Source organism: Parus major, chromosome 9 (genome assembly GCF_001522545.3).
Source record: "Parus major isolate Abel chromosome 9, Parus_major1.1, whole genome shotgun sequence".
NCBI classification, from domain to species: Eukaryota; Metazoa; Chordata; class Aves; order Passeriformes; family Paridae; genus Parus; species Parus major.
In genome coordinates, this window is record NC_031778.1 from 9070827 (window position 1) to 9208058 (window position 137232).

The 137232-nt window shown below is 39.2% G+C and overlaps 1 long non-coding RNA gene across 1 annotated transcript; it reads right to left on the reverse strand.

The window, feature by feature from the left end:
- Positions 1 to 38735: 38735 nt before the first annotated feature.
- LOC117244878 lies at positions 38736 to 118568 on the reverse strand. Its single transcript, XR_004498773.1, has 3 exons — positions 118482 to 118568; positions 73543 to 73704; positions 38736 to 41532 (listed from the first exon to the last, which is right to left on the reverse strand). It is a non-coding gene; the product is annotated as an uncharacterized LOC117244878 (long non-coding RNA).
- Positions 118569 to 137232: the final 18664 nt, after the last annotated feature.

Below are 137232 nucleotides of genomic sequence, written 5' to 3' on the forward strand. Positions count from 1 at the left end.
CAGCAAGTGCCACGGCTCTGAAAAGAGGTGTTTACCCAAGGGATGTGACCTGCCACAGTCACTCGATGTCGTGCAGAGACTGTGGCTCCCATTCAAAGCATGACAATCTCTATCCCAAAACTGATTCAGCCCAAAGAAAGGAGGAGTTGTTACAACAACCCAAATGGTGCCAGGATTGCACAGAAAGCTCCAACAAATTCTTTGTTATGATTATTTTATTTCTATAGCTCAACAATGTCTGCTGTGGGAATACACAGAGACCCAGTTTAATTTCATCCACACTATACCAAGAGTCAAAGAAGCAAACTGTCACTGCAGCACAAACTGGGATAACTGCTAACTGTACTAACATGATAATAATTTTATACCCAGGTAGCACATCAAAGGTCCAGCCAAGACTGAAGCCCTGTCAGCTTGGCATTATACAAACATCACCAGGGACAATCCTTGTCCAGGCATGCTTACAAACCAAACAGACAAAACAGGCTATGTGTAATAGGGAAAACAAAACCACAAGGGAATTAAATGTCTGGCCAAGGGTTACACCAGCCAGTCAATGGCAAAGACAGAAATAGAATGCGAGTTTCTTAGTCTACTACTTGCAGCAACGGGAACTATGCAGCCCATCAAGAGTCTGATTAGTCCACAGTATTTGGCAAGATCTGCTACAAGTCCTTCATTAATATTTAGAGACATCATTTGTTCTCTGCTCTATTTTGCTTTCTTCCTTTCTCCTCAAAATAGAAACCTTTTCTTTAGAGGAAACTGGAAGGAGTTCCTTTGTATGAATGGGGGAAGTAATGACTGCTATGGGATGTAGCAGATGGAAAAATAACTCCCCCCAAAGCAATAAAGAAAAGCTTCTTTTTTGCAAAATATTATTCCTCTCAATGTTCATAATTGTAACTGTCAGTTACCAAAATTAGGATGGAAGCTACTGTATTTTTTAATTGCATACTGAAAGTGTGTAGAGCTAAACAGTGTCTATTAGTCCATTCAGATGTTATCTAAGTCAATACATAGTTTTGAAAACAAGAGTCCATATTTAGACTCCAAATTTCTTTGTTTAGGCGCTAGCTTGATTCCCAGGTGGTGACTTAGGGTAGGGAGGACCATGGATAATGAGCATCGATTTGCCAGCTGAACATTAGACTCCTAGCTTAGAGCCCACCCACATCCACATAATTCCCATTAGGGGCCCATATGTGGCTTTGAAAAGCACTCACCATCCATTTAACTCTTTCCCTCTTCCCACTGGGCTTCTGTAACTTGAGGTTTCAGACCAGCACAGAGCAATCACACCTGAAATGGATTGCCAAATGACACAGAAGCAACAAAATGAGCTCTATATCCACTACTTTACAACATGTCAAAAATCACAGCACTGCTCTCAAATATTATAAACATTATCACAATTACTATCTGACAAGTATTTCCTTTATTTACAGCTAATCTCTTGAACAAATCTATCTACATTACATAGGAATTAAAAAATCAGCCCTCTTCTCCCCTATATTCTATTATGTTAAAAAAAAACTTCTACATCTTCTGGTTGCCAGTCCTTTACAGTAAATGAGATTGGAATTCCAGACTCTGGAGTGCAGCCATTTAGGATATGCAGCTTTGGAAAACATTTTCCACAATAAAATCTCCAATGATTTGGAGGTACTTCACATTAACCTAAAGCAATTTATTAGTGCAAAACCCTCTACACTACTGGCATATCTGGTCAAATTAAAACATGATAAATCTGATGATGGGATTATAGTCATTATGCTGTAGTGAGAACTGAATTTTGAGAAGCTGGTGTTTTTCATATCAGCAATGTTCCTTACAGTCCAAAAATGAAATCAGAAATGTTTTTAAAAGAAGGAGGTGCCAGCTCAATGCACAGCTTTTGTGCAGTACAGGGTTGAGATTTGGAGTAGCATTGTCTGTGTGGAAAAACACAAGAAATGTCAATGAGCTATCTTGGAGAAGTCCTAACAGAACATGATTTGCAGAATTAGGTCCTTTTAACCTGAAAGTATATGTGTTACTTCTACAGCTGTATCTTTATTAACCAAAACCTCCATGAAGGAATATTTCATTCTATCTTTTGTAGAGGAGTCCAGAAATACAATTATTCTGTGAAAATTGAGATATCTGAGATTTATGCAGCCAACAGCTTCCTGCTACCCAAAACAAAAAAGTTATACATGCCAGATGATGCAAGGAATTCAAGCTACTGCAAACTGGCTGAGCCACAGTAGCTGCCTGGATATATTCACCAGCCTACTGCAAGTTTAATTCAATTTAACTAAGCCTGCTATTAGAGAGGGTTATCCAAATTTTTATTCTCTTGCCTTTGCTGCTACTACTTAAAACATACAGAAATAAATATTGTAACTTGGATGATGCAGGGTATCTTGTCAATCTGCAGAACCTAAATTCATTTTTTAGTTCTATTTCTGATCCTGTGTTTATATATAGGTGTCATGCATTGACAACAAGTTGATAGAAGTCCCTAGTTACAAATTCTTTGGAATTTTGTTTGAAACCCAAATACAGAAATCCAAACAGATTCTACTGTAGCTTCAGCTCATTTCTAATGTTTAACAAGTCTTGTATTTCCCACAGAGCTGAAAGCAAATCCCTTGTTGCTTGAAAGAACTTAAACACATTTCAATTTCTCTGAAGCTATCTATTTTCTGTCACTATTTCTGACATTGCTGTCTTTGCTAGCTAATGCATTCTGTGATGGCACTTTAGAGAAGATTGATTATTTCAATTTTTTTTAGGGGTTTCACTCACTAAGAAACATCCTTGTGTATTTCAGAGATGAGGCTGTTCTGATTTACCCATAAATACCTTTGCATCTGTAACAAAACCAGGCCTTTTTTAGAGCAGAACTCAGGACTGCAGTAGGTGCAGCACAGGATGTGCCTACAGGGAACACATGAACATACCAGCCTCAGTGCTTTCTGATCATGCCCATGTTCTCATGCTCTCAGAAGCTCAAAAGGAGGCAGTAGCTGAAAACTAATCCTTAAGATTGGCATTGCTCTCAGTTCCAAACACAGCAGGGTAGGAGGTTCACAGGGCTTGTTGTATAGAGAGTGTGGCCATACACACTTGAAATTTTGTAGTGTTTTCCATATGTTTCATAAGTCATGAGCTATGAAACAACTTTCTACCCTTCTGGCAAATCCAGAAATCCATTTGTTTATACAAATTTCTGCCAATCCATTCAAAGCTGCATTGGACTCTTCAAGGACATCCCAGTGAGGGAAGAAAGGTGCAGACATTATTAGCTATGTCTCAAAAGTTTCACCTTCTCTCTGTCTGTTCTTTAGCCAAGTATGTCAGGCCCTACAGGTTAGGGTATTTCCATGTCTATCAGAACTGAATTCTGCACATAACAGGCAAAGGAGCACTGGATGAAACATCACTGAAATCAATAGAATATCGACACAGGAGAGTGAAAATGAAATCTTTCTGTGCAAGAGCATATTCCTGCATGTGAAGCCTAAGATGAATGGCTGTTTGGACTTACAGAAACCCTTTTGTGGGCCAGCCTCAGTACATGGCCACAGAGAGGTGAATTTCTTCTTGTAGAACAGCTGCCATGGTAGAGCAACTCATCCCAAAGTCAGCATCAACATTGCAAAGATACTTCCAGACCCTGAATCAAACTTTTAAATCCTGAAGCCTAAGGGAAAGAAGACTCAAGCCATAGCCAGAATCCCAAATAATCCTTTGTTTTGAAAACAACTTAGAACAAAGCACTGCATATTCCTGCATTTTTTGTATCCCACTAACTTAACAACTCACTGTAATGGGGTTAATCAATGCTTAGACAAATTCTGCAGTTCTACAGCTCAACCATTCTCTTCTGAAACCAGAAGGACTTGCTGTTTAATGTTCATCCAGTTTCCCTGCTCTTTGAGGAGAAAGAAAGAGTAAGGTTTCCTCAGAACTTCAAAAGGACAGCAAATCATCTGAGGTACCCCTGGTCTTCAGGCAGATCTTCAAAAATGTAAGAAGTTACTTACCCTCACTAGGTTTGCTTTTTTCCTGGTATCTGCAGACCATTATAAGCAGGGGAGAAAATAATTACTCCTCTTAACATTATCAGACTTGTCCAGATAAGACAAATATTTTGTGTGATGCCCTATTGCAGAACTCAGTCATGCTATAAGTAGCAGCTGTGAAGAATCAACTCCACAGCTGTCAGCAGATCCATCTCTACTTTCCAAAGGGGTTTGTTATATGACTTAGAAAAATATGGACACGTAGGAATTCTGAGCAAGGTATTTCAGGTCAGTGGGAAATATTCATCTGATAAGAATACCACAGTTCAGATCTTTGAAATACTTAGCTGTAGCAGGCCCAGTTTAAAGCATCTAAGTATTAATTCTAAAAATTAAAATTAAAATCCTTGTTGCTTTCAAAGTTTCACTTCATCTTTTGCTGATGCTTTAATATGATTTTGAATGAACATAATCACTGAATTTTCTTTTTTTAAGTACTTTGAAAAACTACACTGGCAGTAATATTTGCAAATACTATTTCAATTATTTCCCATGGCAAGGAATTTCCTCAGTAGTGAATCTGAAGCCACTGGCTGGCTGGTGTGAAAGCAGAGAGTGGAGAAGCCCTGACCTCTTTTTGTGCCAAGACAGTGCAGTGGCAGCTACACAACTGGGGACCACTGAACCAGGGCTTGGGTCTGATTCTTCTGGGCCTTGGGCATCATGCTCTCATTTCACCTGGGCAGTTGGATATGTTTCTCACAAGAATGACTCCTAACCTGCTTTGCCCAAGCAGTCTGAGATAGAAATACAAGAGCAGTGGTACATTTAAAACAGGGGTTGAACTGAAAGGAGGGAGCACCACAGCTCTACTGCCAGATATCACTGCAGCTTTATTGGTGTTGTTATGGAAATTCAGCTACACCCCATGTGAGAGCAAAGAAAAAGAGGGAACAGAGGGTTTTGTTACAAGATCACACTCTTCCTGTGAAGGCCATTTCCAGTAAACAGGATCTGTAAGGCTATACTATTTTACACATTACCAAAGGTAAATTATCTACAAAGATTTAAACAAATATTTCTGTCCAATGATATCTTGATTGGTATACTCAAAAATGTAAGCTTGTCAATCCCTGCCTTCTGTAAGAGTAAACTCCAAGAAATATGTTTTGCCTCAAGCAACAGCGCCTCCAGATACACTTCTGGCTTAAAAGCAAATAACATGAGGCACCTAAAGAAACTTTCAACAAAAACTATTGCACTTTTTCCAGTGACTTTTTCCAGTCCAGCAGGACTCCCACCATTGATTAAATCTAAGGGTTGATACAATTTTAGGCAGTAAATGATGTATAGTATTTTCCTAAGTCAAGAAAAGAATTTTGGTCAGGAGTTGTAGAAATATCTAAGCAGATTGGCCACAACAACATTATTCATGTTCAGTACATGAGATATCCTGATAAAGTTTTGTGAGCATGGGTGTTTAAATACCTTGAATAAGGTCTGACTCAAAGCTACTCAACTCCTAAGGAAAATCCTAGTGAGAATCATTTAGGTTTTACCTAAGACAGGCAAAGGAAAAAGAAATAAAACCTAGAACTATCAGCATTTCTACATGTTCTAACTCACTAGAATTTTTAAAACTTACTAAAAGATGCTGATACATATTCAGAAGGCTGCCTGAACTCTTCTAGAACAGAGCACTACTAGTATGAATTGAAGTTTTACTAGATGATGGATGAAACAATTGTCCTATCAGCCAAGTTTTTTCACATACTGCATGGTTCACTTAATGCTTCTTGGCTATGCAATGAAAAGCTAAAAAGTGAATGTGGTTAGAGTTTAATAGATGACTAATGTTTGTGTCTTCAGTACTTTACATTATTTTAGTGTGTGAGGTCACTGCCACCTCACAGTAATTGAATGATAATTTCTTACTTGCAATAAATATTTTTAAAGAAATATTGCCATAATTTGTTTCACTTAAAATTATAACTTCAAAATGTCCTCATATCTAATATTAAGTATTTACTAAGTTAACCAAATTAATAATAGAAAGATTATATCAACAACTAAACTGTAATTCCATTGAAGTTACAGAGTTCTCTGATTTGCTAATGCTTTATAAAAAATCATGAGTCAGAGAAAGGATTAAAAAATATCTGAGTAGCTTTTCCACCCTGTGCTGATGATCATAAACTACTAATAGCCAGTAAGAAAAACTTCTAGCACATAATAAAGCCAGGATGCTATGTCATAACCACTGCAAAAATTAAGAAAATATCTTTCCAAGGGCCTTAGTATTAGTTTTACCTGTGATAATTTCAAGGGCTAGAGTGAGTCATCCAGGCTGCAATAGCAGATATAGTGGCTGAGACAGGCCCACACAGCTGATGTAGAGTGTTAAATCTTACCCAGAATTATGTCAAGTGATGGACAGAGAATTACTGGATTGAGTTGATCTCACTGGTAAGAAAGAAAGTTAAAGATGTGGATTGGTTCAAATTCCAGATGTAATTTCTTTGTTGTTAGAGCAGTTGCTGTCTTCTGAGAAATAATCTGTTCCTAAAATGTGTTACTCTGTGTTACCAGCAGGACACCAGAGGTGCACATGGTACCAAACAAGCATGAGAAATGGACTGTGGCAGAGGCAGCTGTGGTTTAAATGAGATTTTAAACAGAAAATTGGGAGCGTACAATAATGGCAAAAGCAGGAAGGAGAGTTACATTTCATCAATAATGAGGCAGGCAACTGGACTGAGTTTTGGAGTGGATCTCGCTGCACATCATTCTCAGGCCTTCCTTATTCTTTTTGAAGATCTGTGAGCACTACAGAGGTAGTCTGTGATTCACAGAGCCTGTGACTGCAGTGAGACAGACCCAGCATGGGTGTGGGACAGATACCAGTGAGGGGAGCACTGAGGGTTCACACAGATTTTAACATGGAAACATTTGTGTGCAGAGTATGAGTGTGCCACATCCAAACCTTGAGGCTCCTGCAGCATCTGCACTTTGGGGCTGTCAGTGCTAAGTGCCCTGGAAAGACAAATGCTCAATGCCTGTGGATCCCTGCAGGTATCCTTATGAGCTGAATTTCCAGTCTGGTTCAGCCTCTTGCTGGTCCAAAGAAAATGTGGCAAACAAGCAGTTAATACTAAACTTTAGACAAAAATCCCCAGCTCCACACTGTCTGAATCAGAGCTTTTTTTGAGCTTATAAAGTTTAATCATTCATTTCACTCAGGACTTGACAGTGTGTTAGGGAAGCTATAAGACCAAATAAAGGGAGAGGAAAAAATAAGAGCAGAAAACACCTGTCTTTGCAGCTGGCCACCAGGCAGACCTTTAATGTGCTGCCTGCTGGGAAACAGGAATGGTCTCATGTTACACTGAGGCTTCAGCAAAGGATGGAGTTTGCAGAAAGGAATCCTGCAGCTAGAAGATGTGAGGCTTGGGCTTTAGCCAAAAACAATGGAGAGCAGCATTAAATGAAAAGTTCCATAAGTTCAAATGCATTCAATCACTGAACAACACACAGCTTTGTGGTTTGAAAGAATTTTGAAAAGAAATTTAAATCATCACTGCAGTTGTTTCTAATTTTGAAGAACAATCAGTATTTTACCCTTAACTACCACCAAATGCTTCCCAGAGTGACCATAGTCACCCATAAACAGACTGAATGTCTTCATTTAGGAAGAGCAGACCAAGCCTGATAAAAGCCAACATGCTACTTTGAAAATTGCTTTACTGCCTGAAGCAGAATTTCATCTTTCATAGGCTAAATCGAACCTAATAAGTGGCACCAGTTTTGCTTCAAGTTATATCCTTAGAAGCTCATTGACTACAATTGAGAAGTCATTCAAGAAGAGTGATTCCAAAAGTTTAGTAGAAAAATATACATAATGGTATTAAAGTAGACATTTAGAGGGCATAATCTTAAGAATAGAAATGTTGCAACAGAAAACAGTAGAATTTTTTTTTTTTTTTAAAAAAATTAAAAATAGAAGCTGGACTAAAAATCCTGAAGCACTGAAATCTGCATAGTTCTACTGAAGTGAAACAGTGGAAAAGGGAGGACAGGATGGCAAAATATCTAACAAAAAAAATGATCAAAGCACTACATAACCAGGAACTAAAATACATATTAGAACCCAAAATGCCCTTTTCCTTAGAGTCTCAATAATACTGACTGCTATAAAGGCATTAACAGGTGCTTAAGGAGCGGATCAGCAGTGACCTGCATTTTCAGCAGTGACCTCTAATTTGGGTTTCATAGCACAAGACAAAGAAGAATCCTTTTTTCTGAGGGATCTAAAATACCTTAAACTCTGCCTGATTTTGGTAGGAAATGAGAAGACAGTAACCTTTCCTGATGAGAAAGTGAGAAGGGTGTATATTGCCTGCAAAATGTTGCTGAGAACTGTTGGAATTATAATTTCATCATTTCAGGAACATAACATTAAGAATTGATGAAAGAGGTATTTAAATGCTACAATATTTGAAAATTAACTTCTTGAATGAAACAGAGTTTGAAAAAATAGTAAATATTATAGGATCATATACAGATACAATTTATACTGGCCCTTCAAGCGAGGGATGGGGTTCACATTAACAAGGGTATTTGATTTGGGGGTTTTTTTATCTTCTGGCAGATAATAAACCTTTGGAAAACAAAAGTGTCCATAAATTGTATTTCAGCTCTTTGTTCTTAGGTTCATTACTAGAGATTTCATGATGTAAGATTCCTTTAATCTCTAATTTTATTATTCTGTTCAACAAATGATAAATAAAAATTTCCTCTAGACATACAGAGGGAGGGGAAAATCACCAAAATATTAGAAAAGGATCCAGGTTTTCAGTCAGTTGAAACATCCCTAATTGGCTGGCATGTTTTGCTGCACTTATTACAGTGAATGCTGCCATCTGTTTCTTACTTCAAAAGAAATAGTCAAAACGATTAGCAAGCCAACAGAGAAGAAAGTCTTATCATGCATATAGAATATTTTGAAAAGCATAGTATCCACTGGCTCCCTGTGGATAGAATATTTCTAGCCTTGACATGATGATTATTGGTAGAATAATATTCAACCATCTTCCATTTGTGATAATGGGACATGAAGAGATGAGAGAATTTCTACTCCAGGTTTTCCATTTCCCACTTTAGGATTTGCCTTTTAAGGATGCTGGTAAGAGTGTTTGTGGTGAGCCAGGCTGTGCTCTGGATCACAGGTTGGTGGCTGAAGACAATGAAAAGTTTGCCAGTGTAAAAGATCATCCTTAACAGCCTGAAGAGAAGCCTACAAACAAAATGCAGAGAGCATGAAGGAAAGCACACACGATGTTAGGGCAAAGAAAAAAACACACAAGAGACAGAATTCCCTTCCACTAGACTGTAATGCATCATCAACAGTGCCATCATCCCAACTGATCAAATATGCATCCCATGGGCTATTTTTCTAATTGTTAAGCTTCATAATGAATTGCTGATATTTCTGCACTTCACCATTTAATTTAATCAACTGCTGATTAACCTGATGACTGCAAAATGCATGCTTGCAAAACCAGTACTGTTCTTACAGAACCCTTGCCTATACATTAATGTAGGACATTCACTTCCTTGAGAGTTTGCAGATTATTCCATTATGGGAATGCTGTAAAGGCAAAATTCCCTATCAACCTGCATGGCCACAATCTGAAAAGCCAGGGAAAAGGAATTATAGCAAAGAGGATATGCAATAAACCATGGTAGCTGCTACAGTCAGGAAGTGACAATAGAATAAGTATGAAATACAGGAGAGGATTCACTCCCATGAAGCCTGTTATGTATGTTTTCACCCTATCAATGCAGTGGAGAGTAGCAAGATTCATAATGTCTCTCCATCCTTTTCCTATCTAACAAAGGAATCCATATCTGGTCTGTCTGAGATTAGGAGAAATGACAGCCTTTTGCTCTCTGTGTTTCCCTCTGCTACAGGGAACAAAAATAATTTCCAGCAATACTGCTCTTTGCTTTGCTTTACAAAAAACTTTATTAATTCACTCTTATGCTTTGGTTTTTCTTCATTTGTCAATGACAGTACCAATGGTATTTCCTGATTTTATTGCCTGAGCAACAGAAGCATGAGACACAGCCCAGGGCTGAGGCACACCCACCAGTGACCCCTGCCTTCACTCCTGTCTGTGGGCCACAGAAAGAAGCAGGCAATTTTAGAAGGAATACCATGCCAACATATTTTTTTAATACAGAATGTCCAGGCTGTAGAGACACCTCAGAGATTAATACAGCAAGCAGGCAAAAAGAACAGAAGACAACACGGACAGGGTAGATGGGAATATAGGGAGGAGAAAACCCCAAAACAACAAACTAACCACAAAAACCGAGATGATTAACAAGTCATCCATGAACATCTGCTATCAGTACCGGTGGACCAACCACAAACAATAAATAAGAAAGAACATAAAAACTTCAGACCAGAACAATAACCTTGTCTCAGCTGACAAATGTGACTGGAGTTTGTATTTTTCATCTATTTCCTTAGAAAAAACTTTCCAAAAAAAGGAAGGTATGCACATACAGAGTGTGGGAAACAGGAGAATGGCCATGAGCTGATGTGATAGCTGCTGGCTCTTGTAAACTTGAAAGGGAAACGTGAGAAAGTGCAAGAATAGCAGCACTTACATCACACAGGCAAAAGAGCACCGGAGGGTTCTACTGTAGCCAGGGATTCAGCACAGTTCTCAGGCAGAGGGTTTGGAAATGCAGATAAGTTCAGGGGAGATATATGAGCCTCTAAAAAGGATGTAAAAAAGTTGGGGAATTCAATCAACTCCTCTGTGAGCATTGGTGACTACTACACAGGCTTGATTTGTTTTAGAGAACTGTGCACTAGGATGTTTCTTAACCTAATAAAACCAAAAAAAAACCCAAAAAAACCCTACCAACCAAAACAAAATCTTAGCTTGGATGAAGGTATATTTTTCTTCTAGAAGTGTCACCATTCTCCAGCCAAAAGGGAACATTTAACTGTTATCAATAGGCAAATGTGAAGTTGGACAGAGCTGCCTAAATCCACTTGTCACAAATATGTCTACTGTGTTACCAGGACTGTTTTTTGACAAATGAATTGGAAACCAGCCTATTCATCCTGTATAATAAACAGCAAGTGCTGGAGGGTATTTAACATGCAAAGGGTACACACCACAGATTGCCATGCTCACTGCATGACAGCCACCGAGGAAACTCGTTGGACACAGACTCCACATTCCTCATGGAAGGGAAGAAATGTCATTTAAGGTAATGTGTACAAGTGGTCAAATCAGTGCTGAAAAATACATTTGCTGACAACTTCAGCCCTTTTTCCAATTACCAGCTGTTTGCAAACAGACCACTGCTGTGTTTGTTATTGTAATTGTAGGACAGACAATTGAACTGCCTGAGCCAAAGCCCCAAACTCTCACTGACTTCACCGGGCTATGGGAAAGGGCTGTAGAGAACAAACTTTATGCAAAGAATCTGTGAAATATTCACTTGGACTCTTTCCTACTTTTTATTTATGTTGTGTAATTGGTCATTCACATCATACAGTTTTTATTTTTTTTTTCCTTCCAGGCTACATATCTGAAATCTTTTAATTAATAATAGCCATAACTTTCTACATCTGAATGAATAACCATATTCACACTAGACTAAAAAATTGTGAAGAGCAGTCATCATCCAAATGTTTGTGGCAGTACAAATATTCATGAGTGGCTGATACCAAAAGGCTGCAGTAAGCCTGGGATGAGCCATGGCAGCACTTGCCAGCATAGTTTTAGTCCATTCATGAAGCTACCAATGGGTCATTAGTCTGAAGCAGGAGCAGTCTCAGAACAAACTGCTCTGCATGCTGATACACTCACTCAAGGCTGAAATCACCAACTAATCTATCCTTCCACAAATAGAGAGGAACCCAAACATTGGGATTAAACATGTAGCTGCTTCATTTTTCAGGATCTTGAATTATATTGCCTGCCTCTACTGGGGGAAGTAATTGTCTTTAGAATTCAGCCCTACTCTGTCTGGGTATAGTGAACAATAGTAATAACAGTAATAGTAATAATCTGTTCCAAAGTACACTAGGAAAAATTCTTCAGAGGATTAACCATTTAATAGTGATATTATGATGCACTTACCTTTACAGAATAACATATTCCTTTCCTAATCCAACTGGATTTTAACAGCTTTGTTGGAAGACTCAAGGGACGTATCAGGTACAGTATGATAACATAATCTGATCCTTAGCTGCTTCTAAGTCTGTTAAGCAGTATGGACCCTCTCAATTGAACATATCAGGAAGTTTCTCCTTGATATTCAGGCATGTTTGTATATGTTCCCTTCCTCTCCTCTTTATAGAGTAATTTTTGTCCACCTTGGCCTTCACCTATCAAATAGCGGGTGCTGAGCCCAGATTCTTCTACCCAAGTCATCATGGAGCAATCAATCTTTGTAATGGGGCACTGAACAGAACAACACAAACTGCAGACTGTACATTGCAGAATTCCCACCACACATGTGGACATTTTGGACTACGTCTCTTTTTTCCCTGAAATTCCTTCTCCTGGAACATGCCCAGTGCAGATCAGATATTCTGATTATTTGTATGTTGTCTTGCATTGAAATCCCTTTTTGAGAAACACCCCTGCAAAGGCACTTTAACAACCCAGAAATCCATGAGTGAATGGTTGAAGCTCTGAGCAACAAGACAACAGCTTGTGGCATATCACAAAGATGTTTTCCATCTTTTGATTACCTTATTTATTTTCCAAGTATTGAATTATAATGTTTACTACAAGGAGAGAATAAACACAATAAAACTGCCATCTTTTAACATAATAATGAAGCTCAAGCTATATATGTGCCATCTGATTTACAATAATTTGTTCTTTCTTGATACTGTATCTTGATATCAGCAATTAATGAATGTGGAGAAGATAACATTGGTTTGAGTGTTCAATGTGCCACACAGAAACATTGCTGTAAATGATCCTAAAAGCTCATGGAAACGGGAACTGGCAAATAACATAGGGTACGATGAGCTGAGCCAAGAATGTGATTTTGGACTCTTTCCACTGCGGTTTTCACTTCAGAGTAATTTGTATGATTTGGAAAGCCAGCAATATAACTCTGTGTAGGGATGGGTTATTTGAGGTAACCTCTATGTTTTAAGGATGGGGTATTTTTATAGCCATGGACCAAAAATTAGGTCACATGCTACAGCTACCTAGAGCTAGGAAGACACAGAATCCACTGTTTTTAATTTCTCACATTATCTTGTACCGTACAGAGGCATGCCTTTTGCTGTTCTTAAAATACATAGCTATTAATATGCTAATGGCACAACGAGCAAAACAGCACAGCCTAATAAAACATCCTTTTAGCAGAAATATTAACTTTTCCCATTCTTAAAGGATAGTTTTCACATTCAATTCCTCAAGAAATGCAGTGGAGTAGAAGTATGGGAGTATAATATTTGAAACTTCTAAATTATATTTGATTTTAATGCATTCCAAGTCCATGTGACAGCACAGCCTGTCTGTTTAGTGCTAGATTTTCTGTGATAAATTTTGAGCTAATTTTTAGAAAGCAGCTGAATTTTTTAAGCTGCTAAAAGTTAAAAGTTACAGTTTGTACATAAAAACACGACAATAGTGGACTCAACAGAGTACATAAAGACAGGACTACAATAATTAATGTATTTGGATGTGGACAGTATTTTCTTTAGCACAGAATATGTAAAAGAAAAAACATCAAATTCAAAAAAAAACCTTTGAAATCAGACACAAATTAAAATTTTATAGTGGGGTCTTTTAAAAATTTAGGTTCAAATCCCCTTCTGTAGTGAAGTTTCAGTAGGGAAAGTGAAAATACCTAATTTACATCAATGCAAAACTATAAAATCAATATATAGTCTCTGCTAAATTCTCATTTTACTCCCCACTGCACTGGTTGCAAATGGTAAAACACTTCCAAGTTTTCTACAGGACCAATCTACCATCAGTTCTGGAAATTATCTTCATTTACAGGGTGAGTTAGAGAAATATTCATAAGGTCAATGTCTTGAAACATCCTCGTGTCCCTGGCCAGAAGTCAGGTGAATAAAACTAACCAAGAAAATTTAAATTGTAAAGGAAAATTTAAAGTATTATTAAACAGTATTAACTAAATAAAATCACTGACACTTAATAAACAAGAGATGTTATTCTTTCTTCCTTCTTTTTTAAAAAAGGTTGAAATGGTCTATATGATTGCTACTTATAAAAATCTTCTAATTTATCAGCATAACCTAAGTGAGAACTGCAACCATTTTCTGGCTCATTCCAATTTATGAAAGTTCAGAAATATAGAAGAAAGTCCTGAAGCTCACAGCCCCTCTACAAAAGAAATCCCTAGCATGGATGTGAGGTTTCTCTCCCACCCCTGCTCTTCAGAAGCCAGCCCATCACAGAGCTCCTGGGCAGGAGAAGCAGCGTGTTGGGGGCTGGTGGGACATTGGGCTGTAACACCATAAGGATCTGAGTACAGTGTTGTCCCCCCAGGAGCATCCTGGGCTGGGGTAACAGAGCTAACTGAGATAATACAAGAAAAAAAATCAATTCAAGGATGAGTTGGGGATTAGAATGTGAATGCACCGACACACACATCTTTGAGTCACCACATCATCTCCCTACATCTGGAAATGGGACTTAGGGCTGTGCTCTGGTCAAGCATGGGCCTGAATCTTACCATGACACCCAAATCTGTGGTGCTGCTGCAGAAGCAGTCGCTGCTTTGGCTAAAGCTTGATAATCTGTCTGCACTGCACAGATATCCTCTCCAGAGAATTCCTCCACATCACTCCTAAGATAAGATACTAGACACTGATGACATCGGACAATTTCCCCTTGTTCCCTTTTATTTCTCACACATTCACTATTCATTAATACTTTTCTCAAGTACTCACACTTATTTTTGCTCATGTTCCACAGTGAACCTGCTCAGTTATCTTTCATGTGCAGTTGTGGATCTCCAAGACTCCCTCTCCTTTTTCTCATATCCACTGACAGGGACTAAATGGGTTCTGATCTGGAAAAGGATGTGCAGTTACGGTGACAGAACACTTTTTTTATCAGACACTTCCTAAAGCTTTTAAAGGTTTTATGAAGAGGAGAAGACCTGATTTTTACAGGGGGAAGTTAAAGTCTACTGGGGATTAATGGGATTATGTTGTTCCAGAGGATGTTCAATGCAGCTGCCACAGCTTTTGCTAGATGAAGATTTTACCATGATTTTGCCATCTTGATCTGGACTGCTTAACTGACACTTAAAGCTGGAGAGCTTCCTCTGGAAGACAAACTTGGTGTCCTTTTAGAAAAATTATTGAAATCAGTTTTTATAGGGAAAGAAAGAGTTTGGCCAACAAAAATGTCAGCTGATAAATTTTCTGTCCATGGAGTGTTACCTAAGTAAAAGCAATACTGAGACAGAAAGGCCAGGGCATGTGCTGTGCCAGGCACAGCAGCTTCCTTTATCCCTCTTGCCATGCAGCAGTGCCACATGGGCAGCAGTCAGCAGAGCAGACAGATCAAAGTCCTTGTAATCCTGTTAGGAGGCTCTTGATATCGCCTGAGACAAGGGAAAATGAGATTTGTGGATAATCTCAGCTCATCTTAGCTGCAAATGCCTACAAGGAAAACGTGAGTGTAACCTGCCACATTTTACATACACAAAAGTCCACTTGTCTCTTGCTTTTTTCTGGAATAATGTAACTCAGGCAAGTGGAAATACAATGGTAGTTTCTAGTTCACTGGATTTTTTACAAGTGCAACAGTACAAATAAATCCAGTTTTTCCCCCTGACTGATCCCACTGGTGGGCTGTGCAGAGGTGTGCTACTAAACCAGAAAAACCACAATTCTGTTGTGATTAGGAACCTTTGGGATGCCAAAATGTAGCAACATATTTGCACTTGGGCTGTTTGCCCTAAAGGTTTATATGCCAGTGGTTTTAAAAAACCTTTAATTTGCAAAGCTAGTGCAAGAGCAACCAGAAAATAAACTCCAACTGTCCAGAAATGGGCAGGATCATGAAACAACACAGCACAAAAGAGGTGCTGCTGCTTTCTCTTCATTTTATTTCCCCATGGAGCAAATAAATAAGAAGAAAAAAGCACAGTCTGTAAAACCTGAACGGAAGAGCTGATTCAGTAGGCAAGCTCTGGTCTCCAGCATGTTCACTAAAAGTTCTGGTTTTTTAAGGAAAGTTGCCTTGTTCTTACATAACCTTCGACAGTTCGCTACAGCAGGGTAAGTGAGGGAACAAGATTAACAGATACGAGATATTTTTACTGCTTCACCCAAAGATTCACAGAATTTTCTGGGAATTTTAACACTTTTTCAAAACAATGTGTGATTTTTCGTGTTGCTATCAGTGCTAGGAGAGACTTCTACATAGCCTCCAAGTGATTTGTACTGAGCAGTCTAGGAAAATTATTTAACATCCTTCTTCAAACTAATAAATCTGCTAAATTTATTTTTGATAGGAACCAAAATTCTATTATTAAATATACATGCAATGTCACTGCATTATAGAAGTGGAAATCATTAGGCTGCTACTCCTACCAACTGTTGTGTGTTACCATGAACTTAGCCATGAGAAATGCTTTCTGAGTTAACTTACAGGAAATACATTTGTGTCAATTAGAACAGATTGCGTGATTGAGGAGCAAGATCAGTGAAGCATAATACATGTAAGTCAATATCTGCCCTAAAATATGACATCTATTTATCTAAGTGCAATACCTTGGCTTCATTTACTGTAAAGACTTCCTGCTTCCCTCCTTTTACTAAGCATATATTTTAAAAGAGAGTGGTGTAAACAAAGCACATGACATCATTTTAAATGAACTTACATCGCAATGCTGTTCCACCAATAGGATTTGTTTGCCTCCCTACCATGAAGATCCACTGCTGATATTTTGACCAGCAAGTCCTCCAAACAATCACTGACTTCAGGTCACAAAAGATCCAGCACAGATCAAATGATGCATCACCAGACATGCAAAAACCAGAACCATTTTCCCTACACTCTGCAGCTCCACCGAAGTAGAAGCTGAAGGTATGATCACATCTCAACAGTCAGAGGAAGCACCAGCTGTGCAAACACATGGCCCAGCCTGTAATAAAATCCTTTTTCCTTTCCACAACAGCTGCAACAAAGTCAGGGCTCCTTGGATACAGAAAATCACTGTGATTTCTCCTGTGGCAGAAATCCAGTGAAGAGCCCCATAACAAAGAGTACCCTGGGATGTTAGTTACCCTGGGATTGAAGAACATCAGCATTTTGAAGTCCTCTGCCATGCAGCAGGCACCACAATCAGATCTTCAGTCACATCTCCCTAACTTGACCAATGGCACTGAAGGTCTGAGACTTTCCTGCTCGGTGCTGAGACCTTGAGCAGAGCCCTGCATCCAGCCAGGCCAGCAGGGCTCTGTGTGGGAATGCTCTCTGCAGATGAAAACAGCAAAGCTCATGCACAAGTCTGCCAGCAACGCTCCCCCATCCCAGGTTCAAGAGCAGAGCCTCTGCTCTCACTGCCTTTAGGAGGGCCAGGGCATTTATACCACCAGCTGAATCTGAGGGATGAAGGACAAGATGACATTGAAGATGGGTCTTAGGATAGGAAGAACTTTCCCTCAGAGTCAGGACCATACTCTAAATGACAACATGTGAGTCTCAGATTTCTTCTGCTTTCAAGTCAATTCTCTAGATATGCTACTTTATTTCTTATTCTTCTGTTATCATAACATTAAAAAGTGTCTTCCTTTGAGCACACCTTTTGAGATGTGGGCCTGATTTTTGAAGAGGCCATGCTCACCGCTTTGCAGGACAATCAGAGAAAGGATTTACACATAAACCAAATGGACATACCCCTAACCAGCAAAACCTTAATCATCTTAACCACCAAAAGAATCTGCATATATAAATGAAAGAAATCTTATTACACAAAGCCCTTGTTTCAAAACATAGCTGATAATGCAGCATTAAGCAAATTTACCAATAAATCTCAGCGAAACCATTCTGGTACCAAAGAAATGAGACAAAACTTCTACTGACTAAACTTTAGCTGACTAAAACACATGGCCTGATATTTGAGAGCAAACCAAGAATTTTTAGCTTCTGAGAAATGAGATATGAAATCTTTGGAGCCAAACTGATCACTCTTGAACAGTAAAAAGATAATAATGTCCATATTTACTAAGCAATCTATTGGTATTTACCCCAGAAATTACTGCACACAAAAAAAATTGCTCAAAAAAAACCAGCCTGAGAAATCTTGGTGTGTGCTGCTATCCCCTTCTGTTGTTCTTTAAGGAATATAATGGAAATTAATACCAAAAAATGAAAATATTAGATTTTGTGTTTTTATTGGAAAATCCAGGAAAAACAATTATATTAAAAAGTTAAGCATTGTTCATTTATCCTTTTCACTTTTTTCTCTTACTGTCAATATTTCCAGAACTTCTTGAGTTACCCAAATAGAAGAAAAGGTTACTTTTTAGGGGAAGTAAAAACCAGAAAGGAAGGGGAAGCAATATGACAAAAAAAAAAAAACAAGGATGATGTTTGTTTATCTTTCTTCAGTCAACATATCTCTTTTTCTTTCAATATTCACATTGGTCTCCACCAGGTCAGTTCTAGTCTCAGCACACACCTAATTCCCATTAGCATTAAAAATTGATGTGTGCTCACATAAAAAGAGAAATACACTTTCCTTTGTCAAGTCTTAGAATTGGACAACAGATTAAAATGAAGAGAACATGGAGAGGCTTGGAAATAAGGGAAGCAGTGCATAAAAGTCCTTAAAAGATAAAGAATTCTTAACATACTTGAAAAGATTTCACACCAGCAGTAGAAAGCCTAAAAAAACATGCAAATTAATAGAAGAGGACTAAAAAAATCTTTATAAAAAATGCATGGAGTAAATAGGGAAAATGCATATAATATGAAATTACTGTGTCAAAAAGAAGCAAAAAAAAAAAACCATGGTAAAAAACTTTAAAGTATTTACAAGATAAATTATTCTCATTAAGGATGCTAGTGCAAGAAAATGTTGCAATTATCAGACAAAACCAATGGTCAGAACTGCACACTTTCCCAGCCTTCAGCTCATGTCCTGCATAGTTTTATTCCAGTCATCTACATTATTTCTTTCCCAGCTCAGTCCTCTGCATTATCGCAGTAATTTTCTCAGCTATATATTTCACTATACAGTTAGATACATTAACATTTGCAAAAATCTTTATGTCTTTGGAAAGATAATGAATAAATGCAGATAATGATGAACAAGAAACAACAATCAGTCAGATGCATCCATGTATAGGCCTTTTCCATAAAATCACCTGGACCTACAGGGCCATCAGCTTCCATGGAGATATGAAAAATTAACTGGGGATCTGTTCTGCAGATTTTTAAGAGGTGATCACACAGCCCTTCTTTACAGTTCCTGTCTACTTGGTTTTTTTGGCATTTTTAACTGATTCCCTGAATGAGTCCCAGGAGCAAATATTCTACAATGCAGTGTAGAGATGAACAATTTTCACTTCACTTTTAATGAGCTAAGAACCCTATTTCATATCAAAGCAGAACCCTCAGCATTTTTAACATATAAAGATGCCATCAAAGCAGCAGCAGCAGCTGCTGAATATTTTCTATCAGGATTCTTTGAGACATTAAACTACAGAAGTTTGTAGAGTTGACCAAAATGTTTTGGTAAAACCAATGTGTTGAGTTTTAGTAACATTTAGAGTTTCACACCACAATTGATTAAACCAAGTGTTCCTCTGATTACATTTTCATAAAGATTAGGAATTAGAAACTGAATTCAGATCAGCCAAGATTTTTGAGTTTTGACAAAATTTTCCCTAAGCAGATTGTGTAAAAAAATTACAACAAACTCTTTAACTGAAACACTTTTCATTTCTTTCTTCTATTCAGTCCTCAAAGAGAAGTATTTTGTTTGGGTCAATCAAAACATTCGCACTTCAAATTTGAAAACACTTCATTTAAGTATTGAAGGTGTGGGGGTTTTTAATTATTGGTTTTTACTTATATTAGCTTCAATTTCAAAGGCAACAGTGGTTCCAGACACTAAAATACTAAAACAGTAAAAAAATAGAGATTTTTGTTTTTGTAAACTTTTTTCAATTTTCCAAAAGTTCACCCACTGCTGAAAAAAACGCTATGATTTTGCCTTCCTCTGAAACCTGTTAAGCCAAGAATTGTCCATCCAATCAGATTAAAGACAGTCAGAACTTTCATACAGAACATCTTAAAAATATTATAAATATTATAAATCACCAAGCAAAATATTGGTATTTTTCTACATCATTACAACCCACTTCCCTTCATATCCATTTAAAACAATAGAAGCAGGCTCCAGATTGCATTTTCCCAGTGACAAGCTGCCCACAAGACTTTTATTCTAAGACAAAGTCTTTCATAGGACCCCTATGCATGTACTGCTCCTTAATCTTTTCCTGGAGGCAGTCAGATTTCAGACTAAAAAGGTAATGAGCCAGACAATAGAACTCTCAAGTACTAGGGATGTACCTTTTAGTAAGTCTAAAAATTCAGTTCAACTTTCAGAACCTAATATATTCTACTCATCTACTACCTCATGCTGAAAGCACCTAATTTTCTTGTGAACACTAACTGGCTCTATCCATAATCCAAGCCTTGTAGTTTTGACATGGCTGAAACTGTGTTCCTTTCTTATTTATCAGTATTGCTACTTTTGATTTCAGAATCCATATGCTCAGGCAGGATCCAAATGACAAACAGAAAACTGTTCTGCAAGAGAACTGAAAATTTCATCTTTCCCCCTCCTACAGACATGTCAAGACATCTCCTCACAGGGCCTTCAGTTGTCCCAGGGCTCCATCCACCCCATGTGAATTATTAGCTGGAATGTACAGCTTACTATAAAATATTTTCACTGCAACCCCCTTTTTGTAACAAGTTCAGCACGTTTTTGCAACACAAAATTGCAAACACAAGTAAATCCCGAGTGCTCTTGATTCTAGGTACAGGATTGGCACGGGCTCAGACAAAGCCTAGGTTATATTATATTACATGGAGAAAGAAGGGGTCATAATTAGTGTGCACTGTATGCTAAGGAGTGAATGCTTTATGCAGAATGTTCCCTTATCAAAAGGCAACTCTTGTGGCAACAGTTTGTCCCTCCTAGCAAGAATATGATATTTAGACATTTAGAAACAGTTAAGAACTATCCCTTAACTAGTCCCCAAGGAAAAGAGAGCAAGCTCAGGGAAGTGCAATATTGCCACTACTCAACCACCCCCAGAGAAATGTTGTTACAGAATCATTTACCATTCATCAGAAGAATGAGTTCAGACAGGACATCTGGGCTTGTCACGAGCCTCTCAGCATCATTAAAGATAGGCAGCAAACTGCTGTCCTAATCATGATGGAAAACTATTAGATTTTCTTCACCAGCTCTTGCAGGTTTTTCCAGAGGTATCATACCATTTTTAAAGCTGCAGCAGAAAAGAGAAATTGTCTATATGGATATGACAGCCTTGTTTCTTCTAATCAAAACAATCAGGAAATGCACTTAAGAAAACTCTCTTGTCTTGCAGAAATATGTAGCCATACATGACTTTTCTGCAGCAAAAGAATGGTTTTCACAGTTGCTCGGTGCTGCACACAGACTGCATTTCAGAGATAACCAAAATGACAGCCCTACACCCCCTTCCAGAACTTCAGTGGACACCACTGTGTCTTCCTTCAGTTTTTCAAAACAGTACCACGGTTCCTTCTATGAGAGTTATGCTATTTGTAGCTTTGAATGCAGAGGCATGGGTGATGAAATTTCACCCTCTATAACAGTCCAAATACCAGTAAAGAACTTTACATGTACGATATTACCAGCTGACCAAGTGCACAATATCCTTGCATGCTTTGCCTTTACACTAAGATATCAGAAGTAATAAGAACAGTCTGGGTAAAAAATGCTCTGATGATTTAAAAACTGATCTTAAAAATATTCAATCCAGTTCTGAATCTAAGGGACAATTAGACAGTTAATTTCTGAAAAGAAGTGGGGACTCTCCTATTTCTCTGTATGTTACAGGTCTATGAACAATTCTGAAACAAACCTTAGCAAACACAAATGTAACAAACTCCTCTATATACACACCTAAAGGTATGTATAGTCACTCACCACAACCTTTCTAGCCTGAAGTACAACTTTCCAGTCTTCTTTGGATTAAGTGTCACAGATAAAGCTGTTAGTTGGGAATCTATTTAGAACACTCAGAGATTTCCCAGTTATCTCAAAAGACCTTATCTGTGCTGCTACTTTTCCATGGAGACCAAACTCCAAAAACCAGGCATAATTCAGGGTATCCAGTCCCTACTGCATCCTCCTGTTCCAAGAGCCAATTCTCAGAATGCATCTTTCTAACTTCTAGGGGTCTTTTCCAACATTTTTTTCCCAGATGCTTTCTTCACATGCCTTCCTTGGCATTACAGTTACACCTGAGAGTCTCCTCCTTAGTATATCGGCAAAGTAAAATTCATATTGACTTTTACAACACCCATTTATTTCCTGCAGAGCTGGGTACAATTCTGAGGTCTGATAATCAGCTTAGAACTATATATTTGAGAAACTGTCGTGTCAAGGGCCCCTTTGGATGTCAGCCACCACAGATGGAAAGGATAGCAAAAAGGAGCATCAAAACTGACTGAAATACTCAGTTCTGTACACAAAAACATACCATGCAGGCCAGAACTCCACCCAGCACTCCTCACACAGATGACTTGTGCACAGGCGTATTCTCTGTATAACCACAAACTGCAGTTTGACAAATAAGTCCCCACTGCCTGGGGGGCACCCTACACTTATGCAGAGCTCCCAGTGGAAATCAAGGTAGCAGCAGTTAATTGCTATGTGTATTTTACAGGAAGCCAGGATATTTTTCTCTGGCTAACAGATGGAGCACTTTGCTATGACATGGTAACTAGACTGCCATAGATCTCACTCCAGTCTCAGGCAGGTGTCTTGGGAACACAGGGACAGTGGGAGATGCGAGTTTGTATTTGACACAAATGTGTCATTTGTTGGTTTTTGTCATGGCCTGTTCCACAGAGGTGATCTACAAACCTTCCAAGGGTCACCACTCCCAGTTGTCTTCACACACCACATCTTAGGATTCTTCTCACAGACGAAATTTACCTTCTATGGACAATTACATTTTCTTCCCCCATAAAAGTGCTCAAGCATGCATAGATATATTTTTTCTCATTTGGAGCCTAAATGCATTTATGATCAATCCATATATTTGTTCCTGTGCCAGTACCGCCTTTTAGATTAAGTAGTTCCTTCTTGTCTCTGGTTCTATGGCAAGCTGCCGTGGTGACTTATTCTCTTGTTACAAGGAGGTGGAGAGCACCAAAGATAATTAATACCTTAACACAGAACCAAGCTCTTCTAATGTGCATTTAAAATAAGCATTTTCCATTGAACTGTGTAAAAGGAAAACTGGAAATTTTGCAAATCTCAAAATTAAAATTAAATTATTAGCTGTGAAAAGTCATAAAAGAGAGGGAGAGGGAAATGAAGCTGTAAAGGAGAACAATATGTTTTTCAAAAAGTATTTTATTAAGTATCTTTAGGCTCAGTTTTCAGCCACTGTGATCTCTGTGCCAATGCTTATTATGATTTCCATTTTTCTGTGTTTAAATTCAGAGTTAGTTGATTCAGGCTGAGATTTACTCCAAGTGTAGTCAGAGACACCCCATGCTGAAAAGCTGCAGGATGGACTAACCCCAAATCATCACAGCCACGTTCTCAACACGTTGCCTGTTTGGTCATCGCGCAAGATGTGAACCAGATGGGGACTGGCTCTGGGTAAGTGGTGATGTTCTGACACTGCTTCCAGCTCTGGTGTCAATGCCCAGCCCCAAGAAGTCACAGAGGAGCTCTGCAGCAGGCCTGCTCCAAGTTCAGTTCATGGAATACGGATTTCATTTCCCCAGCTCCCTTTTTCCACCATTTAAAGAGAAGTGTTGTCTCACTGTGTGTTCGTCTTTTCTTGCTACCATACCATTAACGCTGTCCGGGATTAACTGTTCAGGAACTCGTTCACTGTTTTGACAGTATGAGTGCCACCTCCTAATGAATACAGACATCTCTGTACATTGATGTAATACATCATCTTCAGGAACTGGATGTCAGCAGTTTTTCCTTAAATAACTAGAAGTTATCTAAATAAATCCAATTAGCTGATTTGTTCTGCTAAGGCTAATTAATTTATTGCCACCAAGAAAAAGAAGTTTAAGTCTTTTTGAAACCTCAAATCATAGACATTTCAGCTCTTCACACTGGCAGATGGCAGTTGTCATAAATAGTAAATATTTCTAGTGCAGGAGAGATTTTTCACAGAACAATTACCTCAAGATCCCATGCAATTTGCTAGGCCTAATATACCTCATCAAAGTGAGCAAGTGAATGGGATAAATATTGAGAAGCCATGTCAGAACCAAACTTCAGTGTATAAAGGTCAGAATACGGAATTAGAGCATGAAAGAATTAAGTTTCTTCCCTTGTCTTTTCCTCAAGGGTCTGGTTATAGCACTTTTAAAATTACTTTAATAAAATCCATTCTTACTCAAACTTTGCATTTTAATGGAACTTTATATTTCCAGTTCCTTATATAGCACTGAAAAAAACTATCAAGTGCATGTCACCAAACTTGATGTATACCCTGGAAATTACTGAATAATATTTGGGCAAAACAATAATGCAGCCTAAGTGATACTGGCCTTTATGTTCACTTTACAGTCTAAAGTACAACTTGCCCACAAAAAAAATACAAAGAAGGCTTGAAAACCCTATTTGAGCATGTAAGTCTGTGCTCACACACGGTGATGTGCCTGCAGTGGACATTGTATCTACCTGTAGAAATCTTGTGAGCCCTCAGTCTGTTTGGGAGGTAGCAGTCAAGGGGCAGAAAAAAATAAAGGCAATAAAGGCAACTAATCAAAATGGCATGAAAATAAATCAACTGAAAACATAAATCAACAGTGCAACAAAATATTTCACCAGCACATACTTCACTTCCTTAGGGCAATCAGAAAATCAGAACTAAAATACCAAAGAAGTGCTCTATGATTTTAGTCCTCCAGTTTACAGCTGAAGTCACATTCACAATGCATTCTCCCAGTACATGAAGAGTTCAGTTCAAAACCTAAGGCTGAACAGCACATGGCAAACTGATGGGAAGTGCAGCCAAGCTTGCAGGTTCACCAGAAATTACTGGGGAGCAGTTCTGGCTCTGCACTGCCAGGAGAATGAGGGGATCAGAACAGGAAGCTGGAGACTTTCCCACTGCCCAGCCTGTAGAGGATGTTTGCATCTGAGTTGTACCTCTAAAGCTAGCAGACTTGTTCTGACCTCAAGAAGGCAACTTTAATGCAGAAGCATCTTTCTGAAGGTATATATACACTCAGAAGGTATTTTTCTGTTTTAACCTTGTGTACAAAAAACTTGGAACACCAGCTTTTAGATCGTTAAAGGTGAGGAAGAGAAATCCCACCTTCAGAACCTTCTAAAGACCTTATTTACAGCAACACTGCATTACAGGTTCGTGGTTTTTATCCATTTACTTATTAGCATTTTATTCTCCCCCTGACTGAGAGATACTGATTATGATAAACTGATTATTATTATAATACTGATTATGATAAAGCTGCATCCTAAACCTCACTTAACTGAGATCAAGCATATCATGAACTGCATGACATAAGAAACTCTGTTCCTTAATATTGAGAACCACTTTTCATGACCTTTGAACAGCAGGAGCTGTTTTTCTTGCATTGGATCAAGCACATGCATGGACATGAGTGCTTCAGTGTTACTGGGGATTTTTGGTGTCAGGATATTTTGTTGGTTTCTTCTTCACAATCTATACACAGCTTGAAACTCTATTTTGTTTGGTGCACTCCAATGATCAAAATAAAATACAAAGGAAATTCAATGGAAAGAAATTCTTCCAGGCTTTAAAGCTTTTAAGGCTTATTTTTCAGATGCACCTGCTCAGGTGCATTGCTCCAGAAACAGAGAAGGGAAAGAATGAGAAATAGAAAAGTCATTTGCTGAATTCTAATTCACCTATGAGGATGATCCTATTAATCAGCTTTCATATTGTTCCCAGTGACCTTTTCCTTCCTGTCATACTATTATTACCCTCCTGCTGGTTTTAAATCTTCCTTCCTGCATCACTGAATAAGAAGAAAGTTAGTTTAGAACAGGCCATGACCCCAAGTACATGAGAGACAAGTGCTGACTAACGATTAATTTTCTCTGAATCATGTTAACATTACTCTCCAGACCCCATCCCTTCAAACACAACTGATAAAAAATATTGGAGTGTAAAGTCAGGACTTTTTCAATAGCAGTCTTTCTTAAACCAAAGCAGCACATGCTTCCCTTTCCATTAGTGCCATAAAGATGTTTCCTGGCAGACCTGTCAACTGGACTACAGAATATTCCTGTGAATATGAGCTTTAGTAAGTTCTGAAAAACTGTAACAAAAATATCCTCCTAAGAGGGAAGAGATAATTTTTTTTATTTCCTCTAGCTTTAAAATATGTTTAACTGTGGAGGGAAATTTTTATTTTTTCCAGTGTCAGATGCTGAAATATCCCTGTCCTGCTGGACTACACTTATAACTTTATAAGTTTTCAGCATATGAACCATTTTTTCTTTGCAGAGGTGAAAAAAATATATCTTCTAAAAGTGATAAACTCTTACATTTGACTCACAACAGAGGTATTACAAATCCAAGTGCTTAAGGTTGTGACTGGAATTTGATAGACTATTTCTAGCGCCTCAAGTTCCTTGGAGGTATAATAACTTAGAAAATCTAGTAAAAAAGCAGTTTAATAAATAATTCTATTACTTTAACGTGGCTGATTTTGCCTGGGTCTTCTTCCTTCCCTAGTTTTGTAACCAGGAGCAGTTTAATTAGGAAATGCAACAAATAAAAATAAAATAGTAAGAATGAATAATCTTGGCTAAGAGACCACATAGATCTCTACTCCATAGCTCCATTTTCATGCAGAAAAATTCAGTAGACTAGAAGGTATTGTTTTAAAGATTAAATCATGTGTTTTAAATGGGCATCACTGACAGAATAATGGACTAGCAATTGTGAGGAAAAGTGCCAGCATGGGATCTGCAGATTCCAAATAAACTTGAAAAAAACTCAGAGTTTCAACAATGCAATGAGATTAAGTTGCCATTCCCATTATTTCCTAATGGTCACATTTCTAACAACAGACCTAGAAGCCCAAGCCTGACAAACATTTTTCCCTGAGCAAATGCACTTCAGACAGCCTCAGCTAATTAGACTGAGTAGAATAAACTGCATATCAATAACTTGTGTGTTTCTGAGCTCTCTGAACCATGTGCAGAGTGCTGTAGCTGGATGGATACTGGGGGGGTGTGACTCAACCAAACCTGCTGCAAAAGCATTTGATTCTAAGCAAACTCCATACAAATGCTTGCCTCCCAAATCTGGATCTGAGGTGCATCTGTTCCTCACATTAGCCTTTTCTTTATCACTTGCCAGCCTCTCTGACATGAGCTCAAGTGCTGATCCCACGCCAGGGCACTGAGAGGCTGCAGCACAAAGCCTGTGCCAGAACTCCCACACCAGACTAGCACCGTCTGCGCTCAGGCTTTTCTTATTTCTCAATTACATTATCCAAGTGAGCACACACCACCCTGTCCTACAGAGATTCATGATTCCAAGGAGAGCCTCTAAAAAATAAGTATAAAAAGGTTAGATAGGTGATCAATTACAGCTTCCAGAGTTGTGCCACATGAATGCAAATAGCTCAAATATGAATAAAACCCCTAACATTGTACAATGAGGTGTAAGTCTGTGAGACTGCAATGCAGCTGTAATGATGTGTCAAGGTGTGTCTGTGAAGGACTAGAACTGACAATAGCAATCGATGCCTCTGTGTCAGTTGTCACCCATTATCTTTCAGACCCTAGTCCAAAATTCAATCAAGTCTGCTACACAGGGTGCCTACAATTCCTAAACTGGGCTTGGAAAAAGCGAGAAAATGACAAAATAATCCCCTGCACTAATTAGGATACAACTGCTCCTTTCAAAATCTGATGCACTTGACTCTAGACTATAAAGGAAACAACTGGCTTTTACCAGGATCTCCACACTGAAGATTTGCTTTTGGATGCTAACGTCAGTCCTTACAGATAACATTAAAAAAAATATGGCCCTAGTTAAACACAATCTTCTGCCTTTGGAAGAAGTCATGCCTCCTTTATTCAGAACCTTCTTTCTACCACTGACTTCTGCCATCTGATTCAGCCAAGGAAGGAGAAATCCATATTTGCTACCTCACAACAGAGTGCTCAGGCCTACAGGTTTTAGGTGAAGATGGACATGCACTTAAGAGCCCATACAATGAAAATGGATCACAATGAAAGTTGTGACTCCTGAGCCAGGCTGGGGCAGTTCTGGGCAAGCAAAACAGCAACTTAAGAATATTCGAAATATTAAAATCTCCCTTGCTATCTCTATTACTAAGAGATCTTGATTATTATCAGATATCTTCCTCATAATCCCATTAATGTCATTAGGCATCAAACACTTGAGTCCCAAACTGATACACACTGCATATCATTTTGAGACTTCAGGGCTGCTGTTGTAAAATGCCCACATATCTGTTTAGTCACTGAAGTGAAAGATGTTAAGTACCAGTTCATTTGGAGATCCCATTACATTTGCTGTGAACTGACATTGCTGCCTACCTCTGAAAATCAGATTACTTGGTTAGACTCAGACCTTGCAAATTAGCTGTGCAGATTTCAAAACGCTGCTCATCATGCTTCTCATCAGGTTCAGTCTTATTCCCACTGAGTTTCATGATAAATGCCTCAGAATCAATTAACTCTATGATCCCGAACAACTGATGATATACCAGGTCTTTTAATCCTGTTATTTGATAGAAAAACCTCTTACACAAACAAAGAACACTATCACATACAACAGAGCATGGCTGTGAATCTCTTGTTGCTCCTTAGTGTCTAGCTTGTTAAACCTCAAAAGGCTTCATCCAGTTCAGAAACATGTACAAGCCAATTATACAGACTCATCCAGGAACACTTAAGTGAAAAATTACACCTTAAATAGGAACCATTTCTCAAAAAGCTACCACTTGGCATTTCATGCAAAAAAAAAATGTGTTCATAGATACATTTAATGAATATGTACGTATAAATATATACACTTATATGTGAACAAAAACATAAATATATCAACCATAAGATAAAACCTCCAGAAATCTGACTACACATTATGCTTATAAAAACAGAGGGAAGCCTCTCTGATAGCAGCCATGGTACAATATTTTACATGTAACACCTTTATAAAACCAAAGTGATGCCGTACCAGCGGTAACTTAATAGTAGTCAGATTCCAAATGAAATTCAGCTATTTTATAATATCATTAAACACAAGCATAACTTTCAAGCTAAAAAAAAGACACCTTGTATAAAAGGGATGTGTAAAAATATGTTCTAGAAAAGGCTTTTTGATAAAGAGAAGCTCACATAGACCAGAAGTAACTACTGTTTTTTTAATTCTCTGCCTTTAGTTGTCCGTGCTCTCCTCTTGAGCTGTTGTACCTTGTTTACACCACATATGTCTCAGGCACAGATGAAGACAGCCCCACTTCTGACCCTGGGAAGGTGAAATAATTTTGAAGCTATTCTTTTTAATCAGCTATTGATGAGCACCAGGAACCCAAGTTCAGGTGTATATCTGATACCGTACAAACAATAGCGCAGAAGTATTTTCAGCTTCAGCTAAATCACAGAGTTCTCTGCTTTCACAGGTACTTCATATTCCTTTCTAAAATCTTCCAACTGTGAAAAGGTAGCAAATAAACACTTTTATTGAAAGAAAATATTCTTTTCTGCAGCCTGTGTTATGAAAAGAAATGTGTTTGCAAGCGTGTGCTTCGGTATCTGTTTGTATGTGACTGGGTCTCTGGTAAAGGAAGAAGCATTTGGCAACACCCAAACAAACATTTTCCACACACTTGCAGAAAACAAAACAACTCAGTTTCAGCATGGCATGTTCCTAGGGGTGGCAGGTACAATCCAAAAGACGTGGGGCTCAAGCTCGATAACAAATCCTGGCTCAAGTCACAGGGCTGTGTAAGCTGAGCGCTACAATCTGGTTCAGCTACACACGTTGTCACCCAGCTGCAGCCCACACCCAGTGATGCTGCCACATCTTGGGAGGCACACACACTGAGGCCTTTCTGAGTCTCAGTACAAATTTCCTGCTGTCCATTAATGCACCCATTCCCTCTCTACACCACATCTCTGTTTCTTTGCCTTGGGCAGGGGTGCTCGTTCAGCTTGGACCAGCAGTTTATAACACAGGGAGTTCTTGGGTGCAGTTTGTCACACCCATACAATCGCCTCCAGGGCACAATCTGTGACAAGACTGGTGACAACTGAAAAGCTCCTGCTGATCAAAGCAAACCTGGATCCTAACCTCCACCTTCAAGGACAAACCCGTGTGTGACCACCGCAAGATGGAGGCCTTCTCACCAGACTATAACTGCTTTTGATAAAAATGCTAAGTCAACACGTTTTTCAAAGAACAGACTTCTTTATACAGTCCTCCATAATCTCCTCTTTATAATAAAGTGTCTAGGTGCATATATGCATATCATGAATGGGAAAACCCTTTGGTGAGGGTTACCAGACACATAAGAAATCCTAAAAAAGTGAAATTAGATTACTAAATCTAAATTACCAGAAGCAAAACACTGGAGATAAAAGTGAGTAAAGCCAGGCCTAGCACACTGGAGACAGCTATTGTGTCTCCTCTCGGCCCACCCTGCTTCCAGGAGGAATTGCAACCTTTCCCAACCATGAGGGAAATAACATCTGAATTCTAGCCCAGGAGCAAACCTGCAGCTTGATGACATTCTAGCCATCAGATTTTGTTCATTTCAATCAGCCCTACAGTCCTCTCAGAGTCTTTTTGTTTGCATTTAATCACTTCCTTTTATTGCTATTTTCATAATAAGGAAAAAGGTGGGATAGCTGACATGGTCCGTAGCAGTTTCCCTGGGCTTAGCACATCAATGTAAACAATTTTTTGTTGTTTATTATTTACAGAGCAAATTTTACTCCAAGTGCCACAAAGCCACTCCAGGTTTTGCTTGTCAGGACACCACAGTCAGGTTTCTGAAGATCATCAGCACCAACCACAAAGCAGACTAAAAGTTTATTGCACGTGTATCAATCGTAGGCCCTGAATATTTGAAATATTAAAAGGCATATTGAAGCCTGGGGGTTTTGTTTGTTCATTTGGGGGGGAAGGGGTTTATTTATTGGCTTGTGAGGATTTTTTTGTTTGTTTGGGGTTTTTTAAGACAGTGTATCTATCACCTATTTTAATTGCAAAGGGCATATGGCAAGTCTTCCATTAAAAATTTTCATAGATACCAATGTAAGGAAAAGATTATTCCAAGATGACTAGTGTGGTTATTTTGGCAAGTAGTATACTGCAAAAAATAGTTTGTAAATGAAAACTCAATTTAGCAAATTTTTCCAGCTGTAAAAAGGGAATACAAAATAAACCATTTAGGCTTTTTGTTTCAAATGACCTTTCTAAAGAAAAAAAAAAAAATTAAAAGGGCAAAGAAATAGGAAGATGGAATGAAACATTTAGCTTCATGACAAATTAAATGTTTCAAGTCAACCCAGAAACATTTCCAGGCCAGAAACCAAACAGAAATATCCTGTAATTCCATAAAACTTATGAATAAAACCAAAATAGGTATGGGTTATAAATATTAATAAATTTCTAAAATGTGACACCATACTATCCTGCATCGATTATCTTGATTTACAAACTGCAAACCTGCATTTGTGTTCTATCCAGATTTCAATTTGGCTCAAGTCTAAGACAACTTTCCATTGAAGTATTTGAAAAGCTTATTATAACATAACACAAAAAGGAAAGAGCCAAACCTGAGTTTCAGAAAATTATTTTTAAAGCAAAACAAATCTAATGGTTTATGATGGCCTGAACAATAATTCTGGCTCTGACTGCTTTAACCTGGACTACTAATGAGAAGTGTTACTACTACCAGTTATTCATAAAGCAAAATACTCCTAATATTTAGTCCCAGAAGTTATCACTGCACTCAGAAAAGTTGTAACCATGGAAAGGTATGAAGCAGCATCAAATCCACTCAGAACCTATGTGCTGGTGTCCAACACAAAGAGATGAAAACTTCTGAGAATCTCTGACGAAAGCACTGAGGTGTCAGTAATGGCTGGAAGACCCTGGAGCAAGAGAGGGACTGATTGGAGGCACAAGATAAATCACGGACAGCTGGGAGGTGTAATGATGGGGGAAACATCTTGCCTTGTGCCTCTGAGAAGGGAGCCTTTATTGCACAAAATTGAAGCAAGCTCCTGTGATAACAGAGAAAGAAAGAAAGAACACACATAAAGGATTCTAGTTTAGCAATACCTAGCTGAACTACAGAGTCATTGAAACTTTTAGGTTGGAAAAGACATTAAGATCAAGTCCAACTGTTAACCCAGTACTGCCAAGTCCAGCACTAAAGTATATCCCCAGGCACCACACCCATGAAGAACATGTTCTGATGCCTGATGACATTTCAGTGAAGAGATTTTTACTAATATGCAATCTAAACCTCCCCTGGTGCAACTTAAGGCAATTTCCTCTTGTCCTATCATAGAAGAGTCCAACTCCCACCTGGCTACAACCTCCTTTCAGGGAATTGGAGAGAGCAATAAGGTCTCCCCTGAGCCTCCTTTTCTCCAGACTAAATACCCCCAGTTCCCTCAGCTGCCCCTCACCAGGCACCAGCTCCAGACCCTTCCCCAACTCCTTTCCAAGTTCCTCAATGTCCTCCTTGTACTGTGAGGCCCTGAACTGGACACAGGATTTGAGGTGTGGCCTCACCAGTGCCCAGCACAGGGGGACAGTCACTGCCCTGACCCCACTGGCCTCACCTTTGCTGCTACAGGCCAGGATGCCATTTGCCTTCCTGACTAACAGCAGCTTACAGGCCAATATACAGCTGGCAAATAGACAAATGCTTCTAGAAAACCCAGCCTCCAATGGCAAAAGAGAAGTTACTCGAAGGATGCCATAAGACAAAAAGGAGCATAATGCAAAGAAAGTGCTTTTAGAAAATAAATGAACTATCTAGGCAAGAGCAGTTTGGACCTCACTGCAAAAAATTGTGATACACCAGCATGAAGCTGATGTGAGAAGAACTTCAGGTCTATACAATGCTGATTACTTTTGGAAGTATAGAAAAGAAGAACCTTTAATTATAAAAACTGTAACAAAATACCATAAGCATATTTCAAGTGTATCATACATGGCAGGAGGAAATGTAGACTTGAAAGACAGAAATCTGTGAATAAAATTTCACCTCAGAACCACTACAAAATTATTCAGGGAAGGTGAAATCCTGCCTGGTGTTCTCAAATCCACCACCCACTTCCCAAGGATAGAGTGAATCCTTCTCTCTGACTTTGCTCAGAGCATGAGATTGCTGCCTCTCCAGTTTGTTTCTGTAGTAGAATAAGGTAAGTAAGGGTTTCACCTGCAGTCTTCCTTCTAGAAAATTTTCAGATCTCTGTCATGTTTATCCAAACCTACCCTAATGCTCACGCAGAGTTGCTGTGATACTTAGTTCCACATCAGAAGGGTGTAGAGGCTCCTCATTTCATGTCTTTCCTAGCTGCATCCAAAGCAGTTGTATTGGATCCACCTTGCTGAAAACAACAGCCATTTTGTCAGAAAATAAACTACATTCTCCAAAATAAATTCTGTCCTGTAAAATGCTGTAGTGCACAGATTTGGTGCCACTGGACGGTTGCTGAAGGCATTTGTGAGAAACTCTGTGCCCTAGCACAGGAATCTGATTTCACCCCTGAAAAGTTCACTAGAGAGGAAGATGATAGAAAAGCAAAATTCAAATGGTTTGGTCTTTTCCATGAGACATGTCCATAATAGCTTTGCCTTCCTGGGAATGATGAGATCAAGAAAAGCAAACACCATAGGTAGCCTGGAAACTGAGGACATCAGGGGAGCTGCTGAGGTGGAGTGTTATCTGACAAGGCAGCAGGAGAGCTCGGGGGCTGGAAGCGTGCACCAAAAAAGATGGGAAACAACTGAACTGGATTCTGGGCACCCACTGGGAGTGTGAAGTAATGGGAACCTCAGAAGGTTATCTAGCTAGGAATGGCAAACAGCAGCAAAACAGAGCCATGGCAACAGAGGCCAGAGCTGGGGGCTCACCAGGAATGTCACACTGGAGGGCACACAGAGTCCAACAGAGAAGCAGCTTTGTCCAAAATGAGTTATTGCATACGGGGACTAGAATGACTCTGTGGGTTCTGCCAGTGAAATCCAGGCTCACAGTTTCACTCCCATCTCTTAGGACATGTCTGTGTTGTATATTTGGCCTAAAGCCTGAGCTCAGGGGCTTTGGCCTGGCCAGTCTCCTGACTGGTTGCTGCTAGAGTCCAAATTAGCACACAACTAACATGCCTCCCTGCTGAGAGAAGGCAACTGAGAGCCCAGAAGCAGAAAAAGAAAACTTCTGAACCCACTTCTCAGCTGGGTTTGGAGCCCAAGACTATGAGTGCTCCTCCTCTGCTGCAGAGCAGTCAGTATGAGATAGCCCAAACCCCTGTGGCCCATGGCAGGACAGAGGGAGAGCTTTCCTTGCCCTGCCTAAGAGCTGAGAAGCACCGAGGAGCTGGGCTGTGCCACCTCTCAGCCACTGCTTTCTGTTATTAATGCAGATTCCTGTGTTGACATTGCATCAAAACATCTGAGCACACCTCAAGTCCAGGAAAGCTGGATCTTTGCTTCTCAGAAGAGAAACCTCAGTGTCACTGACCAGGCTGAGGTCAATGACTGTTTATTTAACGGTGTGGATGGTTGGTAAATGGCGACATAAACATTGATTCAGGCCCAAGTCAAACACAGAATGCAAACCTGGCCTGAGTGGGGCCCAGCTTACCAGTTATTTTACTCTGCCAAGAAAGCAGAGCAGAAATTAAAGAGGGATGAACTGACAGTGGAAAAGCGCAGCTAAACAAAAGGACATGTCTATAACACACCATTACTGCCACAATGGAGGTAGTACTGAGGCAGCCTACAAAAAACCCTCAAATCATGGAACACTGGTTGGGTGCAGAGGTGCCATTCATGCCAGGATGAATTAATCCAGAACTGGATTTGCATTGACTGGTTCCACAAACTATTTAATAGGGAATTGTATGCAGCTGCTAAACTGCAGATCTTACAGACTTCCAAAACAAACCTCTCCAGCCTCTTGCTTCATTTGCCTTACACCTTTTCATGGGCTCCCAAACAAGTTAGCAGGCAAGAATGTTCCCAATTAAAAAAAAAAAGAACAATAATTAACTGTTGGAAGAATGGTGATACAAAGTAAATGTCAGATTAATGATTATAACCATAAAAAAAGAAAAAAAAAATACCAAAGAAAAACCACACAATAACACCAACATCAAAACATCAAGAGCTGCAAGGAACTTAGTGTTACAAAAGGGTACTGATAAATAACATGCTCATTTGATTCTGATCAAAATGCAACTTATTTCAGTCTTTAAAGGATGTGATAAACTGTGTGTTGGGTACTGATCAAGAATAACTCACTGAGTAACAGTAACAAGCCAATTTCAGAAAATCATTATGTTTGTACAGGATTAATGAATAGAAAAAAGGCAAAAGTCATCAAGTAAGTTATTTTTTAGAAATTATTCTCTCAACTTTAGCAATAATAATTAATTACAAAATTAGCAGGCATGTGACAATAGACTGATTAGTTTATAGTGTGTCTACCCTGAAATACAATTAATTAAGAAAAGACAAGTAGCCGAGTTGCACAATGAAATTAGATCTTGTCTTTTAATTATAAATAATTGTATCATCAGCTGTCTGTCCAACCAATATCTAAGCCAATCACTGGCCTGCAAAAGAAGAGACAACACTTTGGCTAAAAAAGAGTACAGAAAATAGAAATCCTTATCAAAAGAAATATACACTAAATCCACAAAAAAGTACATGTTAGACTCTACTATCTTTGCTGTCTTTTCCAACATAAACAATCCTGTAATTCCCCGGCTTTTTCAACAGCCCCAGTGACTGCTACAGACATTATGGATCAATAGCGTTTTAAAAATAAGAACAAAAATCCTACAGCTTGAGGCCAGCAATTGTGTTCAGAATTCCTTCCCCCAGAGCAGACTGCAAGGAAGGATGATGGTCAAAAGACCTGTATCTGGTTGAAATTCGGTCAGCTGTTATTAGCTGACGTGCCTTTTATCATGCCTCACACCTGTTGAGATGATTAACATGAAACAAGTTATACCATGATGGTTTCTCTTGCCACACTGGCTCTACTTTAAGACTGACCATCTACTCAGTGAAAATGTTCTCTGCAGGTGAGGGACAAAGGGAGAAACCAAATACTACCATGACATCCAAACTACTAAAATCAGGCTCCTGCAAATTCTGGCAGAAGATTTTCCACATTTTAGAGCATTTATAATGTACTCCTTCTATGTACAAATCAATGCCAAATAACGTATGAACTCAGCATGTAGCCTTCTGCATTGGTAGAAAACATACAGGCCAGAATTATAGGATCTCCTTTACATATACTCCTCTCATTTATTACTCAAACTCCTGAGAGAATAATGTCTTTCTGATAACTCATCCCCATGAAACTGAAATTAACCACAAAGTACAATCATGCAAGCCGTATTTCCTTAGGAAATCAGGCAAAGAAGTGTCTTGATTCACCTGCTTCTGAAATTCTCACTCCATTCATGTGTCAGGCTTCTCAGTTCATTCCTGCCAACATAGGCATAGGAATATTCCCCTCAAAACCAAGGGGTGAGGTTATGATCATATCACAAACTCAGAAACTTCACAGTTTCATTAATGCCAATGAAAACACAGCACTGTGAAACAAAGCAAATATTTGAAATGATAGCACTAAAAACTCCTCTACCAAAATACCCCAGTATATTTCTGGATTGGTGCCACTCCCGCATTGCAAATTCACAACTATTTTATATTTGTGCCTTTTTTCTTCTTCTTCCAGGCTATCAACTCCATAGCTTTGCTTAGGGATTTGCTCATTTTGACTTTATTTTTTTTAAATGTATTTGCCTTTACACAAATACAAATGTTGTATACAACAGTTTTGCTTACAATTATCAAGTGCTCAAATTATTTGCTCCAATGGTACCAGTAATCTGCAAAACTGAAATACGTGACAGAAAAGCTCATGGAAAAGCCATTCAGAAATAAATCTGAGAACTGGAACCAAGGCAAGGGTTGAGGACATGTTTGTATCTATGTTATATAAACACAGAAAACTTTTGGTGGTCTTTAGCTCATCAGCACCCACATGTACAAATATGGGATCCAGTTTAGTCTAACCTCACCCGTTTGCCCCAGAAGCCTCTATAGATCAAAGGGGATGCAAAGTTAGAAAGCAGAAAGACTAAAGATATTGGGAGCTTCTACAGCAGCACTAGAACAGCTGGTGCAACAAGCTACCACCTCTCAAATTGTCACAGAAAACAAATTACTGCCTCTTTTTCTGTGTTTATAGAGGGAGGAGGGTGGGAAATAAAATCAAACCCAATCAAAGAAATGTTCATTAATAAAAACAAATGTATGAAAATATTAAAAGCTCAGAGATTGGTTGTGTCATGAGTTGGCTGTCTGGAAAGCCGTGGCCTTCAAAATCACCACACTTCTGTAATGAGATCACTCTGAAGTAACACCTGTACATTTGGGGTTTGAGGAGTGTGAGTTTCACCTTAAACACCATTAAAAGGAGAAATTGGTCACGCAGGCACTCATCAATAGACGCAACATCAGTGAAATAATGTGGCTCATTTTTCTGTTCAACATTAAGAGTCTTGTGACAAGCATGGAGGAGACAGTGCACTCTATCAATGTTACGTGATGATGATGATCCTCCTTTGATAAATGCATGAACTGTGAGATCAGTGTATTTCCATAGCAACTTTAAGTCTTTGTTTGTCTAGTAAAGAAAAGTACCATCAGTAATATCACTGGCAGGTCAGCTTTTTTTACTTGCATGTAGGAATAAAGAGGGATAGAGAGTGATAAATACGAAGGCTATCATACTTGGGACATATGTTGTTTCAGTACTGTAAATTGCTTTCTAACTCTTTAAGTACAACAGTTACATGCTCTCTGTTGTATTCAACTTATAATTCCCATCCATTTCCTGATGCAAAAATTAAAAAGGTGTAACTTCTCCATCTTGATTTGCTTATACATATTGAAATAGAGCTTCAAGACTCAAAACCCTAAGTGCTTATGAAAAAAGGATTATGATATCATTAGCTGCATCCCAGCTCCCTGAAAACCCCACCTGCACTGCAGATACAGATTATTGGCTGCACTGCGCTAAAGGTAAATAAGCATTATCTACAAAGGAAGGTACAAGCTTTTTCAGATTCTGAATAAGTGAAATATGAATGATCAGGAATAGGAAGACATTCAGTCTCTGTTTTAGCAAGCTCTAATTTTTACTTAGAGTGAATGTTTATTAAACAAACCAGTTACAGTAAGCACATGACAGCACAATGGGTCTGGACATTCATGGCCTGGGTACTAAAGTGGATTGTGCCCCACAGCCCAAGCTTCCCTCTTGCCATGCACAGCTGCTGCTGCTTTTGGCTGGCTGGAAGGGAATGCCTTGCTATAAGCAAAGCAACCTGAAAAGCTGAAATGTTCTAGAATTTATCATTCCTGCTGCAGAAACCTTCTGCATGTGTACATTTCCTTTGGTGATTATTCCTGCAGAAAGGATCTTTGCAAATCCAAATGGTTTCCTGTGCCATGTATGAGCATGTTCATATTATTCCATCAAGGGTACTTACTAAAGTATCCATGCACCTGGTATAGTATATATATTTTTTGCAGTGATATTTTCTACAGTTTTCCATATGAGCAGTTGTCAGCTTGGAATAAAATCTGTTTCCTGACAAATTTTCTGTGCTGCTCCACATCTCACTTGTTTATGAACCTGATTTGTTATAGGTAGATTCCTCAAGGATATGCGCCATGTCTCTTGTTAATTTATATTTCAGCAAGTGCAATAAATATTTTCTGAATACTTGAAAAAGTCAAATGGGGCCAAGTTGTTCAGTGGTTTACACTGGCATCATTCTGCCAGGCTTAACAGAACAGTGATGATTTAAACCAGCTGTTTATTTAGTCCATAAAAGTACTGAACAGCAGGTAAAAGTCTTAATTACTCATTGTGAAAAATTAAAACAAAGTTCAGGAGCTCAAATTCTGCCCTTTAAAACTAAAAAAAAAGAAACATCTGCTTTAGGTACATTTTATGAATAATGACTTAGCTGACCAGGGTAGCATTTGCACCATTTTGGGTGAGCACAAAACCCTATTATCCCAGGAAAAGGAAACCAGCACAACATCACAGTCTCTCTATGGCTCAAGAGAGGGAAGGAGCACACTAGAGTAAGCAGCCTCTGGTTTGGTGGAATCCCCGCATTTCAGTTCATGGTTTAAAAGGTATTCTTTCTTTTCTGCAAATAGTTTTTCTGTGTTTTTGTGCAAAAAAAGCTGAAATTGATTTTGGAGCAACAGATCTCCCTCTTCCTATGAAAGCACACAAATTACTGGGAGCAGAGTAAGAGTTGTTATTTCTCTCTGACCTAAGGAGTATGAAGCAGGAGAGTTCTGAAAAGAGAGGAGGAAAGAGGCTGCTGATCCTCAGCCTCCCTGTACCAAAATAGATTCCAGCCTGCTGGACAGAGCAGCTGAGCCAACACACTTTGAACCCTCTTGGGATCCAATTTCACAGTTTGCAGCACAGGGCAAGGGCTCCATCCAGGACAGATTTACACGGAAAACTAAACAGGTGCTCTCCTTACTACCATTTTCCTCTCCTGCCTCTGGAGCTTGCAGCAGCTGTGCAGTTTGTTTCCCCTCACATGTGTCACTGAGGATGTATCTTTCCCACTGCAATTACAGGGGTAGCTGATTGCATGGGAGGATTTACAGATCCTGTGTTTTGTGCAGAGCCTTCAGTTTGCTGAATTTTCAGCAGGCAGGTGAACTGGGTTCTTGCACATCATCAGATGTTTCACTTCTGTCAAAGTGCAAGCACCAGACAAATTTCTGGTACCTGGCAGCAGCAGAGCTCAATGTGGTGGCTTAGCAGAACAGTGAATGTCAGAGATGCTTCTGAACATCAGACAGAAAAGAGAGTTATGCACCTCCCTGATGCACAGGAACTAGCATGGAGTTTGGAGAATTGCATTTTGTGGTTTAGGAAGTTAATTTAGTGTTCAAAGGGATGGATCCCCTTCAAGCTAGTGGAAACTTAGGCCCTGACTTTGTGAAATAGTCCCAAACAAACCAGAAGTGACCTATCCACTATACTACAGTTATTCTACCTGAGCCAATTTGCATCTTATCCCAAAAAGAATTCATACCCTTCTATTTGTCCTGGCAGGCAGGCATCTTTACCAGAAGGCTATAACTGTTTGTTGTGCCTCTTCCACCTCCTTTTCCTGAAGCTGCTGTGTAAGCATTTCCACCCACCACTCAGACTAAATTAAAGACCTCATGCTCTGTGACAGAGGCACAAAGTATCTGGCTGTGGTCCCAAAAGCTTTGCTCCAATCTATGCTAAAGGTCTTCTCACCTGAAAGGCTAATCTCAGTTGATACCTGGTTATTACAGGTACTACATATCATTGCTAGGGGTTGTGTTAGCCAGGATGGGCCACCTCTCCTAGGGTGGTTCTTTGAACTCTGGAAAACCTCACCCTGCATGGTGGTTACAGACCTTTTTTAATCCTTTTGTGGAGTGTTGTCCTTCAGGAGCTACATTTTGTCTGAAACATCTGTATTGCTGAGTTTATTGCACAATCAATTGAAAATATTGCCTGTTGTTCCAGAGTATAACTTGGATTCAAACAGTAGGGTCTGTGATACTCAGGGGGATAAGCTGAGATAAGCAAAGAATAAACCATTTTATCTGAAATTGGTGAAGTGAATGCTGTTCACATGTGTCTCTCAGGGAGAACTACATATCTGCATTTGTTAACTCTTCATGAAATGACAAGCTGGTTGCAGTGGAATCTCTTCATACCATCACACTGCTGATACAGACACATCACCATAACACCTATGAAGTCAGGGCTCTATCTTGCAAAGAATTTCCATCAGCTCGATTAAGTGCTGCTCAGTAGTCTCTGCAGATAGAATGATGATCAGCAGTTGCTGCTGGACACACAGGACAGTTCATGCACTTAGAGATCTGTTAAAGCCAAACACAAATACCAGCAGTCAGTTGAATCCAGCAGATTGCAGATGCTCCTTGGAAAATAAAGTCTTCAAGAGGCTATGCAGTGATGGCTACTTGCTACAGAAATTAACCAGTGTGTGCATGGCACTCTTACATTAAGCTGCAGGAACATGTCCTCATATTCCTTACTCAGAAAACACTGAGAGTCATGTCTCAGCCTGAAAACCTCTTAGAAACACTGATGAAAATTACTTTCCATCATCAAAAAAGTATTCACACCTCAGCAAGAAGCCAAATAAGGACACTGTTTTGGGAGTGTCCCAGACACTGAGTTATTGTTTTTAATCCTCTTACTTAAATACGTACAAGCACAGAAATCTCCTAAGGTGCTTAGCACTGTATTGGACAGAAACAATCCATGCCTGTGCAAGGGGAAGGAAAGGGAACTGAGCAGACATGCCTGCAGCCGCGAGCAGGGAAAGTTCATGGCCTGGGTCAGCAGACTGCAGGCACAGAGCAGATCAGCACAGGGTCACAGGCATCCTGCCTGCTCTCTGACAAGAGCTGGACATGCCCAGGAGGCTCATACACTGCCCAGGTTTCAGATTCCCCAGGGCACTGGGGTCTCGTGTGCGGTGCTAGGCTGGCCTTTCCCGGCAAACCCACTCGAGAGCCGCAGTGTGGAAGGAGATCGTCCTATGAAGTAGATGCTAGACTAAAAGGAAGCTTCCTTTCATTCTTTTGTTCTGTTTCTCAAAATGTTTGCCTGCAAACAGAAATTCTGCTGGGTTCAGTCTCTGCTACACAAAAGCAGCTGGATCCACCCAGTTCATCACTGTTTTCCAGAGCAACTTAAACAGCAGCCTAAGCAAGGACAAAAAGCACTATACCTCTGGTTCCTTCTCTCCCATTCTTTTCCTTTTCTTACCTCTTTTCTTCTCCTTTTGTCTTTCACCCTCATTCTTAGACCATTTTATTTTTCCTCCTTTTTGTACTTTCACCTCCACTGCTGTCTGTAACTCCTCTTTCCTAACAGTGCTACTCAAGAATAGTTTATACACGCTACAGAGCTGTGTGTAGTTAGTGCCACATAAATTGGAGGCTCTTAGGTGATAGAATCTGCTTGTATTTGCACTAAAATAGCAATCAGGATTACTGAGATATAATGGGAAGAAAAAGTGAGACAAAACCTGTCTGCAAGACTCAAGATAATAAATATGGTTTGTTTGTTGGGTTTGGATTTTGGTTTGGATTTTTTTTTTTACAGGGAGGGCTGGGTTTTAATATTAGTGAAAGCAAATGAATCCACATCCATGAGAAAGTAACAGTTAGAAAGATACAATTTAGGCAAAATAGGACATGCAAGACATAAGCTAAACGTCTATTAAAAAAGTCACTGCACAATATTGTGAAATCTTGCGGGGAGGGTGGGACTGGCTAGTTTTAATATCAGATTTTTTTTTCTAGGACAAATTCTCATTATGAACAGCAGAAACAACAGAAGTACATACAACTAGGCACCATGAACATTTGTGCAACTTTGAGAAATGTCAAAAATGGGGAGAAAATAAGTTGTGTGTGACAAGACCTAGAAAATCTGTTTGTTCCTTGTAGCTACTCCTTAGCAGCCATCAGCTCTTCTCTTAAAACAAACATCAAAGGTCTGAAATTCCACAATGACTTTTGATGTCTGCACAAGTTCAGTAGTTAAAGTTGAAGACTTGTCACATGAGGAGTTTATGCCAATTATAAAGCACAAAAAAGAAATCACACACATGCTGGCATATGTTCATTATTAAAACAACAAGTCCACCAACTCTCCTTCTCCGTTGAATGTTTGGCCTATTTTATGAGAAAATAAAAATGAAAAATAGCTCAAATTTTCAAGGTAAAATACTTGAAAGAAACAAATAAATGTCAGTAGTAGCTTTCCCTGCATGTCTTCCTGGACTCCTTTTTCTACTGAACTGTGCTGGCACATTCTTCAGCTTAACCCTCACATGCCCTTGTTATTTTTCTGTAATGGATACCTTTTTCTTGTTCCAATACAGGAGCCTGGATTGCTGTTTTTTACACCATTGCCCAGTAGACAAGTTGGTTCCCAATGTCAAAAATGGCATAAAATAATATTCCCTATTAATTTAAAAAAATAAATTAGATTACAAGTTGCCTAAATGTTGCCTATCATACTTCCTTTTGCTTCCCCCTTAACAATGCCAACACTTCACAAGGCTGTGTTTATCCCCTAATAAATAAGCAAATAGACCCCAAATTGATACAAACTGGCATAGCTTATCAAAAATCATTTTCCAGATGTTTGCACATGCAGTAGCTATAATATCTTAAAGCTTATAGGTATATTGAGAGTGAGAATAGATAATCTACAAAAGAAAACCACAAATTGAATCAAGCCATATTTCTCCACTTCTGTCTGGTAATGGAGCAGGGAGGAGAAGACTGACTAGCTGAAATTATTTTTAATGGAGTAATTTTTATATTCAAGTGAAATTTTCCAAAACACTAACAATTTGGCATCCAAACCTCATTGTCTTTCCAACAGGCACTTGGTGAATCTCTTGGTGAAAGAGCTTATGGGGAATAGTGATGTATGAATATCTCACAAAAAGGGTGTGACATCTGCCCAAGGCAGCCAGACTCCTGTTGGAAGCACAGTTGTGTTTCCTTCCACTTAGCCTGGTTTGCTGCCACAAACCCCCCTGCCCAGATCCTGCACTGGACAGCACCCTTGCCACAATGACTGCCAGAGCAAACCAGCAGGATGCTGGTTCTTTGAACCCTCATATCAGAGCTGACATATTCAGGGCTTCCTGATTTCCTGCCACTCGTTTTGGAGCCTGATGACCACCATGGCTCCAACCTGAGCAGCTCTTTGCACTTCAGGGAGCTTCCCAAGCCTCTTCCAACAGGTTTGGAGCTTCCCAAGGAAGCATGGCAGAGCCAGGAGTCAGAAGTTATGACACATCTTTCGTTTAGGAAAGCTTAAGCCATGTTTTCCCATTCTTCTGAACTTAAAGTTTTCTCATTTTCCTTTGAGTGGAAAATTTTGAAATGTCACTTTTTGTTCCAGTTCAGTTCAAAAACATTCTGGAATTCATGTCTCCTCAAGCACAGATCCCCATCATAAAACTTCTGAGTCTCAGCTAGTTCTTCTGTCTTCAGTGTCTTTGAAAATCACCCCCTGAGCTCTCTCTGATGAAATCATAAAAGCAAATGCATGCTTTTACTTCATATTCAGTCAAATACCAGATGTTTAAATATTCTCATCATATTCAACACACAAATATCTGTTCAAAAGTTTAGTTTCACAATATTGTGGGAATTACTCTCCTTCATACAAATGGTAATATTAAATGCTGGAAAGACAATGCATGCATAAATAAGACCACTTATAGTTATTCATTGTTCTTTGCTTGGTGTTCATTTAGGTGCTGTTGAGTAAGGGAAGAGCAGCTGACATCTGCCTAGACGTGTGCAGAGTGTTTGACACTGTTCTGCACAATCCTTGTCTCAACTGAAGACATAGATTTGGAGGATGGATTGCTGATCGTGGGTGAGGAATTGGCTGGGCAGTCACATCCACAGTGTGACCCCCACCTTAAATACTGCACCCAGCCCTGGTGTCCCTGACAAAAGGGGGACATGGATGTCCTGGAGCGAGTCCAGAGGAGGCCATGAAAATGCTCAGAGGGCTGGAGCTCCTCTCCCATGAAGACAGGGTGAGAGAGTTTGGGTTGCTCAGGCTGGAGAAGATGAGGCTTTGGAGACATCACATAGCACCTTAAAGGGCATAAAGGGGACCTACAAAAATGTTGGAGGAGAGATAAGGGGTAATAATAAGGGTCTAGTGAGAGGTGTCTCTGCCCATGGCAGGGGGGTTGGAATGAGATGATCTTTAAGGTCTTTTCCAACCCATAGCAATCATTATTCTTCTTGTAAAACAATTTTATCAAGCAAATAACAGCCTATGATTTCCATGACCAACTATACACTACACACAAACAGAGAATTAAGCCAATGTAAGCAGCAATCTGGGAACTTATTTCCCAAAATTGTTCTGTAAACAGTTAAACAACAAAGTTACAAAAAGTTAGTTTTCACTCTTTTTCTGTGCATCTATCTTCTAAACACACTACTAGCATTTCTTCAGCTACCTTGGTAAAAAAAGCATGCAGCATGGAGGAATTAGCTCTGCCACCTCCCCCCACTACCAGAGCATGCCCTTCTGCCTCAGCTGAGGAGGGGCTTTTCCACAGCTGCCTCTGGTCTACCACTGCTCCCTGGATTGTGGGAGCTGCAGGGCTGCTGAGGAACATGCCATTTGTGCTGGAAAGCATCCTAAAGCTTTTGAAATCCCAGCTGCCACAGGCTGCTCTTGGGAAAACAGGATCCATAAAATCTTGGTGCAAAACTGTGTCACTGCAAAATAACACAAAAGAGTTTTGTGCCATGGTAATCGGATCCCATCTACAGCATTCACTTTAAGACAAATAGGAAGTGATGAATGAGACTCAAATTCTTTTTGGTATGCACCAACAGCCAAGATTTCGTTAAGACCAGAGACATAGTTAAGGAATGCAGTGGCCATACTTTCTCCTATGAGCTGCTTTGAGTAGTTCTCTGTCCAGTATTTCTTTAGCAGTGAACAGAGCTGCTATTTGTTTTCCAGGCAACTGGATCACACAGACCAAGGTGAAGACAGAGGCCAGGTAAGATGCAGTACCCTCTATGTGAGCATCACTCAAGAGTGATATCCTGAGAGGAACAGGACCATGACTTCTCTGGACATCCTGCTCCACTGCATTGATATCCATTCTTGGCCTCACATCTTTTGGGACTTCTGAAAAACATGGAGATTCTGTTGGCTTTTATCAACTGATTAAGGGCTCTGAGCAACTCACAGGATTATGCCCTGTCAAATACAAGAGCCATTACTATATTATTTCTTTCCCACTCCATTCTTTAGCACTCACACACATCATTTTCAGGGAGGAAACTGCAGGGATCCCCTTGCACTGGGAAATTGTAAGAGAGCCAACCTGCAGGATGCAAAGCCCAGGCAATGAGAGACAATGCATTCATGAGCTCCTCTGCTTCAAACAACACCTGAAAAGTCTTTGGGAATAAAGAAGAGGAAGCAGAAATAGGATGTTTCTGTTGATGTTTGGAAGCCTTCCAATTTTAGCTTTTCAGCTGATTCAGATTCATTGCAGGCTACTAGCTCCAGCATTTAGCAGGGACAGAGTCACAGGAGCAAGCTGAGAGGCTCTCTGACCCACTCTGTGCTCACCTGTCTGGCACAAGGAGAAACACAGCACAGCCACTGCCCCACTGAATCAGCACAGGCTCCTTCTCCAGGGATCCTGGCAAGCATCAGAGCAGACAGTGAAGCTGAGGTCAGTGTGTCAAAAGCTAGACTGCAGCTGAGCCTCCAACATCCCATAGGAAACACAAGCAAATTTTCTAGCATTCTACAGAGAAATACACATAGCTGTCTGCACCACAGAAGCCTCAGAGGATTACTTATCACAAATCAACAAGTCCATCCCAGAACCACAGTCAGAACAGCTTTGGGCTCAGTTGCAGCTCATTTTTGGCAACATAAAAGCACTCATCCCTGTTTGAAAGACACCCTCAAACACAGTGTCAGTGTCACATCAAAGCTTTTGGTTGAAGAGGGAGGATAAAAATGATGATGAGAACTTTCATAAAGACTTTCCCAAGAGTGGAATGTAGTACAGGAAGTATTTTTGCTCCTTAGTATTTTACACACATAAGAGCAGCTCAAGTCCTTGGGGAATGTACACTTTAAGCCATGGGTTGTCTCTGTATTATCAAGCCAGTCACACAGTTGCAGCAGCAAAAATGACACACAATCTGAAACTGCAAATCAAAACTCAGGTGACAATCACACCTGGTGGAGCACCCTATGACATATTTAATTATATTATTCAGCAAGATTGACAGATTTAATAACTACACTGTAATATACTATTTTATTGCTGAAAGAATCATCTGTTGACATGTTGTGTAAGTATTTTTGAACCATGTAATAATATTAGCCAAGACCAAAACAATTATTATAAATCTAATTATTCTAAAACCTGGAACATTAAAGGTCACTAAGCCTAGCTCTTGGCAACTACATTTATTTACTTTCTGTTTCTGACAACTGACTTTCAGAAACACTAAGGGTGATTTTGCTGTCAGAAGTGTCCTGTTATGAGAAATGAAATGCTCATTCTCCATTAAGGACACCATCCCAAAGACAGTCCTTCATCGTTGAGCACTAAAACCTTCTCCTAAAGGATGTTATGGTGCTACTTATTCACTTACACAGCAATTTTATAATTTTCTTGTGGTATTCTACAACTCACATTAGTGTTTTCTAAGATGCTTCCAAAGCAGAAGCTCCCTGTGGTCTTGGAGCATTTTTGTTAGCTCCTCAGGAAACCAATAAATTGGAGCACTTGGTGTAGAAAATGAGATCCTATGCCCTATTTGAGATGTGTTTATGTTCTATTGGAATAAAGAGATGTGCTACAGATAGTGCAATTCTGTTCATTAGCTTGTATTTATTATCAGACTGCAGCTGCAGCCTTTGGGCTGGCTGACATACTTAAAGTGTTTTCTAATATAATAAGTACTTTGGAGGAAAACAGTGTTAGTGTTATGAAGCCAAATTCTAAGACAGCTACAAAAAAAGCTACTCTTATTTACTCAGTTAACTTGCTCTATGTTGAGCTGACATTAAAAGCAGGATTTGGGCTGCATACTTAAATATATGTTAATACACAGAAAGAGCATAGTGCCAAGCTGTCTGAAATTGCATAGACTCCCACTAGTGAACCCACACCACACAACACAATCTGTCATGTCAGGAAGACTTAACAGCACTGGTCCAATCCAATCCAGTTGGGATTAGACTAACCCAGCAACCTCAGCAATGCCTATAGTTAAAGAGCCCTTTGCTGCTGGAATGCAGCACAGCCTGACCTGGAACTTGAACCATTCCACCAGTGCTGTCCTTTTCCACATTCAACAAAAGGAGTCTGCTCAGCCTCGTTATCAGCAATTAATTTAGACTTTGAGTCTAAATTTAGATTTAATTTAGACTTAGTTCAGTCCTCAACTCTCGGAAGCATGAGCTCCCTTTCTGTTGTGCAGAGTAGTCCTAGCAAATAGTGATGGTTAAAAATTGTCTAGTGCTAAACTAATGTCACCACTGAGTGCTACAGAAGAGTGGATGAATCTAGTAGTTATTACAGATATGTTAAACTTGTCACATCTGCAAATTCAATCTACCAAAAGGTAGAAAATGCCTGAAATTAATTTCCCCAGGAAGCAAGTTCACATGAAACAAAGGAACGATCACACAGTTCCAAAGGACAGGGACAGCAACACAGGAGCACTAAACTGAGCCCAGAGCAGGGAGAGCATGGCCACAGAAAGTACATTGGATGTCTTCTTTATTCACCAGCCACTGGAGGGAAGACATCAAGTGCTTTGACAATGGACCTCAACATTTTTGTGAAAAGAACAACAAATTTAACTTTTACAAACAATCTATGTCACTTGGCAGGACATGACTTTTTCTATGATGACTCCTAGTATTTTGTCATAGTTCCTGGTTTATTCTTGACCCAGGTATCACTCCATTTACCTGAAGTCTTGTCTCACTCCATTATTTTTAGCTTATAAACCTCTGCCTGAGCTCTCTAGCTCCTTGCTTGTTCTCACTTATCCCTTATTCACAGTCTTCCTGACCATGTCCTTTTCTTCCAGTTTACCCCCACACTCACAGGTTCCCATTTGCAGTCTCAGCCTCACTTCATCAGAAGAAAACTTGCCTAATGATCCAGCCTCAGCTTCTCCTGCCTTACACAGCCCTTAAAGCCTGGTTGTCTCACCCTTGTCCTAAGTTCTCCTTATGTTTTACCACCTCTGCACCAGGAAATATCTATTTTCTATCTGATTTGTCCCACATGTGCACAGCCAGCAGAGGTGATCACAAGGAGAACACACAGAGCAGCTGGATGCCCTGGGGTGATGCTTAGAGCAGCACTCAACCTTAGGTGAGGTCATCTGCTTCTACTGAGCAATTCTGAACCAAAATGGTTTGATATTTGGCTTTGATCAAATCCATCCTAGGTCAATGCCTTGAAAGAACAGCAAAAGTATCTCTGATCCCAGAACCACCTTTGACTTGAAGTTCTCCTAGAAACACAAAAGCATACCAGTAGAAGAGAAAATGGGAAAATTCCCTTTACTGAAGTGAGTAAATATTAGGAAGGTATTTCAGGTGAAATACAATATAGAAAAGGAACACTCTTCACACACACATTATTAACTTGTAAAGAACATGTTTACGTCAGAATCAGAGATTTTCTCTCAGAGAATCAGTTTTAAGGACAACTTCTAAGTTGTTCCAAGATTCCCCAAGCTCCCCACATCTTGGAATAAAGAATTATAAAATGTACTTTCCCGAATGGCTTTGCCTAGAAATCAGACTTTATGCCTTTTTATTTCTCCACAATATTTAATGTACAGAAAACATGCAGCATGAAAATTTTACCCTCATAATTTAATACTCTACTTGTAAGAGAGGTATGATAGAGTGTTAAATAATCTGAAATACCTCTCTTGCCATCAAATCTGACAAAAAGATACAGAAGAAAAAACTGAAAATGCAAGAATGGAAACAGATACTACATAAGACCACCAATGCTTTTTGAGCAGTATGTAAAAATGCAGACACACTGATCAAGGTAGGAACAAACCTGAAGGGTTTTTTTGGCCTTAGTCCAAATAACTGATATTCACTCTGGAATTCAGCATTAAGCAATGGGTCATAACTGCCTCACTGCTTGGAAAGGGTCAGGTTCAAAAGAAAACCACTGGGTTTGTCCATTGCCTCTTTATGTCTGACAAAATGCTGAGTGTTTCCTGGAGATAGAGAGGTTATGCCCAAATGTTAGGTATTGAAAGAGCAGAGACCTTGTAAGAATTAGCAGAAAGGTGAAAACCCCTGAGGCATGACCATGAAAAAGAGCTGAGAAGAAATCAGATACAGTTATATTAACATTAAACTCATTTAAAACAATTAATTAGTATTTCAGAGAGAAAACACTCAAAGACTTAGCTGAGGTGTAAGAAACCACAATAGGCATGTTACAAGACCTAAACCCTCACTAGCAAAGAGCAGGTTTAATATTCCTGATGTTTTTCAGACAAAATGAATGGGAACCAGATGTTATTTTCCTCCCTCCAGGAGGGAAAATAGCTAAAAATTGAGTACACTGTTGTGTTTGAAAAATTATCTTCTAATCAGAGACATTTTGTTTTGTTTGTTCATAAGAAAGCTATTCATGCCTCTCTATTTGAAACACCTACTATTTACTGTTCAATAATTAGTCCACAATTTTCTTGAGCTCCCTGACTCCCATCCACATATCATAATTTGTGGGGAAGAAACTTCACAAATGCTCAGTTTGGGTTTTAAAATGGCTTGTTCCTTTTAGGATTTCCTGCTCATAAGCAGAAATTTGGACTGAGAAGCTGATATGTATCAAGTGTAGCAATACTTATTGTTACACATAGTTTAACCTAGAAAGGACCAGACAGTCTAATGCCCATATGCTTGTTTGCACAAAACTCCTTTGCACGTGTGACTAAAACTAACACCTTTGTTCCTCAAATGGAGGCAAGTGGTTGGTACAACAAAGCCAGCAAATGTTGTTGGTGTAATCAGTTAATTGAAGAGATCTAAATATTTCATATAAAAATAGTTTGTATTCTGTAGGGAGGGAAAACACACAAAAGCAGCAGTAGTTCAGTGCTAGACTGCAAGTATGGCTTCATCCTTGCCCTACAGTATCTCTGGCCACAAACACAGCCACAGCTCTCCATGGGCTCCTTGTTCTGCCAGTGTCCCAGGCCCTCAAGACTCCGGTGTCCTCATCTGCCCTGGGTGTGTCTGGCTCAGCCTGGGGGCTCTGCAGGGAGCAGCCCCCGCTGCCTCCTCAGCCTCTGCCTGTCCTCTCCCTCAGATCCGTGTGCTGTTCCCATTGCCACATATGGCTGCAGAATAAAGCAAGCTTGCTGACACTTGTGTGTATGTCACTGTGATGATAGCGTGGCAGGAAACTTAGCACATTCGGAATGTACTTGTGAAAATCCCAATCTCTGCATGCTGGCATTTGTGCATATAACATTTCAAGGAAGCCAATTGAATTACCAAGGAGAGGTTCCAGTGCTCTGGGTACAGAGGCCCTTTGTCCACCCAGAACTACACCACTTTTTGACCTTCTCTGCCACAGATGTCACAAAACTGCAAGAGTCTGCTATCTCATCCCTGTCAGCATCACCTGGAGCCCTTTTCTTCTTTTTGTGTTACCCAGGTACTACCTCTGGTATTTTTAGGAATATCAATTTACTCTTTTTCAGAAAAATATCTATGGAAACATGCCAAAGAAACACTCCACAAACCCAGAAGATGCATTATGTGAAGACACCTTGCAGTCATTAAATGAGGTGACTACTCCAAAGCCCATCACTTCCCACTGCTTTTCACATCATCGTGATTTTTTGACCTCTTAGTCTATACCCTTTAACAAGGATTTAAATACACTGAAAACAGCACAACACCCTCTCTGCCTGCAGTTTGCCTTAAATAAATCTTTTCCCACTTCCCACTGTAGTTTTCATTTTATTCTTTTACTCTCATTTATAATGACTCCGTGGCATTCTGTTTCCTAACAACATGCTATTAGCACTTCTGGGTTGTAATCCCCTCTTTAGCTGCCTAACCCAACGTTAGCATTAGCATCAGCGTTATCGTGTTATCATGTAACAGAGCTGCATGAAAAATTACAACAGTTGTGCAGCAGTTACAGTGTAATTACTTAGTGCCACTCAACGTGAAGTGCTGCAGTAATAGGTTGCATAACCAATTAAATTTCTGAATTCTGCTCACATAAGAAGCCTCTGAAACAATGCCACCACAGAGGTTTCTCAGTCCTGTCTGCGACTGGTTTGTGCCCATGGTGTTCAAAACGGAGCCAAAACCTGAGGTTTGCTGGGTTTTTCTACTCCTCCTAATAGCCAACAAAACACACTACTGTGGTCTTGTGAACTGCTACAGTTATTAGAATCGATGTTAATACAGGAGAGGAGTGCTTGGGAGGAAAAACAGTGTTAGATAAGTAAATTTACACTCCCCAGGGGTGTTCTTCAGCCTTAGACAGAGAAATCAAAGAAAAAAGTAAATTACTTTTTCCAGCAGACTTTTATAATCATGTTACTGTTTATAAATATAAATTGTATGCAAATGAGAAATGAGTAGAATACTGATGCCTATTCATTTGACTTGCACAGTGTCCAGGCACATCTGGAGAACCACTGCAACAGATTGCTTCCATAAATGGAACTGTGTTCTTTTTTTAATAACAATGTTTTCCATTTTCCTGACATATTTGTTAATAAACACTGTGGAATAAGTAAAATGTACCATTAATTGTAACACAAATGCAATAAACTTTCATAAGCAATGTTAATTGGTTAAGATTTAGTTATTTTCTTTACAGCTTAAAGCTGGCTACCAGCTTTGTAATGTACCTAATAAGATTCATATGCATCACTCACAAAACTTGAATAATTATTTTGAAAAAACAGTTACCTTTGGAAAAGTGAGAACTCCTGTGTATAGATTTCTGAGTGTGCTGGCATCTGTATTTTGCTACTTGAAGATATATGTACATACAAAGAAAACAAGCTATATATAAGTTTTAGAAGACAGATACAACTCGAAGTAACAGCAAGATTCTCGGGCCTCAGTTCCTTCTGAATTAACCTTGGATTCCCAGTTAGTAGCAGGAAGAGAGAAAACAGTGGAGATTTTACTCTCCATACTAAGTAGATGCTGGAGATCTTTCCTTTTAAATTAGTACTTGCTTGATGCAAATTTCTGCAGCATTTCCTGGGCAACTGTCAAAGGCTATGAATTACATTAATCAATGAAAAATGTGGTGGGTTGTTTTCATGAAGTTGACTTTACTTAGATTGGATCAGCTTCCCATTGGTTACTTGGTGTAATTCATTTTTTGGTCTATAAAATTTTATAGTACAATAATAAATCAATCTTTATCTCTAATTGATGCAATTCTGTGTTCAAGACAATAACATTAGCTTATATTTTGAAAAAAAGGAAAACCATAGTCTATAATGTTATCCTATGGAAAGCATTATAAATTCTTACACAGTCTCAGGCTGAAGCATGGCTGCTGTTACAGCTCCGCAATAGGAAGTTTGAGGCTGCTCTTATTTAACTTCTCTCCTCTCTGGGAGCTGATGAGAGAGAAAGAAATGCTATTTTTCATTTAAATAAGGGAAAGAAGTATGAAACCCAGTATCTACCAAATAAAAACTAAAATATGCGTCTGTGAAGAGCTTCTGAAGCCAAGCCACTTTGCAAAAGAGGCATCAGCATGAGACACCACAGCAGTGCAAACAAGAGCAATTTTCAAAAAACAGCAAATCTGTATTTCACTTATTCATTGAAGAATCTCTTGTGCATTTTTGCCCATTGAAAAATTCACAGAACTATTAATAACTACCATGGGATAACTACTTCAAACTTGATCCTTCCTGGTTTTTCACTCGCGTTGAATGAAAATTTTGCACCAAGGAAATACTCTTCTTTTCCACGTCAGTTTGGGTCTATCCTAAAACTCAATGTCAGCTGGTGCCAGCAATGTCTGAATCGAACACTGCCATGAGGAGACCAATTGTAACTTAAATTAACTTAAAGTCAAAAATGAATTTTTTTATTCACTCAACTTCTATTTCTGTGCTGTATAAAACTCCATTTTTTTCCAGGTTTTATAATTACACAAGGAGTGAATCTATACAAAGTTGACATCTTATGATGCTGTATTAGACCATATTTTAACAGTTTTTAAATCTACAGAAAACACTTCTATTTTGCTCTATGACAGGCAGAGTGTTTCCAAGGGGTTCCAAAGAAAAATATTAAAATTTTACAAAGGCTTTAAAGAGCCACTACTATTTGAGCTCAGGGAATTGTTTCCTGCAAGCTACCCCGAGTTAACAGCTCAAGGTCATCTCCTGCACGCAATGTCATTGGGCAGCCCTAGGTCAGAGGGAGGTAAAAACAATTCTCTGATTTGTTCCTGCCCACATATCTGACCATCAACAACCATCAGTAGCAGAAAGACTCATTCATGTTGAAATCCTAGGTTAGAACATTTCAAATATTTTTGCCTTTTTTATCTGATGCCTAGGAAATGTGGAATTCTATGTGTTTCAGTTTGGCTTGATTTGCTATTTCTTTACTTTTACAGCAATTCACACCTGTGCAAAGTAGGAGTATGAAGGCTTAAAAATTAGAACTTACATTCCCTTGGGAATATTTTACAGGTATAAGGTAGCAAAAATCAAGCAAAAAACCCACAAAGGAAATCAGCTCTATCAGTTTTGACGAACACTATGAACTTTCAGAATTATACTAAAATTCAACATCCATCATTGGTGCAGATAAAGGTATTACTGTGTTACTGGGGCAGATTTCTGTGACTAATGTTGTGACACTACTTTTTTGCTTCCTCTCTTCTTTGGTGCAAATATAAAAATAAATTTAAAAACAACACCCAGAAAAACAGCTTTCTTTCACATTGAAGTGTTCAACCAGAAGCTCCCCAGAGGCTTCTGTGATGGTTCATTTATAATATAAATCAACAAGAGCAGTTAAGTGATGCTGTTGTACAGTTTAAGTGCCTTTGCTAATTTTGCTGGCCCTGGGGGGGTGGGGAGGGGGGTTTGTATCACATATTTCATTTGAAGCAATATAAATTTCAGAGAGCAATCAGAAACATTCCCTAAGGAGTGCAGGGGGACATCTGGACAAAGAACTTCCTTTTATAAATACACACCATGCATTTTTTTGTAGCCACTCTTGCAATCATGTCTACACTCCATTTCCTCCACTTCTTAATGGGGATTCTGCTGCAGACTTAAATACTAACACACACTCATTATGGATATACATACTTTCACTATTAACACACTTCCATATTTATGATCACATACACATGTGAAAATTAAATTAATCATTTTCTAAGCAGAGTCTGAAATAGCAACCAGCCTTCCTAACTCTGCAATTCCCACAGCTGAAAGCCACACACAGATAGCCGTGCCTGAGAGATAAGAAGATGAGAAGCAGGAGTGGTTTGCAGATTTCCCAGAAGATCCATCATCTCACTGCAGGATGGTGGTGGGCTGGACACACAGTTCAGTCCCAGAACAGCCCAGCAATACTGATGATCTCAACAAGTCTCCCTGGTTCACCTCTTTCCAAAGACAAGCATCCAGATTACCTAGAGCTCCCTGGGTTTCACACATACTGTCTGTGAACACCACGACCAAAACAATGTCGAGCTGGACTCCAGCAAGCATCGTATCAAAAGACACTCACCTGGGTCTTGTTGAATTGGTGCAGTTACTCATTAAAATTTATTGCCATCTTCTGTAGTAGACAAGATAATCATTCAAACAGCTGTAAAATTTGCAATTGCATAAGAGACTAAACACAAGGAAAAGGGCAGGAAATATCATAAATCATAAGCACAGGTCCTAAGTGTAACACTAACAGCCAGAATCTCCATTTCCAGTGACAAGGCTTTAAAACCACGTTAGTTTTATGGTGCTGTATTTTCTTTAATGTGCTGAATTCCCCAGAAAGTAGCCACCCTACTGTCCTAAGCCTAGAAGACACTTCAGGGCAGTAATGAAAGAGATAGGCAAACACTTATTTGGTTCATTAACTTCAAGAGCTCAGTGTTTTTCATATTGTCTGAAGTGGAATCTCATGCCTCCCCTACAGAGGGTGGCCCACACCAAATGCTGGGGCTCTGGGATGTGCCTTTAAAATACAGGAATTTCTGAACTGTTGATGCTGCCATTGAAAGGAGAAGGATATCTGGACCATTGGGCCTGACTTCTGTGAAAGGTTAGCAGAAATTCCAGGTGATACACAGGGCTGCAGATGTACAGACCTAAAGGAGTTGCAATCACACAGATGAGGTTATGTGTACATTAAAAAGGCCCAACAGCATCCAGCCAAGCACTGTGGCAGTCTGGTGGTGATTTAGATTGCTCCATGTACTTGGGCCCATTGTAATTGTATGTGAGCAGATCCAAACAGAAGAAAAGACATGAAAAGTGTTTTCTCTCCTTCAGTTAAAGCAACCCAGTAGAACAGCACTATCTAAATATTAATACACAGTAAATTCCATGTCCTTCTTTGCTTCCCTTTTAGACCTGCGGGAAAACAGATGGACCCTCCTGCACTCCCTTTACAAATCAGTAGATTTGTTGAACCAAAGAAAGAGAAAATTCCAACACCCTCTAGCAGCTTTCTGTGCTTCTCCTCAGTCTGCTGTATTTTTACTTTGTCTTAAAGATCCAGCTTAACAAACCTGAAATACCCAAGTCTATGTATTTCAAACACATTGAAAGAGGAAGGAATGTTTTATCCTTTGTTTTTTAATACCTGCAAATGGTACTGGCCTTTTTGATTAGCAAAAGCCAGCGTTTCTCTCAAGCAGCTGCATCATTTCTCTTCATCATCTCCCTTTCCCTGCAGATGACATGGTGTCAGAGCAACTGAGACCAGAAGCATGAAGGCTGAGATTCCATGAGAACGGCTGTTCTTGCAACAGGAGTAGTGAAATGCATTCAGAAGTCACAAGAGATGTGGCAGCAACACAACATGTCCTTTTCAATTGAACAAGCTCATTGCTTTTGGATACAGCCATTCCAGCTTCTGGGAACTTACTTGAAGTGAATGTTTTACTGCTGTAAAAATTACGTGGTATCAGCCAGAAAAAAGTCTCTTAATTTAATTTCATCTTTTTGAAGTTTAACACTAACACCATTTCTGCATAGGTTGTTTTGAAAATAATTATTTTCATTAAATGATGGCAATTTGCTCACTGAAATAACTGAGGAAATCCCTGTGTACTTCAGTAAGCATTAGCAGAGGCCTCCAACATCAAACTCTGTCATCCTTAAAGACTTGACCCAGCACCATTAAACATTACTGGGAATTATGCCATTGGCTTCAAAGGGAGTAGGAACAGGCCCTAAATAAGCAAAACTTCTAGTTATTACTCCAAAGGGAGTAATCTTGTCAGGCCACAGAATGTGCCTACATAAGCCAAAAACTCAACAGTGCTTTCTAAATGATATCCATACACTTCCTATGAGTGTTCTGTATTTACATATGCACAAACCACTCCAATGCATGTATCAGGTAATTGTACAGAAAGGCACAAGGGAGTTCTGAGAGAGCCTGTGTAGGAACCCTGGACTGTTTACCTCATTGGTTCAGGGCCCCTCCCCAATATTATCCCTCCAAAATATGCATGCACAGACAGACAATTAAGTCTCACAGACCAAATTGCCACAGCATGTCACAGGAGCTGTATAATTAAGCTCTGCCCATCTTCTGCCTTACTCTGAAATGAAACTAATTAAAGGGGGGTAGGATTTCATGGGAATTTTTTCCTTGATAGTGTTATTTGACTGCTGGCTGATTTGCTGGCAAGTGAGGCAGATTGTGTTTGGACCCTGTTGACCTAAGCAGAAAAGGGCAGGAGAAACCCCATACCCAGATACATGAATTGGCTTTGCAGGGTAGAAGTCTATTACTGCACAATATTAGGTAGTGTCTATGACTCACAGTGTTTAAACCTATATATATATATATATATATATATATCTGGGATTTTAACTCAGTGGGAAAGCAGTTTTCAGTGCTTGAGAGAGTCTTCCAGTAAGCAGTTAAAGCCAGGGGTGCCTAAATTACAGGATCACAGAATATGCTGATATGCTGACTTGGAAGGGACTCACAATGGTTGAGTTCAACTCCCATCACTGCACATGATACCTCAAGAATCACAGCATGTACCTGAGAGTACTGGCTCTTGAACTCTGCCAGGTTTGGTGCTATGACCACATCCCCAGGGAGCCTGTTCAGTGCTCAAACACCCTCTGGGTGAAGAGCCTTTCTTAATACCTGGCCTAAACCTCCCCTGACACAACTGCAGGCCTTTCTATTGGGTCCTGGCACTGGTCACCACAAAGAGGAAATCTGTGCTTGCCCCTCCCTCTTCACCTCACAAGGAAGATGTAACTGCAATGAGGTCTCCCCTCAGCCTCTTCTCCAGCTTGAACAGATCAAATGTCCTCAGCTGCTCCTCAAGTGGCTTTCTCTCAAGGCCCTTCACCATCCTCATTTCCCTCCTTTGGATGCTCTCTGAGAGCTTTATATCTTTCTTATATTGCAGTGACCAAAACTGATCACAATACTAATAAAGCATGGTTCAGCAATGTAGAATTACTGAACTCCTGTTTCCTTTTCTTCCCCCCTTGCTATTATTTATGCCTCACCCTTCCAACCCCAAAAGTAAACAAGGTCAGAAAGCTTTATTGAGTAGGTTTTGTCAACTGCATTTAAATGGAATTTCTAGAATATATTATGCAGGAGCAATCCAAGCCTAACACACTTTTGAGAACTCAAGCATTGCACTTCACTTTTCTAAATCAAGTTACATTTTCTCCACTTTACCAATTTCCACAAGGCTCAAAACATCTCCAGGCTTTTGAACCTTCAGCTTTCTTTGTATTTCACATTTCACTATAAACATAGCCTTATCCTGCACACCAAAGGAATCAAGGATGGATATAGGCCAGGACAAACTTTCGAAGTATCACATTGTGGATTTTTCCTCCTCATTTCAGAATTCATGACTGTATTTGAAAACCACAGATATGCAAAAGAATGACTTTTCTTGGTATGAAACGGCATATTCAGGTTCAGTTTTTAACCTAAAGGAGTTCAAACCTACCTAATACACTGAATGAGTACAGAAAATCTTTAGCAATACAGAAAATACACCTCTGCTTGGCAGAAAACAGGCTGATTCCTCAGGTACCCAAAGGAAATGCAAGAAGCTTGAACTCAGCAGTTCAGGAGTTAAACTTCAATTAAACAATGAGGTCCAACAAAGATGATATTAGCTACTAACTCTTGAGACACCTACCAGACCAAAATCCATCCTTTGCCAGAGATCCTTGTTGAATTATTGATTCAGTGAGAGTGCAATTTTTAAAGGAAATTAAATCCTGTTGGAGAAGGACAATCCCAAAATTGTTAGATAAGGATTATTGTAAAGGGAATTGAACATCAGAAAGGGAACATGAATCCACCCTGAAAAGAAGGGATAGCACATATCTGCCTTGAAAACAAAGGAAGAGGTGGGAAAAAAGAAAATATATAGTTGGACGTTATCTGAGACATGATCAAAGAAGCGTGTTGTCATCTGAGAGTTTTTAAAAACAAAGAATATGATGGATTTGTGTATATACTACTCAAAGGAGAGTGCCTTCTCTCCCTCAACAAAACACTGAAGTCCACAGCAGTTTTATTCAATACCATGCTGGCTGGCATGAGAACTGTACCAGTTCAAACCCCTTCCCAGCCCTGGGCACAGCCCTGGATAGATTTGCTCTGCTGGTAAGATGAAAGGCGAGGATTTCCCCCAGTAACTCTCCAGATGAACTTGCTGGAGGCCTCCTGTGGCAGGAAGTCAATTTATAGACTTCTGACACACAGCAGCTGCTGTTGAAAGCTCCCCACAGCTTTCGAAGCCACACTGACCAGTCTGCTGCCATGGCCTCCCTGCTCTAGCAGGATCTTGAAAACACAAGTTTATCCCAAGGGTTCAGAGATTTTCAGGATTTTCTCTTTTCTACATCAGACTGCTCACAGCCCATCAAGAGAAACACATCCTCTGCTCTATTACCTGTTTAATACTTGTGCTAAAGGGAGAAAGCACAAGTAGTTGAAAGTTTCTGTAAGGCTTGGATAGCTATCACAAAACTAATGAATTTTATAATGCTATTTGAAGCCACTATTTTCTGAGCAGGCATATAGCACTGTAAGAAGCTGGATTTTGGGAAGTTTTAAAACCAGCCCACATTGTCTCCTACTTCAAAATAGACCCATATACAGGTAAAGAATTGATTGTCATCCTTATTTTACTAATAGCCTGAAGTTTGAATTTCTCCTGAGCCCCCACCATCTGGCATTTCCAGCGTGCACATTTCAGCCAGTACCACTTGCATTACTTTTTCAATGGTATCCTGTTTGCCACATTATTTCTCTTGGAACTCAAGGATGCAAGAAACCAAAGAATTCCAAGAGCTGTTAATGGCCTTTTTCAGTTCAGCAAAAGTCAGGAAGGTTTTACCAGTTGGCATTTTTGATTATTCACGTCTCAAGGAACAGCTGCTTTTCCCCCTCTCCTGGAATCCTGCCAGGAAAACAAAGCCATCTAGTTAAGACAGATTGTCAGTAACAGACTTTAACCTGATGAGGTAATCACCAAAGCAAGTCCTAAGAACAATGATGAGTAAACAGGGATTGCTTTACTGGGTAAATTAAGAGGAAATCCCCCTGAAATAATATAAATCAAATTCCTGAAACTCTGAGAAAAACCTATCCTGTAGTAGAAATTTTCCATGTAGGCATTCCCACAAGAGCTGCTATTCTCTGTGCCATGTTCAATGTGCCAATTAGATGAGAACCTGTTTTCTTTTCTCTCTTTGTGAAGCTGCCTTTTTAAAAGCCAGGATTTTGCTTCAAGTAAAATACTTATCCTGGACAGGCTCTTTGGAGATCACCTTTTTCACTAAAATTCTCCTGAAGAAGCAGGGAGAACACCTTAGCACAACAGATAAAAAAAATTCCTGCAGACTGACTTAAAAGTCTGTTTCTGATCCTCTGAAAGTATCTAAGGGTCAGGTGTGGGGGTGCCATGTACTGTTACACTCAATCATGTAGGTGGCCAGCCAATATTTACAGTTGCCAAAGCTTTCAGAGGAATGCCTACACATTTTGCCAGAGCAATTCACTAAGCAAATGCAGAGTAAACTTAGATTTATAGTTGGATACTGCTAGCTAGAAACTCTGTAGAGATTCAACCTCTTATCATCCCAGAAAGACAGTAAGGTCCTTGCAAATTCTGTGATCTTCACAAATGCCTCTATTTTATCCATCCGGATTCCATTCTTCTATTTCCCATTGTTTTAAATCAATTACATCCCTTTCTCCATCACTGCTTTTATTCCTGTCATCCTTCACTAAATTTAAAAACCAATTCCAAAACAGAAGCCAGCTACTACTTTCTCTGGCTCTAATAATAACATTCTGACACTGTAAGAAAGCATATCTTTTCACCTGCTTCCACTTCAGCTTCTTCACCAATGAAAATAAGTACACAGCTTTCCAGCTATAGTCAGTCTCTGATACTTTGGGATGAGACTTATTTGCAGTGCTATTACTGTAATTTATTACATCCCATACTCCCTAAATACCATTTTCCTTGCTGCAAACCAAAGATCTCTTTTTCCTGGCATCTAGCAACCCTGCAGTATCTTTGTTGACATCCTGCCAAGATCTTTGCAGGTTCTCAGCAAATCTGTTAGTCTCTGCTGGGGCCAGCTGCTGTCTACAACCCTCACATATTCGGAGTTTCGTTCGATTAGAAACCCCCCTGAATATATTACATGATTCTGACCTCAAGGGTAATCAGATGGAAAGACACTTCTGCCGACCACTGCAGAATCCTTAGCTTGCTAGTCCTGAAATTCAATTTGTATAATATCACAATGGGTAAGAAGAGATCAGGTCAGAAGAAGAAAGGGATTTTAATCCAAGTCTTCCTCCAGAAGATTCAATCTTGGCATCATGTCCAGAGACATTTATCCCACCCTCCCAAAGAAACAGATGAAATCTCAGAAGCTGATGAGATTTGAACTGTGACCAACTTTTAAAATAAGTTTCAGAGCTGTCAGCATCCCAGTTCCAATCCTTCACAGACTGCAACGTATTCACATGATTCAGCATTATTTTATTACATGTCAAATTTTCCATACTTCAAGAGATTTTTTTTTCGTAAAAATGAAGAGGTTGGATTGGTTTTCCTTTAGTGACCAGTTAGGCTGCTCTAGCTTTTGTGAAGTAAGATACCTAACACAGTATGAACATAGACTAAACCCCGAGCTGTTTGGTAAGAGAGAACCGTTAGGCTGCCCATAGCCACGTGTGCTGCAGAAACACCTGCTCAAAGAGGCACAGTGCACTCCTCAGGCCCCACACCATGCCAGGACACAATGTGCAGGTGGTATGAAAAGCAATGGCTCTAGGACTAGATGAAAACTAAGCAGGACCTTCAAGGGTCAATATGGTGGATTGATATGTCAACCCTGGCAGTACAGGTTCCATACAGAAACCAGCCCAAAAGACCCCACTTTCTGCAATCACCATAAACATAGAAGAACAGGAATTTTTACCACTTAAATCTCAAAAGATTGATCCCAAATAACTGAGGAATAGTGGGGGAAAAGACACAGCTTCCATATGTAGACCAAAACCAAACAAACCCCCACCACCTAGAAAACAGGTGCACACCCACTTCTCTAGCCACTGCCAGGGATACCTATATACCACAAACATGCCACACTCCCACAGGCTCAGGTTCAGAGGAATTTCAGGTTTGTAGCTGTTTCTGGGATCCAGTTTTAAGGTGGCACAAATCTGTGACCTTTAAAGGGGTAAATGGCTCCAAATTAGCACTGGGATATGCTTTTCAACTCCTTCCAGTACTCCTTCCATGCACTGCAATTTTTACCCTCCTTGGGTTCCAGGGCAGAATCAGAGCTTTGTGTACCATGCTTTCTGAAAAGTGGGGTTTGGCAGATCTGTCTTACCTTCTGATTTGTTTTTTTTCTGAGCATATGAAGGAGGCCATAAACACAGGAACTTAAGGAAACAGCAAAGCAAGTGAGCTACTGCTTGGAGCCATGTGAACATGCTTGTTGCAAGAGATGGTCTTTGGCTGTTCTGGTTTAATGCCTCAGTGTGAGAGGGTGCCACATGACAGTGATGTTGAAATCAGCACTGACTATCCCTATGGAATAGCAATTATTGCACCCTCTGGACCAGCTTGGCAGCACTTACAGGAGCACAGGCTGAACCATCCAGGCACATCAAGAGTTTTTCTCTAGTTTTCTACAAATGAAGAATATTAGCAGGTGAGGATCTCAGAAGAATGTCACATAAACTGCATTCATATACCCGTCTCTAGGTCTCTTGGAAACTCACCACACTTTACATATCTGTAAATATTTTAAACCAAGATGTGGTATAGTTACTGATGCAAAATGCATCATTAGCAAACCTACCAGTAACAATGCACTAGCTTAATGCATGGCAGAACAAACTACACATCAATATGTGATCAGCAACAGCTCTTGAGCTCTGCCCTGTAAGTGCACCCTGTGGGGGTGGTGACATCATTTGTGCTAAATGCCAACTGAACTCCAGACCTCTGTTCTCAGCTGACCGAACAACCCCACAGATTGGGGGGTACCAAAGGACAGGCACACGCTCAGTCAACTCACAAACCTTTGCTAACATGACTTCCCCTTCAATCCACACTAGCTCCAGCTAGACAGCATTTGTGTCACAGGAGAAAAAGGCAAAACAAGTAGATTAAGGGGAAAGGACTTTACCTTTCTTTAGCACTGCCATAGTGATATCATGAGAGTCAATGCAAACGCATTCCTAAAATCTGGTAAGTCAGGTGCAAGACTCAGAGATATTCAGATACTCATGTTGTCACTAGAAATGTTTCAGCTACAATAGTGCATCATTCTTCAGATATTCCACACACAATGGTACTTTCTGAGTAACTTGAAAATATGCTTCTTCATAGTGATGATCTATTGCTAAATTAAAAAGCTTTAAGATATCTCCAAGAAAAAATAAGTACACTCAGAGTAATGCCAGGAATTAAATTGAAAGAACGCTGTTGAGCAAGTCTAATAACTGTCTAGAATAAATTTCACTACATCAACAATTAACCATGAAAGCAGAATCAGAGAATCACAGAATATTCTAAGTTGGAAGGGACCCACAAGGATCATCAGCCCAGCTTTAATGCGAATGGCCCATAGAGGGATTGAAGCTGTGACCTGGGTGCTATCAGCAAGCACCATGCTCACCTCCCAGACAGATAAACACAAACCTTGGTGACTTTGAGACTGGCCACACCACTAGTCACACAGCTATTTTATAGGACACATGTGTATGTTTCCACCCAAAATTTGTTTCTATTGCCTTTGACTGTCTAAAAAAAGCAAGCTATTGTATAAATTGCTGTAGAGTTTGCAGATAGTTCCAGTTTTTGGAGTTCAGGACATGCTCATCTAGATGAGTGTGACAGTTCTGGACAGCTTGTTCTGCAGTCCTAATCCCACATACATCCTTCACCACGCTGTGAGGTGAGCTGGCTCTCAGCATAGGTGCACACACAGCAGCAGGAAGGACACAGCTCTTTACAAGGATTCAACTCATTTGTCCATACTTTCCACTGGCTCCTATTTCCCAAATTTTCTTTTATAATGATAGCACAATTCTACTGGCCAGATACAAAAGACAGGTGATTAGAGATCTTTAAGCAAAAAAATTACACAAAATGCATTAAAGAAGTTCATGCCTGACACTGGGGAGGGGGATAGCAGTGGTATTCCATACAAGGGAATCCCTGCTCCAGTAAGCAATGTATTACATGTTGGACATGAACAGCAACATGGCTAAGGAAAATGCTTTTTAAGGTATTAGTCCAGGGAAATTTTCAGGTTTTAGTCCAGAGAAAGCACCTTTGACATTAATTGGGATTTTTTACATATGCTAGATCCTTCACCTGGGAGAATTTCAAACATGGCAATATTTTTCTCCTCACCTCTTTTATGTATTTCTCTAAAACATTTAAGCACCTGCATTTTGTAAATTTACTCATTGGTAAAGTCCTGGCTTCATTTTCGTTCCTACGAGGTGTGACAGTTTTTTCTGGGCCTGAGTTTTTCCAATTGCTTTAGCAATATTCATAAGCTCAGTTTACACATATGCTTAGATATACCTTGGATTGGGATTTAAGGGAAACAGCTCTGTGAATTTGCTTGCATATCCAACTTCTTTCCCTGTGCTGTTATCCACTCAGAACAAAAATGCTCAAGTTTCAAATCATTTGTTCCAAAGATTTGTAAGCATATTAGGAGGATGTCAGTCACACTACTTTAAGTCACCCTGCTGTGCAAAAGAAATTGTTCAAAAAAGTCATGCTCCCTCTCAATCACAATGTACTATAAAGTAATCTGGCATAACCAATTCAGAAAATATCAGACCCATAACTATACAATGTGAAATGTAGTGTTGATAAGATGATTTTTAATTAGAATTTAAAGCTCATTTTGCAGTTACTCTACAAGACCAATTTTCATCTTTAGCCACCTAGTATTGAAAATTAAAGATTTTCTGTACTGTATGCTGTATTTAATCGGTCAACCACAATGAAATTACAAATGTAGATAATAAGAGAGAATCCTTTATTCACTGATTAAAAAAAATCAAATTTATTAAAAACTACATACAGAGCAGAACTGGTTGGAAAGCTTTCATTAAAACAGGTGTCTGCCCTATTCTCCTGCCCGATTCCCTCTCAGGCCCCTCAGCAAATTAGAAAAACACTAGAGAAAAAGCTGTTTATAAGAAGTTATCTAAAGAAAATTATATCATTTGAAATTATACAAACTATTTTATTTTCCAGTCAAAACTACTTGAATGGAAAAAGATACTATTATTTGTTCTAAAAAAAAATTAAAAGTTAAATTGTTCTTAATCAAGTCCCTTGAACCACTTCAAGTCCATTCTTCTCTACATGTGGAGTAAGTAAGGACAATTATGCTATTTGTTGAGGACCATTTGAGATTCTGGGTTTTTTTGCAACTTAACATATACCTGCATGTCACTTTTTCGATCAATCTTATTAAATTACTCTTTAAATGTGTATTCCCATGAATAAATAATTTCTTAAAGATTTAAGAAAACGAACCATTTAAGATGAAATGCATACCAATTATGAATATAATCTGTATATTTCAGACTCATGCTCAATTTCCTTTTTGATCCAAAGGTTTTCTAACCTTGTCACTGACAAACTTCAATGATGTGTCTGGTCACAAGGTGAAATCACTTTGAAACAGTGGCTCCTAAAACCTATAAATAGCCCAAGTACATTAAAAGAGACTGAAAATTTTGCTTATTTGAAGATTTTGGTTTTGCATTTTAATATAATAATTTTAGCAGAATCAAAGTTTTACAGTGTCAAAAACAGGAACTAGAAAAGCAACTGCTGAAGAGTCTCTTGTGACTTGGAATGAAGTGACCTTAGGAAATGTCATCTGGGAAATGTGATAGTTGAGCCCTATAGAAACAGTTTGAGAAACTCAAGAATTAGAATGTTCACAACATGAAAGGAAGCCTTTACCTCCTTTTTTGCCCTTTCCATCTGACTGTAGAGCAATGTAAATTAGTGGGAAAACCACTATTTTCATTCTTTCCTTTTTGGTTACAAATTATATAATTAGGGTTTTTTTCCACCCATTTCCCCATTCCTCAGTTCATACCATACCCCCTCTTCTTGAATCTTGGTATAAAAAGTGGAAATAAGAATGAGAAAAGAACTAGACAAGTGAAAAAAAACCCTCTTCCCTAATGAATGCTTCTTAGTTAGAAAAAGTTTTTAAAAGGCAATAAAGTTTTGTATCCAAAAAAAATCCAGTTAGTGGGAAGGGAATCTTGCAGCTATGACAAGTCTTATATCAGTGTTTCAAAGTATTCAAAAGTATTTTTCCTACCAAAAAAACCCAAAACAATACACACAAACAAAAAACCAACAACAAACAAAACAAAATTTAAAAAAACCACACTAACCTATTTGTGCCCTGGCTCTCATAGTTGGGTTTGGCACTTCAGAGTCTTCTAGGAAATGCTAATTGTAGGGGTGCTACATTTACATCTGCACCTGCCTTTTGGAACAACTCCCAGCTGCTTCAGTGAAGAGAACAAAACACAGTTCCCAAATTCACCCACTCAGTCTTGACATCCAAGGATAAAACACATTCACCTTTTATGCACTGGCATAAAGGTCATGCACTAGTTCAATTTCACTTTCCTCTGTTAGGATTTTTGCAAGGACTCTCCTGGGTCTTTCCATAGACATTTTCCTCTTCTTGAGTGAGTTCCTGTACATAACTCAAGTAACCAACAACTCACAGGAAGACCTCATTTGGTCTGATGATATCTGAGCATTGCTGACTCCTCTCTCTCAGACCAGTCTAGAGCTGCAGTTTTGGATATAGTTCGTAAATGCTGAAAACACCCAGGCTGGCAAACCTTTTTGGCTTTGTGCATTGACTCACATCTTTCTTTTCAATTTTCTTCCCTTCTGCAACTTTAAATGCCTGTGAGGGGATTTTTGTTGAAGTGTGTCAGTGGCAAAATCAGGGCACCAGCTTGTTAAATAAACAATCAGCCCCTAAGCCATTCCAGAAAAAGGATGAGATGTCTCATACTTGCATCTTTTGCAAGTTAAAATTTATTTAGCTTTTGAATCCCTCAAGGCAAGCATGCAATGTGTAAAGCAGAAGCCCATATAAGAGAAACATTTTACCCCTATTTCTTACCAAGAAGGAACAAGGCTTTTAAAAACAAATCAGAAAGCCACACTTCATTAAACAACACCAGCCTTCCTTATCTAATAAATTTTCTCCTTTACTTTTCTATTGCATTCATTTGTAGCTGTTTTTAAAAGGTAGCTCAGCTTCCATACAAACAAGATATTAGGTGGCCAATGACTCTCAATGCTTACACCATGAGAGAAACATCCAACCAGAAGGAAATAGCCCTCCCTGTTCTTATTTTTCTTTGGAGTCCGAGAAGGTGTAGCTCTTTTTCAAAATTACTCCAGGCTGTATAGTTAAAAGCAACTGGTTTGAAAGAGACACCAAAGAATTAGCAAAATAAATTCATTCTTGTTTGTTAAAACATCTAGGATCTCACACATGCTTAAGGTTTCATTTGTCTATACCTAGATGCATGCAAAGATATAAAGGATGTTAATTTTCCATATGAAGGCAAAGATTTTCAGAAGGATGCAAAGAAATGTGACACCAGAAACCTTTCTCTCTTTCATATTTGGTTGAAGAAAATGACACCTTAATGGAATGGCTGGCTGAAGTTCACAAAGCTTGAAAACAACTCTGGACCTGTTTCCAAACATTCATAGTTTCCCACTGGCATTAGAGATGAGTCTGAAGTTTTGTCGAGTTGAAGGATATTCAGGATGGAATGATGAGAGAGAGGGTCAGCAATACATTGAGGTTCTAAATCTGAATATAGCTGCATTAAAAAGCACTTGGATCCTAACTGTGTATAGGAGCTCTTTTTTAAATAAATCAAAGATAAGAAAGCCTACTGGACTCTCGGTCTAGTTGTAATGCATACATGGGGTGAGGGGAATGAAAATACACTATTTTATTATTGGAGGAAAATTAGGGCTCCCTGGTGAGCCCCAGAAGAATTAGCTGCAACTGTTACCATGTTCAGTGGAAGTCAATGGTGACCCATCACACCTGGGGCCCAAGTATATTATCTTACAGTCAGGACACTAGTTTGTTTTCATTTTGCAGCAAATAAAGCAAATTTCACCTTAGGTACATTTAGTGTGCTTGTAAAGCAACAGAGAACAGAAGTGGTTCTATAACAAAAGAAAGCCACATCTATAATTTCATGCCTTTTGCTTATTAAAGAACAGCAAACTTTTCCAGAGGTTTCCCCAGTGTCTCTTGTGACCACTGACTGCCTCTATACTGCATTATTTTGTGAAAAATAGAAAGAAACTTTATAAAAAGTTCACCACAATTTGTTACTGCTCAGCAGGAACATAATCTGGATTTCTTGCAGTGCTGTAACCCAATTTATTTCCCTGTCAGACTACTTGATGGATGTGTCTATAGAGTTCTCAAACAGGAGATAAAACTTTTTACCACTGAAGGCAGTACTTTCCCTTTCATTTGCCATCCAGGGGTTCAACCATCACCAGCCCACCAGGGCTTCACTAATTTAGTTCTCAATTTTTTGAACAACATATTGAATTTTTTTCATTTTTTCATTAGAATTTAAGCAGAAATAAAATATAAACATTTCCACAGGTGAAAAGTCTCTTGAATTTGCAGTCTGAGCAGTATATTATTCCTTCATTTTAACTCACAGCAATGCTGACCTTAAATACAGCCAAAGAATGAGTATTTAAACCAGCTGCACTGAGGCTGAGTGAGATGTAAGAGCCTGAAAAAGCAATAGACACATGAACTCAAAGTTTTGCTAATATATTCCCCTTTATAATAGTACTAAAAATACTTTGCTCTCAATGCTGTCTTGATCAAAATTTGAAAGGTACAACCATACCTACATATGAATGGGGATTCCCCTCTGAAAATGTATTAAGGCATTTAATAACAATAGGTTTATGATTATCCTCACTTGTGCCAAATTTCTGTTTTTCTAAGCTTAAAGGCAGGTAATAAAACACTGAGTAATGAAATTATGTTATTATTTAAAACAGGATATCCAATTTGTGTGGCAAATAATTCAACCTTTTCAGTTTATAAAACTGAAATTTTAGAATGGAATTTTCAAGAAAATTCACAATAGATTGAATAAGTTTTGATAACCAACTTGTTTCAAGGGAACTACAGCTAAAAGCAACAGAATCTAACAAAGATGGAGGACAAATATCTGGATACACATATCTTATACCCAAGGTGTATATGATGATTATTAGCCACCATTCTAACACTGTGAACAGTGAGCAGACTTAAGAGCCAAGCATTCTACATGAAAGACAAGAAAGAGCAACAATTCCTGCAAGTTTAGTGCCCAGCAACACAGACAGCCCAGAACACAGAAATTAAACTGACTTTGCCATCAATACATTGATTAGTAAGGACTCTTAAGTGATTGCAAACAGGACTAAATGCAGAGATAACTGCATGAAGAGCAAAGCAAGCTCATAGCACACTCATTTTTAGAAGTCCACCTCAAACTTAACTACTGCCCCAAGCTTTCCTCAATAACATACACTGACTTTTAAAATCAGTACTTTTTCTTCTTCATAAAATCAAGCCTTTTTCCCAAGGATGCAGATATTCACTTAAGGCTGGAGAAAAGGAAATCAGCCTTTGGTAGGAGTCTGAAAGCCAGGATAAAATTGCCTATCACTGTGTTCTGCTCCTCTTCCTCTAATCCCTTTCAGCAGTCCAATGTCAATATTCAAATTAAATGCAGCCCAAACTCCAGAGATTTTTTTTTTTCCTTTTTTAACATCCAAGAAAATGGAAAGCAACCATTCTTTTGTCAGATCTGCATCTAATCTTCTAAATCTAAGAAAACATAACCCATAGCTTTACAGATTATTCTACACCAGTTGGAATTAATTCATAATGAGTCTGTGCAGTGCAGGGTTTTTCACTGAGGGTTAGATCAGACACCACCTTTCCACTCTTTTGGATCAGTTGTTATAATGAGACATTTGCATATAACTTTGTGAAAAGTATAAATTAGGCAGTGGCTAATAAAAGAGAACCTCATCAAGACATTATTTCCTCAACAACCAAGTAACTACTGCTTTCTGGGAGCTATTGCAGAAACTAGAGTTCTACATAGTACATTCAGAAGCCAAGATTCAAGTTCAAAAATAATCATCTGTGTTAGAAACGCACTTATTACAGAAAAAAACATTTACTCAAATTCTCAGAAAATACATGCTTTATGCAGATAATATTCTGAAAAATGTGCAGCAGATGCTCTCGATTTCCTTACCAAAGTCACAGCTTCCCAGAAGTGGAGCTTTAGCTGTGCAAGTAAATATTATTCAGGCTTTATGACGATATTTGAGTGTATCAAACAGTATATCTGAATGAAATATAAGGTTTTGGTTCCTCTTGTTCCCAAAAAATAAAGAGTTCACTGCTCTCCATACACTATTTGCTTCTCCATGGGAACATACCAATACAGAAACCACCATATCAACAGCTGGATAATCTTCCAAACTTCTCTTCCAGAGTCAGAAATAACACTGAGAAGATGGTTAGGTCACCAGATTCATTGCATTAGAGATGATATTGCAAAATTGGAAAAACCGTGCATCAATTTAAGTGGCTCAATATAGTTTGACCAGCATCAAGACTGAAAAGACTATGAAAAGACTGGAGTTGCAGAAAAGATGATTGAATTGATTAAGGTATTAAGAGTCAAGATTTCTCTCTCGTAACACCCAAGGGGAAAATTTACTTAAAACAAAAGGGGAAAAAAAAAACCCATGAGATGGCAATTTCTCAGTTTTCTAGTGTTGGATAAATTAGGTATGTATAACCTTTCTGTCTGCCTATAGCACCTCCATTCCCCTAAAGCAGCCCTCTTTTAGTCATTTTCAAAATACTTTGTCTTCCACACCTACTGAAGGCTCCCACTCTAGAAATCCAAGCTGCCTCTTAGTTCTCAATCTTCCTCTAAAAGATACTTCTCTAAGGAAATCACCTCATAGCAGAAATTGCACCTTACTGTTTTCCCTCTTCATTACTTATGTCTTAAACCTGAATCTCCTTAAGCTCCCCTCATTTCAGAGGGGATTAAGTGCAGTACAAAGTGTTTGTCCTGCACGAATCAGGACTACAAGACATCTTTTCATTCCAGGATTGTGCTATTTCAGAAAGGAAAAACTGCATTAAGAGGAAAATTAAAATATTTCAATATTTTAGTTCAAATGTTGACAAATACTCACTTTGAAACTATTAAGTACATCTACAATGCTATAAAAACAGTACTTGCTACCAAAAATATTATAAAATCCTATTAATTATTTAAAAATTAAAGTTTGCTTCAAGTTTTCATAAGCATCTGTGAAATTCCAGTCAATCTAACAGATAAAACTAGAAGTTCTACTTCCACACTAATTTCAAAAGCCAAGAATTATCAAAAAGTTCTTAGAGTTTTATTGTAGTAGATTTGTGTTTCAGAAAAACATATCCCTTTCAGATTTGAAATGCCTGCAAAATCAGGTTTCTGACTGTAAATACAGATTACATTAAGCAGTTCAATATACATCAATATACATGACATTTGATCTTTTTCACATGACGAGTCCTATTCAAAAATTTAACAGGTTTAACATTTAACATGGTTATTTCACAATCCATGCCAAAATCATATCCATGCTTTTGCAATGCCAACATCTATCATCTATTGTAAGAAAAAGCTACATTACAGATTACTCTAACAGCAGGATTTTACAATAGACAAACATGGGAGTAATTTATAACACATTTGTTGCTATTAAAAAACAAATAAACATTTATAGTCTTGCTAATTAACTTTACTGTTGAATTAGTAGTATTCCTCACTCTTCTTAATTAAAAGAAATATTGCAAGTATGGCATTAAAGTCAAACCCTTCAGTGCAGCAAAGGCTGACACATTTTAGAACCTCTCTCACCCTCTAAAGCATATGGAGCTTTTGGAGCTACACGCACTTGGTTCAGTACTGACACCTCCACTAGGCAGGAACATGTCACAGAGCAGTTTAAGGAGGAAATGTCAGAAATAAATTACCATGGCTTGAGCACAAAATCTAACAGCTGTTAGTGGACCTGCCTCACCCATAATCAAGCCAGTCCCTCCTGGTCCAAGGCAAGGAAGTGAAAACACCTAAATACCAGGGCACATTGTCCCAGCACATCTGTCCATGGAAGTGGAAAATCAGCTTGGCTATGACTACCATCTCCATCAGCTGTCACAAAGTACATGAAGCATTTACACTGTGCATCAATAAACATTTTACTGTTTTGTGGATTTTACCTTGTCTTGCTGCTGCCAATCCCAGTAGTACTCTGTGGCAAATCTAAGGACACATCCAGGTTGTTCTTGTGCGGAAAACACAACAAGGCAACAAGTATATCTTACCTTTACTGAAGTTAACAGCCATCTCAGGACTGAGCCTGAGTGAAAGCAGAAAAGCCTCTGACAGCAGAATCTCAAATACACATTGGAACGATTATTTTTCTTCATCTTGGGAAACGGAATATTCTCAAAGGTCTGGGCTGTGTTCAATGGGCAGCAAAGGACCTGTCAAAAGATAGAGCAACATGGTCAATAAACTCTGTTCCCCATGCCCCTTTGAGGGAGGGTTCCTCAACTTCCTAAATTCCCTCATAAATGCCAGCTCGGTCAGTTGGTGAGATAAAGAATAAATTCTGCTTTGCTTTTTTCTAGACATACTTATTGTCTTCACATCTTGAATGAGAGATCATAGTTATTAATCAAAACGATTATTTATCTCAATTATATAGCAGCAAGAATTTGTTGCAATGCCTTGTCAAATGTCTGTGCACTGCGGGCAATATTCAAGGTTTGACCTTAAAGTTAATTTAAAATACTAACCAAACCAGTTTCTATTACAGCCATGAAACATTGGCTTATAATCTTATCTTTCTGGAGTCAGATGTTGAGGTGCAAATCCCTGCACCCTACATTTCGTTTTAATTTCATGATTTTGAAGCAATACAGTGGATTTCCTCCATGAAAACAACATTTCTCCTGTGCTGAAAGTCAGAATGAGATTCTACCAAAGAGAAATACAAATACTAGTGCTTATTGCATCATAAAAACATTCCAGGACTAGATAGCATTTTCTTTAATTTAATTAAAGCAATACAATTTTTCTCATTCACAAGTAACATGATTTCTGCCAGCCTACCTACCAACATATTTTTCAAACTATCAGCGCCACTCAATATTTTCAAGCTTTTTTTTTTTCTTGGGAAAAATAATTACTACCAGCTTGCCAAGCACATGATAAGTATCATTTCATGAGCACTGAAGACCATGAGATTCAGGACCTTGAAGCTAACTTCTTGCTTGCTCTTTTCTGTATCTTCAGTTTCATGCCTTGGAGAAGGATATTGTATTAGAGCTCTAACATTAAAGTTTGATCCATTTAGTTTGGATATAATGGTTCTAGGAAGAACACCATAAGTTTGGAGGGCTGAAGTGAGAGCTCAGACCTTGTAGGAGCTATGAACATAGGGATTATGTGCTTCAGAACTCTATCTGTACTTATATTACTGAAGCTCTTGTAAATGTTGACAGAAATTTTAATGTTTGCTTCTGAATCAGGCAGAGATACTGCTCTTATAAAAAAAACATATATGGCTTTGAAAATGAGTGCACATGAGCATATTTTTATGCTTATCTTGAAAAACTTAGAAAGTATTTCATATATTAAGTTTTCCAGTGGTTTGACTGCCACTCATACCTCATATTATGAAAGGACACACACCACTGCACTACTACCACATTAGACAGCATAATGCTCAGAGAAACAAATTGAGCAACTCACCCTGAGCATGTTTATGAACTATGCATGGTTATAAGTCTATGCAACTAATCTAGTATTTGCTGCATTGCTACTGATTTGCTCAAGTGTGAATAAGTCAAGAGTCCCATCCACAGACTGGAAGATTAACAAATATTCTACAGACCACAAGACAAAGCAAATTTAGAATTCCTTATAGTGTTCAGCTTTACATTACTACAGATGTTGACCCTGACTAGCTGCAAAGGTGATGAACCCTTTAACTATGGCTAACAAACCAGAGGCAAATAGGTGACAGTACAAGTGATACAAACATTCAGAATACCCAGACACATGGAGCTGGCACCACTTGTTCCTTCCAGGAGACGATATTCAATGCAAATCTATGCATTAGTTATGAGGTGCTTTAATTTCAATAATAAACTTTCTGTGATTGATGAATTTTTCCCAGCTGTTGTCTATATAGCTGTTTAATTAGAGCATGCTGGCAGAGGCTGTTAATCCTTCATTGAGTTGCCAACTCCATGGCATTCCACTTTCTGCAGGGCAGGGTGACAGTTGGTAGAGGGACTTGGGCGGCTGGTCAGGGCACCTGACATTTGGCAAAGGATCAACGCATTAGAGGACAAGCCAAATTCCATCAGCTTCCTAAAAATACTATCAGGCTGACAAACAAAGTGCCTTAATTGCCAGTGCTACTGTCTTTGATGGACACGGGATCTAAAAGCACAGGAGTGTCTACTTGACGTTACTGTTCCTAGAGAAGAGTGGTGCGAGCCAACCGTAAGGACCAGGAAGGAAGCAAAATCAGCTGCCCTTGAAAAAAAAAAAAAACTTTACAAAAGCTCTGGCATTTGCTTTAAGTATTTGACCTCCTAAATCCATATGATTCCCTTGCTGGAATACTCCAACAGGGAAAGGGAATCCCTGGTTTAAGTATCATGTGACATATGTCTAATCAGGGCCTTAGAGGCAGAGATTCCCAAATGGGTACAAAACAGGGGGAGCCCACGCTACTCCCTCACTGAAGCCTTTAAGGCCTGCCTCAAGGAATGACATCCAGAGGCCAGCAGGATGCTTATTTTTATCCACCCACTGCATCACAAACGACAGCAGAACTGCCAGTTGTGAAAACAGCTCCCACACCACACGTATCTGTCCATGAAAAGCTGAGATTTCCAAACTTACTCCACACATGCCATCAGTTTTTAGATGTTGTCAAGCTCAGTAATATTCACACTGGTGTCTTACAGACAAAAGTAACTTACTAACAATTCCCTAAGCCAAGTAGATATTTAGGATACTGACCTAAAACAGAAAAGAGTTAGAAAGCTTCCTATTCTTAACCTTGGTTTTGTTTGATAGGGGCTGTTACAGATCAGACTTTTTACAGTACCAAGAGGTTCAGAATTCAGTCATTAAACTGGGTCCCTGGAATCAGTCAAAATTCATGTCACAAGCAAATAAAAACCCTTACTGTAGTATTCCAGCTGCAGGGAAAAGTTACCTTGCCAGCAGCATAATCTTTTATACTGAATGACAAGTTGTACTGAATGTACAAATTTATCTATGTGCAATTGCATTCATGTTGAAGAGTTTATGAAAAATTAAAGTATATCTGCTTAAGAATAATTAATTTATTATTTTTAACTCCTGGGCACTTAAATCTCAATTTGCCACTAAAATTTTTTGATCTCAACTACCAAACTCAATCTCAACTGCAAAATATATCCAAAAAGCTTTTTCCATTAGAAATTTTTCCATTTCCATTTTTCAACTCAATTAAAAATGCTCATGATTTACTGCTTAATTACATCATGCCAATATACAGGAAGAAAATACCTGTTCAAGAGATGACTGTTTTGGTAAAGGAGATTTAAGCCTAGTACCAGAACTACCATCATGGGTCATGGTTCTTTGCATGTGATAACTGCTTCTATACAATGAATTAAATGAAATATTAGTCTCACCAAACCATTTCACACTCAAGTACTTAGATGTTTTGTCCAAGGCAGTGCCATAGTCCCCTTTTATAAAAGGAAGTAGCAAATGCAGATATGACATGGTTGTGAGAAGAGGCTTAGATTCTCTCTCTTCCTCCTTGCCTCATCCTTAAATCTAAAACAAGACAAGAAAGTTTCAATATTTGAGATTATTTTAAAGAAGGGGTTACATCAAAAACAGTGGCTCAGCAGCCTAAAGGCAGCTAAAACAACATTGCACACTACTTAATTTCCTACTTATTTCTAACAGAATTGCAAACCACAAAACACATATCATAGGAAGAAAAGTCATGAAAGAGCCTGGCAAAAGCTGCAAAAACCAGCAGTGCCAAGTCTTACACCATCCTGTTCAGCAGCTCTGCTGGATGCTTTGCTTGCAGCAATTTTGCAAGCAGCGACACAGAACTTACCTTATCATTTGTCATAATACTTTTCTAAAAGACAAGTTATCAACTTCACAAGCCTAGGAGGGCTTTCCCTACACCTGTGTTACCGGGTGAACACTTTACTGAACTTACCAGAATGCTGAGAAGAAAGACAAGACAATTTTATAACCAAAGAAGACATTGCAAAGCTTTCCCTGCTTTTAGCAATAGTAGGGTTCTTGCACAAAGCCACTTAGCATTTCATACCTGAGTATGAGATGTACATGAAGGCAGAGTCTGACCCTGCAAACAGTTATTACAGAAGTTTAATGTCTGCTTGGTATATTCTGTCTGCATACTTCATGCTCTTATTTCTCACCTGAGGAAAAAGGAAAATACAAGGAGAGAACAGACAGCTGGAAAAACAAAATAAAACCCCACAGAAGGAAAAAGAAGGAGCCCATTTATTTGCTGAGAGTTGGTTGATCCTGTGGAGGCAGCAGCAACCAGTTTCCTTGGCACCAGGTATCCATTACAATACAAAGTGTAACAAAGGAAACCTGTGAGTAGTGTTGCACATGCCCCACAGTTTTTCCATTAAGATCACAGGCTACTTGGAGTTCATTCTTCTGATTCTCATGTTGTCCTACTCATCATTTAATACACACCAGTATTCTCAGGATATAATCAGTCATACTTTGTTTTTCACTTTCTCCTATATAAACAAAGAGGATATAAATCTCATGATTTTCTTAAATTACGTAGTAGACAATACACCATATTTAAATTGAGCCTTAATACCAAAGAAATCATCACTTCAGAATATAAAACTAAAATTCTATACTAGATAGACAATTCAAAACATCATCACACTTCATACTACCTCTGCTGCTCTTCAACTCCATAATCATGGGTTTTTTTAACTCCCACAGTAAGTTATAGGGTGATGATTATTCAGTAGATTTTGAAACAATATCTCCCATGTCCCCTCTCTTGCCTTTTAAATCTGATACCCCTCCAGAAACAATTGGTTTTGTCAGAATATCAAATCATCTGCATAAACCAGTAAATGGGTGAATGTAAAGCTTCTCTAATAATCATTGCTGTGTGTCTTGATGCTCTATTTTTCCAGCTAAAGCAGCATGTAAGTTTTCAATTGTGCCAGATCTCAAAGCCCCCCACCCCAGAGATCAAGTTACTGCTGTGTGCCACCAGCTCCAGGACAGCACCTTCCCACACCACCTTCTTACCCCATTGGCCACTGCCCCTCACCTTGCCTGGGCTGGAGCTTTGAGCTGCAGAGACACCAGCTTTCCCCAGGATAGGATTTCTCATGCCAATTAGGGCCATTTTGTCACCCTGCTCCATAGCATAAGCCAGAATTGTGTTACTTGCCACATACTGATGAAATGCACATCACACCTCATATCTCCTTATTTCATATCCTAACTACTCACCTAGGACCAAGCTCATGCTGATGAAAAAAACAGAAGGAAAAAAGTCCAAGTATGCTATGCAACACTACAGAATGGTTAGGTCTTGACATCAGCTTCACAGATAAGGAGAGGGATAACACATGCAGAAGTCACTTTTGCGTTGTTTTAATTTTTTATGTCTATCAAGAAATTAAATCAAGGCTCCAATAATTTAATCTTTGATGCCATCAGGCCTTTGCTTAGCCAGTAGATTTGTGTCCATTGAAATGTGAATTTTCTTCTCACAAAGCACAGGACTTTGGCACTGCATAAAATTTGCAGAGAAGTTCAGGAAAAAAAACAAAACACAAGAACAAAAAAACCCCAAACCAACAGAAAAAGCCACTCTTCTTCCACATCTCCTGTAACACACCAGGGACTGGAGGCAGAGCTTTAGAAAGTCTTTGCACAGTAGCCATTGACAAGCAGAGCTGAAGCTCGTTTTGGTGCTCTGACCTGGCCTTGTTCTTTTTCCTCCTCATTCCTAGCAGAATTATCCACATTTTGCTGTTCCCCATCACAATTCACCATATTTGTTTGGCAGACTCAGATGACAGAAGACGTTCATCCATCTCAGAGCCCAGACAGCCAGGTTTTCAGAGGAAATCCCTTGGGACTATCAGGACAGCTGTTCCCTCAAGAAGTACCCTTCTGTTTTCAGTTTCCTTTCCTCTTTCAGAGTCAGACAGCAAACATCTAATAACAATCCCAAATTCTGAAGTCCCAAAGGAATGTAAAACAGCCTCCAAGGCAAAATTTATTAACAATCTGATGTAAACATCCACAAATCCAGTAACACCTTAATAACATTTGCAAGGAAATTAATTTCAGACTTGAAGGTAGAGTTTGCACCAGCACAAGATTCAGAAAAATACCTTAATGAAAGCAACTACTTTTCAAATACCAAAAAACAAAAATTCAAGGCCAAGACAAAAGCATGAGTTAATCCACTGAGATTTAAGCACACCAAGACACCATGTGAAATCACAAGTCATATTTGTAACACGTTGAGACTGACTCCAACCTTCAATGCTGGACAAAGAGGGTGAGAGAAATTGTTTTCAGTCATACTTGTGAAAGACTCCACAGATTTCAAGTGACTTCCACATGTACAATGCAGTCCTTCCTCCCCTGGGCCAAGAACCTGCTCCAGTTACTATATTAGGTATCACTCTCCTGCCTATCATAGAACTTCGGTGCTCTGACAAACAGTACTCACTCAACACACAGATAACCACTTTGGCCCTGGATGCTCTCTTATATTCTCAGTTTAAAAGAACCCTCTCTCTTCCCATGGACATTATTTAAAATTGCTGAGCTCTGTGACAAAATCACCAATAAACATGTGTAAAGAAAGGCAGCAGCAAAGAGACAGCATATAAATCTCAATTCCTTTTGGTTCAATGCAGTTGCTTCATACTTAAAACAGTGCAAGTGAAAACTGAATCTACTGCTCCAAAATTAGGTGGCTATTTCTATTAGTCTCTATTTTCTCCAGAATAAAGCAGTATTATTATTTTGAATTGTTTCTATACACAAATGTTCTTTCCAGAATCAAAATACTTTTTTCTCTAAGAAGCCATTATTATAATTTTTACTTAATTGAGACTTTCAAACTCATACCTCCTAATAGTATCTAAAACCACCTAAAAAGAAAAAAGCTACTAGATTTTCTTGATGGAACAGAAACATTCTACTGAAAATATGATGACAGCATCTAAAGATATCACAGTAAAAAAGGAAAAAAATGGAACATAGAAACAAAAATCATCAAGAAAAAAAAGCAACAGTTACTTCTCACAATTCTCTGTAATAACAGAGCTTGAGTTCTAGCCACTACTAAGTGGGGATTCATGCTGCACAAACTGGCAAAGTTGACACCCAAACATTCACCATGTTACAGAAAACCATTAACATGCTCACTTTCATGCACATAATGTCAAAGAAAGACTTGCAAAAAAATATTGTTCTCCTGCTGGAAGGAAGTGATAATTCAAAAGCTAAAAATACAAATTTCTTTTATTTAATATAAGGAGTTTATGCAGGTTTATTAATAAACAAAGAAGAAATAAGCAATCAGAACATTTACACAAACTCCTATGCTCACATGCCCGTATACTGCCTTTTTTAGTACCTTTTTTTCCCCCCATAACTTCCCCCCACTAGCCCCCCCTTGTTATATCTATCTGGTCTGAACTGTATGCCTTCACCCATGCCATGTAAGATACCAAGGCCACAAGCCAAATTCCACTCTCAGTTACACAGATTCCACCTTTAACGTCAGAAGGCTCACACCAGTGTAAACCAATAATAGATTTTGGCTGCCCTTGTAGACCAAATTTTGGCAGGTGGACGGAACAGGATTGGAAAGTTGCATTTATTTACCTCAGGAAACTGGTATTCACTTCCAGCTTAAAAGAGATTTGAAAGTTTTATGGCCCAAAAAAGCTAATCTCTAACAGAATTCCCCACAGGGTAAGATCAGTATAAAGGAGACTTCTTGCACAATTCATTTTTATGCCCTTAATTCCTGTTTAGAAGAGGCCCAGGAAAAAACAAGCAGGATACTGCAGAGCAGAGGCAAGGTGTAATTGTATCAAAGGCACAGGGGTAGGACTTGGAACCAGCATTACATATTGTCAGCCTGGCTGCTTGTGAAGGGTTGCCATTCCCCTGTGGCTTCTGAGAACACTGAATTACAGATACAATAGCAGGGGAAGGGAAGGGAGGTAAAAATAAAGTGCCCTTTGAGAATTTTTAATAAGCCTAACAAAGAAATCATGCAACTTGAGAAGATGTAAATCACTTCTGAGCTGAAAAGCTTGTTATTTATGCAATATAGACAGCTATTTCAAAATTGCCATGGAAGTCATTAGGAATACAGTTTTTAATTCAGCAACAAATACAATATACAATGTATATAAATAAAATGGATAAAATTGGAGTGAAGACAGATTTTCAATGTCAACACACCATTAAATTGCAAGTAACAGTCAAGCTCTATATTATCATTAGGAGGTGGGCTGCTTCTTCAAATTAGTACTCCTGGGAAAGGAAATAACACATATTCAAAAAAGAAGCTGCTGGCCAGAGCACCCTAATGGGTTTAAGATCAACCAAGGGAGGATCACTGCAGTGCGGCAGAGTTGCAGCAGGAACATAACATTACCTTACCAAAACAGATATTTAATACTTGGTAGCCCTACAAAAAAATGTATATGTTAGGCAGAAGAAGAAATGAGCCTGTATTTTATGGAACAAGCAGCAGAGCAGAGGAAGATACCTGCAGGACAGCAACACAGTAGATGTGGCTGAAAGGAATGTGTGGAATTAATAAGAGCACTTCAAAGCTTTGCTTTGAGATGTAACTGGCAGATATGCTATCCACAGAATTTTAGTGCAGGGACTCATTTAAATAAAGAGCTAATTAGTAGCACTGGGATGGTGACTGTCACCCACTAAGAGAAGGACTGAGATTCAATGTCCAAGTCAAAAGACTCATGTGGATTATGCAGCTTCAAGTCTATCGAGAAGGATGGTGTGAAGTTGTTTAGAGGAACTTCTGTAAGACACCTCCTTCGCACTGGATAAGATCTGGAAGCAGATTTGCTTGGCAAGGTTTTGCACCAAGTCATTTAGCTCCTCCGCATCAGGGAACCTTGGTGCACTAAGAGTTGTTTCAACAAGTGATCACAATGGAGCTTTTGAGTTTATTTCCATAATATTTAGGAAGCTCCCACAGCTTCAAGCCACACAGCTTACTAGACCCAGGCAAACATGAACACTTGACAGCAGAACCAAGCCAAGGAGTTTAGCTGGGATCAACAAGCTGTTAGAGCTGACTACACACATTTGGAAAAAATATTACATAAAGTGATATGTATCTAAGGTCACTGTGGGAGCCAGGAAGCAGTGCCAAGACATTCTTGCAGGCTTCTCCCTTCCTTGGCTTGCCCTCATTCATGGACAGAGAGCCCAGCCCAAGCCAGGGCTCAGTGGAAGCTTCTGCTGGCTTTACCCACTTCTGATGACTATTGGGTCATGTTGCAGAGTCACTTATATTTAGATGAACAGGTGGGCAGACACATTTGCAATTTAATCAAGTTAACACTTTATATTTCTTCATGGTTTCCATACTCTGATTAGCTCTCTGCTGCAAACCAGGGAATGGGCTACTCCAGCTTGTTAGAAGTTACAAATGCTACAAACACTGACATTTTTCTTCTCTTTACATGTTTCAGTGCACAAGTCAGAAAAGCTGTGACTTTTCTAACATCCCATGTGAAGATTTAACATTGAAAAATGCCCTAAGCTCATGTTAAAATTGACAAGAGTAGATGAAAATTTAGCATTACTTTTATATAGAGAGTTTATGTGTTAATGTTATACTAAACACTGCCATTTTCCCACTTCCTGCCAGGAATTCTATGGGATTACAAGAAGTTCATAGAATGGTTTGGGTTGGAAGGGGACTCAAAGATCAGCTAGTTCCAAACCCCTTGCTAATGGAAGGGTCTCTTTGCACTAGACCAAGCTGTTCAAAACACCAGCCAACCTGGCCTTGAACACTTCCAGGGATGGGGCATCCACAGCTTCTCTGGGTAACTTGTGCCAGCGTCTCTATCTTCACAGTAAGGGATTTCTAGCTAATATCTAACCTAAATCCACCCTCTGTCAGCTTAAGCCCATTAGACCTTGTCCTGTCACTACATGGCTGTAGGAAAAGTCCCTCTCCAGCTCTCTTGGAAGCCCCTTCAGATACTGGAAGGTCCTCTAAGTTCTCCCAGAGCCTCACCTTCTCCAGGCTGAACAATTTCCACTCCCCCAGCCTGCCTTCACAGGAGATGTGCTCCAGCCCTTTGAGCATCTTCCTGGTCCTCCTCTAGACCCACTCTAACAGGTCCCCATCCTTCTTACCCATCTTCTCCCCACCACAGCTAGATGCAGAACTCCAGGTTGTGGTTCCCAAGACAAGAGCAACAGAATCCCCTCCCCTGATCTGCTGGTTACACTGTTTTTGATGAAGCCCAGGATGCTGTTGAGTTTCTGGGCTGCAAGGGCACACTACCAGGTCATCTTGACTTTCTCATCAATCAACACCCTCAAGTTCTTCCCTCAGGGCTGCTCTCAATTCACATTCTACCCAGCCTCTATGTGTACTTGGGACTGCCTCCACCCAGGTGCCAGGCCTTGCTCTGGGCCTTGTTAAACTTGAGGAGGTTTGCACAGACCCACCATTCAAACCCAAGTCCCTCTGGATGGAATTTCACCCTTCCAGTGTGTTGACCTCTAGAAATTTGTGTTCAATTCTTAGAAGCAAAGACACCATGTCCTGTAATGGAGGTCTCAACAAAGCCTGGAGAGCCCTTTTTGGCCTCCCCACTCCCTGTACATGGAGATATGCCTTGGAGACTCTCCCCACAGCATAGGAAGAATCAGAGCAACATCCCTCAATATATTATGTCACCAGGCTGGAAGGGGCCCAGGACTCTCCATCCCCAGGCTGCCAGAATGACACCTTTAACTAGCAGAGCTCCTGCAACCCACACATCTCAGAGGTCCAGAGCCAGACAGCACAGCCAGAGAGTGACAGTCACATCTCACCTGAGTGCATGACAACAGACCCTGCATGGGCAGGCTCTGTGCATCACCTTGGGCCAGGTCCTGGTTTCTGTTACTGCAGTCCAGCCCTTGGGGTAAGAATTTACCTCATCATAATTATTGGAACAGATAAATAGAGAAATTAAACTGGAGTAGCCTTTTCAATTAAACCAGTGAGACACCCTACTCCCTTAAGGCACACTGGATATTTCTATTTCTATAGAAAGCAGAATAAGCTTTCTGGTCTTGGGATTTTTTTTACGACAATCTCAGATTCACCACAGTAATTCACTTACAAGGGTATCAAAGCCCACATATGCCCTGTGGGAACCCCAGAGTCTAACTGATGACTACTAGCATTTTCCCTGTGTTTTAACAATCTAAGACATTTGATCATCATAAAGTGTTGATAGAAAACCACAAGTGACAGTCTCCATTTTCACTAATGTTTTATGATAATTTAAAATAACATAGTGGTAGTAAATGTGTTCACAAAATGACATGATGAGTGGGCAACTTTTCCCATCGCCCTGATGACAGGTAGGGTTAATGTCAGCAGTGTAAAGGATAATTAATCTTCTGTCAGTGCAGCTGCTTCACATAATTTTATCCTAATAGTGAATATCACATATCTTTGCCAAGTCAATTTAAAGGAGTAGAAACAGAATACTGCACTCAGATGTAGTTTACCATGATCACTTCCACCCTTATTGTAGTGAGTTCTGTAAACTAATTAATTTAAAGCTTTCTGGTGCTGTTTTGTTCCTATGAATGCCTAAATATATTTGTTAAATTCACTGCCTTGCCTCTAGTGACAGGAGCCTCCTCTGGGCCTTCTAATAAAAGACATGGCCTTTGGAACTCAGGGTAAATAATCTAAGTTTTCATTTGAAGTCTTTGCAAATACTTTTAAAGCAACATCCGTGTGACATCCAGCTTGTTCACACACAGAGACAGGACCTTTATATATGTCCTACTCTTGCTAGAACATGGATGGACAGTAAAATAGCTAGTGAAACTGATTTCTAGCATGCAAATGAACAATCTCCAACTGCTCCCACCATCCAGATGGCACATTCCCCCTACAGGCAGAAAGTTGTTCCTTTGTAAACAGCTCCATGAGAGGTAAAAGCCAGTCATCCTCTTTTTTATCATTCACTTTATATTGTTTAAGAGGAAACTGTAACAGAAAAGGAAGAAACCTTGAAAAAATAAAACAACCTTTGAGATGGAAAGCTGGTATAGACCATCCCCAGAGAAGCTGGAAGAAACTGCAGGACATTTCTGATTGCTCCTGTTGCTGTTCTGCAGAAAGGCACAGGAGATGTCCCAGTTCCCATGTTCTCTGTGTCATCCACAGAGCATTGCATTCCACTTGGCAGTATACTACTTTTCTGTTGCAAAATTTTGAAAAATACTGTGGCTGAAGTAAAAAGGAGAAAAGGAAACCTTTAGGAAAGCAGAGTAAAAAAAGTTTAGAAGGATCCAGAGGTGAGGAATGTAAGGGAGGCAGTCTAATGAGGGTTGAATCTGGGTAGCTCCAGTAGCTCTACAAAGACCTAGAGAAGTAGACAAGAAAGCAAGTAATTATCATCAAGGAGCCAGAAATAGAGAAACATGGAAAAGTGCACCAAAGGAAAAGTATCACCCACTGTGTGGCCTGTATCCAGCGTCATGGAAAGCAGCAATCAATCAGCTTTTGACAGCAGCGTTTAATGTTACTGAGCTAAGCAGCAGACTCACAAGCAAAACGAGCTAGCTGAGAAAGTGACAAACCTAAGCTTTGAAGACATTCATTAAGAACAAATCTGAGAAGCATTTTCAGAGAGAAGGTAGTGTTCAAAGTTGCAGCTTTGGGCATTGCCACCACAGGATTTAACACTGAGCCCACGAAGAACGGTGCAGACTTTAACAAGTTTTTCCATAGATATAAACAGGTGCTGATAGGTCCAGGTTCCAGAGCAGACATGAAACCATGCTCCCTGTGTGAGAATACTTGCACAGCTGAATATGAGCACAGTCAAAATGCTTGAAAATTCTGCCAAGTTATTCTGCCCAAACGTGAAATTTTCACAGCCAAAGAGCACAAGATTAGCTAAGCACAAGGGTGTAGAAATGGCCTGACTGGCTCTGGAGCTTAACAAGTAATTTAACATGCAAGAATGGACTAAAAACAAAAATAAAATTAAAAAATGAAAGTATTTGCAGGTATACATCTCATGTTGCTGAGAATGGGAGGTAATACAAAGTTTGAACATATGGAGAGAATTTCCAGATATACAAGGGAGACCAATTAAATGCCTGGAGCAATGCTACTGCAAAATGCCAGACTCAGGAAACTGAAAAAGTTCTTAAGGAAATACCTGGGCATGTCATTTGGCCTTCTAGAAGCAATTCACAACAGTAAAAGCTATTAAATACATCCAGGGGCATGTTAAGACAACAGACTTTTTCCTCCTCTATTTTCCAGGACATTTTAACAATTCAGATTTAATTTGGCAAGTCTCTGCTACAGTTAATATTCACAGGAATATTTTCTAAGCTAATTACTGAGACACGGATATTGCCAGAATTATCAATCCATCTTTTGGGGCTTTTTTTAAACACATACTAGGAGCCCATTTTGCTTCCTCATCAAAGTCTTAATGATTTCCTGATCCAGAAGGTCGACTCTACATAGAAAAAAAATGCATTCTTTATTAGAAATTCACTCTGATAATTTCTACAACATGTAACAAACCTAAGAAAACCTGTGCTCTAGAGCAATGACATGTTCCAGGTTGCAAAAAGGGTCTCCTATTTACTGGTGTCTGTACATAGAGGATTCTGAGATAAGAGCAGGTCAATGACCTTGACTTTCATCATTTACCTGAGGCCAATATCACCAGGCCCTACATACAGCTGGGGACTTCATCTGGTGTGACTACACAGAAGAGCAGAAGATGTGAGAGAGGCATAAAGATGAGTGAAGGATGTATTCTCATGGCCACTGTTCACCTAGATTGAGGTGTATCTTTTTTTGCCATATGCAGATCAACCTGGGGAACACTCAACCAAGAGATTATTGGGAATTATGATGACAGAGATTATGTAGATAAACACAGCTGCCATTATCCTTTTAAATATAATAAAATCTCATTTTGGGGAGGGTATAAGTTTATCAAATGTGGAGATGATTCTTTTGCTGGCCCAGTTGTACATTCATGCTCAGTCTTTGGATGTTTCTACAATCAGATTCTCTGCTTCTCAGACATACTGGTACTCTGTTGGATACTGCTAATATTTAGATGTCTCCCTTCACAGCAGTATTAGAGCACCTGGCAAACATTAATCACAGCACCCTGTGTAACTGTAAACACATTGCAGTAAGGAAATGAAGCAGAAGCAGCCCTCATCTAAACAGGATATCCACACTCAAGTGGTAAATTGATCCACCTTATCTCAAATCTTCAGCCAGTTCTTAAACACTAGATTATACACCTCCTAAACTCTTGTATAAAACCATGGTATTTTTCAATGTTGGTGAACATACTTCCTTTTTTAACTTCACATAACAAGGACACTTTACAATGCTTTCATACATAGAGCAAACGGGCTTCCAGTGAAAAAAAAATGCAAAATTTAAATTATTTCTGCAAAATTGAAAGCAGGACATATTAGGAATTCTCCTGAATAATGACAATATGCCACTCTCCCTCCCAACACACACCACTTAAGTGAAATAAATGAGAGAAAAAAGTATCTGGCTATCAAGAAACAGAAGTCAAATGTTTTTGTCCAAAGCCACACGTACTAGAACGTTATGGAAATTTCATTGATCAACAAAACAATGTTGATCAATCATTTTTGCTTTTCAATTTGATACTGGTAGAATACTTTTATCCAGAGGGAAAAAAAGTATCTTTCATAACTGTCAGCTTTTGGCCCATACATCTAAGGCAGTAAAGAGACAGCCACTACTGAAAGTCATCCCAGAAGGAAGCAACATCTGCAGCAATTGATATTTAGTTTTGTCTACAGCAGAAAAAAACAGGGATAGTACAGATGGGTCTCATGAGGGTCACATGAGAAAAACAGTGGTGATCAGTAACTAGGAAATTAAATACAGCTCACAAAGTAGTTTATTTAAAATAGGAGAGACAAAGAAAGAAATAAAAGCAATTTGAATGAGGAAGTGAAGGCTGTGCACAGTAGTCTGATCTCAGGGAGGAAATACACTTGGCCAGACTTGCTGGAATGCACAAAGAGTAACAAAATTACTTGAAAACTGCATAAGAGTTACCAGTGTCACCCGATTTGCAAAACAGAAGCCACAAAAATATGAGAATTGCAGCCATACTATAAACACTGCACTGTAGCAGAGCTAGACAGATGTGTCTGGAGACCCAATAAAAAATTAATCTAGTATACAGCAGGGACAAATATTCCAAGTATTTGTTACATTATTCCCTTGTTCGTAAGGATTCTAGACCAAACAAAACTCAGTATCACAAAAACAGCTCTAGAAAGATATACCTCACATGGACAGAAGAGAGAATTCACCATGAACCTACGATAACCATGTTAAATAAATCTTAAGGTCACTGACTGCAAGGGTTAGAAAGCTATTTAGCCCTTTCTTTCTGCTATTTGTAAGAAAGGAAAACTCCTCACTGAGTTCTACCCCAGGTTTCCTACACCTGCTTTCCTACACAGGAAGCAAGAACAGAACAATTTTTCAGCTTCTTCCTCTCCTACCTAGATCAGATCACTACAGATAGGGTTCCATCTTACCTTTTGAACTTCAGTTTGAGCCTGTTTGACATTGATGTTGCCAGACACAGACTGCTTTCTGGTCTTTGTGGAAGGTCACAAATAATATTTGATCTCACTACTCACAGAGCAAACAGCTTCAAGAACCAGGCTGCTGCCTGTAGGAAGTCTAGGATAAGCTCCTTCCACTATTTTGCTTAAAATGTTGCTGGGTCACCAAGGCAGATCTAGTTTTGCTCCATCTTCAGAAAAGAATTCCCAGCATGTATCAGAAATAATTTAAGATAACTTGCAAGCACAAGGAAGAAATTTCCTGTTTCATAGAGGTGTCTGCACACATGGAATAACTATATTTAACCTTATTTTGTGAAGGTGGAAACCTACGTGCCTAATTTAAACCTATATTTCACATTTTATAAACACATATCAAGTCCAAGTGGGGAAAAATAACAGGATTGAGACTCACTGTAATTAAAATTAGACTTCACCACTTCAAAATGCATCCTCTCTGATGCATCACTTTTGCTTTAACGTTCATGTGAGAATCCTAGGAGACTTCATGTCATGGGCTTTATAAACTAATATCATATGCAAATTTGGTTGATGAATATGAACTGAAAAACGGCATACAAGATGTTGACAAGCAAAATTGATATTTAGGATGAAAAGGTATCTGAACTTTGTAATGGGGCCTCAGGAGTTACAGACCAAATTTTGCATACTCATGAAAATAGTTATTTCACAAGGCAAAAACACAAAAAAAGCCCAAACAAACAAAAAAATCCACCTGAACAGCACATTCCAAAGAGGATGGAAATATGTTAAATAGTTTGCTGTAATAGACAGGGAATAACTATGGCCTTAGAAGTCATGTTTTCTTTTCTATCCTTTTAATAACAGGTTCTAACTCTAAATTGTATGACAAGAAATGCTACTTGCCGTCAAATCATCACAAAATCATCACAAGCTGCCTAAAAACACAGAGAGAAAGGATCAAACCATTTCAGAGTTTCTTTCTAGTGCCCAGAGAATAGTGCCCTCTGGGTGTCCATTAGAATATTCTGTGGTACTTGCATGGAAGCCTTAGGTGCCCAGTAGGGATTGAAGTCACTATCAATTCATTACCTATGGGATGGTCATCAGCTTGCAGAAAGAAGTACTTGTTCTTCAAGCAATTACATTAGAGCAGATGAAAGAGTGGATATTCCCTTCTGAGGGAGATATTTTTAGTTCTATCATATGATAAAATCAGCACCACAGGTAAAGGGTGGATTTGCAAATTACAAAATTCTGGCAGCAGTTCAGATCATCTCCCTTATTCAGCAACTCATTTATTCCTGGGGTTAACCTTTAGCATGTTCAACATGCTTCACTGAATAGCAAAAACCTGCACAAGCAATAGAAAAAGTAAATGTTAAGCATGCAACAAGAGAAGCATTGCTACTGTACAGATTACTTTCAAATTCCTAGCTTAGTCTAAGATTTTAAATCAAAGTTCCGTGAATATAACCTATGAAGTTATCCAGGCAAATTCTGAAGTTAATTCATTGGAGGAAAGAAGTCTTAGAAATATGAGGGTATAAAATTTTCAATGAATGCTCATACATTCACATGGACATACTTAAATGCAATCAGGTTTTAGAAACAGTTGAGAACATTCTTCAGAAAAGCATGTGATTGTATTTCAGAAATGCTGCCAGCTTGATGCATTAAGAGAAGAACTAAAGGAATATTAGAACTGACCATGAAAGCCCTTTAAACTATAACACTTTCCACAAATACCCAGTGAACTTTTTTATTCATTTGTAAAGGGATGTTGTTGAATGAGTGTATTATGCCTTGGAATAAGATGAGATGCATCAAGTCTTTGAAAGAGATATAACAAGTAACAGAACCTCCTGTAACTGTTTAAAAAGCTCTGGAATAAAAGTTTTATCCAGACCTCTTTAGAGACAACATTAAAATCCCTCCATCCAACTTCAATAACATGTCCTTGCTGCACAGCTTATGGGATATGAACATAGATTAGAGCTACATGTTTTTCCACTTAGAACCACCTGTTAAACCAGCAGTTACATTTCCTCCCTTGAATTCTGTTTTCATAATGTGTCTCCACCAGGTGCTGCTAAAATTGTGATACTGAGTTAAGAAAAGTGTAAGGACACACCAATGCTTCTACTGGAAGCCACTAAACAACTGTCAAAATCCAATGAAGTTTTTTAACAACACCTCCACACAAAAGTGCTATCCTGAAGTACATCTGAAGATGCCTCCTGTAGGGCTTGTAAGATAAAAATTTACAGAATTCCAGGTAGCTGCAGGCAGGCCAAAACAAAAGCCCTGCCAAGGCTGCAAAATGACAGTATTTTAGCCTAGTACTGAACACCAGCTAAGATAACCTGCACAATCTACTCACTAACATACTTCCAGGCTTGTAGCTTGGTAATTCAAGCCTGAATCGCCTTCCAAACAATCATTTAGAAGATGTACTCTGATTTAAACTGGAGTTTAACTGTAAAAAGATGGCAGGATTAAGCTGTAAATATCTCATGGCCACAGCTGGTATGCTATTCTTCTGAAAAGTGAGCTATACCTGTGTTCATTATTCCAGCACAGTTCAGATAAACTGGGGTTTAGCCTCCAAGGACAGAATGACACCATGTTTGTCCTGTAAAGGGTCATGAATGCCTGTGATATTACATAATCTGCAGGACAAAATCCCACCAAGATAAATGTTTGTACAAAGTGGTTAAGTAAAACCATTTTGGATGACTATTTTGTGCAATAACAGGAATTAACAGAGGAAATCATGCACATTGAGATTCAGCTGTTTTGAGAAGCTGCACCAGAACTGAACACGTTATTCTCTCTTTTGTGGAAGTTTGTAACCAAAAAAAAACCCAAGAAAAATATTTATACATTTTACAAATAATAAATTAAAATTATCTCATTTCAGTAAAAAGAAAGTATCCATAATAGAGGTAATATTTTATCCAAGTGTTTGTTCAATATTTTTGCTAAATGCAATAGAATATATTTGAAGTATTTCTTAAATGGTCTTTTTTTCCTGATTTTTTCCGTGCATTTAAAATGAATAAAATCCCAGGAACAAGTGGTAGGATGCATCAGGTAAACAATCAACACTGAACATCATCGCAAAACACTGGAAAGAGCACCATAAAGCTGGTCCATATTAGTTCCATTGAAAGATGCCTTCAAGCAATTCAGTGGTGTATGATGAATCCAAGTGTAACACCATTTTGTTATTCTGCCTTTATTTGATGATTAACAGAATAGGAGTAAAAGTTAAATCATGGTACAGTTTTACACAACATTTTATTTACCTGCTTTTGACTTAAATTATTTATGTCTGATGTAAAGTACAAAACTTTATCTTTTAAACCAGGGTACAGATCAGGTGCTACATAAACAATTCCAAAAGTAACTCCTCTAAAGTCACAGAATAAATTTTCCTTTTCTTCTGGTGCTTACATGCTGACAGATGGAATGACATGTTTTGGGTCAGGGGGCTTTTCCACCAAGCAGAACAAGTCAATTTACATTCTCATCAAAATCTAGCAGCCTGTGTTTGAGTTTCCTTTATTATATTGGTAAAGTATCCCACTTTAAAAAGTACTAATCTACCCTGTGAAAAGTAAATACTTGAACCTTATCCCATCTTTCTTTTTAAGGCTCTAGGCCAGACTGTCCTAACCAGAAAACACTCTTTGATTTACTTAATTGAGAGCACAGCAGGTTTGATGCTGCATAAATTCCCACCTAGATACTTAGTGAGTTTTCACCCACATCAGGTACCAAAATCACCCTTCACTCGTGCTCATGTAATGCCCCAGACAAGGGGAATGAAGAGGCCTGGAGAAGGCAGTTTCCTGTGGGCTCTGGAATTATCCATGCTGGATGACAAAGGGGATAATCAATTTTGGAAAAACAAAGATACAAATAAAAGGACACGCAACAAGTTCAGCTTTAAAAAAAAACCCAACAAAACAGACACTAAACTTGTATGCAGAAAACACAAGCTAGAATAGATAAAACATGATAGGACTCAGAATAAATAACCTGCAACAAAGATTTTAAAAAAAGATTAAAACCATTTGGGTAGAGGAATTAAACCCATCTTAATGCAGAAGTAAAAAGATCCCTCAAAAGACATTTTGACCTGTAGAAAACAACACACAGGCTAACATGCTACACTGAGGGCCACACTGCTTTGAGAAGCTACATGCATATCAACTAATGGAAGCTGATTTTGGTTTGATTTAGGGTTTTTATTCCTCCAGTGAAATACTGGAAGCAGGAATTCTCCTCAAATACTTGGCAAGGTCATCAGATGATCACAGTCAAAGTATTTAAGATAACACTGAAGCAGAAGAAAATGATAGCCTTTTCATTGGTGCTCACTACAGAGGCCACTGGGGGATTTTCATATCAGAAATAAGATTAAAGTTCTGCCTGACACCACTGTTACCATGTCAAACCCTAAATAATCTGCTCAAAATCACTGACTACATCAGAGAAAGCTTTCATATCTACTAAAAATATGACTGCAGCCAAAGGAACTGTTTAGGTGCCAGATGTGAAAGCTACCAGACACACTAAATAATTGAGCTTATTTTCAACATTTTGTTGCCCCAAACATGCTAATATAGCTATTGTATTTACTTCTTAAAGACTTACCACTTCAGTCCAGACTTACAAAAACAAAGTTTGATCCTATTTTACCAATGGAATCAGTGGGAAATTTCAAGACAACTAGACCAATCCATAGGGTCTTCCATAGGTACATAAGTATGAAAAGAACAGCAAGTCCAGGAGAATTTAGAACTGAGTCTGGCAGATGATCATTTGTCAGGCTGACAAGCTGATGAACACAACCTGAGAAACCAACACCACTCAAATATAATACAGGTCAGTTCTCCCAGTCTTAATCAGAACAATCCATACATCCCTTGGCAGACAAACAGAATGCACGAGTCCATACGTCCTTTCCCCCACCATCTCCCAAGCCACCGGCTCCTATAGGTGCTCCAGTCCTCACAGGGAGTGACAAACTGCATCCCACCTCCCTTTGGCTTCTGAAGTGCAGTCATACAGTAACTGCCCAGTACAGGTCTCTGAAAAGCAAAACTGGAAAGATACAAGTACAGTCAAAACCAAATGTGAGCCCAGAGCAATACAAGAGAAAAATACAATATCCCTAAGTCAAACAATATGATTTGTGTTACAACCCAGAGCAGTAGCACAAGACCCTCTCTCCACAAAGCCAGAGCCCGATGGCCATTGAACAGTCTGACTTCACCCCATCAATCACAGTTACAGCAACACCTGTGGTAAATGACTGAAACCCACAGTGCTCAATAACCCTTAACACCTTTCATATTTTATGATTTTTTTAATGCATGAGGGCAAAGGGGAAGGGTAACACAAACAGGTTTTTTTCAAGAAAATGTGCCTAGAGACCATTGCTCCAAGTTTCTTGGCTTCCCCTGTAGGAAGGATAAGATTCTCCTATCTGTCAGCAGATGTTTATATCATTGTTGCATTCTAATGCACTGACTTATTTACTGTGGCAAGATGATTTGTGTAGAGGCCTGCTCTCATTTGCTAGACCTGCAGGCTAGTCAAGATAGGCAATGAATATTTGAGAGGGGGCTCCATTCTTGCCCCACATTGCCAAGATTATTGTTCAAGGACACTCCAAAAAACTCTTCTTTTGCCACTTTTACCCAAATTTTAGATGTTACATCAATTTTATAGTTTTGCTTGGGCAATGCCAGTTCTACACAGAACAGGGACAGTGGAACCTAGAGATGGTTGTAGCCCATAACTCTGGCATCGCTACCAGGTGACTGTGGCTTTATAGGGGAGATGTAGCAATCCAGTTTGATGTTCAGCTTCATGTTCTTCCTTGTCAAATACCAAATGCTCATTAGTAGGAGCAGCCTAGGTGTATTAACTTTGCAGCTCATCTTCAACAACTTATCTCATATGAAACAGTCATGATTGATGGAAGCAGAGAAATGGAGGAAATGGAGCAAAAGCATAAAGTACCAGACCAGCTGTAGATACACCCATTCTCTTCATTTCAACTGACTCATTCCACTACAGTGTTTTTATTTATATAATTATCTCTTCTGAGGATGAATCCAAAGGTCTCTTGAATTACTCCCACAGAGCAAAGAAGGGAACTATTTAGTGTGAAATCAGAACATTTTTTAGGAGCAGTGTTTGTACTTAGCTGTCTCAACCCAGACTCTTACTAGGGCGAATCTTCTACTCTCATTCTTTACATCATTGTTGAATCTGGGCACACAGCCCCTGCAGATTCACATTTAACAGGGCTCTCAGCCCACAGAGAGAGATTTGGACTCCCAAATGAGCAATACACAATTAGCATGAAAATTAGCCAAAACTCCAGCAATCAGATGACTCCATGAACTGTATGGGGACCTGAATCTGTAGGCAGGGAAAGTTTGAGTGATTTCTTTTCTTTTGGTTGGTGTCAGTGGTTGGTTGGTTTGCGGTTTTTTAGTGGTAGTTTTGGTTTGTCATTAACGCACATCAAATCTGAGGATTTATTACTTATGAGTACCTCCAGTGCAGTACCATAACTCTCACTAATATCACATTTTCAAAAGGCAACGGTTTTTCCACACTGACAGTCATTTCTCAAAAGAAGCAAGAGGAGCTTCTAGCAGATGACTTCTTAGATCAGTGAACACAAAGAAAAAATCTTCTGTTCTCTAAATATTTTACTCAGCTGCCACTGTCACTCTTCTGGAGTTAGACAAGTCTCCTGAGAAGCGGCTTGGGTTTAATCCATGGAGCCTCAGACCTATGATTCCCCTACTCCAACAATTCCAAAATGCCTCAGAGGTGCGTGAGGTGTTCAGTCCCTGCCTACCTACATATTTAACTTGCTTTTCTGCCTGAGGCCCTTTCTGTCACAAAATTCACAGGAGCTTCATGTCAGTGAGAGTGGGAACAACAGGAATGATGTCCTTAGTTTGTCTTTTCATTGTCTCCACAGGTGGTTCAGACTCAGAGCCCCTTTACTACTGCTTAAAACTCTAAATAGAGTTTCCTTCTGAAATACATCAATTAATACCACTGTAGGAGAGAGACTTCACTTCACTAAAGTGCAAATCAAAGAGCCAATACATAGTACCAGCAATTACATTTACTATTACATACTGTAATATATCACATGAGCTGCAATGCATAGCACACTACTGCTAAACAGTTAATATTGGTTTACACTGCCAGGAAGGAACAGGATCTACACCACAGTACTGTGTTAGTTACTGTGAGAGTTGCCATCCTGAATTAGTTTGAAGGTCCATCAAGCATGGTATTGACTGACACCAGTATCAGATGTTTAAGGAGGGAGTCCCTATGGGGGCAATTACAGACTAATTTACCCATCAGGAAATTCTCCTTTAAACTCCATCAATTATACTCTGAGGCATAGGGATTTATATCTCATGTTTTTAATCCTGCCTAACTTAACTCTAGGTTATCTTATTATACTTATAAATGCTTAACCCTTTTTCAAAGCCTACTAAGCTTCTCTTAGTATAACAATTATAAATTATGCATAACCTTCCAAGCATGTAGATAAACACAACAAAAACACATGCTAACTGGAAAATTATTCATGGGAATTGCATAAAAATCCATCATATGTACCATGGAAAATTCAGCAGGGCTGATCACTGAGAAACCTATCACAAACATTCAACTTAATGTCTTCCAGCAAACTTCTGTGGATTAGATAAAAAATCTGATTTTTGTGGATAGATAAAAACCTCTGATTTCTGTGGATTAGATAAAAAAATGCATCTATAATGGCAAAGTTAAGTGTCAAACATCAAAAAAAAAAAAAAAAAAGGCAGTGTTTGCTATGTTCTCACCATCTCAGTAAGCCCATTTACAGGGGTGTTTCCTATGTTACAGTATCCAGTTCATCATCCAGCTTCTCAACACAGTCACAGATGGAAGTCTGTCTTGTCAGACCTGTAATTCAGCAATTTCATGGAGAATAACACACAGGACTGCTGTGGAATTCAGTAAGAGACCCTGCATTCACATGGAAAGCAGAGAAAATGTCTTTGGCATCCCCCCTCGGTGGCCCCTCGACAGGAAGGCTGTACACAGCTAAAGTTTCCTGCTTGCTACAGAGCTGCTGGAAATGTACTGAGGTAAGAAGGCATGGGAATCAGATCACCATAAGAACAGGCACTTTCCTAGCCTGTCTGAGGAGCTGAACAAGAAAGGTTTATAAAATACAGCAGCAGAGTTGTTATATTATAATTATAATATATAATTATATGATTACTGTTATATTATATGTACAGAACAGCCTGTTCTGTACATATAATAGGACATAGGTCACATCACAGGATTCAGCAAGAAAAACTGCATGAGCAGTAGGACTTGCCACCTGACCAAAATGAATTCTGGAAAACTGTTCAGATCTGGAGAAAAATCTGAAATTCAAATAATTTATCTCACACACACATTAAAGAAAATACCCTATTTTTTTTAAGTTGCTCTGAAACCATACATCAGGTTTCTAAGGACACAAAAGAGAGTCTAAAGTTGATTAAAATATGAGCAAATTTTCCTCCAAATATGCAAAACTACCAAGGTGAGGGAAGGGCTTTCTGGATATAATTTAAATACACTTCAAGAAGTAAAACTCAGCCGCCCTCTGACTGCTGCAACTGCCAAGTTTTTCAAGTGTTTCCTCCTCCTTTCCTGCTTTCACCTTGGGAACTTGATGGATGCACAACTACCATTCCCAGGGGCCATTCACGTCTTCTAAAGTGCCTGCTCTTACAGGGCTGTTCGCTGCTCTCTTGTGCACAAACATAAAGGAAAGCCCCCTACTCAAACTTCAGTCAGCCCATACCAACATCTACTGACAGACAGGAACGGCACAGACAGGTTGGGAAAGAGTGGCACTTATCTCTCCTATGGCATTTTACCATGTATAAATTATTCCTGGTCTCTGCCAGAGACATATCAGGTAGACTCCATTCTTGTCCACAGTTCTCAGAAGCCAAAAGTTAACATAAAACTTCCCATAAAATGCCTGCCTTCTAACACAGCAGAAATAAAAACCCCAGTGTGAATAATTGATGTCATGGCTCACCGGATGAAGAACCAGAAGTATTTCACATCAGTCCCAAAACTTCATTTATCCTAAATGTCATGCAAGATGAAAACATTTGCTTCAGCTCAAGAGACCCTACCCCTTTTCCTACATATAAATTTATTTATTGATTTGGGATTAGGGATTTTTGCTCGATTGGGGGGAGGGAGAGAGGGATGGAAGTTACAGCAGTCAGGGGATTTTTAATAAAAGCTAAAGAACAAAATTCTTAAAAAAACCTCAATTTGCCACTGGTTGAAACCATCACAGTTGTCACAGGAAATCCAAGTTCACATTCCCATGCTCAAGCAAGCACAGAACAAGCTAAGCCCAGGTATCCTATATCATATTCCAGGATTTCATCCAGGAGTCCACAATTCCTAAGGATGGAAGGATGCATTAGCAGTATCTCACACCATCTGAGCTGGCTCTCTAATCAGCACTCCAGTCCTGACTTGTTTTACTTCAACTGCAACCACTTCCTGGATTAGAACAGTCTAAGGATAATTTCATGTGAACCAATTCTGATTTTTCTAATGAACACATTAATTGACCTAGTATGAAACTAAAGCTGTAATTCTCAAACTTCTGGGCACAACTTCAGAAGCAACATTAGTGCAATAAGAGAGGATATTTTTTTTATGGATATTTTAGGACACAATATACCATACCAAGCATGATGGTGCAGCTGAACAGGGGAGCATTCAAGAAACTTTCTCTCACAAGACACCTTCCCTCTGTATCAGGTACCAAAATCCTGGCAGCTTGCACCTGCTCCTCTGTGCCTGGACAGCTACTTGTTAAAACAATTACAGTGCTACTGTATCATCACCCCCAAAGAGCGCTCCCAGGACCTGCAGGATGCACAACAGACACCGACAGAAGCAAGATTATGGCTACTTGAAGTGCCACAGGTAATTCAAGGTACAGACAATGATTTGTTGTTCACCAACAGAATGCTATTCAGGTCAAAAAAGCATTTTAGATGCAGCACACTGATTCCTGACTACATTCTACCTATTTAAAACAGCTTCTGTCAGTCAGAGAGAAATTAAAAAGTATCTGCTGGCACTCTCGTACTTATGCTTTCTGAAGCAGTAAGAATATTATTTAGGAATGCCATTATTGGCAAAATTTCAAAACCATTCAGTGCCATTTTAAAGCCATGCATTTTTTTAAATCCCATTTATAGTTAAATATCTCCTTTCCATGCCTGGAGTGTAAGACAGAGGGGGAGCAGTGCAGAGAGATTCCAGTCCCATGACTAAGCAGTCACAGGGAGGCACAGTTCACCAAACCTGCTTTTTAAAAAGTCAGAATAAGCCTAAACATAATTCTTTCCCTTAGTTATTGTTGTTAGCAAATAGCTTATATTTTGTTACTCTAAAATCTAAGATAAAACACCTTTCCCTATGAGATAGCATCTAGCATCTGAATTCTAGTTGCTCATCCACTAAAAAAATCCTTGTTTTTCAAATACCTGATAAATGTTGTATTTCCCAGCAGAAAAATCCCTTTTTTCTAGTCCTATCAGGTTTCCTACCACAGACACCACACTCCCTCTCAATGCTCCTTTCCAATTCAGTCTGCTCTGGTCAATGACCCACACTCACCACAAGTGCACATTTTCCCACCTCTGAAGGTCTCTAGAGAGGTGCTGTGCACCGAACTAAGGCTCCCAAGCCAGCAGTGGAGTCACAATAAACAGAGGAGGGAAATCCTTCTCTAGTGACACAGGCTGAGTGACTCAAAGGAAATTCAGAGGCATTTTTATCCTCTCTGTATAGAAATATGTTAACACAGTGAGGCTCTTAAATTAACCCACAATGTACAATGAGCTGAAGGAGTACAATATATGCCTGCTGGTGTCCCAGGCAGCCTTTCACACAAAACCAAAAGGCCTGGCTGACAAACCATGACTTTACAAATAAAAATATTCTGAGTTAACTTTTTAGAAGGAAAGGGAAAACTTTCAATTCAAGTAAAAAGGGCAGTTATGACATTTTCCAATATTCTAATGAAGCAGATCAAAGCTCTCCACGATGGAACAGGGGAAAAATATCACAAGCCCCAACAGCCCCAGCTCCCTTGACTGCAGGGGCAGAGCTGGATTGCCCACACTGGGCAGGCACATGGAGAGCTGCCCATGCCATGCCATAGCTGAGCCCACCAGGCAATAAACTGTAGCCAGACAGGCAGTCCCAGAGCTGCTGCTGGCTGTTCCTAGCACACAACACAAGGGAGATGGAGAACACATAGATGCTCACTTGCACTCATCCCTCAGCAGCACTGGAGACAAACCCAAAGAGAGGACAGAAGGAATTTCCTCCAAAGCCTACAATGACATTTTCAACTTGAATACAGTTTAATTTCTGAGGGAACCTACAGAAATCATAAAGGGTCTGACTAAACAGACACAGTATGTAGCTGAAGACTACAGCTGTTAGAGACACAGCCAAACCCCAGCCAAATCCCTGCCCACTGGAATCAAGTGAAACAACAGAACTGGGATTCACCCCATTCCCAAGAGCTGATAGGATTGGAAACCATATAGGAGAGAGAGTTTTCACCAGTTGCAGCACTGCTGCCAGAAAGGGCAGGAAAAGCATGAGTATGAGAAAGTCCAAAAGTTAAAAAAAAAAAAAAAGTAGAAGTTCCAAAGCTCAGTACTTCTAGGAAGTAAAATCAGGCTGCCAAAATCACTGGCCTGTTGGCATTCAGATCTATTCCAATACCTCCCCTTCCAGGAATAACATCACATTTTACTGGATAGAGGTGAACAACACAGTAGCACTAACAGCTTTTCATCCACAGGAATCAAGAATTTGGGTATATTGGGCTGTGTATTTCAGCCTTAACTGTACACATTGCTCAAGCCATTTTAATATACATTACTATTACCAGACTACAGGTAGAGGGAATGCGATCAGCAATGTTTTAATTTTAATAGTATGGCATACATGGTATTATAAGTCCTATCTTAGAGCCCTCTGAGCTTCTATAAAGAGAATTTTTATTTTATTGGCTTTTGAAATGCAAAATACCTTTTTGGTTTTCTTCCATAAAACTTGTTTCAATGCACTTAAAATTTTCATTTTATTTTTGAAGGCTTCCTCTACCTAAGTTTTAAGTTAACTATATTTTCATAGAATATTCCTTAACTTGTCCTTCAATTGTAAGTGTGGATTCCACAGGCTTTTTTTTCTGTTAGAGAATCTTTGATCACATTTTACATTCAAACATATATCACAAGTTCGCCAAAATTCTGATCTGTAAGATTCTCCTGCTCTAAATTAATTTCTGGGACCAACCAAAAAAAGGGTGATATTGGGTTTTGACCACAAGTCACTAGGAATGATTTCAAGAAGTCCAAAATACTACATCTGATTGCACTAGCTCATCTCACTGTAAGCTACCTCACCTCCCTTGAACCTTTACTAAGCTGAGCAATAAGCACAAGTCTCAACCCTGGCAGCAGAATTCACTTAACCAAAAAGCCACAAGTTCAACTATGATGAATGTGCAACTAGCATTGAAGTACAAATATTTTGGACTGCTAGTTTAAAAGAAAAGGCCAGATACATGGCCTGCAATACATAGTGAGCATCAGATGGCCCAACACCAACTGTTGATTTATTTCTGGCAACAAATAAGAGGGGCAGGAACCACTACAAAAGCAAATAGATTTCTCTGTTGCTGTATGTGTAGTGGAAATGCTGCAGATTGATGTTACTTTTCAGCAACCATGTTAAGTAGAAGACTACTTGAGCACGAGATGTTTTAAAATTGCATTTTTCAAGGGCAAATTGTTGTATGTAAAAACACAGAACCAGGGTAGTGCAGGGCCAACCTGCTATTGCATAGAAATATCATGGGTTAAATACCTGGCATAAAACTACACAAAGGAAAAAGGGAAATAAACAGAACAGAAACTTACTAGAACAGAAAAGAACACGTGGATCTAGACAGAAGTGCACTACAGCTGAAATGCCATGTACTAATGCACTAAATGACAACTCTCAAGTCTATATATAGTCCTCGATAAAAAAGAAATTGAAGTCCAAAATTAGCTCACAATTTCTACTTTTGTTCACAGCACAGTTATGCAGCAAAGTTCAATTAAAATAACCTGTGAACAGCCACAGCTTCCCTTCCATGTGATTCATTTGTCTGATTCCAGAAGAGTGGATTCATCGCAAAGAAAACCCCTCAATGCCAGTGAAGACCAGCGTTGCAAGTGAGGTTCCCCCACCAACTGTAGAAACAAATCTCCACTTTTTAAACCAGGGCACAAATAAGGAACATTTCATCAATTCCACTCCCATTAGCACACCCAGGGAACCAAACAGGTGAGAAGGTGAGAACAGATCCATGTCAGAAGAAGCATATGCTTCCTCACACATTACACCTCAGGCACCTGTCACAGCAGTCTTGCTTCATCTGCCATGCTCCTCACAACCAGATCCACATCCAATCTGTTCACGGGAATGCATCTAGCTTAATTAAATGGACATAGGAAGATGTTCATAGAGATTATATTTAACATCTACATCACTGGAAACTTCATTTATAACCAAATTCATACTTCCTTTCAGACAACTGAAAACTCATTCTTGACAGAGGCTGTCATGCTCAGTCATGCTTGGAAGGGGTTTTATTCTTTCCACAAACACCTGGGCAGAGACAGCCATTAGCAGCAGAACAAAAGTTCTGTATGCCAATAGTTTCTTCCTCAGAGAAGCTGTTGGGAACATTAGGAACAAAGGAACTAGCACTACTAGGTACAGAGTCCTACTCCAGCTTCAAGGTCTAACACAAACACATGGCTAAGTAAACTGTCTCCAACAACCAAAAAATTAGAACAAAACACTGCACTGATCATACCAGTAACTAAATATACTTCAACCACTTCAGTTAAAGACCCAAGCTTATACATCCAAGCCTTTACAAGATGAATTTTCAATTTCCTGGAAGGAGGGGAAAAATCAAAGCTATAGAACAGCTGGATGGTTTAATTATTGCTGCATGAGCACTGATTTTGTACAAGGCTTCCAGCTTCTGCAAGCCAAACAACGCTTACAGGTGAAAAGCTAAACCCCACTGCCCCCAGTATGCAGGTCATTCCAAATGAAATAAGCCCAGCTGTTTTCCCTTTGGTTCAGTGGAAAATCAGTTCACAAATTAAATTTTTCTTGCAAAGCAACAGCAAAGTGTAATTGATTTTGTGATGGCAGAATACAAAAAATGTTCATTAGGTAAGGGGAGGAGGAAGAGAAGATTTAGCCAGCAGCTGTAATATGGATAGGGTGGCACTAGAGTTGCCTGTCTGTCAAATTAAAGAAGTCTCAAAAAATGGTGGAAAAAAGGATCCTTGTACAGAATTATTATACAGGCAAAGATGAACACGAATCTGATAATACCCAAAAAAAAATTTATTCTTTTGACAAAATTGCAGCATTTGAAATACAAAAAAGATCAAGCCTAGAGATTAAGCACTATCAAAAAAGATTCTGGAATACCTCTTGCATTTTCCACTTTTGGATCTTTAGCATCGTAGGCCAGAGTAAGCAGTAAAATGTGATTTATCACAAAAACAGATAACCTAACAGCAAAAAATTCATTATGGAATTTTTTTTAAATTAATCAAGACCTATTGTAAGACCTATGTGAAGATATAATGACTTTGGATTTTCCATTATCCCTGTCTCTTCCTCCCTGTAAGAAGGTTAAGCAGAGAAGCCCCTATTCACTGGCAGGCAGGTCCCTGTTACAGTCCCCATTGGTTTCACAGCTGATGTACCACTGAAAAAATCAACACAAAGAAGCAGGATTTCACCTCTGATTTCATTTCACCTTAGAATTTTACACAGATTTCAGGGTTATTAATAAAGACAAAGATTTACTAAAGACATTTTCCCCAGGTGAGATTGGCACATCACACTTCAGAGTAATGAGCATGTTGAAGTTGTACATTAGCTGGTCTGCACATGGGCATTAATTCACCTGAGTCACTCTCATGTCAAAGTAGTAAAAATCAAGACCAACCCCAGGTAAAGTCATGGGACCAAACAGGCCCTTGGGAAATGCCAAACTGCCACCTACCATGACAGCAGGGCCCCTGCCTAAGGCAGGGAGCTTTGGAAACTGCAGGAATGGAAAGAGTTGCTAACAGACAGATGATTGGAGCCCCCTGGAGCTGCCCTGCAGTAGCCAGGGCAGGAGCAGCCTCCAGAGTCTTCACCTGAAAGCTAGAAGCATCAAGGGAAAAACCACATTTCAGCAATGCAGTAGAAAGGCACCATCATTCCTGCTGCTTATCTACAGGAATCTCCTGGGAGTGCTTCTTCCTGCATAAACTGTAATTACAGGGGCCTAATCAGTAAATTCCATGTTATGTTTCATCTCTTAAATGTCTACATTGCTTTCAATTCTCTCTCATAATAGATCTGAGAGAACATATAGAACCAGAATAAGTGAAGAATCTACCAAGGGCGCCCGTCAAAGTGGAGTGGGCTCACTTCCAAGGCCACACAGAGAAGTGAAGGGACATAATATTGTAAATGAACTACAGCTTCAGTCACCTAATACATCTGCAGCAATTGTTTTAGCACCATGTCTTTGAGCCAACAAAGATTTTATAAAACAACATTTATATATACCATTAATTTTTTTAATGACTTGAATGGAGGCTACCATGACAGTGGATGTATAGGGATGGGAGAGAAGTTTCAATTATAGATACTCTTACCGTAGTAGAAAAAAAATCCTTGTTAGTCTCTGTCTACCAGTCTAGTGAAGCAGCCAGTTTGGAAAAGCACCTTGTGTGAATTCCACAGCAGTCTGAGCACTCCTGGCACCTTCCATCATTTAGCAAGGCATAAGGTCCACAAGTGCAAAACCAGCCCATGCTCAATGTGTTATGTATTACCTTTATATATACATATATATATATTCTGTATTATATTGAACCCCTGAGGAACAGTCATCTCTACCGTGTTTATATGCTGCAGTTTGGAAGGAAATTCCTTACAGCATGCAAAAACAAAGCAGAAAAGGAAGCTAATATTTGTTCTGCTCCTTGATTGATACATTTCAAACAGAGGCCTCTTTTGACACATAGAAGAAAAAGAGTGGTGGGAATTAAAATCTTTTAAAAGTTAAATTCAGTTTTTCAATTTTTAGACAATTATTTGATAGCATGTTTAAGCGTTGCAAACTAAATTCAGTACTCAAGTAAAATAGAAATTAGTCTTAAAGACCTTGTCTATATATATAGGGACAGATTGTTGAGAATTTATTTTTCAGTAAGTTTTTGGAAATACTGGCCAAATTGCCATGATATTGTTACTTCCCCCATCTTTTTCCCGAGACTGCACATTAGTCAGTCTTGAACCCATATGTGAAACAACCTCTACTGCCTGAATAGATTTGAATCTACAACTTTCAGGTGAATGCTCCAGTGTCTGCTATGAAGCTGTTCTATGAATGTTTAAACAGGCATTTCACACTGCTGGTACTAGAAAAACCCTTCCCTAATCAGACTTTAGGTGTCTGTGGCCCCTTTATTGATATCCCTTGCCCCTTCCCACACCTAAAGGGAATAAAGTGGAAAATCTCAACCATGATCCCACACCCACCCAAGGAAACATCCTGTCAACCTGAACTGCACCTGGAAAACAGCACGTCAAACTGAGCTCATCTTGGCAATTTGCATATTTAAGTGCTTAGCTCGTGTTATGCCACTCTCGACACATTCAAGTTGATGTGCACTCAAGATGACCTTTGTACTTCCGATACTGCAGAAGAAAATATCTCATTATGAGATTTCATAATGCTCAGTACTCTACAAGACTAATTCAGATAACATCCAAAATATTCATTGCTGTGGTATGACAGATAAGCCTTTTACCCATTGTTCTTCACCCAATATACAACATCTTTTATGATTTTTGTTTCTCCCCCAGCATTCATTTCTCATGCAGTACATAGCTCAAGCCCACAGAGTCAGCCAAGCTTCGGGCACACAGTCAAACCTGTCATGGAGCCACTGCAAAAATATCTTCCATTTCACTACATTCTGCATCCCAGAATTTGCTGCAACCCTTCTACACAGCTCATCGGGGAATAGCATAAAGAAAGGCATCCAGTAGCAGAAAAGCAACCCAGACCATCCCAGCAGAGCAGTAATTTGGAGCTAATCAGCACCTAGAAATACTCTTGGAGTTCTAGAAGAATCTCAAAATAGTTGTGGATTAATTGCTTATAGAAAATATATTTGGAGTGAGAAATTTTAATAGATCCCAGAAATCCTTTGATACCACCTAATTATTAATACATGTCCAAGGCTGGGTTGGATGGGGCTGTGAGCAGCCTGTCCTTGTGAAAGGTCCCTGTCCATGGCAGGGAGACTGAAACCACATGGTCTTTAAGGCTCCTTCCAACAGCAACCATTCCCTGATTCCATGCTCCAGTGCTTAACCAGGCATGAACTAATAGCTCCAACATAAAACCTAAGGAACATTCTTCTCTTTTAATTGTTTTCACATTTATACAGGTAATAACTCTTCAGGACAGTTTCTTGTGTGCAAGTGGAATTCTGTGCTCTGATACCTCAATGGCTTTGAGGAATATAGTCAGGAATAAACTTTGGGAATGCAAAAAAAGAAACTGACCTGTGGACATCTTATCACAGATTTTTTCATCAGAAGCACAGAACTAGTATTTGATTATTGGATACTTTTCACATTGGTTTTTAAAATCATTATAGAGTAATGATATATAGTAGGCATGCAAAAAATAAAGGGAAGCCAGATTAATGAGAAATGGTTACAAATACCAACACAAAAGCACTGAATAAAAAGTTGTTCTGGGAAATTCTTGACATAGTTCTCCTGATGCTGACTCATAATCATATTCTCCATTATATGTGTAAATATATTTACTTTGCCAATACAGTGGCCACAATAACACACACAATTGGTTTTGACAGCAGCAATAGGTTTCTTGGCTCTCTCCCATGATTTACAACCAGAATAATAATCTCACTCACTTTCAGATGTGAAAAAAAAAATCAGCTTGCTCAAGCTTATTTTGAGCTCTGGTTAGGCACAAATTCTCTCTCCCATTACATCATTCCAACTACTACCAGACACATCTTCAGGTACTTTCATTCATCAATTACAAATGTTTCACTTTTTTTGAATTGTCATTTAACATATCAACCATAATTTCCCTCCTAAACAGAAAAGTGAAAACACTCCGGCCATCCTGTATCAAGAGACTAAAGAACAACTAGGAAAATTAAGTTGCATTTGTTTTCTATTCATTTTCATTGTTTTCCATTGGCCAATGGAATATACTAGAACAGGAAGAAAAAACATTTATGAATGTATCATATATATTTGAACATCATTAACTGATTACAGGTATAACTCATGTGCAAATAAATCATAGTTGAGGAGACCAGAAATATACAAAGCAATACTAACCATGAATTGATTTTATACCAAGTTTTTTCCATCTAAAGAAACATTAGTCATGTGTTGGACTCATGAGGACCCAAAACGTGAGTACCTTGACAAAGGATGCAGCAGATACCAAGTGTAAGTTTGAGGAGAGACTGTACAACTCAGTGAAAGAGAAACCCCAAAAGGTAATTAAATAGTAGAAGCCATCTCAGCTTTGATCATCTCTGAGCTGCAAGCTACTGAAAAGCTGTAAAGAGTGTGGGCAAAGTACTCCCATGTACCTGCCCTATTCATAAATTCTTTAGGCATCCACTTCTGGTCACTGCTGCAGACAAGTAAGCAGGCAAGGTGAAGCTTTAGTCTAAAACTGTGTAATTATTCTATTTATGTCCTTACAGCGGCATCATTGTAGTGCAGGCTATCGTACCAATATTTCACTGTGCATGATCAAGGAGAGCTGCAGAAATTCATCAGTGTGAGCTTCAGCATAGAGTTCATGCCCACAGTAAATTAGTGAGTGGCCAGGAGGCCAGGAAAATTTGCCAGTGCTAAACTCAGTCCTGCTGTGACTAGACATTTTCTGGCTCCTCAGCTAAAATTGGTGGAATCCAGCCATAAATATGCTGAGTTTAAGACACATGGGTCAGTAGGAAGCATTTTGGGTGTCCAGCATTGATACAATGGAAGCACAGCCTCAAACCTATTATTTATGAACCATATGTGAGAAAATGTAAAAAGCACATAGAAAACAAAAAAGACAGGAGAGATAGGGCTTTTTCACTTGTGCTTTTTTTTTTTTTTTAATTTAGATCCCATCTTCAAAGCCAGGATTTAAGACATTTCTCATGCATAATTTCTGGCAAGTGCACTTACAACATCTTGTTGACATTTCACAGCTATATCTCTGTAAATACTTCAGGCTGTTGGTGATTATTTATTGTTAGACATACATCTACTACAGAATATTTAATTTCAGTAAAATATTATTCTGGGTTAGGCGGCCTAAACAGGGACTACTCTATAAAACACTACATGTAATTCAATATGACAAGCAGAAAACCCTTAACAATTGTTCTGTAACAGTCTAGTGCAAGCTTCTCTACTCTGTGGATCTTTTAAATCAAAATGGCCATGGTCACATAAAACTGTATATTCCGTCACATCAATTCCTACCCATTAACATATTTATTAGTTTTTAGATTAGTCAAAAGTTGAGTATTCTGCATCATTGTATGGTGCTTGATTCTGCACTCCAACATGAAAGATGCAGGTTATCAACATTGCCAACCATGACCAAAAAAAAAAAATCACATGTCCTGGGACCTCTTCCCTGTAAAAATTACAAGTTTGACTTTTCAACCATACTGCTCCTCACATCCATAATCAAAACTTCAGGCTGCTTTCTTGGGAAACAATTTCTATGTATATTTGATACTTCAAGCTGCTTCATACGTTGCTTATTTTCAAAGCAGAAGATGATGACAACAATAACTGGAATTGTCTGAAAAGAAGTTTTACTATCACACAGCCAAAAAAAAGCATGACTAAATTAATGTCCCTATTGCTTAAGCATTTTTCATGCTGGAGGACCATTCTGGCTTTCTCCCACACAATGGAAACTCTGTCATTGGCACCAGTGAAAGAAGATATGGATCTCTTTGGCAAGACCCACTGAAGTCATCAGCAAACTTTCAGTTGGTTTAAGCTTCATGCTACATTTTAAAGTCAACTCCTGACAACCTGTTCTAGGTCAAAGTTAAAATCCTTTTGCTGGTACAAGACTGCAGACCAACCTGTTCCATTTCTATAATATACAAGAGAACTATCCATTCCAGTTAGGCCCATTAATTAATACAGCAATTGATGCTAGACTCATGTAGTATCTCAGCTCATTATAGGATAATTTCTATTGCAAGGTCTGAGTAAAGAGGAACAGAGGACTCCCTCACTGGACTCATTCCAGAACTGTCTGGATGAAATCCTGTGCCATGGGCTCAAGAATAACCCTGCTTGAGCAGGGTGATTGGATCAGGTGACCTGCGATGGTCCCTTCCAACCCAACCCATTCTGGGATAACCCTAGTTCTGGCTCTATAAAAACTGTAAATCCCAGCTTGAGATGGCAGCATCTCCTAACATCAGCTACAGCCAGCTGTAGCCACAAAGCAGTGGCTTCCTGGGGCTTGCAAAGTCACAGTAAAAACAGAAAACATCCCTGTTTGATAAGAAGCAAAGATGCTGCTGATATTATTGCTCTGTGCCTGCTTCCACCTTCACCCTCCTGCTGCTGCCCTGGGAGACCTTGCAGCAGTAAACCAGGCTGAGGAATCCCAAAGGCACCTACCCCTATATTCCCATTGCTTCACCTGTCCCCAGACAGAAGTTCTTCCCTAGTTCCACCAGGCCAGACAGAACTGGCAGGTTTTGACCCTTGGACCAAATCACATTCTGAAGGCAATACACGCTATGCAACCTCCAGCAGCCTGGAGTCAGCCCTTTCCCAGGTGTACCTTAACTATTGGGTGCAAAATGTTAAAATGTACACCTGTGCTACACAAACACTTAGGCATTTAGAGCTAAAACAGCAACATTTTAAACTTGGCAAGAAGTAATAATTTGTAGGGCACAGAACACTGCACTCCATGTCCCCAAACAGCAGCCCACATAAATAAAACCTATACCAAAAACTGGGGCCCTAGCAGAGGTTTTTACAAACAACCTCAAGGAATTTATTTGCAATCCTTGGCTGTCATTTTGTTTCTATCATAAAGAGTATAAAGACTCCTCAAAAAGACATTCCTGAAAATGTGAACTTCAGAATCATCTCCTGCACTCTTAGGAAAAAAATGGCTCTATTATCTATCCTTCCACAGGCAATCAACAAAATTGTTGCACATTAAATGCTTTACTGCCTCGTGGCTAAAACTCTTCTTTCTTGCTTTCTTAAGATCCCCACACCAAATAAATGGTGCCTATCAGGCAAGTATTTGAAAACAAAGTAACTTCAATGGCCAAGGCATGGCCATTTCTATTAGCTTTTGCTGTTATTTTAGTATCTTTTAATAGACATAATTTGTTAATTGATTAGAGACCAATGAACAGCTACAGAAACCTTCACTCAACTACTTGGACTTGGTTCTTTGCCATCCTTTGCCAAGAGAAAAGAGAACTGTGATTGAGGAGCAGGAAGTCCTCTAAGAGAGCAGAATTTTTCCATGTATGAAATTACTGTTGTTTCTGCTATGGATCTTATTAATTGTTTTCCTAAAAAAAATATTTTCCCTTTCTTGCATTAAATCATGCACACACTATGTGACCTGGCCTTCTTTTCAGGGAGCTGACTGCATTTGCATAAACAATAACAGCCTAATGTTTATCAAGTCATTAATTCCTCATGAAAGCATACAGCTGTATAAAGAGCCTTTTTTCCTTAGAAAAATTCAAGTGTAAGTTATTAAAAATGAAAGCAGTTGCATGACTGTAGATCTTGGAGATTAAAGATCATCAGGGCTAGCACATAAAACAATCAAAACATGGAAAGTTTATGGAAAGACATTTTTACTTATTTGTTACTTGTTTCTTTCAGTACAAAGGTTATATTTACATATGAATATAATTCTGGATCAGAAATAAAATTTCATCCATTGTATTACTGAGTGGCATTAAAAAATAGTAAACCAGCAGAAAATTCTCAAACATGCTTACCTACAGCTTTTATAATAGTCAGTTTGGGAAAAAAAAAATCTACATCTTGTCAGTATTCCCTTCATTGTTATATCCTTTATCTTCCAAAAACACTACCATAGTAAGTGTCTAAAAGTCCTTAAATATAAAAAAGGCTTTTAACTGTATACAGATGAAAGTTACAGAACTTTTCCACAAGCTTCACTCAAAATTTTTGATTTCTCCTTCTGCAATTTTACACCCTGGACTTCCACTTTTCTGTTAATTTTAAGTTGTTAGTAAGGGTTGAAAAAGAGCTGAAGGCAAACTATGCTTTCCCTACCAATTCCCACTTTACTGTTGAAGGTCCTTATCCCTTGAGTCCCTGGGAAGTTCTCACACACGTTTCAAACACTAACACATAAGAGAGACATTACAGAGAGACAGCTTTGGTGTCCATAAGGCCACTGCCAACAATCAAGTACCTCAGCATACTGACCTGGCATTTCCAAGGCAACAGAGGCAGTTTGGGATAGAATTTGGACCCTGCCAGGAGGAGACTGAGGCTGTAACTCAGTCAGTTAAATCAGTAAATCAGTGCATGTCTCCAACATAACAAAAGGCAGGTGGAGTTTAAAGAAACACAGAGCAAAGGCAGAGAAAGCAAATCCTATCCTGGCAGCACCCCAGAAGGATTCAGTGGAATGTGCATAGGGAAATGGGAAGTGGAACTCTCTTACAGTTAAACAGAAAGGCTTCAAGTATGTGCTAGAGGCATGTAGCAACTCCCCACACTGGTTTCAGCTCTTCCTCTTTATCATGACACAATAATATATGCAGTCCAGGTTCTGATCACCTTGCAGGTACTGAATAGCATCCCTGGCTATGTCCATAGATAGAACTCAGTGTAATACACCTTGAGGTGAATATGCAGCCTCAGTGGATACTACCTTGCTCTCCAAGCATTTAACTTGGTATACAAATACTCTTATTCTGGGATAAGTGCCGCAAACTTTTACTTTGATTTAGCCAAGTTATTCTACAAAGGTTTCTTTTAAGTTTAATGGGGCTGTGCATGGACACTTTAAAGTCAGGACAGTAGCAGCCAATCCCATGCAATGAATACCTTGCAATCAAACAAATATATAACTCAAAATTCCTTGGTCTCCAGACAGTATGGAAAGTTGTAAGATATGTGGAAAACACAGCCTTTTTTCCCTTATTTTATGAAAGGCAGTAAAGCCTCCTCTAACAGCAATGAGCCATTGCCATAAATCTAAATGGAGAAAGTCTGTTCACTGAGCAAAGACAAAACAAGTTACTGTATATCACAGCAGAGGAAGGATCTAAAGATCAAAGGGTAAATACCATTTCCTGCAATGTGTTTTTCCAGGATACAGCTTACTCAGCTCCTAAGCTGTTCTACAGTAGAGGGGAAAAAAAACCAAAAACAAAAAACTGTGAAAGCGTGAGCAAAATGCATGTTTAGGCTCTGGTAGATGAACACCCATATCCCAAAAACAGAGCCATGGTTGTGTAGTAGAAACAATGTATCTAGTCACATGAAATGACCCCTTTATTGTTATATATATTTACCCTGTAGTTGTTAGTTTGATATATTTTTTTCTCATATTCAAGGGATCTTTAGGATCCCTTGAAGCTGAACAAATGAGAAGTGTGGCTCTGGACTCTAACTCCTAACTGTATGCCTTGTTTTGCTACAAAGAGCAGTGCTCACTTGATGGCTCCTGATGGCCTGTGGATAAAAGCCATTTCACCACTCTATTTGTAGCATGGCATACAGGTCTCTCTTTAGATATAAGAAACATCCTGTACAACATTATGAGGTACAGAGAAAATCCATCACAAAAAAACAGCTATAAACAGGAAAGTAATTGCAATTTTACAAGAGCTTTCTGAAATGCTTCAAATTCCAGCTCTGAAAGTTATAAAAAACTTTCTCTTTACTGCATTATATCCTTTACCTCTATTGATAATTCCCTTACATTACAATGCTGCAAGATTTTCCCGAGATATTCTTACAGACTGACTGGAAATATGATGGATTCTCACAAAAATGCTGTGATAGGGAAAGCAACAGAAGTGATCTGGAGTCCTCACACACTGAACCACTCAGAAACGCCTCCCAGTACTGTTGCTCTGAGGGACAAAGATGCTTCTCCCTTGCAAAGAGAAAAGATGGGGTAGGGGTAGATGTGCTGCCACTGTGGGAAGATGAAATGCCACATTTAACAGTGCTGGCTTACAGCACACAGACAGCCAGGTGCTACAATAGCTTGAGGCCAGGCAGGCAGACCCTCCTTAGTGCTCACATCAGCAGGGTCAGGGGAGAGCCCTGAGCAAGGACACGGAGGCAGCACATCTTGGGGAGTGCTGAGGAGCCAGGAGGCAAAAGCAATTTTGAATTTCTGTTAATACTACAAAAACTGTTCTGTCCACCAGACAAGCACAATTCTACATGAGAAAGAAGATCTCAGCTCAAAGACAGGAGATCAAGCAAATCAATCATGGAAACTGGTGTTACTAACCACTCAGGTAGGCGAAGTCTATAGCCTAAGAAATACACAGAGTCCTGCAAAAGCCAGTCATAGTCTCTCTCAAAAGAAACATAAGTAAAGCAAACTTGCATTCCTCCTTTTTTATTTTTGTCCCCCCTAGGAGGGAGAAACTGAATCTACCCTGGCCTCCTATCAAACAATCAGAAATGGCCACAGCCTGTGCTGGGCTGAGGCACGCTCGGCAGCACTGGCCACAATTTAGAAGTCACAACAAAGCCACTTTCCCACCTGACAGAGATATCCATGTGAGCATAGAGAAGATAATTCTTGCCATGTGGCAAGTGTGGGTGAAGTCTAACTTCTTGGTTCTACTTCTTGGTTTGTTTTTACCCCAAACCTGATTTTTTTATTCATTTTTTTTGACAACTAGCTTTTGTTCTGGAAGCCAGGAGCAGGTTTGTTTTGCATTCCCCTGACAACCAAAGCTCTATGGCAGGTTTTCCTGACTCAAGAAATAAATTACTTAGCTACTTCAGCAAAGGGAGACAGCTTTAGGTGTGCCCCAGAGGGAGATATCCCCTTGTTTTAGAAAACGTTTGAGGATAAAATTTTACCCTCATTTGTCAGAGTAGCCAGCAGTGGTAGGGATCCTTTCTTGTCTGTTCTTCACCTTATCAACTGTCCAAACCCTTAGGTACACGAGGAAGCTTTCTAGGTGCTCCCCAATGAGTCCATGCAGCCAGCCAGTGAAGCTACAGGCTGCAGCTCTCCTGCCCCTGTCCTGTGATCACAGCCAACAAAGAACAGCAGGTCTCTGCACCAGCCCTGCTTTCAGCAGCCCACAAGCTGATGAGCCATTTCTTTCTGTCCACGTAACACATCAGCCTCTAGAAGCACAAATGCACCCATCAGACTTTATTGATAATGTTGATGAACTGACTTCACAGTTAGCCTTCTTCTGTCTTCAAGCCACCAATAACTTGTACCAGTATATTTAAATATAATCCATGCAGGAATCAACATTCCTTCTTAGCTTTATAGCAGCTTTCCATCCACCAATTTTTATGCAAAGGTTTTGTTTTAAGGAGTCAAAAAAAGATCACAAAAAACATGGAAAAGCATGGTGAAATTGAAGCTATATTGGAATGACATCAAGTAAATGAAAATTAGTAAAACGCAATGACATCGCACATTGACATTAAGGTGTCTTTTTAAAATATCACCGTTACAATCAGTTTTGGCACTGGTCCTCTGTCTGAAGCCAGTTTCTCCCTGGCTTTATTTTTAGTGTCTTTTGTGAGCATTAAACAATTCAACCAACCACTTAACACTAAGCATGTGAGTAGTCTCGCTGAAATGAAAGTTAAATACTTTCTGAATGTGAATTATCCTCAGTTCTCCAAAAGCCATTCAAATTGTATTTAAATGTAGAGAACTTTTAAACCTGCAAAAATCTAAAAGTAAACAATTTACTATCAGAGTTTATAGCAAGTACTTCAACTAGGCAATAATGTTGACAGTCATTGGCTTAGCTCTTTATTTTATAGAGAAAATGTACAGAAAAACTCACTCCATTTACCAATCCTTTGGGAGACTTTCATTACTGGTCTTATATAACAGCAATTGAAGATAGAAACAAAATATTATTTAACAAGGTTTTATATGACAACATAAAGAGTGACTGCTAGCTGAATGTTGATCCAGACATGTTTCTGCCAAGGTCACTTCCCTGCCAAAATACACATCCAATAACCATACATAAATTTTATTTTTAATGAATAACCACTAAATGGTAGCATAAACAGAATAAACTGTGGGTAACTGTAGGTTATAATGAATATCTGTTGTAGCAATATTAACCAACACCTCACACAGACTGACTAAAAGACAGTGTCACCATCACCAGCCTGTTGGTTGGTAGCAAACCAAATTATGTTGGAACACATCAGTGGTTTCCCTTGGTGAGAAATCTACATCCTTGCAACATCAGCTTTCTCACTCCTGAAGCATCCCTCATATTTTTTATTTTCAGACATTTGGCTTCGGAAAGCTTAGAATTTATGAAGGAATAGTCACTGACCTGGAAAGTCACTGTGGCAAGACTGTTCCCTATACCCTGCCCGAAATATAAACATGCTTATGTGGAGGACGTGTGGTCTGAAGTCTGAAATAGGAGTCTGAGATTTAAAAAGTCAGCTACCAACTCTTTGTGTGACCTTGGCCAAGTATTTCAACACCCTTATCCTTCAGATCCCGAACTGCGTAACTAAGAGAGGGATGCAGAGGGCTTTGTGAAGGTTATTGATTGATCACTGTTTGCAAAGCCTGCTGAGGTGCCACTGGGAAAAAGCTTTAAACTGTATGTGCTTAAAGAATCAATGCATGTTATTACATTATTATTGAAATAATGGTAAATACATTGTACCAAAAAAATTAGGCAAAAGGAACAGAAAAACAGTTGCAGACCAGCCCACAAAAGAGGAATATTTGATACGTGATGTCTGATCTAGTAGCAGCAAAGAGAGCACAAGAAGACACTTTTCTAAGAAGGGGCCTGATGCCAAGGGCACTCAGCACCACCCAGAATTAGGCACCCTCACTCTTCTCAATGATTTATTTGGGAGCCACCCATTTAAATCTTCACAGTGGTGACCATTCATGCAATTTTCTTCAAAAAGCTGCCTTGTAATTTTCTTGTTAAAAGATCCTTTTTATTTCTATGCTTTCTTCAGCCACATGTATATTTAGCTAAATTCTGATTTCCCACCCATGCAAACGCAAGGGGCATTTTACACTTTTCTGACACATTTACGACTGTAATTCCTCTAAAATGTCATTCAGCCAAGATTGATTATTTGCTGCATAGTGAGTAGAGGAAAGAAAGAAAGGAGCTGTCAAGCATTCTTGCTTTTTTCTTTGGGGTGGAAAAATAAGCTTATCTTTAGAAAGACAGATCCTTTTATTAAAGGATGAAATGAGTGCTGAACAAATACCATGAGGAATTCCAGTTATGCTGATACTAATAGAAGAAATAGTTAAGATGGCAGAAAAAAACCCTTGTGTGTTCAAAGACTTCAAATGCATTTGTACTAGGTGGGTCTTGACCTGGTAAGACTCCATTAATTTCCTGGGGCTTGCAGTTGCATGTGGTCCCCTTTGCATGATGCACTTAACCCACTGCCTCTCCCCCAAGAACATCACCAGGCCATGTTTTCACTAATTTATTCCATTTCTCAATCTTCCCCTTATGTGTTATAGTAGTCATTCTTACCTCCCTGTGGCCAGTGAAATTCTCCACTAGAAATTGTCAGTATATTCTATCAACATTTGGTTAGTGGTGTAATGTAGAATTATTATATAATCAACATTTGCAACAAGCTGTATAGAATACAAAAGTGCTTTTTCTCAAATATTTTTCTCCCAAAAACAACTAACAAATAAATCCACCTCTATTCCCCATGACTCAAATATCTGCAGTAACTGTTTAGGCAGATTAACAGGATTCCTTTCATTTTTACTGCTCCAATCCTTGTAAAATACTGGCTAAAAACCAGGTTCTGGTACCTTTATTGACAGCAAATCTCATGGAAATCTGAGAATCTTCCAACTGATTTTGACAACTTGTAAAGGCTTTTAAAATAACCAACAATATCTGTGAATAACAAACCAAAATCCCAACAAATGGTTCAACACCTTTGCCAGTGCTGTTAGAAAGTGTATTTCTGCACAGTCACCTACAGTTCAACATGTGTGTTTAGTGTAATTCCACACAGGAAAATCTGCTACCTTGTAAAGCAGGGTCCGAGTTCCAGCACAGTTTTGAAAGCATCTCTTCACCACAGCAGCTCTCAGAGTCAAGCTCTTCCAGCCCCCCTGGTTGCAGCACACCTGAGCAGCTCTCACAGCTGCTTTCAATCCCCAAATTAGAGCACAGGTGAAGCTTGAGGCACTATAGCAAAACTGTTTCAAACACTACAACCTGTGTGGGTTTCAAACACTGCCACTGGTCCCGGAGATGGCTGTTAAAAGTACTAAGGACTAGGAAAAGGCTTTTGAAGGAACAAGGAAAGACATTCACTTTAGAAGGCTATTTTCACTCTGCATATTGTTCAATCAAAACAAAAACTTCCCAGCCCCAAGGTGTAGTAACCATTACACAGAGGAAAAGGAGAAGATACAAAAGCTTAACTCCAAGCTACTTTCGAGGTGATTTCTTACCAAACTAAGCAAAACAGAGCAATCTCCACGGAAGGGCAGAGTTTATCACAGGCTGTGGTTTGGCCCAGTTGGCTGACATTTTAACTCTACATCTGAGCCTGGAACTTGGCAGATAACATAATCTTCTTTCTCTCATCTATGAGGCATCCCATTTTCTTCCTGAACAAACAGTTTGGCCTAAAGTCTATTCTGCTATATGGACATGAACTAATTTAACAAGACAAATTACAAAAACAAACAGCTTCAAATTAAAAGGATGATACAAAAACAGTACAAAAGTTGACTCACCACTAATTTTCTCCTCACAAAAAAGTTGTTTCCTGCCCCAGCAACAGGAGTAGAGTAGGCAAAGCAGAGACAGTGTGTAGGAAGAGGAATATTTTAGGTTCAAACAGGGCTCCTGAGCCCAGGGCACTGTGGGAGACCCCAGGTGGGGCTCATCAGGGCAATCAAGGCTCTCAGACCCCATCCTTTGCAAACTGTTAGCAGGACTTGAGAAAGCAGGTGTGAAACATGGGCTGATCCCCACCTTCAGCTCTCGCCTCAGAGCTTCCCACCACCCCCAGTTTTAAAACATTTTTTGCCTCTTTTTTCCAATAGCCTTGCAATTAGGCCAAATTTTGTAGGCATTGTTTTAAGCCTGGCACTAACATATTAATTTGATGCTGAACACAAAATCAGTTAAAAAAAAAGTGGGGAAGTGGAAAATACCTCTTTGGTTATAAAGTGCATCCCACATCAATGGAGAGTTGCCCCCAAGATCTTCTATCCTTTGGAACCATTCAGGTTGTAAGACTTTCACCAAATCCCTTCTCAAAGTGTTTCCTGATAGCCAACTTATCTTTTTTTCTTTTTTTTTTCTCAATTTCCCAAAGGATAAATTTACTCATAGTAATGAACCTTACAGCCATCCAAAACTCCTCTCTCTTCTTAATATGAGGACCTTTGCAGTATGCTAGACAGTTCATATATCCTCTTTAGTCATTGTTTCCTCATTCAGATATTTCTTTTGGAAAATTAACTTGGCAGAGAGCAGAAGACAGCTCTATTACCATCAAGCCTCCAGTGACTGCAACTGGAAAAAGAAAAGCTCCTTAGTTAAGTACTTCAGTGTGCAAATAACACATTTTGGAGTTAACAGTAATCCCCAGAGTGGTGATTCTCAGAAGCTCTGTACGTGGAAATCTCACTCCAGGAGAGAGAAGGAGCTTTAACCAGCTAAGGAACTGAGGAGGAAGATAGTGTTTTCTCATAACTGGAGCACACATTGGATCATCTGAAGAGCCTCCTGGCTTGGACATGAAACTACTGTGTGGTCTCCTGTGCCTTTGTTACCCTATTTATAAAATGTATTTATGGGAATTTGGCTTCATTTTTCCCCTCTTAGTTTTTCTTATGAGTGTCAGATTTCAGCCTTGGGGCAAGCAAAATTTTGGGGGGAAAAGGATAGCAGAAAGTCCAAAATGCCGTGATCCCTAAAAGCATCATCTTATGAATCACATATGCAATTCAAATACTGAAGGAATTAAAAATGTTATCGTTCTCACTTGATGAGGAAGAAGCAAAACACTTCCCAAACTCATGGAAGGAGGTCTGTCAAAAGTCTGTAGAGAGGTGCTAATATTGCAGTGTTGAATGGGAAGTAAACAGGAGAATGAAAACCTGGCAAATGATGGACTGTTACCTTTCTCTCTCCATCCAGCACATGAGCACTGATGTAAGCGGTATTTGGGCTGTGAGTGGAGTACCCCATTTGGAATCACTCTTAGTGCAAATTTCAGCACCACTGTCCTAGGTTGGTATGACACCGACAGACTGGTTTAGGGGAGACAAGAACCAGCATTTAGTTTCCCTAAGGACTAAACATCTCCAGCAACCACAACCCTTACCAGAACTGAAACCCCAGGGTAAATTTTGTACTGAGTTTGCAGCACCCAGCCCTGCTCATTCATCACTCACTACAGACAGAGTGTCTACCAACCACCTCGGTCGGCATCAGTACACAAAACCAGCTGCAGGGTTTTTGTCATGACACAAATTACACAGTGAGATCTGGATGAACAGCAAGAAATTGCAGCTGGATTTTCAAAGCTGCATGGGAAGAAAAACAGAACATCTTTCTGTAAGCCAAAGGGAGATTTCTCCACTCTATATTTTCCAGAGCTAAAAAACTAGAATATAAACTAATTTTGACCAAGATGAACGTTATGAGATAAAGGCATGGGACCATGCCATCCACTGCCTCCATTCTGCTTCTTGGGTTCCTGCTCCTGGTCATTCACAGCTGAACATAGATGACAAAATTATTTCAGGAACCAAGAACTCTGTGCCAGAACTGAGTAAGGCAAATTTACCACCCAAGGAGATTGTCCTTGCTTGAGAGAGTATTTCAGAAAAAAAGAATTTTTCCTTGACTGCCTCAGCTCCTAAATAGTTTTGGTTCAGCCAATCTTTTCTAAGCCCAGACACTTGTTTGATTAGAGCAGTATAAGGAAACCTGGCAAATTCATACCTGATGTCCTTACTGACATTCTTTGTGTGAGTTAAAACAGTACAGTGCACATAATCTGAGATCCTCTGCAGGGTATTTCCTATCACTACTGAGCCATCTAATGCCACACAATGAGAGCTAAGTTGGAGCCACATGCTCAATACAGTCTCCTGAAACACACAACAGTGATTGCTTTTCCTGTGTTATTTTACTACCTTTTTTACTGCACCCTGTAAGAGACTAGACTTAATTTTCCAGGAATACACAATTATAAGGGTGAACTGGACAAAAATCTCTAATCTTTGTCTGTTCAGTTCATAAACTATCATGTGAAAACTTAGCAAAAATTTCCTTCTCTACCAAAAAGACGTTCAAGTCTAATTCAACATTGCCTGACCAGCCTGAAACTCAATAGCAGCCCACTATGAAGAACAATTGTAACACCTCTACCCACACTACACCTGTCAAAAATATTATCATGCCATAATTTTATGTTTATACCCAATTTTTCATGCAAAAAGGAAAAATCACAAAGAGTGTCCCTTACCTTTTGATAGATGTACAACATGAAACTGAGTTCATTCTTCAAAGCTATGTGTAGGAAGAAACTCATCTGCCTCTGCTCTGAAATGAAAGCACACAGTCTAATCAATCATGCCTCTTGTTTTTATCTAGTTTGGTGTGGTTTGTGTTTGTGTGATATTCTTTTCATTATAAAGAATTCAGGCTCCCATGTATGGTCAAAACCAGTTCATCAACGCACAAAACAATCAATAGCTTGTGTAAAGAGGGGCAATGTTATTACTGCTCAGTTACCAGTAACACCGAGTGGACAAGGTGCAGATTCCTACAAATTCCTCCATGAAACTAGCTAGATTTACTAACATGAAACTACAGTTATAAGATCTTCTGAACTGGTATGTCAGAAAGTCTGCTGAAATTATTCCAGTTCTTAGTATGGGGATTCTTTGCACACAGAACAGGCCATAAGTTTTCTATATACACCTCCCTGACCTACTATGTGCATAAAAGATGCTCCTATATGTGCCATAAGTACTAAAGGACTATTATATAAATTTTATATAAATATATTTCTACTGCCATTAGTAGAACTATGACAGCAGAAAACAAGCATAACAAAGACAAATCTAGTGCCATATGGGCACATGAGATTTCAAAGAAAATTAGCCTCTCCATCTAGACAAGATAACTGATTCATCCATAAAGACATTATGTACTGAAAGTAATAATTTTAATGAAGAAAGGAGGAATAAGCCTTTACATTAGAAGTGAAAACAAACAGTAATGAAAGCAGTAAATTGAGCCAATAAAGTCCAGCAAAAACATGAATCATCCAACCCAACAGAAAATATTTGAAAAATACGGAGTGGGAACATGCCACAGAGACCAAGATGAGACAAAGTAAACATGTCATGTAGAACAGATGCTGCAAAATAAGCACAATGGCAAAAATAATTATATGTTAATCAAAGTCTCAAGAGAAAAAAAAAATCAATATATTGGTAAGCATCAAAACAGCTGCATCTGGTTTTGAACAACAGAATTTGCAAAAACCCCACCTGTAAATCCAGCCGTGGAGGAAATGCAGGTAGAACTTATGCCAATAATTCCTATACAGATATCTCTAGCTTGCTTACTGATAGTGTCTAACACAGCTGAGTATTTGAATTCATGAATGAAAACATTCACCTATTTGTAAATAATTTCCAGGTACATCTTTTCTGCCAATCTTTGTATCAGAAGGGGACTGATGAACGTCACCTTACCACTCTATACTTCCTAATGAAGCAAACCAAAGTTAGCTGCCTAAGACAGTCTTCAATTTTCAAGTGTTAGAAGAGGTTAGCAATTTTAAACATGCACAACCAGGGGAAAATTCTTGTCCAGTAATAGATGAGACCTAATCCATGAGGCCTGAGTAGTACATACTTAAATCAGGAATTACCACTCAACATGAGTAATGCCTCCAAAAATGGAGTCTCAGAAGACAAAAGCATTAGAACAGTGCAAAATATTCCCAGTTCAGTTAAAGATGTTAACAAGTGTGTATACATATAAATATGTATATTTCATATAAATATGAAATTTCAGAGGGCCTGAAATTTAAAAACACATTCAGATGTTTGTAGTTATCTATAACCTATAGTTGTCTATGATTATAAAACACAGAGAAAGTAAAATTGTAGTTCAGCAGGGCTAACTCAGTTTCTTTTATTTCTGGAACCAGAAATTGGACTGGCCTTTAGCACTGATGCCACACTAGAATTTTAACCTGAGGGAAATAAATTCTCATTTTGATAATTCTACTGTAATGATTATGTACCCTATACTACAAATAATAAAATCCCCACAAACAGAAATACAGAAAACTGAGGTCTGACCCCTCCTACCTGAGAGCCTGAAAAATATTTTCCATCCTAAATCTGTTATAAGAAACAATAATGAAAGAATTGTGATCAAGCAGAAGCAGAATATACACAGTAGAGAATTCCCACCAGGAATTAACGTTCCTTAGAAAGCAGAAATAATTTTTTATTTCCTATTTTTTCTGCTATTAGAATTCAGCCCTCCTCCCTTGTTCAGAAACCACAGAAAAATGTCTTTTGCTCAGCTTTACATTCAGCATGGAAGAGACTCAGCCAATAAACGCAGAAAGTCTCAGAGTAAGAATACAGCAGAAGACAACTATGGATGGCTCAGAGGAGGAGGGGGAAAAAGGCAAACATGGCTGTTTTAAAGACTGATTCTGACCTCTAACCATAATGGATTTTGAATAGTAATAGGGGTGAAGCTAAGCAATGCACACAGCTGGAGAAACAGCATTATGTGACCATGCTTATGCTCTCTCCACATACATATAGTATATACTTAAAGGCACACATACCAATATATAGAGAAAACATTCACGTGAACAGGATTTCATTAATGTTCTAAGCCATCTTTAGCCAAATTTTCTCAATGTTAACAAAAAAAACAAAAAAAAAACAAAAAAACCAAAACAAAGCAACAAAAAAACAGCTAAGAAGCTGCAAATCTGTCAGAGAAACCTGTAAAAAAAACCAGAATCAACACAGTAAAACAGCTAACTTTGATGTATTCAAGTGCTTTGCCGAATTAAGGTGGAAGAAAGTGCTTATGAAGATTTCAGCTCTATGCTGCTACTTTTACATGTTGTACTTGCAACTGACTGGCATTTGAAACATCAAATCCCTATTCACACATAATATTGTATGTCACCTGGTAAAACACAAATAAAACTAATTAAATGTCATAGCTAATTTATTTAGTCACTTCTTGCAAGCTAAATGAAAGAACACGTCTAGTGCACGAACTTGTACATGAAAAGTCATCCCTCTGCAATAAAACATTTTTTTTAACCTCCTGAGCTGGACCCAGCTGCTTTTCATACATCTATAACAAACTTTGTGCCAAGTGAATTGCTTATATATTTTTCTAAACAAGCCCCACTTTACTTTTTCCAATCAGTCCAGACAGATGGCAAGTAAAGAAAACACTTTAGTGTCAATCTGGTGGAGACTGTCACTGAAGTAATTTTGCCAAGAAAAAACAGACTAAACATTAATGAGGCCAAATAGAGAAGCTTGTTTTACAGGCTGGAGGTACTAGATTTCTCTGGACTTACAGAAATTCAATAGTAGCTTTAAAGTGCTTGCAAAGAAACACTTCACTTTCCTGCAGCATGTAGCAACCGTATTCTAACTGGGTAGCAATGTTCAGTCCACAGCAGCAAGAATGGCTATTACATTTCTAAAAACATTGGCAAGGAAGTGTTTCTTTTATTTTTCTTTTTTTTTCTCTTGATGTACACAAAAGGTTTTCCACCCTTGCAATGATTATATTTTCCACTATAAAGAGTAAACTTTGTGGAATTTGCCTATGATGTTACCAAGTGAGTAACACTCCTACTGAAAGCCTTTTGAACACTATCTGAAATAATATCACATTGGTGCACAAATATCAATGCCAGCCTAATCTCTCTTGTACCTGCTTTTGTGCATGTATCTAATAATGCCAAGAAAAAGGAAAGAAGATTAAAGAAGATCCAAAATAAAAATTCTCTATGACAAGGTGCTTGTTTTGCCTTGTCAAGACACCATAGGATTTTTGCCTGCAAGACACTATTCAAGTTTGCATTATCTAGTATGCCTTGCACCTGAGATGTAATTCCCTTCAACTGCAGCACTTTCATTGCTTACCACATGCTAAGACCTGACCAGATACAAAAATCACCAAAGCAAAATTAGCCTGAGTGCAGCATAAAAATCTGTGATTGCCTCAGGAGGTTTCAGACAGGAGGTTACATCCTTGGCATCCAGGCCTCCTTAGCAATTAAAGGATCAGTTAAGGAAGAGATACAGAGTGCATAATACAGGTTTTAAAACAGTCACTTTAGAAATTCATCACAGGAAAACTGTCATCAGTTATCTTTGTGTCCCAAATTTGGGCCTTTTAGAGAAAACAATTTCTTAAGTTGCTCAGACACTATTTTTATTGGAAAGATTGTGACTGTCTTTCCTATGAAGAGAAAGGGCTGCCTGAAAATTTGTAATTCTGTTTAACTCATCTAAACTCCATGAGAAAAGAGGGAGCACAAAGAGACATGCACTAATCACATTAACATTGCCTTCATCAGTAACTGCTGTAGTTGCTCCTGTGTCAGGAGAGACATGTAAAGTATTTTGAACTATCAAGGCAGAATTTTATTGAGCAGTTTCCAATGGTCAGGAAGATCCAAAGGTAAAGTGGGCTTACTATATTACATTTCTCACTGCTGTCACCTTTCATTCTTCAGCACTTCTTTTGTTATGCTCTTTTCTCATCTTGTCTTTTTTAATACAATGACCTGTAAGTATTTTCTAAAAATGCCTAGCCATTGGAGGATGAATTGCCAGGTTTCCTTTCCTCTCCTGTCCATCTTAAGCAGTGTCCTCCACTGTTAAGGAGGACATTGTGTTGGATGGGAAACATCTGGACATACAAGCTGCTGTGTGAGGAGCACTGTGAAGACTGTGGCAATGTCTGCTAGCAGTGTAGGTCTTTAAAGGAGAAAAATTATTTTGAAGCCTAAAGAAACATGAACAGATTATTTGCCCTAGATCATTTTGGTGTTGGTTTGCCTTATTTCCCCACAAGAGTATCACGTTTATCAGTGTATTCACCAGACTGTAATTTCATGCCAAAGCAGATACAAGTCTAAAGAAAAGGATCTAAAGATACAGATACAGATAAATAATCATGGATGAGTTTAAAAGATATATCCAGAAGACAAAGCTTCAAAAGATGCTGTTAACTAGATTGCTTTGTGCTAAGGACATTCAGTAAACAGATTATCTCTAATAAGCTTATCCTGTATTAAAGAGCTAAGGAGTCGATGCTGTGATAAGACAGTTTTCAAAGGCAATAAATTATAGGCACACAATCTTATGCAGGGAGCAGAGCAAGCTTTCCCTTCTCCCATGGTGCTGCTCAGTGGCTCCCTGCACACACTCTAAATGCTGATGAACACAGACACACCAGGTAAGTCATTCTGGGAAAAGCCAACCAAATTAAGTATTAGAAAATTGTCAGGACAGGACAAAAATCTCTCTGCTCTCAAAGCCACCTGTAGAACTTCCAGCACTTTCACAGAGGCATGGAAAGAGCAAACTCAGTGTAAATACTGCCTGAGAGCAGAAGTGTTTTCCTGCAGGTATTTCCATCTGGAACAGTGACATAAGTGTTTCACCAAGAAGCCCTCAGACACCAATAATCATGTAAGGACAATAGCAATAACTGCAAAACTCATCCAAGAATTGCAGTATGGTTTTCCTTTCACTACAATTTTAAAATCAAGAGAATTAAATTATTAGACGTAAAGGGGAAAAAATTACATGAACAGAAGTTGCCAAAAAGACCAAATAAGTGAAATCTATGGTATTTACAACAATTTTTTGAACTGGGAAATGCATTAAGCCTTGTGTAAATCACGAGTAAGCTTCTAATTTTCATAGTGGAAGAGGTCACACTGTTTCTGGGGCTCTCAAGCATGCAGTTCGCAGAGAAGTCCCTCGACATCTGCATTTGAACTCTGAATACAGAACACATCATCCAATTTGTTAAAAATGTTTCTACAACTGCAGTAATAAAGTCAGCATTGATACAACATCATTTGCTGCAAGCTTTAAGGAAATCGTCCCATCACTTCCAGCACACACCAACACATGGTTGATTTATGAAAAGGCCAAGGAGCAAAGAAATTCTCAAACCAGTGAAAAATACGTGAAATAATCAGAAGAATGTCGAGCTAATAAAAGAAGATTACAAATGCTGAAAGAGTAGTAGACAGGCACAATAAAGAAAGGAGACTGGTAAACAGAAAGATTTAGGAAAGTTGAGGCAATTACCCACTAAGAAGTAAATTCTTGAGTCATGTTACAAATCAGCATGTCCTACCAAATCTAAGTAGGAATGTGCCAATTAGCAGAGCAAACATTCCAGTTCTGAGAATATCTGCCTGCAATGGCCTATCTCGGAAGGTGAAAACAGCAGGTTTGAGCTGTGGACTCAGTGACACCAGGGCTCCAGACGATTTTCAGGGTATCTTTTCAGAGTCTGATTAGGCACAAAGCTCTAATGATGGCTGAGAGACTGGCTGTCATGCAAAGTGGTAACAAACAGCCTAGTGTTTCCATAAGTTTTCACTATGTATTTTTCCACCCTCCAGAAAAAGCGTGTTTGCTAAACACAAACCGTGTAACCTTGTTGTCGTGGATAATGCATTAATTATACAGTTCTACAATTAGCAGCTTCAACTTAAAAATAAAAAAAAAAGTTCACAGGTTTGCAGGCTGTCACAAGAAAAATCCACAAAGTGTTTCTTTCTGTTTACTTAATTTGCTTGTGAAGTTGCTGTGGAAAGAAAAAAAATAATGATGCATAGAAAAAAAAAAAATCCTCCAGAGAATCCAGCCATTGATTAAAAAAATGTTAATTAAGAATGCCTTCAGAATTATATCTAATTTTGCATACAGGGAAAAAAAACATCTAAGAGAGAATTAAAGGCAAGTCCCATCATATAGGTGCTTTGGTTTGGATTAAACTGCTAAAAGCCTCAGACTTTAAACACCATAGGAAAAAAATACCCTACATATACCAGCATATATTAGCATTGTAGGGAAAAAACAATGTGATAGTTTATAATTGCAAAGACAATAAAAATAAAAAGTTCAATAAATCACTTTTCCTCCAGTGTTTTTGCCTTTAAGAGTTTCCTCCTTTTCAGCTAAGCCCTTATTTAACTTCAGCTGCAGTATAACAAATCTGCAAGCGTCACTGTCTGGCAAGTTGTTGAAGAATGAAATCTTGATCTATAAATTATCTCAAAATCTACATATCTAAAAGTACAGCACATGCTCACAGGCATTTAAATCCCATAGGTGGTAGGTCAGATTTAATTGTTTCCACCATACTCTTTACCCTGAGCACATGGGACAATGTGAATCCCCTTCCCCATAAAGGGAATAGATCAATAAAGCCTATCAAGATCCACGAGCTGACTGATTACACAGAGCGTAAGGGAAGGATGAACATGCTGACACATACAGAAAGTAGATTCACATTTGTGAGTGCATGCTGAAGATCCATATGGGCAGATAAGTACAAGATGAGAGTGTTTGAACAGAATTCCACTTCTCTCCCAAATCTTACATGAACACAGGACTGTAAGAAGAAGATTAATAGCCTCCTGCACACATTGGTTACCACACACCGCATCATGCTGACAATCCATACACATTGCACAAGAGAAAAAGGAAATGGCTGATGTAGAAAACACTCCAAGAGTTTCATATTTGTGGAATTTCTCTTTTTTGCATTAGGCAATACCTTTATTTCAGTAATTCACAAAGAGGTTACACATGCATTCTGAAAGGGCAGACTCAGCCAAAACAAAACTCTCAAGCATCTTTATTTAGCATCACAGATAGAAAAACATCTCCAACCATGCCAGCGTAAGCTCACTATCAAGCAGAAATGTGCCCCAGATTTTTTTCTTTTTAAAAAGTGAGCAACATAGCCACAGAGAGGGCTGGGCAATGAAACTATGCATGTATTTCCTCAACATGGGTTTCTGTGGAAATCCTATCAGCAACTCTGTCTGGTTTCTCACAGTGATTCATCACCATGCTGGCCCAGGAGGCCAGAATGATGTAAACTAATCTGGAACTTTCAAGGAAGCATAAGGAGCATTGGCACAAAGCTCTCATCAAATTTCATTTATTGCCTAACTCATTTAGACCCCTCCGAAATCCCCAACATAAACTTTGTATTTTAAGGACAGGTAAAGTTGCTGACCACTAACTGCTGCCAAAATAGCAATTGTTGCCTCTGCTAATTCTCCTTTTGAGGGTATCAGTGGCCTCTGGGGAAGCAACCAAACAGAGATGCTAATATTGTTTATAAAGCTTGGAAGCAGCCAAGCCAAGCCCTTTGCATCCAAATAACCTGAAACTTTGAGCTCAGAAAAAGAAAAAAAGTCATATTTTATCTCCAGCTCTAGATCCTCCTTTTAGTGAGCTGAGCACAAACCAGATCCAATTGTCTTTTCTTTCACTAACTGCAGACCCTGCTGTAGCAAAAAGGCCCTGCTGAGAGAAAAGTGAGGTTCCAGAATTTGTGCAAATCTCTGCCTTTGAGGATTTGGTTTCTCATACTCCTACAGTAACTTAGCAGATCTACAGGTAGGTACAAAAATTTCTCGTTACAGCATTTAAGGAAGTGAGAAGAAAACTGTTAAGATAAAGGGCACCTTTATCTGAGGTGCACAAAAATAAAGACTGCAGTTCAAGAGAATGCAACTGAAATATTATTGTAAGGGCAGAAAAAAGTGGAAATATCCAAACCCCAAACATTTTGGGGTTAACTCTCATATGCAGACATATTCTTTGTCAGTATTTTAGACATATAAAGGAAATTTCAGTGAAAGTTCAGCCAGTATAAAATCCTTCAGTACTGCCACAATGCTAATGATTTTCCAAGCACCCAAACGAAAAACATTTTACTTTTTTTTTTTTTTAAATTACCATTGCCCATTCTTTCTCACTGAGAACTATGAAAAAGAGGCCTAAGTCTCCAGATTCTGCTAGTAAGTAGTTGTGGACATAAAAAAAAATCATTTTGAAGACATGACAACAGGGAAGAAGAGGGATTCATAAAATCTCCAAATTTAATTTTTAATTTAAAAAAAAATCAAACATTAAAAATATCAGTAAGGAAGTTAAGAAGTTTAGAGTATGAAAACCAGACTTTTTTATCTCATTTAAGATCTTCAGATCTTCAAACAATATTTTATAATGCTACCTGTGCTATAATTTTTTTAAATGTCCCTCATCACATGTGTTACCTCGTCTATATTGTTATATCAGCAGAGACATATCCATAGCTTACAATAATCCCTGCACACCTTAGAACTGGATATGTTCAAGTAAGCAATTCTTCATGGCCTAAATATATACATAGAAAACAATCTTAAAACTCGTTCTTAATTCTGTATTAGTTCTTTCTCTCTAATTCATTGAGACATCTAAGAATAGCATACAGGATAAAGAGATTCAAATGTATGCAAATGTATATATACATATTTACACAAATACAGCTGAGGTTGAATAGATGTGATCCAGCAGAATGGATAGAAAACAAAATATAGTTGCCAGCTTCCCCTATAATAACAGTTCCCCATGGCATGGGAAAAACATGAACTAGTGCCATCATCTCCAAATTGTGAGCATTATTTCTGGTGATACAACCCCAGAAACCCTTTTAACGGTGCCAGGATTATCACTGCACTGATATCAGTAACAAGTTTTATGTTATTTAAAGAATTTCTTGTCTTTTAGAAGAAAAATGAAATATTAATTTATTATATGGTGTGTTTTTACAATATTGCTCATTAAGTTCATTCCTTTGGTTGCCAGGGGGGTAAGGTAACCTAGCTAAGAGCACAGGAATTACCAAGGCTTGCTCATGGCCAACATGATGTCCTGCTAGCAGAGCAAAGATGCAGTTCAGAAACTGTCTAATACTTAGGGGAAGACACCACTGGTCTCATTCTGTGAAAATCCCACACACATCTGCCACAGGCTTATTTGCTGGCACCCCTCACAACACCAACAGCGTTGTTTTGTTTTCTCCTGCATCTCATTCCTTTACTGCTGCTTTTCAGATGGGCCATCTAAGGGATCCCTTCTTTACCACTCTTATAACACTTCTAAAGCCATTCTGAAATCAGTCATTCTGGAGTCAAAATGATCCAGATCAGTCTTTTCATTATTTTTATTTCTAAGCTGGTTACCTAAACAGCAGACAAAAGCCATTGCCTCTAAGATCCACTTCTCTTTGGAGTATGTCATTCAGTGTAGCTCATCCCAGATACTTTAGAGAGATCTTCTCACAGGATTGGTCCATGACTGTTGAGACTCATATGCCAATAAGCAAAATAAAGGAAATGGCACACCACTTGCTGCTTAGTAATTTTTAAATGAGAAACCATGATTGAAAGGAGGATAAATATTTGCATCCCCTGTTCTCACCATTCCCCTGCTTACCTTCTCCCAAACCTCAGCAAATTTTTCACAAGCAGAAACAGCAGTGACTCTAATTCTGTGAGCGTGAACACACTGAGTCAGCAAAACGTGGTACAAACCTCCTTCTCCATGTTGTTTAGAATCAAACAAAGGAGAAGGAGACACATGTCCTTTCCAAAGGACACTTTGTGTTAGCAGTAAACAACACTCTTAATATTAAACAAAGCTACTGAAGAGCAAAAAGAAGTAACTCTTTTCATACCTCCCAGCAAAGAGGTGGAAGCATGAAGCAAAAAGGTGCCATGACCCCTTTCCCAGAAAGAGATCCTGCTTTTTCTGCCCTTTGCTAGCCAGGTCTCTGCTGTATGACAGATGAGGTCACTGCACATAACTTCCAAGGACACTGAAGGACTGCTCTGTCCCAAAGGAGTCTATCCACAGTGCCAGGGCTGACTAACAGGACTCAGCTTTGCCTGAAGCACTTGAACAACACAACGCTTTGGCCATCTCATCCAGCTGGTCACAATCCCCCAGACTCTGGGACCAATGAGGCAATGGTGCCTCTCAGAAGGGCAGCAGCAGCACCCTCTCATTTTCTGGCTTTACAAAGTATAATTTTGTGTTACAAAAGGGCTTTAGAGTGCACAGACTGCTTGGGCACATGGCAAACTCTAGAACCCATCTTTGCTGTTAGAAAGCACAGAGTCATCAGTTAACACACACAAAAAATATTGGAAATTTGAGGAAAAGGACACTACAAGACTGTATGCTGAAACTGGAAAAATTGCAAATTGATTCCTTAAACTGCTTTTTCCAAAGAAGCCAACAAACAGCTCTTCTCTGCCCTCAACACACCTCCTAACAGGCCTGCTTATTGGCAAAAAGAGGCCACTTTTAATCACATGACTCCAGAGCTCTGTTGCCCCATGAGAAACAACACTAAATGATTTTCAAACCTAGGAAAGAAAATTGATGCAGGAGTCACCTTCCCCCACAAGTCCCACCACAAATTCCTGCAAGTGAGAAACTAAAAAAAAAATAAATAAATAAATTAAGGAAATTAAACTATATTGAAAAGTTTAAATTTAAAAAAAAAAATTAAGGGATCCATGAAATGGTGGAATTCAAGATCCCTGGGGAAGCGAGGAGAGCACACAAGTTCCCTGTCCTGTTTAGGAGAGCAAACTTTGCACTCTTCAGGGATCTTAGTAAGAATAGTTACTTAGTAAGAATACCATTGAAAAAAGCCCTGAAAGGAAGAGAGGCCCAAGAAAGTTGGGTAATATTCAGGAATTACCTCTTCCAAATTCAGGAGGGAGGCATCCCAACAAAAAGGAAGTCAGGTAAAAATGCCAGGTCTGTGTGGATGTACAAGGAGGTCCTGGAAAAACTCAAACACAAAAGGAAGGCTACAGAGGGTGGAAACAAGGACAGGTGGCCTGATAGGAATACAAAGAAATTGTCCAAGCAGTCAGGGATTTTTAAAAATACTACTTTCAATAAGTACTTCTTGGGAGCTCTAAAGCACCAGAGAGCCATCATCAAGATTCCACCAGAAATGCAGTTTAGAATCACATGGAAGATTAATATTTACTGTGAATCCTGTTTTGACAGAAACATCTTTCCATGTTCTCTAATCCTTTTTACAGTCCCCTAGAACACACCCTGACAACCTTTGGGGCACACCAGAGTACAAGCATTTACCACTGTTACAACACCACTTTATAGCTCCCTGTTTAGACTGCAAATACAATTTTGTTGGTGCTGCATGAGCTGCATTTTAAAGCTACAGCTTTCTGGGTACTGGCACATACTTAATCACATGTTAGATCAGACAGTTACACGCTCCCATCTGTGCCACAGATGATTCTAATCTTTCTTGGGTAGGTAACAGTTTTATCTGACAAATATTTTCAGAACACAGCAGCTGAGCTACCATTTATTACCATTTCCCAAGAGAGATTTGACCTTAGCACCTCCTGGCATTCTGCAGCAGGTACTATTTCCATGCATCCTGCTTCAGTCATGAACAGTGTTAGAGAATTGACTTTTCTAAGAGAAATTCACCATACAATGTTTCCAAAATCATAGAAATGCTACTGGAAGATATAACTGTCGATTTTAAATCAGTGTATTTAAGATGTCAGTTATAGTTGTCATATATGTTTTCATTTAGCTCAGAGCACAAGCATATGCAATAATTTTCAAGAAATGGAAAAGCATCCAAGGAATCAAAAAAACAGGTATTCAAGTCAAGTATACTACTGCTGGAGTGAAAAGAGTGGGAATCAGAAACACATCAGCCTTGGTTTTTAGTGGGGTTTTTATCACTGCAGTACCAATAACCTTGATGACAGAGAAGTTCTGGGGCATTATTACAGACACAACGATTCCAGGTTAGACTTTCTGTGGGACACAAGTTACTTGCACGGAAAATGCAACATTTAATCACTCTCCTTCAGTTTCCTCAGCTGTGAAGTTAGCAAAATAAGTATTTCTTATCTATCTCCAGAATGTGTTCAGTAATGCTAAAAGAAGGAAAATTACAAGTCTTAGCAACGAAAAACTATTTAATTCCTCTCTCCCTGACAGATAGCTCTACCCAGTTCTGACCCTCACACTTCTGTCTCCTTACTCATTCACTGAAATCCCACCAGATTACATTTTAGAATAGTTTATATTTGAACTGGACATTATAAACATTTTATTATTGTCACTCAGTGACAATAATCTCTTGTGCTAGTTCTGGTGCCTGTATGTAGAGTTGTAGTGTCAGTATGGCATTTTCTGAAATAATATATAACTGCTTTTCAGACAAACTGTCTACCTCCTGCTTGTTTGAGGCCAGAACTTGTAGTTCCTGGGCAGAACTCCCACTGGAAGATTTTGCATTTCCTATGTATGTCAGTTGGTTGATACCAGCTCCCATGTTGGGAATTAATTGTGCACTGAGTCTGCTGGGCCTAAACTCTTCACTGAGCAATCAAAAGCTCTACTGGTTACGACAGCAGGTTAAGTTCTGCAATTTCCTGTACTTCCTAAGTATATCTGGACCACAATTACATAATTATCTCTTGTGTAGTTTGAGTTTGTTTGGTTTGGGTTTTTGTTTTTGGTTTTTTTTACACCTAGAGTTACAGCCTTAGTAAGTACAGGTTACTGCATATAATCAAGTCAATGAAAATATCAATAAAAATATAATTCAAACATTAGTACTTCTTTTTTTACTTTTTTTTTAAAAAAATCTTCAGCCAGAGATGGACAGTTAGATCATTACTAACATTATTAATATTATTAACTAATAACCCAGTCCAACCACTTCTTGTTCATGTACTACTTGTTCCTTGTATTTGAGGGAGAGACAACAGGGTATTATTTTCACATTTCATATAAATGTTCCTTGAACAAGGGTGGAAGCTTTCATTTTTCATTCCTGATAAATTCAAAAGACAGCACAGCATCTGACTGACTAGCTCAACAAACCTGTTTTCCAGAGATGCAATTAAATAGTGTTGAAAAATCCCATCAGTAGGAATTAGTAGGTACTTTGGACTTTGGAGTTTTTGAGTTTGGTCCAAAGACTGTCCTTGACTTCTGTAACATTTACACTGGATTCCTCATGAACAAGGATTCAGGAACCCAAATTTAAACATCTCTGCCCTTTAAAGTCTTGGGCTATATCTTTCCCTTAATCCATTTCTCTTTGCTTACAGAGCTGGTGTGAAAACCTTATGGCATGTCTACACTATACAATGCAGAAATCCCTGCACCAGCTGGTGTGAGTACCCAGCATAGCACCATGCTGAGCCATTAGCCTGGGTCCTGGGAGTAGTATAGATATATTAGCATGGCATTACGCCCAGGCTAATGAGCTCAGGCTAGCTCTGCATTATACTGCTTTGATCCAGAACGAGCTCCTCTGCAGCTCACACAGCCCCTCACTGCACAGAGCTTGCTTGTCTCTGCACTGCTGAATGTTATCTGTTCCACACATCACAGGCCTGTTCCTGCAGACCCACTGCTGTCTGAGTGCCGTGGCTGTCTGAATTCTAAACACTCCAGTATGCAAAAATGTCTGTTCCTAAACTGAAACTTATTTATCTATCCACACAGTGCAATCTACAAATAAACAGAGCACCTGCATCTCGACACATTTCCTATTCAACACTGACTACATCACGTGCTTATATTGTGACTGAAACATGGAGTTTCAAATGAATCCCAGTAATCATCTGTTAGCTCTTTTGCCTTTGGTTTTTGTGTGGAGAGGGAAGAATTCTGCATTTTACTTTCATCACCCAGGTCTAAACATTGCTTCTTAAACCAAAACTTACATTTTCTCTCTCTGTTGGCAGAAGCTTATCTCTTGAATAGAAGAGAGAAGATCACTGAAATAGAAAAAAAACATAATTGGTAAGACAGGTTGACTGACAGCCATTGCAATTAACTACAAGATTTCAACTGCAGTTGAATTTCACAGTATTTCTGTGTCATGGGCAACAGTAATGATTAGAGGGACGTGCACATATATGTATGTAACTGTATTGGTTACTTAGCAGTTATACCATGTCATCACTCTTAAGAGATTTCTTTCTTCCTGCTTACCTATTCCAAACGATCAAACATATGTCTTTGATCTGCCTGAAAGGATAAGTATCTTACCAAGGGTATGAGCACATGAATAGCTAAGTAAAGCTCCTGACACAGCAGAATGGGTTTGCACACACCTACGACAAAGGCTAAATGATGAAATGGAACAATCAGAATAAAAAACACTGAAAGGAGCAAACTTGTAATTACCAACACAAGCAACATCCTTTCCTCATCAATCCTCAGGCAAGCTTATATTAAGCCATAAAGGGTTAGACAATTCTGGAGGGATAGTCTTTCAGGGTTTTTTTGTTTAATGCTTTGGAGCTAAATCATGCTTTCCTTTCCCAGGGGTGCACAAGACAAAGAGGCCAGATGGAGCCCTCTTCCCCTCCCCAGCACACCTGGGCAGGGGCCAGCCTCAGCGCGGTGCCCAGGGGAGTGCCTGGAGCTCTGGCAGCCCGGGCAGCAGCTCCCAGCCGGGCCAGGGACTCGTGTCAGCTCTCCCTCGCCCACGGGCGGGGATGGCAGCGGGGGCAAAAGTTCCCTCCAATGTACGGCCCTGCGGCAGGGCACCTCCACCCTCACTGCAGCGCTTAGCACATCCCAGGGCCACAATCCATCCCCTCGGAAGCGCTGATATCATCCCTGCATGCTGCAGGCAGCCGCTGCCCGGCTACATCTCCAGCGCCAGTCCTTCCTCCAGGCACAAACACCGAGCCACGGCAGAGCCAGACGGGCTGTGCCAAGGGAAGACAATAACCTGAGCTCCCGAAGCAGCAGCGGCTGCTGCCTGCCGTGCTGCCCGGGGATGGGCTGCAGGTTCCCAGCAGGACACTTCAGAGGTGCAGCTGGAAGCACTTCAGAGGCATACCCTGTGAGACAGGGACGGCGCTTGCAAGGGAAACACACGAGACGAGCTTCCAGGGCTGCGAAACAGCTCCCTGGAGCCCTAATAAACAAACCAATTTAGGTTTATTCTGCTCCAGGGCGCAGCTGCAGAAGCGGCAGCACACTGCAGGGCTGACAGGAGCAAAAGGGGCTCGGAGCCGGGGGACACCCCCCCTCCCACCACAGCTTGGCTGCAGTGACAAAGGTGCTCTGCAAGTCTCCCTGGCTCCCAGAGCCAGCCCTTCAGTAATGGTGGCGGAGCACACGTGAGGGATCATGGATGGAAGCGAACAACACGGGTAACGGGGTCAAACCATGTTAATGAGGAGAGCACCCTGGAGCACAGCAACAAGGCCAGCCCTTGGCAGGAGCGCCCAGAGCATGGCACTGCCCGGAGCGGGCAGGAGCGGCAGCCCCTGAACACATCACCCGGCACTGCCCGGAGCGGGCAGGAGCAGCAGCCCCT